This window comes from Panthera uncia, chromosome D2 (assembly GCF_023721935.1).
Source record: "Panthera uncia isolate 11264 chromosome D2, Puncia_PCG_1.0, whole genome shotgun sequence".
Classification (NCBI taxonomy): Eukaryota; Metazoa; Chordata; class Mammalia; order Carnivora; family Felidae; genus Panthera; species Panthera uncia.
In genome coordinates, this window is record NC_064818.1 from 47,652,817 (window position 1) to 47,796,995 (window position 144,179).

Sequence of the window (144,179 nt, forward strand, 5' to 3'; positions counted from 1 at the left end):
CTCCCCTTGTGCTTCTCCCTGGGATGGAGGTGATGGGGTTGCAGCCTCCCAAGACTGCTGGCCTTCTGAGATGAGCTGCTGCTGATTCTGGACCATGGGCAGACAGGGCCGCAGCATCTGCTCCTGCTGTTCTCTCCAGCCAGCCCACTGGCCATGGGGCGGCTGCTGATACCAGAATGGGGGCAGACCGGGCCACAGCATCTGCCCCTGCTGCTGTTGATACTGGACCATGGGCAGACAGGGCTGCAATATCTGCCTCTGTTGTTCTCTCCTGCCAGGCTGCTGGCCCAGCAGCAGCCTCTGATACCAGAATGGGGGCAGGTGGGCCTGAAGCATCTGGCCAGGCTGCTGACCCTGGGGCTGCTGCTGATACTGGACTATGGGCACACAGGGCTGTGGCATCTGCCCCTGCTGTTCTCTCCAGCCAGCGCGCTGGCCGTGGGGCTGCTGCTGATACCAGAATGGGGGCAGACACGGCCACGGCACCTGCCCCTGCCATTCTCCCCAGCCCAGCTGGGCTGCTGGCCCCAGGATGAAAGATATTGCTGAAGTATACTCTTGAGGCTCCCATCTACGAGCAAATGCCAAGAAGGAAAATCCTGAAGCATAACCTGTAACAGCTGTCTCATGTCTGATTGTGGATCTTTCATATCAAGAAGTAGCTCCTGGGGACTCTTTGGGTGTTGGAATTTCACAAAAGCTTGTAGAAGCATCTTGATCATTGGACTCAACGGTTCTTCCCTTTCTAGACATTCCTGCAATGATTTCTGCAGGAAGTGGTGGTCAAATTGCCCAGATAGCCCTAGGTCTTCCCCAGAGAAGCCAGTTAGTATCCTAAGGGACTGTCCTGGGATGGGATTTTGTCTGTGACTTCCTGATTCTCTAGACTTTCCCTTCGGAGAATATGTCAAAAGTGAGAGAGTGGTTTGAGGCCAGACTGTTGAGCTGCCTGTGGAAGAAGGGGAACTCTGCCAAGCCCCAGAAGGTCCTAAGCTTGCCATGACCATCACAGGGAAATGTGGGGCCACACCTACACTCCTGCCTCCATGGTTCCCGGAGTAAGACTTTTGTCCAGGAACATGCTCTGTCTTCCTAGAATCACTAGGTATGGTAAGCTTGTCATCAGGACCCTTGAGAACAGGATCTTGTCTGGGAGCCTGGTTCTGTCCCCAGTAGGCCATTGCTTCTTTCCTTGTTGGTGTCCAGCTCTTCAATTTAAGGCCAAAATCAAGTGGGAGAACAGAAAAACAGTGTTAATTCATTTATCCATTGCAGTGCCATCACTGCCTTAACATGAAATCAATATTTTCTTACTAAACTCAGTCTTAGCATTCTGGTCACCTAGCCAGTCACCTGTACTCCTAAAGAGCACATACGTAGCTCAGATCATTAGCCCAATATTCAGAGATGTTGGTGGTTCGACCCCATTCCAGCTTTCTATGATCTTTTCTTGGTATTCCCTTCCTTGTAGGCTCTCAGAATACTACTCTGTTTACCATGTTCTCATACCTGCAGGCCTTAACCAAGCCCTTCCACAGCCCAGAGAGCCCTTCCTGCACTATCTTCCCTATCTTGAAAACCCTTTTTACCTCCCAGGATGCATGGGAAGGGCAATCTTATGTTTGCTGAAATGATGACTTCTCTGATGATATGACTGCCTTCATCTAGACTTTTATCTGATTATCAGATTAGGTTCTGGGACAGCAGAGTCTAAAGCAGTGCTTCTTTAACTTGGCTTTTTATCAGAGTCAGCAGGGAGATAGCTACTGAAGCCCACAGAGCCCCAGGCTCACTGACACTGGGTAGCATTTTTAACAAGCTCCCCAGTTGATGCTGATGAAAACCAACGTTTGAGAACAGCCCAAAACCTTAAGACATTGATTAAAGTCCTGCTCTAACATTTGTCATCTATGTGGCTCTGGAGAGGTCTAGAATCTCCCAGAACCACACTTTCCTTGTAGGAAAAAGTGGGGATAGCAAAACCATTCTACATTTCTTATAGACTTTCAAAGGTAAACTAAAGAGGGCTTTAGCCTGAATGGTACCATGCAAATATGTCCTTATCCAGGTGGGAGAAACTGACAAGTGTGACAGCTACAGTCAAGCCCCATGACGCTGCTCCTGCCCCAGTCAGCCATGTTCTTGTCCTCTTCCTCTCCAATATGAGATGTCCAGAAGGACTTTGCTAAGACAGCATCTAGGGCCAGAAAGAATTTGATACACACACACTGGTAAAGCTTTCTAAAATTGCCAGATGTACAATATGGTAGACAATTTCAAACAAATTCTTAAAATAATCCTGACACGGAATGTATCTTGCTAAGTATCTGATAGGTTAATTCATTGCGTACACGTCCCATGACAGTGGAGAAGTGGCAAAAACAGCCTCTCATAACCTGAGAATTGAGTGAGTATCTAATGTTTCAGGAGAGAAGGATAAGGAAGATACAAAACAGGCTACATGACACACTAAATAAATATGTGCAATAGTACTCCCATGATGCATTCCTTCTTCCCAGGGCATATGAGCCTCTCAAAGAGAACGAGGCAGCATATAAACCTAACACATTATCCCCCATGCAGGAAGCAGCACTCTGAGAATCTGGCCTCCAGGAATCCAAGCCTAGAAAATATCTGTAACTAGGCAACCAAGATGCCAGGGGTTTTCACACCTCTTTCAAGCTACTAATATCAACCAGGGAGTCAGATGGCTTCCTTCTTAGAAGACTTGGGAATCACTGTGTCTGCTTTCCTTCCTGTAAATTTTATGACTTTTATTCACAGAGCACACATGCTTATGCCTAATCACCTTTGCATCTGATGGAGGCCCTAACTTGTCAGCACCTACCACTGACCCACCAGGGGCTGGACCAGCACCATGCTGTGGAATCTGCCTAGCTCAGAGATGCCACAACTATGCACAACACCTTATAGGGCCTTTATCTCTTCACCAGCCAGGGCTCCTCATTCCTGCTCTTATGAGAATTCCCTGGAGAACTCTTTAAACATTCAGTCTGAACTTCTAGAGATGAGTCTGATATAATATAAAAATTAAGAACACTACCTAGATGGCAATTACTCATTCTATCTGCACCCACCCTGAAGGTGCCAAATGGGGCAAGACAGAAATGTTTTCTGAAAAACACTGACCTTCAAAAAGAGTGTCTTCCTTCCTCACCACCACCAACTCCTATCTCCATGGCAAAGCCCTAGTGTTTTTATACCTTGAGTTTTAACAATAAACCATTTACATCACCTGATATTGCCTCTAGTGCATGAAGTGATATTCAAAATTGAACTATTTTCCAAATAACACTTCCTGGGGCGCCTGGGTGGCTCAGTCGGTTGAGCGACCGACTTCGGCTCAGGTCATGATCTCGCGGTCTGTGAGTTCAAGCCCCGCATCAGGCTCGTGCTGACAGCTCAGAGCCTGGAGCCTGTTTCAGATTCTGTGTCTCCCTCTCTCTCTGACCCTCCCCCGTTCATGCTGTCTCTCCCTGTCTCAAAAATAAATAAACGTTAAAAAACAAAACAAAAACAAAAACAAATAACACTTCCTGCCTATAAAATCTAAAAAATGTAAAACAACAATTATAATATATGTAAATATATTTTATAAAATATAAAAATTATGATATTGTAATTTCACAAGTGGTGAAGTAAAGCTAGTATAGTTATACATTGCTAACAATGTTATAAATTTGTGTGCCTTATCCAGAAAATAATGATTCAAGTCCTTTGTCAGAAAAATAGATACTATACCCTCTGTCCTTGTAAACTCTTTTAGGTAATCTGTCTTAAAGGAGTCATTCTCTACAAATCAATGGGGTCCACGGACCAGCAGCATCAGCATCAGCCTCACCTGGGGGCTAGTTAGAAATCACCTCCTCAAGCCTACTCCAGACCTCCTGAATCAGAAGCTCTGGGGCAGGGCGCCACCCTGTGTTTTAATAAGCCCTCCAAGTGACTCTGATACCCACTCAAGTTTGAGAATCACTGCTGTAAAGTGACAGTTCTCAAACTTGACAGCACATTAACATCACAGCTTAAGAAAATCCCACCTGCGAGATTTTTGCTTTATTCGGCCTGGGGCGGGGCCTTGGCAAAGCTCCCCAAGTGATTCCAATGTTCAGTCATGTTTAAGAAGTAATTCAATAAAGGGGTGCCCGGGTGGCTCAGTCAGTTGAGCGTCCAGCTCTTGACTTTGGCTCAGGTCGTGATCTCACAGTTCGTGGATTTAAATCCCACATCGGCCTCTGTGCTGACAGAGCAGGGATTGGGACTCTCTCTCTCCCTCTCTGTCTGCCCCTCCTCCCCCCCCCCCCCCGCACACACTCTCTCTCAAAATAAATAAATAAACTTAAAAAAAAGTAATTCAAAAAAAAAAGTAATTCAATAAATCCATCACCAGCCTTCAGTGCTATATTTTGTTTTGTTTTGTCAAGTGGGAAAAATGTCAAGTGGATGTGACCTCAATGTTCATATTTTTGAAGTTCATGTATATTCATTCAAAGTGGAAGTAATGAATATCACATATTTTAAAAAGAAAAAATATTAAGATATAATTTACAAGCCAATTAATCATGCATTTTAAGAAACTGAGTATTACCTATAAAGAGAAAAAACAAAGGAACTACATGAAAATGTTAAATGTTTTTTTTTATAAACAAATTTTTTTCTATTGATCTGTATTTCTCAAATGCATTTAAATGTGGAAGGGTTTTTATATAAAATTATTTTATTATTACTTTTTTTAGGGGCACCTGTGTGGCTTAGTTGGTTGAGCATCAGACTCTTGATTTTGGCTCAGGTCATGATCCCATGATTGTGGGATCAAGCCCCACATCAGGCTTTGTGCTGAGTATGGAGCCTGCTTGAGATTTTCTCTCTCCATTTGCCCCTCTCCCCCACTTGCTCTCTCTCTAAAATAAAAAAATTTTCAAAGAAAGTAGTATTTTTTTAAAAAAGTAATTGATGGATGATATCAGTGTTTTGTTGAAATAGCATGCCCTAACATATAAGCAGTAGATGAATAGGTAGAGATTTAAATCTCTTGAAAAGAGACTCAGGGACACTGAAACTCTATTAAGTTTGTTTTTCTTTTGAATGTGCCCCTTTTTAAGAAATTCTTAATTCCAATGTAGTTAACATACACTGTTATATTAGTTTCAGGTCTACATTATAGTAATTCAAGAGTTCCATATATTACTTAGTGCTCATCAAAATAAGTATACTCTTAATCCCCTTCACTTATTTCACCCATCCCCCCCACCAACCTCCCCTCTGGTAACTATCAGTTGTTCTCTATAATTAAGAGTTTGTTTCTTGATTTCTCACTTTGCTCTCTCTTATTTTTTTTTCCTTTGCTTGTTTGTTTCTTAAATTCCACATATGAGTGAAATTATATGGTATTTTTCTTTATCTGACTTATTTCACTTAGCGTTATACACTCTAGATCCATTCATGTTGTTGTAAATGGCAAGATTTCGCTCTTTTAATGGCTGAATAATATTCCCTTGTGTGTATATACACACACCACATCTTCAGGATGTAAAGTATGACACCATATACCAAAAACATGAGGGGTGCCTGGGTAGCTCAGTCATTTAAGCGTCCAACTCTTGATTTCAGCTCAGGTCATGATCTCATCGTTCATGAGTTCAAGCCTTGCATCAGGCTGTGTGCTGACAGTGCGGACTCTGCTTGAGATTCTCTCTCTCTCTCTCTCTCTCTCTCTCTCTCTCTCTGCCCCTACCCTGCTCACTCTCTGTCTCTCTCAAAATAAATAAACATTAAAAAAAAAAAAACAAACATGAGCGGGGGAGGTGGGGAATAAAGAATGGGCTTAAACTTAAGCAACCATCAACTTAATATAGACTGCTGTATGTAGAAGATGTTATGCAAACCTAATGGTAACCACAAATCAAAAACCAGTAATATAGGGGCGCATGAGTGGCTTAGTTGATTAAGCATCCAAACCTTGGTTTCGGCTCAGGTCATAATCTCACAGTTTCAGAAGTTCGAGCCCCACATTGGGCTCCATGCTCACAGTGTGGACCCTGCTTGGGATGTTTCCCTCGCTCTCTGCCCCTCCCCACTCATGCTGTCTCTGTCTCTCTCAAAATAAATAAATAAACTTAAAAAAACAGTAATATATATGCAAAAAACAAAGAGGAAATCAAGTCTATCACTAAAGAAAGCCAGCAAACTATGATAGAAGAGAGCAAGAGAAGAAATGATCAGAGAAGAACTACAAAAACAACCATAAAACTAGTAACAGAATGGCAATAAATAACATACTTACCAAAAATTACTTTGAATGTAGATGGACTAAACTCTCTAATCAAAAGACATAGGGTGATGAAATGGATAAAATAACAAGACCCATCTATATGCTGCCTACAAGAGACTCACTTCAAACCTAAAAACACATGCAGATTGGAAGGGAAAGGATGGAAAAACATTTACCATACAAATAGAGATCCAAGAAAGCTGGGTGGCAACACTTATATCTGACAAAATAGACTTTAAAACAGACTGCAACAAAAGACAAAGAACACTATATAAGAATAAAGAGGGCAATTGAACAAGAAGATATAACAATTGTAAATATTTATGTGCCCAACATGACAGCACCCAATATATAAAACAGTTAATAACAAACATAAAGGAATTAATCAGTAGTAGTACAATAACAGCAGGAGACTTTAACATCCCACTTACATCAATGGATAGGTCATCCAAACAGAAAATCAACAAGGAAACGGTGGCTTTGAATGACACACTGGACCAGATGGATTTAACAGATATATTCAGATCATTCCATCCTAAAACTGTAGAATACACATTCTTTTCAAGTATACATGGAACATTCCCCAAAATAGATTACATATTAGGTCACAAAACAAGTCTCAACATATTCAAAAAGATCGAAGTCATACCATGCACATTTTCTGACCACAATGTTATGAAACTAGAAATGTCCCACATTTTGTGGAATGATTATGTCATTTAACTTTTTATTTTACATGGATATAAAAGAGGGAGTGGGAGAGAAGCTGCCAATAGCTAATTTAACAAGATGGACACAGAAAGTCACATGAGAGAAAAAATTAACTGACCCTTTCCTGAATATCTCGATTCTTCTTAGGTGTCTGTTCCAGAGCAAAGGGGAGAGGGGTGTGTGAATATGTGCATTGTGTGTGCATGAATGTGCATGTATGTTTTCTGATTAAGGTGACTTTTCCCAGGAGCTTTCTTTCAGAGGATGTAAGGCTGGGCACACTTGAATAATTAATTCAATAATTAAAATTAGCCACATGCAATTTTTATGAAGAATTTTTAATAATGTTTAATGATAATCTCTTCAAATTAGAGATGGTCACCACAGTGAGCTAGTTTTATTTTTTTTAAGTTTTTATTTTAATTCCAGTTAGTTAACATACAGTGTTATATTCATTTCCGGTGTATAATATAGTAATTCAACACTTCCATACATCACCCTGTATTCATCACAAGTGCACTCCTTAATTCCTATCACCTATTTTAGCCATCCCCGCATAACCATCAATTTGTTCTCCGTAATTAATTAAGAGGCTGTTTCCTGATTTCTCCCTCACTCTCTTATTTTTTCCCTTTGCTTGTTTCTGAAATTCTACATGTGAATGAGATCATATGATATTTGTCTTTCTCTGACTTATTTCACTTAGCATTATATTCTCAAGCTCCATCCGTATCGTTGCTAATGACCAGACTTCATTCTTTTTTTATGGTTGAATAATATTCCATTGTATATATATACATTATATATTTATACCACATCTTCTTTGTCCATTCACTATTCCCCACCCCACAACCTTGCATCTATCAATGGACACTTGGACTGCTTCCATATCTTGGCTATTGTAAATAACCCCGTTATAAACATAGGGGTACATGTATCCCTTTGAATCAATGTTCTTGTATTATTTGGGTAAATACCCAGTAGCGCAAATACTGGATCCTAAGGTAGTTCTATTTTTAGTTTTTTGAGGAACTCCATACTGTTTTTTACAGTGGCTGCACCAGTTTGCATTCCCACCAAGAGTGCACGAGTGTTCCTTTTTCTCCACATTCTTGTCAACATCTACTGTTTCTTGTGTTGTTGCTTTTAGCCATTATGACAGGTGGGAAGTGATATCTCATTGTAGGTTTTTTGTGGGGGGTGGTTTTTTTAGAGAGAGAGCGTGAGGTGAGAAGAGGGGCAGAAGGAGAGTATCTTGAGCAGGCTCCGTGCTCAGCGCTCAGTGCAGAGCCCAACACAGGGCTCAATCTCACAACTGTGACATCATGATCTGAGCCCAAATCAAGATGCAGATGCCCAATCAACTGAGCCACCCAAGTGCCCCCCTTTTTTTTTTCTCATTGTAGTTTTGATTTGCATTTCCCTGGTGATAAGTGATGACGAGCATCTTTGCATGTGTCTGTTGCCATCTGTATCTCTTCTTTGGAGAAATGTCTGTTCATGTCTTCTGCTCATGTTTTAATTGGATTATTTGTTTTTTGGGTGTTGAGTTTGATAAGTTCTTTATAGATTTTATATACTAACCCTTTATCAGATATGTCATTTGCAAATATCTTCCTTTCCGTAGGTTGCCTTTTGGTTTTGTTATTTCCTTCGCTGTGCAGAAGTATTTTATTTTGATGAAGTCCCAATAGGTTATTTTTGCTTTTGTTTTCCCTTACCTCAAGAGATACATCTAGAAAAAAGTTGCTATGGTCAATGATAGAGAAGGTACTGCCTGTGCTCTCTTCTAGAATTTTTATGGTTTCAAGTCTCAAATTTATGTCTTCAATCCATTTTGAATTTATTTTTGTAGATAGTGTAAGAAAGTGACCCAGGTTCATTCTTTTGCATGTTGCTGTCCAGTTTTCCCAACACCATTTGTTGAAGAGATTGTCTTTATTCCCATTGCATATTCTTTCCTGCTTGTCAAAGATTAATTGACCATATAATTGTGGCTTTATTTCTGGGTTTTCTATTCTGTTCCAATTAATTATATGTCTGTTTTTGTGCCAGTAGCATATACAGTGAGCTAGATTTAAAATTTTTTTAATGTTTATTTTATTTTTGATAGAGAGAGACAGAGCATTAGCAAGGAGGGACAGAGAGAGAGAGGGAGACACAGAATCTGAAATAGGCTCCAGGCTCTGAGCTGTCAACACAGAGTCCAACACAGGGCTCAAACCCAAGAACCGTGAGATCATGATCTGAGCCAAAGTCAGACGCTTAACCAACTGAGACACCCAGCGCCCCTTTTTTTAAAAAAAAATTTTTGGGGGGCGCCTGGGTGGCTCAGTCGGTTGAGCGTCCGACTTCGGCTCAGGTCACGATCTCGCGGTCCGTGAGTTCGAGCCCCGCGTCAGGCTCTGGGCTGATGGCTCAGAGCCTGGAGCCTGCTTCGGATTCTGTGTCTCCCTCTCTCTCTGCCCCTCCCCCGTTCATGCTCTGTCTCTCTCTGTCTCAAAAATAAATAAATGTTAAAAAAAAAATTTTTTTAATTAAAAAAAAATCTTTTTTTTAATATGAAATTTATTGTCAAATTGGTTTCCATACAACACCCAGTGCTCATCCCAACAGGTGCGCTCCTCAGTACCCATCACCCACCCTCCCCTCCCTCCCACCCCTCCATCAACCCTTATTCTTTTTTTTTTTTAATTTTTTTTTAACGTTTATTTATTTTTGAGACAGAGAGAGACAGAGCATGAACGGGGGAGGGGCAGAGAGAGAGGGAGACACAGAACTGGAAGCAGGCTCCAGGCTCTGAGCCATCATCCCAGAGCCCGACGCAGGGCTCGAACTCACGGTCCGTGAGATCGTGACCTGAGCCGAAGTCGGACGCTCAACCGACTGAGCCACCCAGGCGCCCCTATTCTCAGTTTTTAAGAGTCTCTTATGGTTTGGCTCCCTCCCTCTCTAACTTTTTTTTTCCCCATTCCCTCCCCCATGGTCTTCTGTTAAGTTTCTCAGGATCCACATAAGAGTGAAAACATATGGTATCTGTCTTTCTCTGTATGACTTATTTCACTTAGCATAACACTCTCCAGTTTCATCCACGTTGCTACAAAAGGCCATATTTCATTCTTTCTCATTGCCAAGTAGTATTCCATTGTGTATATAAACCACAAAAAGTAAACAAACATTAAAAATCTTTTTAATATTTATTTTTTGAGAGAGAGAGAGTGTGAGCAGGAGAGGGGCAGAGACAGAGGGAGATACAGAACTTGAAGCTGGCTCCAGGCTCCATGCTGTCAGCACAGAGCGTGACATGGGGCTCGAACTCACAAACTGAGATCATGACCTGAGCCCAAATCAGATGCTTAACTGACTGAGCCACCCAGGCGCCCCTCACAGTGAGATAGCTTTAAACGTTTTACAACTATCTTACATTTGCAGCAGTTAAAGTTTGCATAAATACTCATATGTTTTATTTTTCTTTCATGTATGTTAAAATTCCATGTCATGATGCAAATGGCTTTCAAATACAATCAAACTTTTTATCAGATATTAAAAAATAATGATGTTCTGGCACACCTGGGTGGCTCCGTTGGTTAAATATCGGATTCTTGATCAGCTCAGGTCACGATCTCACAATTCTCTGAGACTGAGCCCTGTGTCAGGCTGTCAGCGCAGAGCCTGCTTGGGATTCTCTGTCTGTCTGTCTGTCTCTCTCTCTCTGCTTCTCTTTCTCTCTCAAAATAAATATATAAACATTTTTTTAAGTAATAATGTTCTAATTTTCAGAACATAGATAGCAGTGTAGTATAATGGGTAAGACCATACATAGACTATGGAGACAAACTTCTTACATACAAATCCTGGTTCCACCATTTATTTACTAGCTGGAACTTGGAAAAATCCATCAAAAAAAGCACTAGGTCATGGGGTGCCTGGGTGCCTCAGTCAGTTAAGCATCTGACTTCGGCTCAGGTCATGATCCCACATCTGGTGGGTTCGAGCCCCGCATCAGGCTCTGTGCTGACAGCTCAGAGCCAGGAGCCTGCTTAAGATTCTGCGTCTCCCTCTCTCTCTGCCCCTCTCCTGCTCACACTCTGTGCCTCTGACTCTCAAAAATAAATAAAAACATTACAAAAAAAAATTTAAAACATATTGGAATAAAGACTGCACACAAAGGCAAAATTTTTTTAATTTAAAAAATAAATAAACTGTTCTACAGCATAAAGAAAAAGGAATACTTTCTGATTATTTTAATGAAGTAATTATTTTATTTATACAATAAATGACAAATATTGCATCACAAAGGAAAATTACAATTCCATAATTCTAATGAATTATTCATGAAGAATAAGTCTTAAAAAATATATCAACAGAGTCCAGGAACAAATTAAAAGAAGGACACCAGGGTAGCTCAGTCCATTGGGCATCCAACTCTTGATCTTGGCTGAGGTCATGATCTTAGGGTTGTGATCTCAGGGTAGTGAATTTGGGCCCCACCTTGGGTTCCATGCTGGGCATGAAGCCTATTTAAAACAGCAGCAACAAAAACAAAAAACACAAGATATCCAATTGCAGCTGACCCAAGGAAAGTGAGATGGTCCAACATTAGGAAAATATAATTACCTTCATCACAGACATGGAAAACACATTTGAAAAAAAATTTTTGCCTTTTCTTTCCTGACTTTGGTGCAAACATTTCTAGTATTTTCCTCTTTATCATAACACTGTCTTTGAGGCTTATGTTAAGGAAGTATGCATCTCTTAATATTGTACAAAGGTTTTTAAAAACCAAATATCTTAAATGGAAAATGGTATGAAAACTTGCAAATATGTTATATAAAGCAGGACACAACACAGTGTTCTCTTAGACCAAAATACAGTTTCCAAAGTCTCAGGTGACTTTGCTTCTTAGGCCATTCTCAGGTATATCCTAGTGAATCAACAAGAAATTTTAAAACTTGGCCATTTTGAACTAAAACTGTTTTTCAGTGAAGCCAAACTACATGGAAGGAGACAGAAAGTAGAAATCCTGTTGAAATGAATCTTCCCCATTATCCAATAGCAAAAGTTCATGGTCCTATGTCAGAGATCGTCTGTCCACTATCTTGGAATTTCTGGAATAATCTCCTTTGCTTTCACTTTCTTTCCCTCCCTCAAATACCAGGGCCACTAGGATCTGGGGACTTTGCATCAATACAACTTCTGACTCCAATCTGCATTTCATATTCAGTGCAGTGATGTTATCAGGAAGGTCACAGGATTTACAGAAATACAGCAAGTTACAGAGAATGTAAAGATTCTTTATTGGCAATGTATATGGTAACTTATAAAGGCTGCTATGCAAATCAGTAAACAACAAAGAATTCCTTGAGAAGAATTTCCTAAAACCCCAAGGTTCCAGGTCCACAGGTATGAAGCTGTGAATTATACTACCCATATGAAGTAAGGACTCTTTCCATTGCAGAATCTCCCTTTGACATTCTCATTGGATTTTATATTTATACCATCTTGTCCTTCTGGCCCATTCCTGACTGTTTTGTAGATTTGGCTACATGTATCATATCAGAAGCAAATGACAAGTGAAAAGTAACTGTGACTTATTTCTAAACATTTATTCTAAAATTGATTAAAATGAAGGTCAATTTCCCAGTACCTTCCAAGAGCAGGCATATCCCTAAGACCTTATCCAAGGCCCATGTCTGCAGAAGATTTTTATGAAATTTGACATGCTGATTCTTAAATTCATGTTTAAAAGAAAAGGGTCAAAAGCAGTTAGCTGAATTTGAAAAAAAGAATAAAGATAGCTACATTATATTGAGATTTATTTAAAAGTGATAGTTACAAAAGTGTCTAGTATTAGAGATAGGGATAGAGATAGACAAACCAGCAGAAGAAAATACAGAGCCTGAAAGTAGACCATCAAATAAATGGAATTTGGACTATAACAAAGATAGCATTAAAATAACCAGAGAGGGGCGCCTGGGTGGCTCAGACGGTTGAGCATCCGACTTAGGCTCAGGTCATGATCTCGCGGTCCGTGAGTTCGAACCCCATGTCAGGCTCTGTGCTGACAGCGCAGAGCCTGGAGCCTGTTTCAGATTCTGTGTCTCCCTCTCTCTCTGACCCTCCCCCATTCATGCTCTGTCTCTCTCTGTCTCAAAAACAAATAAATGTTAAAAATAATAAAAATAATAATAATAATTAATAAATAAAATAAAAATAAAATAACCAGAGAAAGCATAAGTATTTAATAAATGATATTGAGGCAACTGACTTTCCATTTGGAAGAAATCTAACATCCTAACTGAAACATAACTGAAATATAAAAATAAGTTTTACATGAATTTAGGATGTAAATATGAAATGTAAAATATCCCTTCAGGGGGAAATATATACTTGTTTATAATGAGGGTTGGAAAGAATTTTATTTTTTAAAAAAGAGTTAAGAGGAAAAAACTCTAAGAAAAAATATACATTTTAATAATTTACAGTTAAAATTTTCTCAAAGAGGTGGCCCAGTCGGTTGAGCATCCAACTTTGACTCAGGTCATGATCTCGCGGTCTGTGAGTTCAAGCCCCGCATTGGGCTCTGTGCTGACAGCCCAGAGCCTGGAGCCTGCTTCAAACTCTGTGTCTCTCTCTCTCTCTGACCCTCCCATGCTCATGTTCTGTCTCTCTTTCTCTCTCAAAAATAAATAAACATTAAAAAAAATTTTTTTAACTTTCTCAATGACAAAATACCCGTAAATGAAATTAAATGCATTAGGCAGGGAATGGAAAAGCTTATTTGCAAAGCATATAGCAAACAAAGATTTTTATCCACAACATCTGTAAAGAACTCTCACAACTTCTTTCCTAGTGACTATCCTAGAAAAGCCTAAATTCTTACAATTTTTAAAAAAATTTTATTTGAGAGAGCGTGCATGCATAGGAGAGGGGCAAAGGGAAAGACACAGAATCCCAAGCATGGTCCACACTCAGTGCAGAGCGCTACATGTGGCTCAGTCCCATGAGCCCCGGGACCATTACCCCAGCCAAAATCTGAAGAGTCTGATGCTCAACCTACCAAGCCACCCAGGCACCCCTCTCACAATTCTTAGAGAAAGCAATGAATGGAAGGAGAAAACAGAATGGCCTATTAACATAGGAAAAGATGCACAACATCAATACTATTCAGAAAAATGCAAATTAAAACAGCAAAAATGCCTTGCAAGAACATCAGGTAACAAAAAATCATAAGTCCAATAATTTCAAGTTTTGGCCATGATGCATGAAAACACGAATGCTCATATACTGCTTGGTAAGAACATAAAATCTGTACAATCCATTTAGAAAGCATTTTGGCATTATCCTGCAAGCTAGTGATTCCACTCCTAAGTGTGCTCCCTGGAGAAATTATCCACGATATGCAAACAGACACATGTACAAGAATGTTCATTGCAACCATTTCTGAAATTGAGGGACATTGGAAACAACAAAAATTTTCATCAATTTTGAAGTAGATAAAATATTATGACTTATGCATACACCAAAATATCACAAATAAATCATTTCTTTATGTAGCAATGTGAATGAATCACATAAAACTAATTTAAGTTTTAAAAAGCAAATTGCGGGGCAGCTGGGTGGCTCAGTCGGCTAAGCAGCCAACCCGATTTCAGCTCAGGTCATGATCTCACAGTTTGAGAGATGGAGGTCCCCAAGTGAGGCTCCGTGCTGCCAGCATGGAGCCTGCTTGTGGTTCTCTCCCTCTCTCTCTGCCCCTCCCCCCCCCCACACTCTTTCTGAAAATAAATTAACTTTAAAAAAAAAAGCAAACTGCATAAAGATAGACACAGTTTGACAGCATTTATATAAACTTTTAAAACAGAAAACCTATGCCTTTATTTGACACACATCATTTTCTAGAGTGAACTTTTTACCATTATAAAATGTCCCTCTTTGTCTCTAGTAACATTTTTGTCTTAAAGTCTATTTTGTCTAAGAATAGTGTAGCCACTCCGCTCTTACATGATTACTGTTTTTAAAGTATATCTTTTCCATCTGTCTATGTCCAACCTATTTGTATCTTTGAATCTAAAGTGTGTTTTTTGCAGACAAACTATAGTTGGATATTAATGAGGTTTCCTTTCAGTCCAGTCTAACAATCTCTGGCTTTTTATCAGTAACATTAAATGCAAACAGATTATTAATATAGGAGAATTTATATCTGCTATTTTGCTCATTCTTTTCTCTATGTCTCATGTCTTGTTGTTGTGGTTCCTAAGTTCCTCCTCTACTACACTTTTAAAAATCAAGGAGCACCTGGGTGGCTCAGTCAGTTGAGTGCCCGACTCTTGATTTCTACTCAGGTCATGATCTCACAGTTTGTGAGATCGAGCCCCGCATCCGACTCTGTGCTGACAGCCTGGAGCCTGCTTGGGATTCTCTCTATCCCTCTCTCTCTCAAAATAAATAAAAGATGAATGACTACTCAAGTGTACATTTTAAAAAATAAATTAAAAATAAACTAACCAATACAGATTATTGCTTGATATCATCTTAGGACTTTTAAAGAAGTTAAGGGAGGGGTGCCTGGGTGGCTCAGTACGCTAAGCATCCGACTTCAGCTCAGGTCATGATCTCATGGTTTGTGGGTTCAAGCCCCACGTCAGGCTCTGTGCTGACAGCTCAGAGCCTGGAGCCTGTTTGGGATTCTGTGTCTCCCTCTCTCTCTGTCCCTCCCCCACTCATTCTCTCTCTCTCTCTCTCTCTCAAAAATAAATAAACATTTTTAAAAATTTTTTTAATTTAAAGAAATTAAGGGGAAAAAAGGAAAGGAAAAACATATAGACTCATATAGATTACACGTGATAAACCCAACAATCCAATTCTATAACTATTGTTAAACAATGATATTTTAAATCAACGTTAAAAACAGAAAAAATAGGAGCACCTGGGTGGCTCAGTCAGTTGAGCATCTGACTTAGGCTCAGGTCATGATCTCGCTATTGATGAGTTCAAGCCCTGCATCAGGCTCTGTGGTGATGCTCAGAGTCTGGACCAGCCTGCTTCGGGTTCTGTGTCTACCACTCTCTTTCTGTCCCTTCCCCACTCGCGCTCTGTCTCTCTCTCTCTCAAAAATAAACATTAAAAAAATAGAAAAAACATTTATACTGTCTTTTATATGTCTTTTTCCACTGTTCCTAATTTTGGGGGTAGATTCAAGTATCATCTGGTTTCACTTCCTTTCAATCCTAAGGACTTTCTTTAGTATTTTTTTGTGGAAATCTGCTAGCAACAAAAATTCTGTTTTTGTTAATCTAGAAATGTTACCTTGCCTTTATTGTTTTTAATAGACTTTACTTTTTAGAGAAGTTTTAGGTTCACAGCAGAAGCGAGCAGGAAGAAAGCTCCCAAACACTGTCCCACCCCCCAACCCATGCACAACCTCCCTATCAACAACACTCTGTAGCAGAATAGTGCATTTGTTACAATTGAGTCTAACTGACACATCATTTCACCCAAAGCCCATAGTTTTTGTTAGGGTTCATTCTGTGTGTTTTATATTCTACAGATTTTGACAAATGTATAATGACATGTATCCACCATTATAGTATCATAAGAATAGTTTCACTGTTCTAAAAATCCTCTGTGCTTTTTTTTATCCCTCCCTCCCCCACCCCCTGGCAACCACTGATCTTGTTACTATATCCATAGTTTTGCCTTTTCTAGAATGTCATGTAGTTGGAACAAGCATAATGTTTGGCCTCATCAGATTAGTTTCTTTCACTTAGTATAATACGCATTTAAGGTTCCTGGGTGTCTTTTCACAGCATTTCTTTTTAGCACTAATATTACATTGTCTAGATGTACCACAGTTTATTTATCCTAATAAAAGACATTGTGATTGTTTCCAAGTTTTCACAATTACGGAAAAACCTGCTATAAACATCCATGCGCATCCATACCTTTTTGTGGACCCAAGTTTCAAACCCCTTTGTGTAAATACTAATGTGACTGCTACATTGCATCGTAAGAGTATATTTCGTCACACACACTCCCCCAGTTTTATTGCAATATAATTGACATACATCACTGACATACATCACTGAACATACAAACCAAATGAGTTTCAGATGTACAGCATCATGGTTTGACTTACATACTGTGAAATGATTACTGCAATAAGTTTAGTTAACATGTATCATCTAATATAGATACAATAAAAAGAATGGGGTAAAAAGAAAAAAATTCTCTGTTTTTAAGGAATGATTTTGTTGTTGTTTTCTTTTATTTTTTAAGTTTATTTATTTATTTTGAGAGAGAGAGAGCATGAGTGGGCTAGAGTCAGGGAGGAGGGAGAGACCATTCCAAGCAGGCTCCGCACTGTCAGCACAGAGCCTGATGTGGGGCTCAAACTCATGAGCTGTAAGATCATGACGTGAGCCGAGATGAAGAGTTGGATGCTTAACTGACTGAGCCACCCAGGTGCCCTGAAAAAATTCTCTTTGTAATAAGAACTCTTAGGATTTATACTCTTAATAATATAACACTCTTCATATATATCACACATTAGTGGTAACTATACTCATTATGTTGTACATTACATCCCTAATACCTATTATCTTGTAACTTGAAGTTTGTACCTTTTTTTTAAACTTTCGTTTTAAGGTATCACATAATCCATTTTCTTATAATAAATCAGAATATTTAATCATTTCTTTTTTTCTTACAGCATCTTTGATTTAGGCAGGAGTATTAAATCGAGTTTTTTGATACTGAGAGGTCAGTATTTTTTTTTGTTTTAAAGCTTCATGCCCAGCATGGAGCCCAACACAGGGCTTGAACTCAAAACCATGAGATCAAGACCTGAGTTGAGATCAAGAGTCAGATGCTTAACTGACTGAGCCACCCAGGTGCTCCAAAGTTTGTACCTTTTGACCACCTTCCTCCAATTCCCTTTCCTCCCACCCCTTCCTCCGGTAACCACAAATCTGATCTCTTTTTCTAGGAATTTAGTTTGTTGTTGTTGTTTTTTAGATTTCACATATATGTACAGTATTTGTCTTTTCTCTGTCTGACCTATTTCACTTAGCATATGCCCTCAATTTCCATCTGTGTTGTCTCAAATGGAAGAATTTCGTTTTTTTATTAGTATGTTTAGTTTTATTTAAAAAAACTGCCAAAATGTGCTCAAAACTGCCAAAATGTGTTCAAATTGTAGTCCCACCAGCAGTGAATGAGAGTTCCCGTTGCTCCATATTCTCGCCAGCATTTAGTGTTGTCAGTGTTTTGGTTGTGTGCCATTCTAATAGGTGTGCAGGGGAATGCCATTATTTTATAACCTTCATTTTTTCATATAGTAACTTTGCTACATATAGAATTCTTAGTTTTACAGGGTAGTTTTTATCTTTCCTTTCAGCACTTCATTTTTCCTTTTTCTTCTTGAGATATAACTGATACATAACATTGCATAAGTTTAAAGTGTACAACATATTGATATGACACTTTTATATATTACAATATGATTCCCGCCACAAGGCAGGCTTTTTTGACTCTTTTATTCTTCTCTGTTTGTTCTGCTCTGACTGGGTTGTTTCAAAATTCCTGTCCTCTATTCTGCCTTCCATTTGCAAATGCCCTCTACTTCTTTTTTTTTTTTTTTTTTTTCATTTCACGCATTGAATTCTTGCGTTCTAGAGATTCTGTTTGACTCTTTTTTATGATTTCGATCTCTTTTATAAGTACCTCATTTTGTTCATGTATGCTTTTCTTCGTTTCATTGGACTGAGTTTCCTTCTAGCTAATTGACTTTCTTCAAAAGAGCTATTTTGAATTCTTGGCCAGCTAGATCACTAAAGTCCATGCCTATTAGCTCAGTTATTAGAGAACTGTTCTCTTTTGGTGATAACATGCTTTCTTTATTCTTCATCTTCCTTGTGGTTTTGCACTGCTGCTTTCATATTTGAAGTCGCAGACACCTCAAATCACTACTAGTTGCCTTCAGATGGGGTATATTATTCATTGGTCCTGTTATATCTGGAGTTTCTCCACCTTTGTATGGAAACTCCTGCTACACACTTCTCGTTCCCTCTTGTGGCAAAATTCTTAAGCTTTTGTGTCTTCCCTGATTTTTATAATTCACGAAGCTTGATTGCTCAAACCTCTCCTTTGATTTCCAGAAGGTGGTGCTATAGTTCAAGTTTGAGGATCATCCCACGTCCACAGCCGTGGTCTGATTTTCTAATAGCACTCCATTTACTGTTTACTAGACTCACCTGGTGGCCATACTCAGGAGTGTGCACAAGGAGCCAGCCACAGAGTGGGAGATGTGGGTTTAGTGCTAAGGGTGTTCAGGGTGCTAAAGGTGTTTAGGGTCTCCAGGGAGAGATCCTTGGGTGAGGCTCTCACACAAGCTCATGGGCAGACTCCCTACAGAAGTCCTGAGGGTAGTCATCAGAAACGGTTTCCCTTTAATGCCTTTGATCATCTTAAATGCCTCTTTCCTGATCTTCTCTTTCCTTCACACCTCAGAGAAACTGGTTACTCTCTAGCAATGTCTCACAACTGGGGTAACGAGGCACTCACTCACTGCTTTCCTTTTCTCCTGCAAGAGAAGTTGCTGGAAGACAGTTCAGCTTCACTCTCGCCTTAGAGGATAGGCAGTGCTGGCAAAGCTCCTCTTACCTTCTCCACTGCATTCAATCTCATTTTTCGCCCCTCCAATGGCATGCTGGAATCTCCCCCTTAGGAAAACTGGACTTCAAAGTCTCTCTCGTCTGTGGGTATCTGCCCAGGTCAGCACTCCACATTTTCCCCAAACACAGCCAAGAGGGACTGGGGCAGGTTCATTCGCTCTCCTGGTTCTGCAGCTCCTACCAAGGTCTGTCTGCCTATTACTGAATAATTACATGTGGGCAAGACTCCTTTTGCATTCCTTAGCATATGGTACCGAATCCCACAAATCCTACACTTTTGTTCATGACACTTTTGTTCATGAATGGATGCCTAATTAAATGTAAAAGTAGAGAACAAGAAGGAAGAATGTCTGTCACACCATCATGCCGACTCTCCATTCAACTCTCCACTCAGCACTTGTAATTTCATTCTATTGCTTTTGGCCTCCATTGTTTCTGGTGAGAAATCAGCTGTTAATATTATTGTATATGGTAAATTCTTCTTTATTGCTGCTTTCAAAATGTTCTCTTTCTGCCTTGGCTATAATGTGTCTAGCTATGGGTCTGTTTGTATTTATACTACTTGGCATTTATTGGGGTTCATGAATGTGTAAATTAACATTTTCATCATATTTGGGAAGTTTTTGGACATTACTTCTTACTATGTTTTCTGCCTTTCTCTCCTCTCCTCCTGGGACTCCCATTATTATTTTGTTGATATGTCTGCTGGTGTTCCACAGGTCTCTGAGACTCTGTTCACTTTTCCTCATTCCTCTTGTGTTCTCTGGTGTCTAGGCTGTAAAATCCCTATTGCTTTATCTTCAAATTCACTGATTCTTTCCATTGCCATCTCAAATCTGATTTTAAAAATCCTTCTACTGGGGTGCCTGGGTGGCCCAATTGGTTGAGCATCCAACTTCAGCTCAGGCCATAATCTCATGGTTCATGAGTTAGAGCCCCACATTGGGCTCGCTGCTGGGCAGAGCCCACTTAGGATCCTCTTTGTCCCCCTCTTCCCCTGCCCTTTCCCTGCTCTCACTCTCTCTGTCAAAAATAAATAAAACATTTAAAAAGTGTTTTTAAATCCTTCTGCTAATTTTTTTTTTTTTTTTTACTTCATTGTACTTTACAAGTCTATACCTTCCATTTGGCTTTTTTAGATAATTTCTATCTTTTTATTGATGATCCCTATTTTTTTAAGTTTTATTTATTCTTGAGAGTAAAAAGGAGATTGTGTGAGTGGGGAGGGGCAGAGAGAGAAGGAGAGAGGGAATCCCAAGTAGACTCCCTGCTGTCAGGGAGTATGTGGCTCAAGCTCACAAGCTGTGAGATCATAACCTGAACCGAAATCAAGAGTCAAACATTTAACCAACTGAGCCACTCAGGTGCCCCAGGCATTTTTTTTAAGATTTTATTTTTAAATAATCTATACCCAGTGTGGGGCTCGAACTCACAACCCCAAAATCAAGAGCTAAATGCTCCATCAACTGAATCAGCCAGGTGCCCCTCATTCAGCCATTAAAAAAAGTTACATTTAAAGGGGGGCCTAGGTGGCTCAGTCAGTTAAGCATCAAACTTCACCTCTGGTCATGATCTCGCAGTTCATGAGTTTAAGCCCCGCATCAGGCTCTGTGCTAACAACTCAGAGCCTGGAGCCTACTTCAAATTCTGTGTCTCCCTCTCTCTCTCTGCCTCTCCCCTGCTCACAATCTGTCTCCCTCTCTCTCTCTCTCAAAATTAAACATTAAAAAAATTTTTTTTCAAAGTTATGTTTAAAGAATTTTCAATCATAAGTGAAAGTACTCACTTACCAGCTATTGAGCCTGGGATGAGTTACTTAACCTCTCTGTTGAAGTAATATTATTTATAACAGGGGGTTTGGGTGAAGATTAAATGAAATGACACAGCAGTTCTCAAAGTGTGGTCTCTGGACCAGCATTATCAGCATCAGTTGGAACTTGTCAGAAATGCAAATTATCTAGTCCCCCCCCCCCCGCCCCGGCCAAATGACTTTGATGCATCATGCTACAGTTTGTGAACCACTGGGATAAAGTATTCAAAACATCTAGCACATTGGGGCACCTGGGTGGCTTAGTCGCTTAAGTGTCTGACTTTGGCTCAGGTCATGATCTCATGGTTCATGACTTCAAGCCCCATGTCAGGCTCTATGTGGACAGCTCAGAGCCTGGAGCCTACTGTGGATTCTGTGTCTCCCTCTCTCTCTGCCATCCTCCACTCACGCTTGGTCTCTCTCTCTCAACAATAAATGAACATTAAATAAAAATAAAAATAAACATTTAAATAAACATCCAGTACATGGTAATAATCATAGCTATTAACTTGTAATATGTAGCATGTGAAAAGCATTATGCTAGGGTTTTACATGACTAATATTACTTAACCACCATAACAATCCAGTAAGGTTTCACTATATCCCTCTTATAAATGAGGAAACTGAGGCCCAGGGAAGATAAGGAGCTTAGAGTTGTTCTGTATTCAGGTTTCTTGTTTTGAAACATCAATGTAGTAAGCCACAGATTCACTCACCTCACTCAATCACATGCTTATCAGTCTTATTTAGCACCCATTTTACAGATTTTTTTTTAAAAAGTGATGCCCAGGGGTGCCTGGGTGGCTCAGTTGTTTCAGCCTCCACCTCTGGATTTCTGCCCAGGTCACAATTTGTGAGTTTGAGCCCCATGTCGGGTTCTGTGTTGACAGTGCAGAGCCTGCTTGGGATTCTCTTCCTCCCTCTCTCTCTCTGCCCCTCCCTTGCTCATTCTCATACTCTCTCTCTCTCCGTCTCTCTCTCTCCCTCTCAAAATAAATAAATAAACTTAAAAAAAAAGTGATTCCCAGAGAAGAAAAGTGACTTTCCGGAAGTCAAACAGTTAAAGGAAGAACCAAATAATAATAATAAATTTTTTAAATAAAAAAGAATACCTTATTAAAATAGCTAAAGAAATATATCCAGAGAAAATAAATTTGTGTATGACTATTAGCCTCTTGGTGAGAAGAGTTGCTCACAGAGTTGAGGATACTGGAAGCAACATCAATAGCCAACTAAAATACAAGGCATATAATCAAGTGGTTTTCTTTGCTCTGGATGAGCCAAAAGATGTTACTACTCAGTTATTATTGTTTATTCAGAATGTCAGTAAAAAGTTTGACAAGACCTATAAATACAGAGAACTGATGGCTGTCAGAGGGGAGGAAGGTGGGGGGATGGACAAAATAGGTGAAGCAGGATGGGAAATACTGGCTTCCAGTTATGTAATGAATTAGTTACAAGAATAAAAGGCACAGCGTAAGGAATGTAGTCAATAACACTGTCAATGATAGCACTGTATGGTGACAGATAGATGGCAGCCGCACTTGTGGTGAGCAAGGCATTATGTATAAACTTGTCGAATCACTGTGTTGTACACCTGAAACTAAAGTAACATTGCATATCGGCTATACTCAAAAAAAATTTTTTTTTAATTTTTTTTAATGTTTATTTATTTTTGAGAGAAAGAGAGCACGAGCGAGGGAGGGGCAGAGAGAGAGGGAAACACAGAATCTGAAGCAGGCTCCAGGCTCCAAGCCATCAGCACAGAGCCCGACGTGGGGCTTGAACCCAGGAACCGTGAGATCATGACCTGAGCCAAAGTCAGATGCTTAACCGACTGAGCCACCCAAGTGCCCCTATACTCAAAAAAATTTTAACTAATAAGTTTGAAATCATTGGAGAATTAGTTCCTATGAAATATAGAAGAGAGTATTTTCAAATAGTTTGTGAAAACACTAATTCAGTACAACGTGATGTAGAATCTGCTAACATGTGTTACAACTGATAATAATGAAAATATAAAGCAGAAAAAGGTTGGCCGAAGTAAGAGAGAGGTCTTGGGCATGTTGTGTGTGCCTGAAGTATCTGTGGAACAAGCAGACAGACATCTTCAGGAGGCCGCTGGATGTATGGTTCTGAACTCAGGAGGGAAGCCCGAGATGAAAATTAATTTCACTTGTTTTTATCTTTTTATCTTTGGGTGCCTGTGGCTCAGTCAGTTAAGCATCCAACTCTCGATTTAGGCTCAGGTCATGATCTCATAGTTCGTGAGTTAGAGCTGCACATTGGGCTCTGCGGTGACTGTGCAGAGCCTGCTTGGGATTTTCTCTCTCCCTCTCTCTCTCCCTCTGAAAAATAAACATTAAAAAAAAAAAAGGGCATAATGGTAAGAACTAAGATAATCAAAACCACAACATGGATAAAACAAAATCACAGCAAGAAATGGAAGAAAATCTGCTTTTAGTTCCAAATGGTGCTTTTACAGATTTTAGAAAACTGCCTAAGAACTGACTTCAATAACAAGGAACCATCAAACCTCAAGAAATAATTCTCGAAAATTGAAAATTTTGACTACTGAATTGTGAAAAACAAAATCAAAACTCTTAACGGGAGGCCTGAAATAGAATGGATAGACATAAATGACTAATTCTGCAAATATCCTAGAATGTAGACTAAAAGAGAGACTGCCAAATGCATATGGGAGGGAGGTCGAGCGTTCCTTCTTGATAATATAAAAAAGTAAGTTTTCCAGCTTATTAGTCATCACAAAAGTAGAAACTGACTTGCCCTCTACTATCTATTGAGTAGAGAGACATAACAGCCTGTCAAATTACTCAAGAAATACACAACCTAGATCAAGAAAAGGAAAATGACCACCCCATATAAGAGGAACCAGAATCCTGAGCAAAGAAGTCTAAGCAAAGTAATTTGTAGACAAAGACAATGATATTGGCTGACATATCCAGAAAAGCTAACATGTAAACAATAAGGATTCCAGTAAATGAAAGGAACAGATGGAAGAGAATTAATCATAAATAAGATACTTTCATAGTGAAAGCCTTTTTTTATGTTTCCTTTTTTTTAATTTTATTTTTTTTTTAATTTACATCCAAATTAGTTAGCATATAGTGCAACAATGATTTCAGGAGTAGATTCCTTAGTGCCCCTGACCCATTTAGCCCATCCCCCTCTCACAACCCCTCCAGCAGCCCTCTGTTTGTTCATATTTAAGAGTCTCTTCTGTTTTGTCCTCCTCCCTGTTTTTATATGATTTTTGTTTCCCTTCCCTTATGTTCATCTGTTTTATCTCTTAAAGTCCTCATATGAGTGAAGTCATATGATATTTGTCTTTCTCTGATTGACTAATTTCACTTAGCATAGTACTCTCCAGTTCCATCCATGTAGTTGCAAATGGCAAGATTTCATTTGTTTTGATTGCCCAGTAATACTCCATTGTATATATATACCACATCTTCTTTATCCATTCATCCATCAATGGACATTTGGGCTCTTTCCATACTTTAGCTATTACTGATAGTGCTGCTATAAACATTGGGGTGCATGTGTCCCTTTGAAACAGCACACCTGTATCCCTTGGATAGATACCTAGTAGAGCAATTGCTGGGTCCTAGGGTAGTTCTATTTTTAGTTTTTTGAGGAATCTCCATACTGTTTTCCAGAGTGGCTGCACCAGCTTGCATTCCCACCAACAATGCAAAAGAGATCCTCTTTCTCTGCATCCTCGCCAACATCTATTGTTTCCTGAGTTGTTAATGTTAGCCATTCTGACGGTGTAAGGTGGTATCTCATTGTGGTTTTGATTTGTATTTCCCTGATGATGAGTGACGTTGAGCATTTTTTCATGTGTCGGTTGGCCATCTGGATGTCTTCTTTGGAGAAGTGTCTATTCATGTCTTTTGCCCATTTCTTCACTGGATTATTTATTTTTGGGGTGTTTAGTTTGATAAGTTCTTTATAGATTTTGGATACTAATCCTTCATCTGATATGTCATTTGCAAATATCTTCTCCCATTCTGTCGGTTGCATTTTAGTTTTGCTGATTGTTTCCTTCTCTGTGCAGAAAGCTTTTATTTTGATGAGGTCCCAGTAGTTCATTTTTGCTTTTGTTTCCCTTGCCTCCAAAGACGTGTTGAGTAAGAAGTTGCTGTGGCCAAGATCAAAGAGGTTTTTGCCTGCTTTCTCCTCAAGGATTTTGATGGCTTCCTGTTTACATTTAGGTCTTTCATCCATTTTGAGTTTATTTTTGTGTATGGTGTAAGAAAGTGGCCCAGGTTCAGTCTTCTGCATGTCACTGTCCAGTTTTCCCAGCACCACTTGCTGAAGAGACTGTCTTTATTCCATTGGATATTCTTTCCTGCTTTGTCAAAGATTAGTTGGTCATACATTTGAGGGTCCATTTCTTGGTTCTCTATTCTGTTCCATTGATCTGAGTGTCTGTTCTTGTGCCAGTACCATACTGTCTTGATTACAGCTTTGTAGTATAGCTTGAAGTCTGAGATGGTGATGCCTCCTGCTTTGGTTTTCTTTTTCAAGATCGCTTTGGCTATTTGGGGTCTTTTCTGGTTCCATAAAAATTTTAGGATTATTTTTTCTATCTCTGTGAAGAATGCTGGTGTTATTTTGATAGGGATTGCATTGAATATGTAGACTGCTTTGGGTAATATCGACATCTTAACAATATTTGTTCCTCCTATCCAGGAGCATGGAATCTTTTTCCATTTTTTTGTGTCTTCTTCAATTTATTTCATAAGCTTTCTATAGTTTTCAGTGTATAGATTTTTCACCTCCTTGGTTAGATTTATTCCTAGGTATTTTATAGTTTTTTGTGCAACTGTAAATGGGATCGATTCCTTGATTTCTCTTTCTGTCGCTTCATTGTTGGTGTATAGGAATGCAACCGATTTCTGTGCATTGATTTTATATCCTGCAACTTAGCTGAATTCATGAATCAATTCCAGCAGGGTTTTTTTTTGTGGAATCTTTTGGGTTTTCCATATAGAGTATCATGTTATCTGCGAAGAGTGTAAGTTTGACCTCCTGCTGGCTGATTTGGATGCCTTTTATTTCTTTGTGTTGTCTGATTGCAGAGGCTAAGACTTCCAATACTATGTTGAACAACCGTGGTGAACGTGGACATCCCTGTCTTGTTCCTGACCTTAGGGGGAAAGCTCTCAGTTTTTCCCCATTGAGGATGATATTAGTGTTGGGTCATTCATATATGGCTTTTATGATCTCGAGGTATGCTCCTTCTATCCCTACCTTCTTGAGACTTTTTATCAAGAAAGGATGCTGTATTTTGTCAAATGCTTTCTCTGCATCTATTGAGAGGATCATATGGTTCTTGTCCTTTCTTTTATTGATGTGATGAATCACATTAATTGTTTTGCAGATATTGAACCAGCCCTGCATCCGAGGTATAAATCCCACTTGGTCGTGGTGAATAATTTTTGTAATGTACTGTTGGATCCGGTTGGCTAATATCTTGTTAGGGTTTTTTCATCCATGTTCATCAGGGAAATTGATCTATAGTTCTCCTTTTTAATGGGGTCCCTGTCTGGTTTTGGAATCAAGGTAATACTGGCCTCATAGAATGAGTTTGGAAGTTTTCCTTCCATTTCTATTTTTTGGAACAGCTTCAAGAGAATAGGTGTTAACTCTTCCTTAAATGTTTGGTAGAATTCCCCTGGAAAGCCTTTGTCCCTGGACCCTCGTTTTTTGGGAGACTTTTGATTACTAATTCGATTTCCTTACTGGTTATGGGTCTGTTCAAATTTTCTATTCTTCCTGTTTCAGTTTTGGTGGTGTATGTGTTTCTAGGAATTTGTCCATTTCTTCCAGATTGCCCCTTTTATTGGCATATAATTGCTCATAATATTCTCTTATTATTGCTTTTATTTCTGCTGTGTTGGTTGTGATCTCTCCTCTTTCATTCTTGATTTTATTTATTTAGGTCCTTTCCTTTTTCTTTTTGATCAAACTGGCTAGTGGTTTATCAATTTTGTTAATTCTTTCAAAGAACCAGCTTCTGGTTTCATTGATCTGTTCTACTGGTTTTGTTTTGTTCTTGTTCTTGTTTTTGTTTTTTTGGTTCCGATAGCATTAATTTCTGCTCTAATCTTTATTATTTCCTGTCTTCTGCTGGTTTCAGGTTTTATTTGCTGTTCTTTTTCCAGCTCCTCAAGGCGTAAGGTTAGGTTGTGTATCTGAGACCTTTCTTCCTTCTTTAGGAAGGCCTGGATTGCTATATACTTTCCTCTTATGACTGCCTTTGCTGCGTCCCAGAGGTTTGGGGTTGTGGTGTTATCATTTTCATTGACTTCCATATACTTTTTAGCTTCCTCTTTAACTGCTTGGTTAGCCCATTCATTCTTTAGTAGGATGTTCTTCAGTCTCCAAGTATTTGTTACCTTTCCAAATTTTTTCTTGTGGTCGATTTCGAGTTTCATCGTGTTGTGGTCTGAAAATATGCACGGTATGATCTCAATCTTTTTGCACTTGCTGAGGGCTGATTTGTGTCCCAGTATGTGGTCTATTCTGGAGAACATTCCATGTGCACTGGAGAAGAATGTGTATTCCGCTGCTTTAGGATGAAATGTTCTGAAAATATCTGTTAAGTCCATCTGGTCCAGTGTGTCATTCAAAGCCATTGTTTCCTTGTTGATTTCTTGATTAGATTATCTGTCCATTGCTGTGAATGGCATGTTGAAGTCTCCTACTATTATGGTATTATTATCGATGAGTGTCTTTATGTTTGTGGTTAATCAATTTATATTTGGGTGCTCTCACATTTGGAGCATAAATGTTTACAATTGTAGGGTCTTCTTGGTGGATAGACCCCTTAACTATGATATAATGCCTTTGTTCATCTCTTGATACAGTCTTCATTTTAAAGTCTACATTGTTAGATATATGGAGTATGGCTACTCCAGCTTTCTTTTGTTGACCATTAGCATGACAGATGGTTCTCCTTACTTTCTTTTTTAAATTTTTTAAAATGTTTTATTTTTTTGAAGAAGAGAGAGAGACAGAGCATGAGCAGGGGAGGAGCAAAGAGAGAGGGAGACAGAATTTGAAGCAGGCTCTGGGCTCTAAGCTGTCAGCACAGAGCCCGATGCAGGGCTCAAACTCACAAACTGTGAGATCATCACCTGAGCCGAATCAGACACTTAACTGACTGAGGTACCCAGGCACCCCATCTATCGCCTTACTTTCAATCTGAAGGTGTCTTTAGGTCTAATGTTGGTCTCTTGTAAACAGCATATAGATGAATCTTGTTTTCTTATCCATTCCGTTACCCTATGTCTTTTGATTGGAACATTGAGTCTATTGACATTTAGAGTGAGTACTGAAAGATACGAATTTATTGCCATTATGATGCTTGTAGAGTTGGAATTTCTTGTGGTGTCCTCTGGTCCTTTCTAATCTTTGTTGCTTTTGGTATTTCTTTCTTTCTTTCTTTCTTTCTTTCTTTCTTTCTTTCTATTTTCATCTTTTCTCCCCTCAGAGAGTCCCCCTTAAAATTTCTTGCAGGGCTGGTTTAGTGGTCACAAACTCCTTTAATTTTTGTCTGGGAAACTTTTTATCTCTCCTTCTATTTTGAATGACAGCCTTGCTGGATAAAGAATTCTTGGCTGCATATTTTTCTGATTCAGCACGTTGAATATATCCTGCCACTCCTTTCTGGCCTGCCAAGTTTCTGTGGATAGGTCTGCTGCAAACCTGATCTGTCTTCCCTTGTAGGTTAAGGACTTTTTTTTCCCTTGCTGCTTTCATGATTCTCTCCTTGCCTGAGTATTTTGTGAATTTGACTATGATACGCCTTGTTGATGGTTGGTTTTTGTTGAATCTAATGGGGGTCCTCTGTGCTTCCTGGATTTTGATGTCTGTGTCTTTCCCCAGGTTAGGAAAGTTTTCTGCTATGATTTGCTCACATAACCCTTCTACCCCTATTTCTCTCTTCCTCTTCTGGGAACCCTATGATTCTGATGTTTCTTTTTAATGAGTCACTGATTTCTCTAATTCTTAAATTGTACTCTTTTGCCTTAATCTCCCTCTTTTTTTCTGCTTCATTATTCTCCATAAGTTTGTCCTCTATTATTGCTGATTCTCTGTTCTGCCTCATCCATCCTTGCAGCTGCAGCATCCATCCGTGATTGCAGCTGAGTTATAGCATTTTTTATTTCATCCTGACTAGTTTTTACTTCTTTTATCTCCCATAGTCGAAAGCCTTTGAGTTTTCACATTGAAAGAGATATACTAAGAGAGTTAAGAAATAAAAAAAGACACACAAGCCTTTGGTTTCAACTCTGATATTTAAAGAGCTTGCAGGTTGTCACTCCCATCCTAAAATCCCCTAAAAATCAATGACTTTCCTTGAAACCATCAGAGAACTGAAGTCACAAGGCAAACTGTCACCCTGAAATCTAGACAGGTAGACACATGCAGAGTCACAGCTGCTCACAGCTGCTCCAAGTGAGCAGAAGCTGGCAGAGCCATAAGCTGGTAAATTTGCTAACTGCTGGGGGCTATGTTTAGAGAAGCATCAGAGTAAACCAGAGGGTACAGCAGTGGGGCTGCCACACTTTCATGGGCTTTCTGTCCCACAACTTCACCAGGTTCTCATGAAGAACATCCAGGAAAGATCCACTTAGACCTGGCAAGAGTAGGGCAACAGTAACTATTGTGGAAATATGTTCAGTATCTTCTTCATAACCAAGGCTTACTCTCTGAAATCTAATCCCAGCTGAAGGAAGGGAATTCTTCTCCACACTATCCATCTCTAGCTTTCCTGTCCCATTTAAGGCTGGAGGGCAGGGAACAGTTTTTGAAGGTTATTGTTTCAGGGGCGCCTGGGTGGCTCGGTCAGTTAAGTGTCCAACTCTTGATTCCAGCTCAGGTTATGATCTCATGGTTCATGAGGTCCGTGAGATCTCTCTCTCTCAAAATAAATGAATAAACATTTAAAAACAAATTTTTTTAAAGAATGAAATCTTGCCATTTGCAACTACATGGATGGAACTGGAGGGTATTATGCTAAGTGAAATTCGTCAGTCAGAGAAAGACAAAAATCATATGACTTCACTCATATGAGGACTTTAAGACACAAAACAGATTAACATAAGGGAAGGGAAACAAAAAAATATATAAAAACAAGGAGGGGGACAAGCAGAAGAGACTCATAAATATGGAGAACAAACAGAGGGTTACTGGAGGGTGTGTGGGAGGGGGGACGGGCTAAATGAGTAAGGGGCACTAAGGAATCTACTCATGAAATCATTGTTGCACTATATGCTAACTAATTTGGATGTAAATTTCAACTAACTAACTAACTAACTAAATAAATAAATAAAACAAGTTAATAAAATAAATAAATAAATAAAGCATCATGTCGCAGTGGGAGAGGAATGGTGGGAGATCCGAGGAGTAAGAACAAGGTTAACAGGAATGATGTAAAACAGAAAGTTCTTTTTTTTTTTTTTTTTTTTTTTAATTTTTTTTTTCAACGTTTTTTTTTATTTATTTTTGGGACAGAGAGAGACAGAGCATGAACGGGGGAGGGGCAGAGAGAGAGGGAGACACAGAATCGGAAACAGGCTCCAGGCTCCGAGCCATCAGCCCAGAGCCTGACGCGGGGCTCGAACTCACGGACCGCGAGATCGTGACCTGGCTGAAGTCGGACGCTTAACCGACTGCGCCACCCAGGCGCCCCAAACAGAAAGTTCTTGACACTGTGCTTATAATGTGCCAAATAAACACATGATTATGGAAAAAACAAAACAAAAAAACAAACAAAAAATAAATAAATAAAAACAAAATTTTTAAAAAGTTATTGTTTCAAGGAATTGAGGAGAAACTCGGCCAAGAAAGGAACTAGAAGGCGGGAGGAGGGGTAGTTATACCACTGAAGAAACACTTGTGAAAATCGCAGCCCAGGGACACAGACCCACTAAAAGACTGAGATTTAATCATGAGATTTTAGAATGCTTTCCCTCCACACTTTATCGCCACACCAACAGGATTCCAGCATAACATCAATAGATTATAGCTAAAAAAGCTACAAGACACAGACTCTCCACTGAGGCAGAGTTCTTAAGGAATCTCAAAGTCTTCAAAGAAGGGAGACAAAAATAAGGACACCAGAGGAAGTGAAGCCCCGAAACCTACAACAAACATTAAACAAAGCTCATCTGCTGGCCAGAATAACACAAGTCCTCACACTAAAGGTCTACTTACCTCAGTTTCTATTACCAGATACCTGTTCAACTTTGAACAACAACAACAAAACTATGACATAAGCCAATAAAAGAGAAAATACACCTAAAGAAAAAAGGAATAAGAACCACACTCAGCTATGAAACAGATGTTGGTATTATCACACAGATAGTTTAAAATAACTATGATTAATATGTAAGGACTCCCCTTCAGAGTTTTGTCAAAGGCAAATGGTTTTATTTTTTATGTTTTTCATTTTGTTTTGTTTTTTTAGTAATCTCTAACCCAACATGGGGCTCGAACTCACAGCCCTGAGATCAAGAGTAGCATGCTCTTCCGACTGAGCCAGCTAGGCACCCCCAAGCAAATGGTTTGAAAGACATTTTAAAAAATCCACTCAGTACATCACAATTGAGAATTTTATTAATAAATTTTTAGGAATAAAATTATTAAATTTTATTAAAAATTTCTTTCAAAGAAAGAAGTGAAAAAAAGTATTTGCAAGAAATAAATAAGAGAAAAACCTGCTTCAAATTCTGTGTCTCCCTCTCTCTCTGCCCCTCCCCCACTCACACACACTCTCTCTCTCTCTCTCTCTCTCAAAAATCAATAAATGTTCAAAAACAATTTTTTTAAGAAATAAATAAGAGAAAAAGGATTACTGTCCAAATTACATAAAGGATTTTTACAAGGTCATAAAAAATAGAGGAAAATGGGCAAATACATAGACAAGGCAATCCATTATCATATCATATATGAAACATCACAGTTAATCAATAATTCACGGTAAATAGTAGACCAGCCATGGCAGGTATTCAACAATAGGAAATAGGAAGTCACTGTATCAGCAGGGGCCTCCTGTGTCACAGGATCCTGGACTCTACCCTATTGATGGCTAGCAGCCAAGAAAGTGGAAGAAATACTAACTGATTAACATTTTAGACAAATTACTGAAAACAAACTTGAGATCTAGAAAAGAAGCATAAAGTCTAGAACAAAGAAGAGAAAATGAAACTGTGGTAGGCTACAAGGATAAGACAGAAAAGACAAATTTAAGAAATATTAACAATTTAAAAGAAACAAGAATGGGATAACTAACTAGAATGACAGGAGAACTGAGACAGAAAGTGGTTTAGGACTTCTATCACATGGATGACTGGCTAAGCAGTGTTAATATGTGACAGAGAATAAAGAAACACGAGTACTTTAATTATGGATCTGTTATTTTTGGATGCTCTTGAACAAGTTACACACAGGGGACTAGCAGAGAGGTACGCTGGAAAGACAGACTCCCACAGGTGCCCATCAGCTATGAACACAGAGAAGATGAATCTGTGAGGGCAATGAGAATAACAAGAAGCAGAGAGATGGGACATGCTCCTGAGGATGATAATGTTTAAGGGCAAAAGGATGGAAGAAAGCACCACAAAATACAAAATACAGACAAAGGCACATCCAGTGGGATGGTGTCAGAGAAACCAACAAGAAACTCTCAGGAGAGAACAGTCAACAGTGTCCATGAGACAGCAGGTACTGTAATAGCCATCATTTTATTGTAATTAGATCACTGTGACCTTTACGAAAAGATGTTAAGACAACTGGAAAGGAAGAAGTAAGAATGGTCTGAAACGTAAAATAGAATTATGGACATAAGAGCCAGAGAGTATAACCCTGAACTATCTGTGCCACCACTAAATACGGCCTAACAGGGGCAAAAATCATTTACTGGAATAATCAGTAAAGAACATATACTTGATTCCTTCTTCCAAATACTCTACATTTTATCCCTGGATCATACAGGAACATCAGAAAATCGTCTAGAGCACTGCTGTCCAGTTTGGTAGCCACAAGCCACATGTGGCAACTAAGCACTTAAGTGTTGATATGTGAGTCGATACTACTCAAAGCAATCTACGTATTCAATGCAATCCCTATCAAAATAACACCAGCATTCTTCACAGAGCTAAACCAAAGAATCCTAAAATTTGTATGGAGCCAGAAAAGACCCTGAATAGCCAAAGCAAGCCTGAAAAAGAAAACCAAAGCTGGAGGTATCACAATCTCAGACTTCAAGCTGTATTACAAAGCTGTAATCATCAAGACAGTATGGTACTGGCACAGAAACAGACACATAGATCAATGGAACAGAATAGAAAACCCAGAAATGGACCCACAAACATATGGCCAACTAATCTTTGACAAAGCAGGAAAGAATATCCAATGGAATAAAGACAGTCTCTTCAGCAAGTGGTGCTGGGAAAACTGGACAGCGACATGCAGAAGAATGAACCTGGACCACTTTCTTATGCCATACATAAAAATAAACTCAAAATGTATTAAAGACCTAAATATAAGGAAGCAACCAAATCCTAGAGGAGAAACCAGGCAACAACCTCTTTGACCTCAACTGCAGCAACTTACCTGACATGTCTCTGGAGGCAAGGGAAACAAAAGCAAAAATGAACTATTGGGACTTCATGAAGATAAAACAAAACAAAACAAAACAAAACTTCTGTACAGTGAAGGAAACAATCAGTAAAACTAAAAGGCAACCAATGGAATTGGAAAAGATATTTGCAAATGACATATCAGATAAAAGGTTAATATCCAAACTTTTCAAACTCAACACCCCCAAAAAACAGTGAAGAAATGGGCAAAAGACATGAATAGACACTTTTCCAAAGAAGACATCCAGATGGCTAACAGACAGACACACGAAAAGATGCTCAACATCACTATCGTCAGGGAAATACAGATCAAAACCACAATGGATATGACCTCACATCTGTCAGAATGGCTAAAATTAACAACTCAGGCAACAATAGATGTTGGCAAGGATGCAGAAAAAGAGGAACTCTTTTGCACTACTGGTAGGAATGCAAACTGGTGCAGCCACTCTGGATAACAGTATAGAGGTTCCTCAAAAAATTAAAAAATAGAACTACCCTATGACCCAGTAATTGCACTACTAGGTATTTATGCAAAGAATACAGGAGTGCTGTTTTGAATGGGCACATTCACCCCAATGTTTATGTTTATAGCAGCATTATCAACAAGAGCCGAAGTATGGAAAGAGCCCACATGTCTATCAACCAATGAGTGGATAAAGAAGATGTGGTACACACACACACACACACACACACACACACAAATTGAATATTACTTGGTGGTCAAAAAGAATGAAATTTTGCTATTTGCAACAACGTGGATGGAACTAGAATGTATTATACCAAGCAAAATAAGTTAGTCAGAGAAAGACAAACATCATATAACTTCACTCATATGTGGAATTTAAGATTCAAAACAGATGAACATAAGGGAAGAGAAGCAAAAATAATATAAAAACAGAGAGGGAGATAAACCATAAGAGATTCTTAAATACAGAGAACAAACTGAGGGTTGCTGGAGAGTGTGTGGGGGGGTGGCTAAATGGGCAAGGGGCATTAGGAAGGCACTTGTTGGGATGAGCACTGGGTGTTATACGTAAGTGATGAATCACTAAATTCTATTCCTGAAATCATTATTACACTATATGTTAACTTGGATTTAAATGAAAAAAAAAAAGCTAATTAGAAAACAACAAGAACTAGCTAATTAGTAATTTTGCTAAGTCCAAATTAGAGTTATCATTGGGATATTAAAAAAAAAAAAGACCAAAAAAGATGTTGATTTGTTATAGGAACCACATTTTAATTGCTTTAAATGAACTAGCTACATGGGGCTAGTGGTTACTATACTGTACAGCATCCAGTACCAGACACGATATTCTGATTCTCTGAAAATCTATATCCACTGAGTTCTCCCTTAGCTCTAGAGTCCTCTGTTCCCATTGAAGAACTGCTCAGTGAAAGAGGCTGCATTTCTTCTAGGGAAGTTGTTAGAAGGTGGTACACTTCATCACCATACAGAGTGCAAGAAAGGAACTTCTTTTAGACTTTAATGCTAGCAAGTCTTCATGCCCCATAAATAATCAATATGGTTTCTGTTTATGGAAAATGTAAATCATGTAACAGATTCTGCATGACTATCAGAAAGATTAGGAACAAATTTGCAGCTTATCTTTGATAACTCTGTAAGATCATAAGATCTGTCCATATCTATATATATTACATCCTTCTGTTCTTGATCTGCTACTGTATATTTTCCCTATTGTTGATTTATAATTTCTACATTTCCACTCTAATCTACTAACTCTTAAAAGTCTCACACAAGGCATTAGAAATAAAGGGAATAACAAATAAACAACTCACATTTTCTGGTTTGGAAAAGTGTAGAGAAGTGTAAAGGTAGAGCTGGGAAGAAGGAAGCAAGAATAAAGTCAGGAAAATATGGCCTGCCTTGCAGTTCCTGGATTCACCTTTCTATTTATTTCTTTTTAATGTTTACTTATTTTTGAGAGAGAGAGAGAGAGAGCGAGCATGAGTGGGGGAGGGGAAGAGAGAGAGGGAGACACAGAATCCGAAGCAGGCTCCAGGTTCTGAGCTGTTAGCACAGAACCCTATTTGGGGCTCGAACTCACAAGCCATGAGATCATGACCTGAGCCTCAGTCCGCCGCTTAACCAAATGAGCCACCCAGGTGGCCCTGGATTCACCTTTCTAAAATGCACCACAAAAGAGGCAATCTAAACAACATGGAAACATATCAGTGACTAGATCATTTTCAGCTTTGACATGTAGTTTTTGAGTAGGTGAAAGTAAACATACACATCCCATTGATTATATTGATCATTTGCCTATGATTTAAGCACACAAAATAACTTAAAAACAACCAATTCATACATTCAGAATACTAATATAGGAGTGTGTTCTTTAAACTCATGTGGTGGGGCGCCTGGGTGGCGCAGTCGGTTAAGCGTCCGACTTCAGCCAGGTCACGATCTCGCGGTCCGTGAGTTCGAGCCCCGCGTCAGGCTCTGGGCTGATGGCTCGGAGCCTGGAGCCTGCTTCCGATTCTGTGTCTCCCTCTCTCTCTGCCCCTCCCCCGTTCATGCTCTGTCTCTCTCTGTCCCAAAAATAAATAAAAAACGTTGAAAAAATTAAAAAAAAAATTAAAAAAAAAAAATAAACTCATGTGGTTAGAAATACTAAGATTGCATTATCTATTTTCCTACCAACATGATCCTGGAAGTACTGTTGAACAATTCACAGAAACTCTGAAAAAGAGAATCAGTATTCTAATAAGTTTTTTTTTTAAACTGTCCAAATTAGTTGCAATTTCATAACCTTTTGATAAGAAACTTGTTTTAGCTGTGCAAAGGAGGCATCTTGGGAATCAAGAAACCAAGAAACTCTAATGTCTTGATCAGTAACACAGGAGTGATCTGAAACAATTCATTTACTTTCTCAGGCTCTATGTTTCCTTTCAAGTGGGGCAGAAATAGATAATCTCGAATGCCCTTCTTGCACTACTATTACGTGATTCTAAGTTCAGAATAAAAAAATAAAAATACCTAGATACTAAAAATACATGGATATACATCATATACAGGCTTAGGGTTTGGGAAAAGGAGAACAAAAGAAATGTGGGCTGTGTAAGGAGTTAAATAAAACTTCCTTGCTGGTGACCCTTCTCCCATGCTAATCATCCATAAGGAGGTGATGTTTCCATGCAGCTTGCCCCACTCATCACTTAAGACAGCACACCTCTCCAGTGAAACCTGGTCTCTGAAATCACAGAGCTGTGATGGTTTCAGTTGTGACACCTGAAGTTATGTTTATTTAGAGCAGGGAGATCAAAAATTGCTTCTGGCCTTGGATATCTAGAGTCTGTTCCTTTGGGGGGTCTCCTTCACTTCTGTTCTGAAGCTCTGGTGAGAGGTCTGGGGAGGGTCTCAGGGTGTTTTCTTTGGATGTTTTTGTGCAGTTCCTTCCCTTTTATCTTCCTAGAATTGCTTTGTTGCGAGGGAAATGGAACTGGGGCGCAGAGGACAAAATCATTCAATTTGAATTTTCATACAAGACCCCCAATCTGTCTCTCTGGACGGTTGCTCCCCAGACTAGACCTTCTACAGGATCAAATCAGGACTGCTGGGCACACAAAGCTGAGAAAGATGGGAGGGGCCCATATCCTGGATTATGGACTCTGACCTCAGAGTCCTTCCTGAGAGCCAGGAGGGCACCTGTGCCACTTAGGGACCGTGAAAGAACCCAATGGTGGTTTCCAGGTAGAGTGGCCTATTAATAACAGGAGGTTCGGACAACGGATCCGACCTTGAACCCAACCCCCTCACCTGCCAGCTGAGTGAACTTGGGTAAATAATTCACCTCTCCAAGACTGGTTCTCATTTGCTAAAACAAACGTTTGTGAAAATTCAAAGAAATAACAAACGAAAACAGCTGCTTTATCATTAACCACCACACACTAGGCTCAAAGCTTCACATGCCTTCGCTCTCAGCGCAGAGAAGCCCGCTGAAGAGCCGGGCCTCCCCCAGGGGGCGCTGCTGAGAGCCGACCTGGGCCGCTTTCGCAGGCTAGGTGCACAAGGCTGCAACCCTCAGAGGACGTGGCCAGGCGGCCGGCCACAGGGCTCCAGCGTCTGGACGCCGGGCCCCGCTCTCCCCGCGTTGGGATCGGGACCCGATCCAACACGCACGGTCTCCGCCCACCACACACAGCCGCGGGCCTCACAGCCGTGTGGGTGCGCGGCTCCGCAAGACCATGCGGACGGAGACCATCTACCCCACGTATCAGAGTGGTGAGGCGGCCGCCGCCGAACGCACATGCGTACCGGAGCCGCGCGGGTGTGTAACTTCCCATCAGCCCCGGCGAGGAACGTGTGCGCCTCTGCGGCGGGCCGGGCGGGGCGCGCAGGGTAAGTATGCGCCGGACAAGTTCCGGGAAACGCTGAGCTGTCCCGGAGACGGGCGGGGCCGGGGCAACAACGGAAGCGGGGGCCAGAGACTCGCCCTTGTTGTGAAATACACCCGAACGGCAGGGTTCTCCCAATACAGGAAAATAATGATGAATGTTTCATTATCATGCTTTTTACAACGCTAGCCTCCAAAGACTACACGGTAATACATGAAAATTTTAGGAAAATCAGAAAATACGCACAAACAAATGAAAGAAAGGAACAGTGGACATAGCTTCACCTCCCGCTCCCTGAAATTTACCTGCTTAACCGTTATACGCAGCCTTCTTACAGTTTGCAGAAATCTGATAACACGCATTTTTACCACTATCCTTGCAGAAAACAATTTCTTGTAATATATAACACCAATTCTTTTTTTTTTCCAATAATAAGTTCCACTCACAACAGCATCAAAAATTGTGCAAAATAATTGAGTTAATAACCTATTTTTAAAAAAGATATTTTGTGGTATATCACATTTAAAAGACCTGGATGAGTAGATAATTCCTATGATTTTCCTAGAAAGGTTCAATCTTCAACAATATTCCAAACAGAATCTCAACAATTTTCTGTTTTTCTTTTTGCTTTTTATTTTGTATATCTTACTTGACTGGGCATTGTAACCCTACTCTAAGAGAAAAATAAGAAGGAAAAAAAGAAAACCCCAGTACTGCTTAACATATATTAAAAGTATTCTAACTTTTTTTAAATTTGGAATTGGCACAAAAAGAAAAAGAATATTTAAGAATTCAGAGGCACCTGGGTGACTCAGTGAATTATGAATCCGACTTCAGCTCAGGTCCCTTCCTGGGTTTGAGCCCTGGGTCATGCTTTGTGCTGGCAGCTCAGAGCCTGGGGCCTGTTTCAGATTCTAGGTCTCCCTCTCTCTCTGCCCCTCCCCCACTCATGCTCTGTCTCTGTCTCTCTCAAAAAATGAATAAACATTTTAAAAATTATTTAAAAAAATTTTTTTAAAAAGAATTCATTACATGGTTACATGAGGAAAGAACTGAGTATTCAATTCATTTTGGACAAATAGATCCTTCAAACTGAATGAACTTCTACACCAGTTCAAGACTCGTGCTCTGTCTCTCTCTCTCAAAAATAAATAGACATTAAAATAATTTTTTTAATTTTATATGTAAATCATTATATTCTTTTCATAATTTTTTTTAACAATGTGCCTCCCACCTCTGACCTGTCAAAGAGCCTAGATACAATGATCTCCCAGTAGCAATGAACACAGTTAGTACTCAGAAATTATCTGTGAAAAGTACATAATGACCTTTGGAAAAGTGATTGCAAGTCTGGCCAAGAAAAGTACAAGGTAAAACTAAGAAAGCTTACTGTGCTAAAGAACAAAGAAGAACTTGCAGATCAATGGGGGTAAAAAACAGAAGCAAGTTTGAGGAGGTACTCATAGCAAAATCATGGGGTCAATTAAAGCACCTAAAAACATAATTTTTAAAATTTTTTTAATGTTTATTTTTGAGAGAAACAGAACATGAGTGGGGGGAGGGGCAGAGAGAGAAGAAGACACAGAATCCGAAGCAGGCTCCAGGCCCTGAGCTGTCAACACAGAGCCTGATGTGGGATTCAAACCCATGAGCCCAGAAATCATGATCTGAGCTGAACACTTAACCGACTAAGCCAACCAGGTGCCCTAAAAGCATAATTTTTTTAAAGGGGAGAGGGAATATTCTCAGAAAGGCCAAGAAGGGAACTGGGACATTTGGCTCCATCCATTAGTAATGAGGCTATTCCTACCTTAGTGTCAGTGGAGACCAACTGGGGTGCCAGAACTCCCAATCTCCCTCGAGAGTAACAAAGAGCCCCCAAGTCAGGTTTCAAACAAGGATGAGTGGGAAACCTCGAATTCTACCACCATCTATCAGTAAAGGGACACTGCCCCCAATTCTCCTCCTGGAGCAGTGTTAGAGAAAGCCGGTTAAAACAGATGTAAGTAAGATCTAGCATCTTCTAAGATAATATGAAAATATCCAGGTTCTAAGCAAAATTCACTCATAACACAAAGCAGGAAGATCTCAAACTGAATTAAAAAACAATAGATGCCAAGAGGACAGGATGTTAGAATTATCTGACAAAGACTTTAAAGCTGCCATGATGAAAATGCTTCAACAAGCAATTACAAAAGCACGCAAACCCCATTTCAAAACTGAAGAATAGCAGCAAAGAAATAGAAGATACAAAAAACCTTAAATGGAAATTTTAGTAATGAAAAATACACTAAGTGAAATTAAAAACAAAGTGGATGGGCTCAAAATAAAAAATAATGAAGAGGACAAAGGAAAGAATAGTGAACTGAAAGAGAAAACCATAGACACTGCTCAATGTGAAGAACAGACTAAAGAAAAAAAGCCCCAGGAACCTGACAGACTAAGTGTGAAAAAATTAACATTCACCTTCTCAGAGTCACAGGAGAGGATAAAGAGAGTAACACTGGACACGTACTTCAACAAATAATAGCTAAAAACTCTCCAAATTTGGTAAAAGACATAAACATTCAATAAAAGGAGTAAACCCAAACCAGATAAAGCCAAGGAAATTCCGTATTAAGACACACCTGATCAAACTTAGGAAAACTAAAGATTTTTTAAATCTTGAAAGCAGCAAGTCAGCAATGACATCTTACTTCTAGGAACAAAATCTTCTGAATGACAGTGCATTTCTCTTTAGAAACTAGAGAGGCCAGAAATAAGTGGCACAAGATTTTTCATGTGCTGAAGGAAAAGAAACGTCAACCCCAAATGCTACATCTAGCCAAAATATCCTACAGTAATGAAGGGGAAATACAGTCAGTCTGAGGTGAATTCTCAGATAACAGAATTTGTCACCCTTAAACCTACCCTAATAAATGACTAGATAAAGTTCTTTAAACAGAATGGAAATGTCTAAGGAAGAAACCATGGAACACAGTAAACAAAAATATGAGTCAAAATATTAGACTTTCCTTCTCTTAAATTTTCTAAGTTGTATTTTATCGTTGAAGCACAAATTATAATGTTGTCTGATAAGAATCTGAATGCATGTAAATTATGAATGTATGTGTGTAAACTATGAATGTATGTAATATCTAAATATGTAAATGTAGGCACCTGGCTACCTCAGTCCTTAGAGCATGCAACTCTTGATCTCAGGGTTGTAAGTTCAAGCCCCACAGTGGGTATAGAGATTACTTAAAAATAAAAAAATCTTTATAAGCAGTAGAAGGATGGGGGCGCCTGGGTGACTCAGTCGGTTAAGCGTCAGACTTCAGTTCAGGTCATGATCTCACAGTCCGTGAGTTCGAGGCCTGTGTCAGGCTCTGTGCTGACAGCTCAGAGCCTGGAGCCTGCTTCAGATTCTGTGTTTCCTCTCTCTCTGCCCCTCTCCTGCTCATGCTTGGTCTCTCTCTCTCTCTCAAAAATAAATAAACATTAAAAAAAATTTTTTTTTAAAGCAGTAGAAGGAAAAGGGATGTAAAGGGAGGTAAGATTTCTATTCTTCACTCAAATAAAATGAGAACACAGTTAATGGGTTACATATAAATCAGAGAAACCACTAAAATAGCTACACAAAAAATATACTCAAAATCCTAGATACATTGGGGTGCCTAGGTGCCTCAGTCGGTTAAGCATCCGATTATTAATCTTGGTTCAGGTCAAGATCTCACGGTTTGTGAGCTGGAGCCCCGCATCAGGCCCTGTACTGATAGTGCAGACCCTGCTTGGGATTTTCTTTCTCCCTCTCTCTCTGCCCCTCCCCGCTCTCAAAATAAACAAACTTTTATGTTTTTCATTTATTTTGACATTTATTTTTGAGAGACAGAGTGACATAGCACTAATGGGGTGTGGGGGGGAGGGCAGGGGAGGCAAGGGACACAGAATCCGAAGCAGGCTCCAGGCTCTGAGCTGTAGGCACATAGCCTGATGTGGGGCTGGAACTCATGGACCACGAGATCATGACCTGAGCCAAAGTCAGACGCCTAACCGACTGAGCCAACCAGGCTCCCCAATAAATAAACTTAAAAAAAAAAAACTATAAATACATCAAAATGGAATTCTAAAAAATGTGCAAGTAATCCACAGAGAAACAATACAAAGAAACAAGAAACAAAATGAACAAATATAAAACACAAACCAAAATGGCAAACTTAAATCCTAATATATCAATAATTACACTAAATCTAAGTGGTCTAAAAATGCCAATGAAAACCCAGAGGTTGGCAAAAAAAATTTTTTTTAAGATTTATTCACTTATTTATTCTGGGAGAGACAGAGACAGCAAGTGGAGGAAGGGCAGAGAGAGAGGGAGAGAGAAAATCACAAGCAGTCTCCATGCTGTCAGCGCAGAGCCCAATGTGGGAGTCAGACTCACAAATCCATAAGATCATGACCTGAGCTGAAACCATGAGTCAGAGGCTTAACCAGCTGGGCCACCCCGGCGCCCCAGCAAGTTGGGATTTTTAAAATATAACCCAACTATGTACTGTCTAGAAGAAATTTAATTCAAATACAATCCTATAAGTAGGATGAAAGTAACAGAATAGAAAAATATATATCAAGCCAACATTAATTTTTAAAAACTTAATGTAAAAAAAAAAGCAAGAGTGGCTATATAAATATCAAATAAGGTAGACTTCAGAACATTGAAAATCACCAACAAACAGAAGGACATTATATAATGAGAAAAGGGTTACTCCAAGAAGGCACAGCAGTCCTAAATGCATATGTACCAGACAGAAGAGCCATATAACACGTGAAGCAAAAAACCAACTGAAAGGATACACAAATCCACACTTATAGCTAGTGACATCAACATACCTCTCTCAATAATTGATACAATAGCTACACAGAAAATTAGGAAGAATATAAAAGAACTCAGTAGCAACATCAACAAAATCTAACCGACATTTATAGAACACTTCACCCAACAACAGCAAATACACATTCTTTTCAAGTACCCAGGGAATGTGTACCATAATACAAACTTCAACAAATACAAAAGAACTGAAAACATACATAGTTCGTTCTCCAACCACAATAACCAAACTATAAATCAATAAGAGAAAGAGAACAAGAAATTTTCCTAACCCTTGTAAACTCAACAATACACTTGTAGAAAAATCTATGGGTCAAGGGGAGTCTCAGTGGAAATTTTTAAAAATACATCAAATTAAAGTGAAAATAAAACATATCCAAAATTATGAGATACCAGCTAAAGGAAATATATAACACTACGTGCCCAACGCAAGGTTAACACAAATTAAGTATATACAGGCATTTATTGCTTTATTATGATATTTACTTTATTATGGTGTTCTGGAACTGAACCTGCAATATCTCTGAGGTATGCCTATAGTGGTAATGATTGCATAACTCTGTGAATATACTAAAAATCACTAATTTGCACACTTCAAAGTGGTACATTTTATACTAATTATATCTCAATAAATTTGTTCTAAGAAATGAGCACATAAAGTTTCCAAGAGGAATGAAGTATAACCAGTAAGTTAAAAAAAATATTAAACCAGGGGTACCTGGCTGGCTCAGTCAGTAGAACACATGAGTCTTGATCTTGGGGTTGTAAGTTCGAGCCTCACATTGGGTGCAGAGTTTACTTAAAATAACAATAATAATGGGGCGCCTGGGTGGCCCAGTCAGTTAAGCATCCAACTCTTGATTTCAGCTCAGGTCATGATCTCACAGTTTGTGGGATGGAGCCCCACATTGGGCTCTCTGCTGACAGTGCAGAGCCTGGTTGGGATTCTCTCGCTCCCTCTCTCTCTCTGCCCCTCCCCTGCTTGCACTGGTGCTTGCTCTCTCTCTCTCTCTCAAAATAAATAAACATTCTTTACAAATTAATTATAATAACAATAATAATTAAAGCAGAGAAAGAAGATAGTGACAACACCAAGTGCTGGTTGTGAGGGCAACACGAAAGAACACTACCATAAACACAGCTCCCAGTTCACTGGGCCCAGCAGTTTCTGAATGTGTACAATTCCTGACAACTTTGAAAATATGAGAAGGAATTGCATTGTTTTGAATTTAGTGCATTATGTAAAAATTTATTAGTATTATACAGTACTACTTATAATATGTAAAAATATTTTTTCATATTTGCACAATTGAAATTTTCCCCCAAATGCTATAGTACTCTCTTATGCAAGACTCACACACACAGAGACAGACAGATATGCACAGTAAAAAGGTCAGAAAGGAGGGGCACCTGGGTGGCTCAGTCTGTCAAGCATCGGACTTCGGCTCAGGTCATGATTTCACAGTTCTTGAGTTCCAGCCCCACATCAAGCTCATTTGCTGTCGGCACAGAGCCTGCTTTGGATCCTCTGTCTGCCCCTCTCTCTGCCCCTCCCCTACTCTCACCCTCTCTCTCAAAAATAAATCAAACATTAAAAAATTATTTTTAAAAAAGTCAGAAAGGATAAACACTAAAATAATAACAAAAATGACCGCTATGTCAGTGACTAATATCAGTAGTGGTGCTGAAAGCAAACATTGCTCTGACGTATAAATCAGGGGTTCTCACACAAGGGCTTGTGGGCCAAATCCAGCCTGTTTTTACCCGGCCTGTGAGCTAAGAATGTTTTTATCTTTCTAAAGGGCCATTAAAAAATATGTTCTAGAAATATTATGTGGCCCAGAAACCTAAAATATTTACTGTATGGGTTTTCAGAGAAAAAGGTTGCTGACCCTTGATCTAAACAGTTATTTTCTTGAGGCACCTGGTGGCTCAGTCGTCGGTTGAACGTCTGACTCTTAGATTTCATCTCTGCTCATGATGCCAGGGTCATGGGATCCAGCCCCACATCGGGCTCCAAGTGAAGCCTGCTGAAGATTCTCTCCCTCTTCCCCTCTCTCCCCGCTTGTGCGCTCTCTCTAAAAAAAATAATAAAGTAAAATAAATTTTAATAGAGAGAGAGCTGCCTGGGTAGTTTAGTCAGTTAAGCAGTTGACTTCGGCTCAGGTCATGATCTCATTGTTCATGAGTTCGAGCCCCACATTGTCTGCACTGACAGTGTGGAGCCTACTTGGGATTCTCTTGCTCTCCCTTTCTCTCTGCCCCTCCCCCATCTCTCTCAAAATAAAAAAAATAAACTTTAAAAAATAAAAATAATAATTGGGAATGCAAGCTGTTGCAGCCACTCTGGAAAACACTATGGAGATTCCTCAAAAAATTAAAAATAGAACTACCCTTCGGCCCAGCAATTGCACTACTAGGCATTTATCCACAGGATACAGGTGTGCTGTTTCGAAGGGACACATGCACCCCCATGTTTATAGCAGCACTATCCACAATAGCGAAAGCATGGAAAGAGCGCAAATGTCCGTCGATGGATGAATGGATAAAGAAGATGTGGTATATATCTATACAATGGAGTATTACTCGGCAATCAAAAAGAATGAATTCTTGCCATTTGCAACTATGTGGATGGAACTGGAGGGTACTATGCTAAGTGAAATTAGTCAGTCAGAGAAAGACAAATATCATATGACTTCACTCATATGAGGACTTTAAGAGACAAAACAGATGAACATAAGGAAGGGAAACAAAAAAATATATAAAAACAGGGAGGGGGACAAAACAGAAGAGACTCTTAAATATGGAAAACAAACAGAGGGTTGCTGGAGGGATTGTGGGAGGGCGGATGGGCTAAATGGCTAAGGGGCCCTAAGGAATCTACTCCTGAAATCATTGTTGCACTATATGCTAACTAATTTGGATGTAAATTTATTTATTTTTTTTTTAATTTTTTTATTATTTTTAAAAAAATTTTTTTTAACATTTATTTTTGAGACAGAGAGAGACAGAGCATGAACAGGGGAGGGGCAGAGAGAGAGGGAGACACAGAATCTGAAACAGGCTCCAGGCTCTGAGCTGTCAGCACAGAGCCCGACACGGGGCTCGAACTCACGGACCGCAAGATCGTGACCTGAGCCGAAGTCGGCCGCTTAACCGACTGAGCCACCCAGGCGCCCCATAATTTGGATGTAAATTTAAAAAAAATAAATAATAAAACAAGTTAAAAAAATACATCTTCTAGCTAAAAAAAAAATAAATAATAAATAAAAATAAAAAAATAAATAAAGAGAAGCCAGAATGTATGTAAAATCTTCTGGCTTAAAAAAAAATAATTTTAAAAAGTTATTTTCTTAACAAAGATTATATTGTTAATTCTCTGTAAAATTAAAAACTAATAATATTTTATATACAGTATTAGTTTGCAGCAGCAACAGATTGTTTTACCTTAGTGTGAAAGGTTGTATGCCTAGATTTAGGGGCAGCTTTCGGAGGAAAGAGAATTTTGGGTAACAGGCTCAGAGATCAGAAAATTCAGGGCTCCCTCAAATCTCATGGATATGAGGCAGGAGGTCCCTCTGGATTATCTGCCCTTTGGGCTATCCACTCACTTTCTCCATAAAAGGAAAATCATATGGGAAAGTCACCTTTTTCAGCAAGAGACAGGCTGCTTGGAGTGGGGTCAGCAAGATAACTCTGCAACCTTGGGGGAGTCTGCATTGACCTGGATTCCAAGCCAGCATTTTCTAGGGAAGTTCAAAAAAACACCACAAAAAAATAAACAAAAAACAAGCCTGACCAAAACAATATAAGCCTGACCAGCTATATATTTATTTAAAACTAAACACACACACACACACACACACACACACACACCTCTCTTCATGGTAGGATGTATTACATAGCTGTAGGCCAATACTCCTTCGCCCATATAAACAACAAAAATATATTTAAAGTTATCCAACAGTTGTGGAAGCAACAAGGATAAGGGAAAACAAAACTTCAGAACAGAAAGAATCAGGAGGTACAAAGCAACAGTACTTTAAGCAGTGGTATACTATCGCTGGAATCACAAATTCAAGAGCCTCTACTAAGAGGCTAATGAGATGAGGCCAAAAGGCAGAATGAAGTTTTTCTCAGTCTTACAGTGCTTAGAAAATAAAGACTTTCTGGGTGAGGTTACCTAAAAACAAAACAGGCAAGATATGAAAACCCTAGAGAAGGTAGTGAATTGTTCTTTGGGATCTAAACCCACTTTTAATCCAGGACCACTTACCAATTCTGGCACAGATAAAGGTTGAAAATAAGGCTTGAGCCCCTGCAGAAAGTAGTTGTTGAGGACAGAGATTTAGCATTCATGAAGGGCTGGAGTTAAAAGCATGTCTTTAAATATATAAAATGTCTCAAGATAAGTACCAAGTTTGAAACTCTATGAGAAGACTTAAAATTTGTTAAGGGCAAAATTGAATAATTAAACAAGACCACAAATAGGCACCAGAGGTTAGGACTTTATCATATCTCTTAGGGTAACTTTATTCAACCCATAACAATTGTAAATGACAAGAATCAGTCACTTGAGGACAGAGCAACAGAATTTGCCCATCTGAACCAGAGAGAAAATAGGCTGAAAGGGGGAAAAAAAAAAAGAACAAAGCCTTAGGGCCCTCAGCTGTGTGTTTAAAAAAATAATGGCTAAAAACTTCCCCAAACTGACAAAGACAAATCTAAATGGAAGATGCTAATCAACCCCCCCAAAAATCTATGCTTGGACACATCACAATTAAACTTCTGAAAGCTAAAGAAAGAACCCTGAAAGCAGCCAGAAACAGTACTTCACCCACAGAACACCAATTTGAATGATGGTGGATTTCTTATCTGAGATCATGGAGGCCAGAAGGAATTGTCACATTATTCAAAAGTTCATAGGAAAATACATCGTAAATTCTTTATCTGCTTTGAAACCCTCCTTCAGGAACAAAAAAGAAATAAAGAAATTCTCACATGAAAGAAAACTGATAGAATTTGTTGTAAGGAGACCTACCATTAAAGAATGATTAAAGAAGGGGCACCTGGATGGCTCAGTCGGTTAAGTGTCCGACTTCGGCTCAAGTCATGATCTCACGGTTTGTGAGTTCAAGCCCCACATTGGGCTCCGTGCTGACAACTCAGAGCCTGGAGCCTGCTCCAGACTCCATGTCTCCTCTCTCTCTTCCCCTCCCATTTTCACACTCTGTCTCTCCCTCTCAAAAATAAACATTAAAAAAAATTTTTTTTTAAGAATGGCTAAAGAATAAACTATCCTTTACTCATAAGCTTTATAATTCATATCTTATGGTTGAAACAAGTTTAAATAGCATGTCGAGGCAGGGAAATTGAAAAGATCACATGAAGGACTACATTTTGCTGCTTTTCCTGCTTCTATTCTTGCTAGGACCTGCACCTTTGCCCTACACATGCCTTATTGTACAATGTATGTCCTTATAAGGTCAAGGAGTTAATGATTTCTTTGGAGTCTTCCAGCACTATAGATAACATCTAAGGAGTGACCAGGAAGGGTCCTCATGTAGTTTTCCAGACCACTGACTCACGGAGACCCCTGGCCCCAGGGCATAAGTGACCTATGGAGAACATCTACACACTGTTTTAACCAGTTCCTGGAAGCCTGAGGAAGACAAGTACTACAGTCCTCAGCAAAAATCCCAGACCCCAAGCAAAGAAAAGATTCACTCTCCTTTCAATGTCTCCCAGACACTCTATCTGCTCTCTTTCTATGTCTTCAATAAACTCTGTTCTCATCTCTTCTCAGCTCATGTTTGATTTCTATCCTGTGCAAAGTCAAGGACTGTCTTGGCTGGTCCATGTGAGATCCTCCTCTGGGTCCTTGGACTCAGCCTGCCTGCATCAAAGTAATCCTCAAGATAATAATATTTAAAAGTAGGGAAGGTAAAAAACAACTAAATGGAAGTAAGGTTTCCATATTTAACACTAAATGGTAAAATGCTGACATCAGTCAATGGTGATAAACATTCAGTTATGTATATATTGATATCAGGAGCAACTACTACAAAAATTGACACCTACAGCTAGCTGTTAGAAGCAGTTAGTTGGGTTCTAACAGGATGCCTGGAGCCCAGTGAAGAGGAAGTCATGGTCAGCCATCATGAAAGTCAGAGGCCTATCCCTGCAGGGCCACAAGGCCACAAGAAGCTGGAACAAACCAGACAGGCCTAAGATGGCAGGTGCCATGACAGTATGAGAAGTAAATGAGATGATTCATTTTCAGAAATACCAAATAAAAGCTGTGCTGTCTACTTTACAATAGGTTTACAACCTATTAGAAATATATACCAATCATCGCCCCCCAAAATGGAGTCCCAAACCCTTAGACACTTCACTTCCTGATTCTTCTTCCCTACCCATTTCTGGGGCTTATTTTCATAGGCTTTGCAATGAGCATGTGCCAGAGAACTGAAGTCTCTGCATCACCTCAAAGAATGTATTTTTTGCCTTACATGGTCATAGGCAAATTCCGGGTAAGGCTGTAACCTCTATAGTACTCAGCCAATGAGGAATCAGGGGAGGGATGTGCATGCTAGGAGATAAATTGCCTGCTGTAACTGCACACACACACACACACACACACACACACACACACACCCTGCCCCCGCGCCCTGCAATGTGCCTGTTCATCAGACGCCCGCTCTTGCAAGAACATTGATTAAAGCCTTGCTTCACTGTGCTCTGAATCTCCGTTTCTCTCCTTTGATAGGGTCAGTGGGCTTCTCACAACAGGAACCCCTGATCAAATAAGGAAGAAAAGTGCAAAACCTTGTTTCCAAAATATCCCTACCTCAGGTAATGAATATTCCATCCCTTGTTGACAACTGTCAATAAAAGATAGAAACCCAAACCCCAGGGCGCACAGCTGTCTTGAACTTAGGTGCTCTCACATCTCAAGACTGTACTTTCACTTTAATAAACTTTTCCATTTGTGCCCCCTTGTCTGCTGTGTTGTGTCTGTCCTTGAATTCTTTCTCATGAGGAGACCAAGAGGATTTGGTGACATCTTTGGGATGGGCTGGGTTGGGGTCTCAGGACCCAAGATCTCCCCAGTTCACCCAGCAACACAGCTACAGCAAAGAGTAAATGCAACCTAACCCCTAGACAGATAAATGTTAAGACCATACACTAAAGGCCTATTTCCCTCAGCTCCTCAGTTGTGATGATTTTATGAAAACTTGACTCAGCTAAAGGATGCCCATACATATGGCAAAACATTATTTGTGGGTGTGTCTGTAAGAGTGTTCCAGAAGAGGGGCGCCTGGGTGGCTCCATCGGTTGGACTTCTGACTTTGGCTCAGGTCATGATCTCATGGTTCGTGAGTTTGAGACCCACATCGGGCTCTGTGCTGACAGCTTGGAGCCTGGAGCCTGCTTTGGATTCTGTGACTCCCTCTCTCTCTGCCCCTCCCCCGTTTGCACTCTGTCTCTGTCTCAAAAATAAATAAAACGTTTAAAAAAAATTTTTTTTAACTAAAAAAAAAAAAACAGAAAATGTTCCAGAAGAGATTGTCATTTGAATAGGCAGACTGAGTCAAAGATCACCCTCACCAATGCAGGTGAGTATCACCCAATCCATTGAAGGCCTGAACAGAACAAAAAGGTGGAGGAAGGGTGCTCTTTTTGACTGAGCTGGGATATCCATCCTCTTCCCACCCTCAGACATCAGCACTCCCAGCTCTTAGGCCTTCAGACTTGGACAGAAATACACCACTGGCTTTCCTGATTCTCCAGCTTATAGATAGCAGATCATAGGACTTCTTGCCTCTATAATTGTATGAGTCAACTCCTATAATAGATCTCCTCTTATATATACCTACCTATATCCTATTGGTTCTGTTTCTCTGGATAACTCTAATATACCAGTACATCATGTTCATATTTCAATAAAAAGAAGGTGGGGATAGCAGAGTCACTGGCATTTTGGTGGTAACTGAAACCAGCAATGAATCAGATGGCTTAAAGGAAAGACACTGAGGAGGTCAAAGGGCAAATACAAGATCTGAGAGAACTTCACTCAGAAGCCTGGAAGAACAGGTCATAAAAAATGAAAAAGAATTATCTGGAAGGTAAAAATAAAACTAGCAACCCACATTGAACACACAGTTCTTCACTTGTGGAAAATAAACACAAAATGAAAAAGCAGAGATATTTTATGGAAACCAAAGGCACAACAGTAAGAATTAAGATAATCTAAACAACTAAACATGAAAAAACCAAAATCACAACAAAAGAGGTGCCTGGGTGGCTCAGTCAGTTAAGCATCCAACTTCAGCTCAGGTCATGATCTCACAGTCTGTGGGTTCAAGCCCCCCATTGGGCCCGGTGCTGACAGCTCAGACCCTGGAGCTTGCTTTGGATTCTGTCTCCCTCTCTCTCTGCCCCTGCCCTGCTCATTCTCTCTCTCTCTCAAAAATAAATAAACATTTAAAAAATCATGAAAAATGGAAGAAAATCTGCTTTTAATTCCAATGGCACTCAATATGATATAGATAGATACAAAAAAACCCTGTTTAAAGTAAGAATTGATTTCAATTACATGGAGTCATCAAAGAATGAGTTATCAAAAGTTAAAAATTGACAGGTAAATTATGAAAACTAAAACTCTCAACTGAAGGCTTGAAACAGTAAACATAACTGACCAGTCGTACAAATCTCCTAGAGCATACGACAAAGGAAAGTGACTGCCAAGTACACATGGGAGGTCCTAAGAAGACTGAGCCTTCTTTCCCGGGCATTTAAAATAGTAACAGACTCTGGTCCAAATGGCGACATAGAAGGCTCCTGAAGTCACCTGCTCCAATCAACATGCTGAATCTACAGCAACGTACAATTCCTCTGAAAGAAATTCAGAACCTAGCTGAGTGACGCCTTCATAAGCAGTGAACAAGAAAATACCCACATCGAATTGGATAGGAAACACTCATACATAGCTCACCATAAACCCCATTCATGGTATGGTGCTAATATAATCAAGAGTGAACTCCCAACTCCAAGCTTTTCCATGAGGAGCAAAGGTTTAGACCCCACATCTAGTGCCTCAACTCTTAAGATTCCTACCTGGACAGGCCCCCAAAACACCAAGCTCTGAAAGCCAACAGTGCTTGCTTCCATAAGAGCTACAAAACTATAGGGATGCCTGAGTGGCTCAGTCAGTTGAGCGTCCAGCTTTGACTCATGTCATGATCTCACAGTTCGTGTGTTCGAGCCCCACATGGGCTTGCTGCTGGCAGTGCAAAGCCTGCTTCGGATCCTCTGTCCCTCTCTCTGTGTCCCTCCTCCGCTCATGCTCTCTCTCTCTCTCTCAAAAATAAATAAAAACGTTTAAAAAAAAGATTTTAAAAAAGAACCACAAGACTATAAAGTAAACAAAGAACAGTTCTTAACAGACTCCTGAGATGCTAAAGCTATAATCCCACGTCTCCATGCAGAAAGAACAAGATCTCCCAGTCTTTTTCCAAAAGAGGTCCATTTGCATACTTTTGCTACTTGAAGGCCAGGCATCTACTTTAGCAGGCAGTTAACTGGATCCTCCCAGAAAGCCAGAGAAACCATGACACCACCTCTACCTTCTCCCTAAAACCCACCGCAAAGAGCCAGTATCTGCCTGGCAGGACCCTGGATATTATCTGGCACCCCAGCTTTCATGGTTACTGCCCAAGTGACAAGCCCCCAGATCACCTGGCTCTGACAGTCACCGGGACTTACATTCATGAGACTCACAGGACTATAGCAAACAAACAGCTCTAAACAGGTGTAGGACAATCCCATCCCCATGAGTATATACCCAAGCCTGGCACAGAGGGAGCATTAAAAAAAGCCCATCTCCAATTTCTCCCTGGAAAGGGCCTAACTACGTATTTTCCCAGCTGCTGCCTGATGGTTCAGCTTCCAATAAGCCTGCATCTAGGTGCCAACTGAGATCCTTGCCTTTGGTACACTGACAGTTCTTGGCACGCCCTTAACTACCAGGAGCCACTGAAAACAAAGGCAGCTTAGACAACACAAAGGTCTAAGATACCTGAGTGCTGGTGAGGCTGCGGAGGAAAGGGAATCCTTGTGTACTATTGGTAGAAATATTAATTGGTGCAGCCTCTATGGAAAACAGCATGGAAGATGCTCAAAAAATTAAAAATATGGGAGCGCCTGGGTGACTCGGTCAGTTAAGCCTCCAACTTCGGCTCAGGTCATGATCTCACGGCTTGTGAGTTTGAGTCCCGCGTCAGGTTTTGTGCAGACAGCTTGGAGCCGGGAACCTGCCTCAGATTCTTTGTCTCCCTTCCTCTGCCCCTCCATCACTCGTGCTCTGTCTCTCTCTCAAAAATAAACATTAAAAAAACTTTTTTAAAAATTAAAAATATGATCCAGCAATCCCACTTCTGGGTACATATCCAAAGGGAAAGAACACAGGATATTGTAGAGATACCTATACTCCCATATCCACTGCAGCATTACCCACAATGGCCAAGATACAGAAACAACCTAAGTTGTCCATCAACAGATGAACGGACAAAGATGTGGGGTATACATACATACACTAAGGACTATGATTCAGCCATGAGAAAGAAGGAACTCTTCCTATTTGGGACAACATGGATAGATTCTGAAATCATTATCATGCTGGATGAAGTAAGTCAGACAGAGAAAGACAAATAAATATAGCCCAGCATCATGTATACGTGGAATCTTAAAAAAGTCAAACTCCAGAACAAAAGGTAGAAAAGTGACTGCCAGGGGCTGGCCGGTAGTGGAAACAGGGAGAGTTTGGTAAAAGGTTACAAATCTTCAGCTGTAAGATGAATGAAGTGAGGATCTAATGTACAACATGGTAACTATAGCTGGTAACACTATCCCATGTAATTGAAATTTGCTAAGAGAGGAAAACTTAAATGTTTTCACCAGAAAGTAAAACCAAATAAGTATGTGAGGGAACAGATGTAACAAACAATTAACTAGATGGGGGAATACTTTCACAATGTACATGTACATCGAATCACATTTTTTGTTGTTGTTAAAGTTTCTATTTTTCGGTAATCTCTACACCCAACATGGGGCTTGAACTCATAATCCTTGAGATCAAGAGTTTCACGCTCTTCCAACCAGGTGCCCCTCCACTTTAAATATCTTACAATTGTATTTGTCAATTATACCTCAAAAAAACAGAACACATTTAAACATAAAATAAATACAATGAAATAGTAACAGTGTTCCAGCTTATAAGAATACCAGGACCCTGGCCCAATACAAGACTGAAAGTTAATCATAAGATTACAAAATGCTTCCCTCTCTACAACTTCCCACCACATCAACAGGCTCCAGGGCAGTAACAACAGATAACAGATGAAAAAGCTATACAGTTTCAAGACAGAGAAGGCCAAAGTCAAGAGGGGAATCAAAAACAAGGGCACTTAGGGGTGCCTGGGTGGCTTAGTTGGTTAAGCATCGGACTCTTGATTTTGACTCAGGCTATGATCTTATGAGATCAAGCCCCATGATGGCTCCTCGCTGTCAGCTTGGGATACTCTCTCTCCCTCTGTCTCTGGCCTTCCCTGCCCATGTATGTTCGTATGCACGTGTGCTCCAGGGCAAGCTCTTTCTCAAAATAAATAAATAAAAATTAAAAAAAAAAAAAAAAAAAGGACAGTAAAGACATTTGAAGACTCTGGTACCTACAGCTGTTTAAAAAACATTAAACATTGCCCATCTCCTAGCCAAATTAACATAAATCCTCACATTATAAACCCATTTATCTCAGTTCTGTTACAGGATACATGTCCAGCGTTCAAAAAAAGTTGCAAAGCATATCAAAAAGCAAGAAAAAAAGCACACAGAAGAGACAAAGTAGTCATCAGAACCAGACTCAGATACAACACAGATGTTGGAAGTACGACACAGGGAGTTTAAAATAACTATGATTAATATGTTAGAGAGTTGAATGAAAAAATTAGACAATATTCAAGAACAAACGAGTAATATAAGCAGAGAAATAGAAATTCCAAGAAAAAAAAAGGAAATGCTAGAATTCAAAGCCACAGTAATAGAATTGAGGAATGCCTTTGATGGGCACATCACAAGGAAAAAACCAGTGAACTTAAAAATAGGTCAATAAAAACTACACAAACTGAAATGTGAACAGAAAGAGGATGAAAAAAATAGCACATCCAAGAACTGTGGGTCAACATCAAAAGGTATAATATATGCATAAGTAGAGTGCCAGAAGCAGAACAGAGGCAGTATCTGAAGTAACAATGACCAAAAAATTCCAAAATTAATGACAGATTCAGGAAGTTCAGACAATACCAAGTGGGAAAAATACCAAGAAAACCACATCTAGTCACATCATATTTAAACTGCAGAAAATCAAAGACAAAGGGGAAAATCCTGAAAGAAGCAAAGAAGTGGGAGGTGGGGGAAGGCTGGGGGGAGGGGGGTGCACCTTACCTACAAAGGAACAATGATAAGAATTACAATAGACTTCTCAGAATCCATGCAAGCAAGAAGAATGGAGTGAAATATCTAAAGCTTTGAAAGCAGATACAGCCAGGCACACCTGGGTGGCTCAGTTGGTTAAATGGTTAAGCATCTGACTCTTGATTTTGGCTCAGGTCCTGATCCCAGGGTCCTGAGATTGAGCCGTCTGTGGAGCCTGCTTAAGATTCTCTCTCTCTTTCCCTCTGCCCCTCCCCCTGCTCATGTTCCCACGGGGCACACACATCCGAAGGAAGGAAGGAAGGAAGGAAGGAAGGAAGGAAGGAAGGAAGGAAAGAAGGAAGGAAGGAAGGAAGGATAGATGGAAGGCCCACCAACCTAGAATAAAAAAGATGCACCGAGGCATACATTTATATAACACTGAATGACAAAGATAAACTCTTATAAGCTTCCAGATGAAAGAACACTGACTCACAAAGTAAAGAGATATATCCTAACTTTAGATTTCTCCTCTGCAGTGGTGAAAGCAAAAACACAATTAGATTATGAGAAAGAATTTCAATGCAGAAATGCTATACACAAATAAATTGCTTTTCATATGACAGGCCCCAAATCGGATATGTTCAAACGGGCAGGGCCTCAAAGAATAAATCACCTACGGGATCTCTGCAGAGAAAATGCTGAGGAGGTACAAATAAGATGCCAAACAAGTCTCAAGCAAGGGGAAGGTGAAGAGGAGGGGAAGGAGTGGGAAACAACAGATCTTGTTGGTGATACACAGCTACAACTAGATGGATAATATTAACGTGATGTGAAATGTACCACGTAATGTTAAAGACCTGTTGAAACAGAAGAGACTCTCCGTAAGGAAGGACCAATGATACACTGATAAGTTAGCAAAATGAAGGAGTCTGGGTATGGGGTGCAGGAGACCAAAGCTTTCTAAGATCGTCTAAGAGGGGCTGGAGGAGGAAGGGTAGCAGTTGCTACACCACGGAGCAGCAGAAGAGCCATGAAGCTTAATCCTGATGTGTCAGTAGATATGCGCTCAGTTATAATATTCAGCAGTAAGTTGGTAACTGTGAGAATTAAGAATCAGAAGTCTACCAGATTAACAAAGAAGAAAAATTAAACACTAAGAAGTTTGAACAAGCCAGAAAAAGTAAAGTTTCTGAAAATGTACAATTAGTAGCATAAAATTGTGGTATATATTTGTGTTATGCTAAAATATAATATTTAGCAAACTAAGATGGATATATAAAACCAAATATATGGATTATTGCAGAAAATGTGAATGGATATATTTCTTATCCAAGACGGACTGACATGGTGATCAAAAAAACCAAAATGCTGACATTTGTTGTTTATAAAAAAATAAATCTGAAAGTGATAAGGAATGGTGAAAAATGAAGGAATGAACAAAATGTTACCAAAAAATGCAAATAAAAGGGAGGCAAGCATGGCTTTATTTATATCAGATTAACTACAATTTACAGCCTTTACTTTCAGTAGGGCAAAGACAGACATCATGTAATGATGATAAATGACAAAAATTAATCAACATTTAAGTTAAATCTACATGCATCCAAACAGGTTTTTAAAAATTGCCATAATTACAGAATAATTTGGTTAAAGAAAACAAACCACAATTACAGTGAGAGACAATATATCTCTATCAATAAGAAAGGACAAGTATCAGGGCGCCTGGGTGGCTCAGTCAGTTAAGCGTCCGACCAGCTCAGGTCACGATCTCACAGTTCGTGAGTTCGAGCCCCGTGTCGGGCTCTGTGCTGACAGCTCAGAGCCTGGAGCCTGCTTCACATTCTGTGTCTCCCTCTCTCTCTGCCCCTTCCGTGCTCATGCTGTGTCTCTCTCTGTCTCAAAATTAAATAAACATTTAAAAAATTTAAAAAAAAAAAAAAAGGACAAGTATCAAGTGGAGTTTATTTAACCCTTGTGTCAGGTAATAAATGACAGCTAAAATTTAACAGGCACTTACTTGGAAGAGTACCTTTCACAGAATATTTTAAATATAAATTATTTCATATTCAGGGCAAACCTATAACATAGGTATTATTTCCCCCCAATTAACAGATAGGAACACTGAGACAGAAAAAAGTTATCGACTTTCTAAGGTCATCCTTAACTGGAATCGGGTCATCTGACGATAAAGATCCGCTTATAATTGTTCTGTTATACTGTGGTTTCAGAGAAAATATTATTAAATTCTATAAATTCTATAAAAGAGGTTTTATAACCTACTTTGTCTGATTATGACATATAAAACCGAAATGAAAAATATAATCTCTACCAAAAAGTCATTAACTCATGAGATGGTCTCCAAATTAAAAACTAGGTCAAAGAAAAGTAACCAACATCCAAATTACTAATTTCCTAGAAAAGAACAAAGTGGGCACTTCTTGTTTTGTTTAATGTTTATGTATTTATTTTGAGAGAGAGCATAGGAGCACAAGCAAGGAAGAGTGTGGGGCGGGGAGGGGTGGAGACAGAGAATCCCAAGCAGGCTCCATGCTGTCAGTGCAAAGCTCTGCATGGGGCTTGAACTCACAAACTGTGAGATCATGACCTGAGCTGAAAACAAAAATTGGACACTTGAACCAACTGAGCCACACAGGTTGCTCACCCCATTTAATGATTTTCAACACTATGTGCCGCTGTCCTAGGTACTTGGGATACAACAGTGAAAAACAAAATTCACCTCCTCTAGCCTTCAGGGGTTGGTGGGGGGGGGGGGGTTACATTGATTCAGAAAGGGGAAAACAGAGGGTAAACTATATAATAATAAAGAAACCGTAGAGTAGGTTAGATGAAAAGTGCTATGTTAAAAATACAAAGTAGACCAGGGCACCTGGGTGGCTCAGTTTGTTAAACGACTGACTTCCCCTCAGGTCATGATCTCACAGTTTGTGAGTTCGAGACCCACGTAGAGCTCTGTGCTGACAGCTCAGAGCCTGGAGCCTACCTCAGATTCTGTGTCTTCCCCTCTCTATACCCCTCCCCTGCTCACAGTCTGTGTCTCTCTGTCTCCCAATAATAAATAAATGTTAAAAAAAAAAAGTGTTTTTTTAATTAAAAACAAAAACAAAAAACAAAGTAGACCAAAATTAGGCGATGCGAACACTGGGGGTTAGCGTAGCAATTTTAAGCTGGGAGTTTGCCTAGACCTCACTGAGCAGTGACCTTTGAGCCAAGCCCTAAGGAGGAATGGGAGTGCACCACCAGGCTCCCTGGGTAAAGCACATTTGGAAGGTACATTTGGTACAAGGATGAAGGTGGCATTGCGCATGGTATGTTTCCAGAACAGCAAGAAAGCAAGCAGGGCTGGAGCACAGTGATCAAGGGGCTAAGGAAGTGAGATCAAAATGGATCAAAAATGAGCCACATAAGCCACTATAAGAACTTGGGCTTTTACTCAGAAAAATGTAGATGCTGAACAGAGGAGCGACCTAAAAGAACCTGACTCATATTCTACAAAGAGCACTGTGGATGCTGTGCAGAGGGGCCAGGATTGAGAAGCAGCAAGACCTGCTCTGTAACTATTTCTATAATCTAGACAACAGCAGATCAATTATTCTGGCCTGGTGAGGGTAGCTGCAGCAGAGAAGATCAGAAGAGGTCACACTTTCGATACATGTTAGATACAGGACCCAGTGGTTGTGCTGACAAAGAAGATATGGAGCACAAGAAAAATTAAAAAAAAATTTTTTTAAAGGTCAAGGATGATTCCAAAGAGTCTGCTATTAAACAAGGAGAAGGCACCAGAGGGGGCTGGTTTGGGAGGGGAAGCCCAGGAAGTCAATTTTAGTTACACTGACCTTGAGTCTATAAAACATTCAAGTGGAGACAGAGAGCAGTTAGATACATGCATCTCAAGTGCAGGAAGAGATCTGCAGGCCAGAGATTATCAGCAGATGAGAACAGACGAGACCGTCAAGGAGAGGGGGTGCTCAGACAGAGGAAGGACCAGGACCAAGGACTGAGCTCTAGGGCACACCAACATTCAGAGGTAGGAAGAAAAGGAGGAACGAGCAAATGAGAGAGAAGGAATATTAACAGAGTGTGAAAGCCAAGTGAATCAAGTGAATCAGAAGGAAAAAGTAGCCAGTGGTGTCAAAAGTGACTAAAAGAGCACGTAAGAAGAAGCCTTTTACCACTGGATTCAGCAATGGAGGGCACTGCTGAATTTGACTAAAAAAAAACGAAGGGAGAAGATAGGGTTTTAAGGTTTTTAGTTCATAGCAGGATGCTAAATTAACAACCATTGTTGGCTCCCTCCCAGAAGATCAGTCCAGGGAGAAAGAGCTGGAAAGCAAAGCAAACTGTGAGTAACCCTTTGTGGGACTCTGGTTAACTGAACTGGTGTGTGTGAGCCATGCTTTTCGCTGGAACAAAAAGCACCTATTCCCACTTGGGGATGACAAGTGACAAACTGGGAAGAAACAACCACAACTTTTATCGTGTTCTAAAGCAAGATTTCCTTAATATAAAGAAGTTAAATCTATACTTTAAAATTTTCCAGAAAGAAGGGAGCCTGGGTGGCTCAGTCAGTTAAGTGTCTGACTTCAGCTCAGCTCATGATCTCATGGTTCATGAGTTCCAGCCCCATCAAACTCTGTGCTGACAGCTCTGAGCCTGGAGCCTGCTTCGGATTCTGTGACTCCCTCTCTCTCTCTCTGCCCTTCTCCCGCTCGCACTCTGTCTCTCTCTCTTAAAAATAAACATTTTTTCAAATTTCCATAAAGAAAATCCAGACCCTAGATAAATTCACTTAATTTTATAAATAAAAAATAAGTAATACCAATCTTACGCAAACACTTCCAGAGATGAGGTAATGAGGAAATCAGTAACAAGTTTTTTGAGGCCAGTATAAAATTGACATAAAACCTGACAAAGACATTATAAGAAAGGAAAATAACAGTCTCTCTCATGAACAAAGACAAAGACAAAAACTGTAGACAACTTATCATGAAACATATTTAAAGGTGATAGAATAAAAAGGCCAGGGGGGATTTTTTTCCTGGTTTAACATCTGAAAATCAAGCACTAATAGATTTACCTCAACCAACATGCTAATATCAATCATTAAAAGAACACAGGAGAAAACCGTATATAATCATCTCAGTAATCAACACCCACTGGATGATAAAAACGCTCAGCAAACTAGGAGCAGAAGGAAACTTTCCAAAGAATATCTACCAAAAAAACATACAGCACACATCAAAGTGATAAAATATTAAAAATTTTCCCTTGAGACTGGAAAGCAAGCAAGGATGGACTAGTTCTATTCCATAGTACTTTATAGCTCCTAGCCACAGCAATAAAGAGACAAAATAAAAAAATATAAATTTTTAAATGAACGAAAATCTATTAAATGGGGGCACCCAAGTGGCTCAGTTAGTTGAGCATTCAACTCTTGATTTTGGCCCTAGTCATGATCTCAGGGACATGGGAGAGAGCCCCACATTGGGCTCTGTGCCGAGCATGGAGCCTGCTTAAGATTCTCTCTTTCTGTCTCTCTCTCTCCCTCGGCCCCTCTCCCCCCACTTGCAAGCTCTCTCTAAATTTTTTTTTTTAATTTTAAAAAAAGACAAAAGAAAAAGTAAAAAATGTCCATACAACATAGTTGTGTAGGTAGAAAATCCAAAATAATTTACAGATGAAATATGAGTTAATAAATGGTAAGTGTAGAGGCCACATTTAGGCAACAGCCTTGAACAATGAATATAGAAAGGGCCCAGGGGGACCCCAATCCCCTGGCTGAATACAAACAGTCTCATTAGATGACACACCTCAAAATATCCATAGGCCTTAACTAATCAGTGGGCTAGTTACAACCACGCAGAGTTACCAAGAAAGGGAAAATTCCATTTGTCCCCTACCTTCTCACTTTTCCCCTTTAAATACAGCCCCCACCACTGCCTTATTGCAGACAACCTCTGCTTTGCTGTCCTGCCCTCTACTCCCTTGGGGTGTATTTGATAAACTTCTATCTCCTTTGTTCTGCCTCTGGTGAATTCTTTCACCTCCATCCTATTGGGAGAGACATCACAGTAAGGTCACTAAAAAAAGTTCAATATACAAAAATTCACTATATTTCTATATATCAGCAACACCCAAATAAGGAGAAAAATTTTCAACTAAGGATAACTCTAATAAAAAAAAGTACAAGACGTATATATAGAATTTATCAAACAGTGCTGAGAAAAAGAGAGCCTAAATGAAGAAAAATGTCATGTTCATGAATTGAAAATTCAAGTCTTGGGGCGCCTGGGTGGCTCAGTTGGTTGAGCATCTGACTTCAGCTCAGGTCATGATCTCGCAGTTTGTGAGTTCGAGCCCCGCGTCAGGCTCTGTGCTGACAACTCAGAGCCTGGAGCCTGCTTCCGAGTCTGTGTCTCCATCTCTCTCTGCCTCTCCCTTGTTCATTCTCTGCCTCTCTCTCTGTCAAAAATAAATAAACTTAAAAAAAAAAAAGAAAATTCAAGTCTTTATTAATATGACCAGTCTGCCAAATCAATCTATAGATTCAATGTCATACCAAATTCCAACAGATTGGCGGGGAGAGGGGGGGGGAGAGAGTTGACAAAGATTATTATAAAGTTTATATGGAAATACAAAGGACTTAAAGTAGCCAAGACAAATCTTGAAGAATGAAAGTAAAAAACATATTCCCACAGATATGAATACTTTTTATAAAGCTATAATAATAAGGGCAGGGTAGTATTGGCATGAGGCTAGATAAAGAGAAAACTGAAGAGAAATAAGAATCCAAAAAGAGACACACACATACATGGTCACCTGATTTTCAACAAAATTCTCGTGGGAAAGGAAGTCTTTTTCATAAAAGGTACTACAAAAACGGGATAGCCATAGCTCATGACAAAAAAAGAGACAGGGAAAGATACATGTGTATGCATTTATATATAATAATTCAAAATGGATCATACACTTAAATGTGAAAGTAAAACAATCCGAGCTTTTAGAAGAAAGCACAGATGGATTCCCTTACGACTTTTGGACAGGCAAAGATTTTTTAAGCAGGACACAAAGAGCACTAACAATTAAAGAAAAGATCGACAAACTGGACTTGATTAAATTCAGAAAAAGTCTCAAAGAAGATATTTGCAGTACATGTATCCGACAAAGGACTCCTATAAAGAACATACAAGGAATTCCTACAAGTTAACACAGCAAAGACAAGCTACCAAAATTTTTAATGGACAAGACTGAAACACACTTCAACAAAAAGATATCAGAATGGTCAGTTAATATGGAAAGATGCTCAACATCATCAGCCTTCAGAGAAGTGCAAATTAAAATCACAATGAGATACCACTACATTCACTCACCAAATAATGAAAAGAAAAGAAAGAAAATGAAAACAAAAGAAACCTCACAAACAATATCAAACGCTGTCAAGGGTCAAGGATACAGTGCAACAGGACTGGGGGATGGCTGGTGGGAAGGTAGAGTAGTACAACTATTTTGTCAAACCACTGGCAAAATCTGTCAAAGCCAAACATACATATGTTCTAAGACCCATCAATTCCACTTCTAGGTTTATATTCCTCAGAATCAAGTGCATATGTACACCAAAAGACATATACAAAAGCCAGAATTAAAAACAGCCCAAATATCCATCTAGAGCAGAATGGATGAACTGTGGTAGAGTCATACAGTGGGAAAAAAACAAACTAGTGCTACCCGCGGATGATGTTACAGACGTAACACTCAGTAAAAGAAGTCAGATGAGACACAAAAGAACATATATTGCATGATTCTATTTATATGAAGTTTAAAATAAGACAAAACTAATAAATGTTAATAGAAATCAAAATAATGGTTCCCCTCGAGTGAGAGTGGGCAAGTACTGTCTTGGAAAGAACACAAAGGAATTCTTCTGCATTGCAGAAAATGACCCTTATTCTGACCTGGGTGATAGCCGCCCAGATGCATAGTGTACGAAAAATTCAAGTTGTACCCTTCCGATTTGTGCACTTAATTTCAATTTCAAAAAAAAAAAAGAAGAAGAAGAAAGAAAGAAACATTAACAACTTGAAAGTAACAAGATTTATTTACCAACTGGATGTGTAGGTTGCAGGCAAAGTCCAGCACTTAGAACAAAAGCTATGTTTGTTACCTGGATGATGAGCTGGCTGGTAATAACATTTAGTAGGAAATAAAGAAGGGTGGCAGGGCAGCGGGGGGATCTATAGAGTTTGAAGGGCCTTTAGACGAGCCATTCACAGTTGGCCATTAAGGTCTAAGGTAGGGGAGAGGGCTGGACCAGAGAGCCAGATTCAAGCATCCCAGCAAATGGTACATCTCCAGAGAGAACAGATTAGTCAGCAAGACCAGGAGAGTGAGGACAATCACTGGAGAGTGAGGAGATCAATAACAGACACTGTGGGAGAAACAATAAGAGGCAAAAAGAGGAAGAAGACTCTACTGAGAGGACAGAAAAGAATTCCAGAAGGAGGAATAGACCAGAAAACAACCAACAAGACATTCTAGGAGAGACTGGACATGAACGTAAAAACTGGACAGAATGCTCAATTCACTGAGCATTACCTTAATTAAAGTAACTTCAGTACTAAAGTATCCATGACATTTGCCATAATAAGATCACTAATGTCCCTTACCAGACAGATCCAACAGTGATTTGATTTGAAATATGGAAAGGAAATGGGGAAACATTTGCCAGAAAATACCTTTAACCCATCTGTTGCACACTCTATACATATCATTAAAGATTATCTGAAGGTGGTATAATCCATTCTTTTTGGAGACACCCCTGGTTCTATGCCTGGATTAGGCAGAAAAAGGTCGATGGGGGTGGGAGCATACCTGGGTGGCTCAGTGGGTCAGGCATCAAACTCTTGATTTCAGCTCAGGTCACCATCTCACAGTTCATGGGATCAAGTCCCGCGCTTTCCAGCCTACTTTGGATCCTCTTTCTCCCTCCCCTACTTGCGCATGCTCTATCAAAATAAATAAACAAACATTTTTTAAAAAAAGAAAGAGGTCTATGGCACCATGGTGTTTTGGCCTTTAGAAACCTGGACTGACTGAGTTCTCCTTTAGCACAAGTGTCCTGCTTCCCTTGAGGAGCAATTATAGGCAGCAGACTGCATTACTTCTCATAGTAACTGAAAGATTATTTACTATGTTACACAGGAAAAACAAGACAGGAACATTTTTAAGAACTCTTATGTCTTCTGAGGAATTAGCATGACAGTTTCTTCAGGGGCCAATTCAAACCATGCAACAGAAAATGTCTGCATTTTTGCTACGACTATCAGAAGAATCGGACAGATTTGGCTGTAATATAAAACCTGCACATTTCTGCACACCACTTTGTCCTCATATTGATGCGCTCCTGGCTATTTTCCCTGAAGCTGATTTTCATCTATTTCTATATTTCCATTCTAACCTATTGACCCTTAAAAGCCTCATACAGTCACAGTAAACAAAATAGGGAAAATAAACAACTCACCTGAGATCTATTCATTTTCTACGGAACTAGGAAACATGTAGGGAACTACAAAGGTGGAGCTAGGGGAGAAGAAAGAAAAAATAATCACAAGAGATCTGACCTACTTTGCACCTCCCTGGATTCTCTCACCTATAAAACTCCACTCACTAGCTGGATAAAATGTTCTCCTGTAGGAGAACATCCTTTGGTCCTTAACTACCTCAACAGTAGTTTCTGTCTTTTGATGGAAGCCCGTTTTGACTTAACTGTATCTGAAAATCCGACTATTGGTTAGAACGCACATGAACAGGAGGACCCTGACATTTACCCTCTCTGGCTCAGTGTTTTTCATCTTTCATTGTAGGCAGAAACAGGTAACCCAGAAGTTCTTTCCTGCACTACCTTCTGAGTCTGCGAAGTCAGAGGAGAGGATGCAACACATCTGTCAATGCCGCATGTGGCATAAGGGCCCCTCAGGATCTGAAAAGGGTGGAGCATTTGAAAGACATCAAAGTCTGTTAGGTCTCAGAATTTTCTTGGTGGGTTGAAAACCAGTGTCACCCACAGAGGGTAACTACACCTGCCGTGGTGAGAATTTTGTACTGTACATAATTGTCAAATTACTATGTTGTATGCCTGAAACCAATATAATGTATGTCAACTATACTTCAATAAAAGAAAAATGCCGTCACCACCCCCCCCCCAAAAAAAAGAATTTTCTTGGTGGTAGGTGGTATTTCTTTCTCCCAGACCATCCTCTCTCAAACCTGCAAATGAAGTGACCTTTCCTTGGCAGGCTTGCCCTTTGGCCTTAGCCCTTACTCACCTCTCCTAAAACCTGGCTCAGACCTCAGGTTGTCAAGGTTGAAGGGTGGCTTGCACAACACAAGGATCACATACTGCTACTAGCCCTGCAAATCTACAGCCTGCTCTTTCTCTGCCTCGCCCTCCTCTGCTCTGCAGCCCTGCTCCGGGATCGTCATTCAGACTGGCGATCTTACAGGTGGGATTCCTCTTTACAAGAGCTTGGTTCCTAGGAATCAGGACACGAATGTCAGGGACAAAATCATTTTAGTTGTAACCTACCATTAGGGTCTCAAATCTTGGAGCTCCCTGGGCCCCAGAATCTTGGGCTGGTCCTTCAAAAACCCCAAACTAGGACCACAGGCTGGACAGTTCGTTCAGACCAGGCCCAGAACTAACCATTATGAAGAGTGACCCAGGAAACCTCACGACACCAAGAATCCCCAAAATACCAGTGCCCCACAATAAAGCGGAGTCTACGTTATACTTGACAGCGATACCCTCTGGCTCAGTGCTGGGTCGGACACAAAGCCGGATTTAGGCAGAATCATTTCTTAGGGAGGAGGCAGTTGTGGACGCGCCTCCTAGCGCCACCTCCCGCGGGGCTGCACGATCCGAGGCACTCGCGGGCCTGAGACTCCATTTCCTAATCTGTTACAGCAGAAGGGTGAGGATTCCCTGCATCGCCGAGCGCGCGGCGGCCTCAGAACAGGAGGGCCAACGCCATCGCGGCCTTTTTGAAAACCATCAGGCTCTGGGCCCCGCCCTTCCGCAGCCGCCGCTCCCCAACTGCGCTCCAGCCCCCGCCTCGCCCAGGGGCAGGCCGCGCGCGGGCGACGCATGCGCCAGAACTCCCGCCCTCCCCACCCCTTCCCCCCGGCTCCCGCGCGGCGCAAACCGCAGACCCGGAAAACGCTTCCCATCAGGCCCCGCGGCAGGAACCCCGCCCCGCCCTAGAGGGGGATGGGGGTGCCGAGCCGCGTAGGCTATAACCGCGAGGGGGCGTGAGGCCGACCTTCGGCCAGCCCAGACTCGTGGGCGAAAGTCTCGAGAGGTTTCGAGCCGAGCGAGCGTTGCGGAGGAAAACAAGCCCTTGGCCGCAGAGTTTCCCCCAGGAAGGCACGGCAGCTTGGAGCTGCGCGTGTTGGTTGTAGTAGTAATGATAAAATATGATGGTGCCAGCTTCTCAAAATTACTTGCAATACGCAAAAATTGTAGATGAATAAAAATACAAACCGAAAGAAAACGACTATCACACACAGCCTGATCTCCGTTAGATGGCTGTGCACCGTCTTCTGACATTTTACAAAAATGGCATTTTAAGGACGTGACTATTCTAGCATGTTTTCGGTAAAGAAGGTAAACATTTTCTTGGTCAGTTTATGTCCCGGCTCTTTCTTATTGATACTTCCAAATAAATAGGACATTCGAAAGAATTTAATGAGCGGACACAATACAACTCTCATAGAGTCAACAGCTGTTAATATTTTGCCATGTTTGCTTTATCTAGATGTGTAGTCATTTATGATGACACCAGCCCTGAATATGTCATCATGTATCATCTAAGATTAAGGGCATATTCCTGCGAGATCACAATAACATTATCACACCTATACTATTTAACACTAATTCCATAAAAACCATTTAATATCAAGTCCATATTCAAATTTCCCCAACTGTTCCAAAATGTCTCTTATAAAAGTTTTGTTAAGTTTTTTTGAAACTATTTTTTTTAAACCAGGATTCAACAAAACCCAAAACAATGGAACCCACATATTATAATACATAGTGGTGGTGTATTAGAATGTGTAAGTGAAAATAAGACAAGATTTACTCTCTAGATAATTGAGTACTAATTTTCCCATTGGAATAAGTGTAGTGAGTGCATTCTGAAAGAGCATAAATCTACCAATAGGATACAGAAATTTTGTTTTAATTCTACTTCATATTTTCTGAGCATTTAACAGAATTCAGCTACCAATTCAACTGCATAATCCATCAAACTTGAATTGTATTAAAAATCAAAATTTGGAGGGGCGCCTGGGTGGCGCAGTCGGTTAAGCGTCCGACTTCAGCCAGGTCACGATCTCGCGGTCCGTGAGTTCGAGCCCCGCGTCAGGCTCCGGGCTGATGGCTCGGAGCCTGGAGCCTGTTTCCGATTCTGTGTCTCCCTCTCTCTCTGCCCCTCCCCCGTTCATGCTCTGTCTCTCTCTGTCCCAAAAATAAATAAAAAACGTTGAAAAAAAAATTAAAAAAAAAAAATCAAAATTTGGAGCAGCTGGGTGGCTCAGTGGGTTAAGCTCTGACTTGGTCTCTGGTCATGAACTCGCAATTTGTGAGTTCAAGCCCCGTGTGAGGCTCTGTGCTGACAGCTCAGAGCCCGGAGCCTGCTTTAGATTCTGTGTCTCCCTTTCTCTTTGTTCCTCCCCTGCTCGAACTCTCTCTCCCTCTCTCTCTCTCTCTCAAAAATAAAGATTTAAACAAAAATTTTTTAATCAAAATTTTATTCCAAAGCTATCAATTTTCAGGCATGTTTTACAGCACAAGGTCGAATACTACTCCTAAGTAAATATTAGTTGGTTAAAAAAAGAAAGATTTTTAATTTTAACAACACTGAATATTAAAGTAGCGACACAAGTCTGGAGATCACAAAATGAATGTTTCAAAACACATATGCAACATTTACAGGAGACTTGACATGTGATAGAGTTAAATTTTGTGTGTTTAAGGTAAAGGGGATTTTGTATAGTAGTATAACAAATATTGACCTCAATTTGCTGCTCAAGAGTTTTAAAAATCTATGACTCCCAACAATTTTTTTAAAATATTAAGAGAATTTCATTATTTTAAACTTTGTATATAACATATAACTTTGAAATATTTATTCACATTATTTTAAATTTGCAGAACTTAAATTCCTGTATGTGACAGCAATATCCTTAACCGGCAGTCTTTTGCACAGTTCAGGTATGTGTGAATTTCAGTCACTATGGTTTAGTTAAATAACACTGGCCCCACAACAATATGATTCTAATTTCAGCTACCACTTTATATTAACTGAGGAATTGCATGAAGTAGAATCTCAGCTGCTAGGTCTTCAGTCTACAAATCACTAATAACGGCTGCACATCACGATCAGTGACAAGTCACATCCCTTCTTTCAAAGTCTGCCGGTAATCCGTCACTAAATCTGTTACTCAGTTCACACTGAGAGAGCAACAGTTGGAGTTGTGTGGGCTCTTTGTCTCCCATTGGTAAACTGTTTTGGTTACTGAGAATTGCAGAACTCTCAGCACATAATAATTCCATCTGGACCTCTGCTGGGAGACAAACTCTAGTATGGCATCTACCGGCATCAGGCTGTGTCCCTGGGATGACCCCAGCCACTCCCATGCCCACCTCCCTACCCTGCCTGCCAGTCACACACACACACACACACACACACACACACACACACACACACACCATTAAAATGTTGGGCCAAAAAACTCAACTCTGCCAGAATTTGCTGTTTGTGCCAGCCAATAGCGATAGGCCCCTAACTTCCTTTTCTTAGAACATTTACTAATTAGGAATTCTTCCTCTGTCCCTTTGAGATGTACATGTACCACCAACTCAGAAGTGTCTCTTCAAGAACCTGAAAGCCATTTCCTTGAAGTGTATCCATCAGGAAGGATAGGGCCTCTGTCTCCCAATCTCTGTGCGAGGATAGAATTCTAAATTAAATAATTACAGCTGCAGCTGACCTAATCGCATTTATACTTTTTAATATTTCACTTCTCTGACTCTACTTGAGCCTCTGCTTTCCCCCACCACATTCTCCTTTTAAAATATTCTATTACCTCCTGGCACATAGGTGGCTCTGTCGGTTAAGCATTCAACTCTTGATTTTGGCTTAGGTCATGATCTCACAGTTCATGAGATTGAGCCCCACATAGGGAGCTGCTCAGAGTCTGCTTGGGATGTTCTCTTTCCTCCCTCTCTGCCACTCCCAACTCTCTCCCTCTCTCTTTCAAAATAAATAAACTTTACAAAAATCCTATCACTTCTGCACAAATTAGAATAGAGCTCAACCCTTTCCTCTACTGTCAGTAACTACTGGATAAAGTCTATTTTCACCACCTTAACTAATGTCTGGCTGTATTTATCTTTTTTTTTTTAATGTTTTTTTTTTATTTTATTTTTGAGAGAGACAGAGCACGAGTGGGTTAGGGGCAGAGAGAGAGAGGGAGACACAGAATCTGAAGCAGGCTCCTGGCTCCAAGCCATCATCACAGAGCCCGTTGCAGGGCTCGAACTCATGAACCGTGAGATCATGACCTGAGCAGAAGTCAGACACTTAACCGACTGAGCCACCCAGGCACCCCAGCTGGGTTTATCTTTGACATTACCCAGAAGAAAGGAGATGGACTTCCCATTCAAAATTGGGTTTGGGTGTCAAAAGTGATGGCACCCCACATGCACAAAGAGGGTTTATCACTCATCTAATGAGGCTTTCTGGAGCGAACAGGGATAGTTTCCATGCAAGTCCCAAAACGGCTTAAGAGAGCCCTAAAACGACTGGCTTAAGGGTTTTATTGGGCTTAAGGGGTGGGACTGACATGTGGGCTCATGGGCTTGTGTGACTTGAAATTCCCTCCAGAGTCAAAGAGGGGGATTACCTGGGCTTTCACATCAGCTTGCCCAGACGTAGGGCAGGAGGAGAAGGAAGACTGGTGGAGCTTAAAAGCTGTCATTGTTGCATCCACACGACTCCTGAAACAGAATGCTACGGGCACTGGTGACAGTCACAACAAAGTTTATTGCAACGAGAGGCAAGGCAAACCGATCAATCGGGACCGGCACTCTTGACCAGAGTGCAGTCTCGAACAGCCGGAGTGCAGAAATTTTTTTTTTTTTTAACATTTATTTATTTTTGAGACAGAGAGAGACAGAGCATGAATGGGGGAGGGGCAGAGAGAGAGGGAGACACAGAATCGGAAGCAGGCTCCAGGCTCTGAGCCATCAGCCCAGAGCCCGACGCGGGGCTCGAACTCACGGACTCACAGACCGTGAGATCGTGACCTGAGCTGAAGTCGGACGCTCAACCGACTGAGCCACCCAGGAGCCCCAGAGTACAGAATTTTTATAGCCTACCACATCGTCTTATTATCACCTGGGAACAGAACAAAGGAATAGTTCCCAGGTGGAAACAGTTCAAACAGGCCCTTGCCCCAATCCAATCAAGCGCTAATCCATCCCTTGATTGATAGGATAAGGCTGTTATCTCTTAACCTATGGTGTTAAAACAAAGATGTTATCTCTTAAGGCTACCGGTTAGCCCTACCCTTACAGTCATCAGTCAAAGGTCAAAAATGGGTCGGACTATTACACCAACCCGTGGCATTAAAAAAAAAATAGTAATTAAGAGGAAATTGGACAACAAGGATGAAATTGCAGCAAAGACAGCAAAAGTTATAATGCTGGAATGAAATTCAAGTTGAACATAGAGTTACAGAAGGAAGAGCTGGCCAGGGGGGCACCTGGGTGGCTCAGTCAGTTAAGTGTCTGACTTCGACTCAGGTCACAATCTTGCGGTTTGTGGGTCCGAGCCCTGTATTGGGCTCTCTGCTGTCAATGCAGAGCCTGCTTCGGATCCTCGGTCTCCCTGTCTCCCTGCCTCTCTGCCCTTCTCCCGCTCACACTCTCACTCTCTCTCTCTCTCAAAATAAATAAATAAACATTTAAAAAAAGAAAAGAAAGAGCTGCCAGGGAAATTTCGACACTGTCACCATTTAAGAGGCTCTAGATTTACAGCCAGAGGAACTTGCGGAAGGGGAACGCATCCACATAAATGAGGGAAGTGATAAAAGGGATGAAAATGTCCCAAGGAAGTGATGCTGTTTTTCTGGGTTTGTTTTTTCTAAGTAACTGTGTTAGACTTCTGTCTGCTCAATATGTGGATGTCCAGAATTTCAGAGGGTATCCAGCAAACTGCTTGTGCATAAATGAAAATAGTGGGACCAGTGCCCCTTCCCAATTCAGTTCTTCGGAAATTGCTACAGAGTCACACGCTTGCAGGCAGTTTATTATTTAGTGTTGCCTAGCAAATAACCCACAATTTGGTGGCTCGAACAACAAATGTTTACTATCTCACACCATTTCTGAGCGTCAGGAGCAGCTCATGTGTGCACTTCTGGCTCAGGTTCTCTCTTGAGGTGGCACAGCAACTCTCAGCCAGGCCTCAGGCACCTGAAGGCTTGGCCAGGCCTGAAGCATCTGCTCCCAGGCAGACACACTCACATGGCTATTGGCAGGCGCCTCAATTCCTTGCAGGGTGAGCCTCTCAACGTGGCGACTGGCTTCCCTCAGGGCAACCAATCCAAGAGAGAGAGACGGAAGCCACAGTGTCCTTTAGAACCTTGCCTCAGAAGTGACATGCCACTTTGTCTGCATCCTGTTGATCACATAGGCAACCCTCACTCGATGTGGAAGGGGACTATACAAAGATGTGAATATGGGGGCAGGATCACTGAAGGTGACAAATCACCCAGAAGGAAGATGACGGTGTGAGGGTGTCCTCTGTAGAATGCAATCAGGGCTCTGTGTGTGTGTGTGTGTGTGTGTGTGTGAAATCCTTTACTCCCATCCATGTTTCTCTTCTAGATGTTTTGCTGCATTTCTCTTTCATTTTTCAACTCTTCCCTTGAATTTTGGTTTTATCCTTTATAGTTTAAAAAATGGCCCAGATACATTTTTATGGTTGAATGTATATTTTATACAAGTTCAAGTTCCAGGCTTGGTGAGTTTTCCTATTTTTTTTCCCTCTTCCAGTGTGAGGGTTGCATTTTGTGAGAGATGGACTCAGGGAATGCTGCTTTTTTTTTTTTTTTTTAATGTTTATTTTTGAGAGAGGGAGCAATTGGGGTAGGAGCAGAGAGAGAGGGAGACAGAGGATCAGAAGCAGGCTCCAGCTGACAGCAGAGAGCCCAATGCAGGGCTGGACCTCACAAACTTCAAGATCATGACCTGAGTCAAAGTTGGACACTTAACCAACTGAACCACCCAGGCGCCCAGTAAATTCTGCTTTTGAACTTGGTGGAGAGAAACACTGACATGTCACTGTGGGCAAAAGGGATGCGGGAGGAGAGAGGAAGGAATTACTTTTCCCAGTCACAGGATAAGAGACCACATGTTCCCTGCCCTCTGCTTTTAGAGGTCTTTTAAGGGACCATATGTTTTGGCTGGACAGCTGACTGGTAAACATGGATATTACTGCCTGACACAGCACAGAAGCCCATGTTTTCTATTATTTGAGATAATGGCCTCTAGTATATATTGAAGCAAATGCTTAAAATGGGAGGCTATGGTCCCTAGTCATCTGTAACTTGCATCTATTGAGAATCTGTACATTTCAGGCACTTTCCAAATGCCTCGTCCTGAATATGACTGAAAAAGATGAAGTTCAGGAGCAGGAAGGCCAATTGGGAGGCCATTACAATAATTCATGTACAAAATGATGATGGTTGCTCGAATCAGTACAGAGAGAAGTGGAGTGAAATATGTATTTTAGGGTACAGCTGATAGGATTTTCTGACAGTGTATGATGTGAGAGAAAGAGAGGAGTCAAAAATGACTTTGACCTTTTTGGGCCTGAGTAATTGGGCAGATGGAATTGTCATCATTATGGGGAAACTCTAAAGGTTTGGTTACCTGCTGAGAGTAGGATGATTTTGAACTTATCATCTAAATATGAACGCTTTTGAGAATGAATATGACTGCTATTAGTCACTAGGCCTAGATGATAGGAGCGGACTGAGACTGTCCCTTTCAGACCAGGGAGGATGGTTTCCTTACTCACAGGACAGGAGAAGGTACTGGATGTTGAAATAACTGATATATGAGATAAGTATAAATTAAAGCATCTGGAAGAATGGAAGATCTTTTTATTTTATTTTTTTTAATTTTTTTTTAACGTTTATTTATTTTTGAGACAGAAAGAGACCGAGCATGAACGGGGGAGGGGCAGAGAGAGAGGGAGACACAGAATCGGACGCGGGGCTCGAACTCACGGACTCACAGACCGTGAGATCGTGACCTGAGCTGAAGTCGGACGCTCAACCGACTGAGCCACCCAGGCGCCCCTGGAAGATCTTTTTAAATATTTATTTATTTCTTTAGAGAGAGTGGGGCAGTGTGAGCAGGGAGGAGCACAGAGAGAGGGAGAGAGAGAATCCCAAGCAGGCTCTGTGCTGTCAGTGCAGAGTCCCAAATGGGGCTCGATCCCACAAACTGTGAGATCATGACTTGAGCCAAAATCAAGAGTCAGACATTTAGCTGACTGAGCCCCCAGGCGCCCCCTGGAAGGATGGAAGATAAACTAGACTATAGTCACATGGTACGGTTGCTGAACACATGAAGAAATCAGGAAGATTAGTTGTTTCTGAATCTGAAGTGATCTGAATGACAGAATGGTCACCCAGGTCCAGCTACATGAGTGGAGGTACATGATAGGCAAAGTTAGCCAGGTACGGGGTTTGACCAAATGGTAAAGCAAGAATGGAGGGACTAATAATGATTGAGAATCAACATTAAGCTGGACAAGTAGGGAAGGGGGACACCACTGGGTGAGGGACATCTAGAAATGACAAAGTCTCAGACATGATCAGGTTCTGATTGTTCTCCATGCCCGACGGTGGAGATTACCAATGAGACTGTATGTAAATACTCTTCCTTCTTACCCTTTCACACTCTTGGTTATTTTTTAAAGGTGAGGGAGGGGGGTCTAACAAGAATAGGACATTGGCGGGGCACCTGGGTGGCTCAGTTGGTTGAGCAACCAACTTCAGTTCAGGTCATGATCTTGTGGTTCGTGAGTTTGAGCCCCGCGTCGGGCTCCATGCTGACAGCTCAGAGCCTGGAGCCTGCTTCGGATTCTGTGTCTCCCTCTCTCTCTACCCCTCCCCGGCTCATGCTCTGTCTCTCCCTCTCTCTCAAAGATAAACATTAAAAAAAAAAAATTAAAAAAAAAAAAAAGAATATGACATCGGGGTAAAACTAAATCTATACATTTATTCAGTAAACTAATTATCATATCAAGAATACCTCTTTCTCTTCTGTGAAATATTTTTTTCTTCCCTGATCTGATTCCCTTTCACCTAAAATGGTGAAATGGTCTAAAATGACCTGGCAGTGCTATCCAATAGAAATATAATGTGAACCATATATGTAATTTTAAATTTTGTAGGGGCCATGTTAAAAATGTAACAATAAACAGTTGAAATTTGGGGCACCTAGCTGGCTCAGTCAGAGGAACGTGAGACTCTTGATCTCGGGGTCATGAGCTCGAGCCCCATGTGGGGAGTAGAGATTACTTAAATAAATAAAACCCATTTAAAAAAAAGAAACAGGTGAAATTAACTTTAATAACATTTTATTTTTTTAATATTCAAAATATTATTCCAATATATAACCAATATAAAAATTACCAAGATACTTCACATTTTTTATTGCAGTGTCATACTTCTAATATTTATTTCACATACTTTCTTCACTTTGGATTTCACAAGCCACTAACTCTTTGAGTCTCAGTTTCTTAATCTGTAAAATGCGAACACTAATATCCATTTTATCAGGCTGACCTGGGGTTTAAAAACAATATATGCAAATCAGTTGCAGCAATGCATGCCCAGTAGAAGATGCTTATAAACAATAGTCGCCCCTTCTTCCATTAATCCTCTCATCTAGGCTGAGAGAAGAGTAATCATCCCTTACTTGTGAATGGGAAAACCGAAATGCAAGAATGATTGACAGACGTGTCCATATTACCACGGTGAGAAAGGATTGGAACACAGTTACTCTGCTCCCGGCCCAATCTATTCACTCATTTACATCCAAACACTGTAGCTTCTGGGGATGAAGCAATAAACAAGACAAACTTTCTGCTCTCATAGAGCTTCCATTTTAATGGACAGAAAATCAACAATAAATATGCCGTGTGGTAGTGATGCAAAATAAAGCAGAGGGATGAAGATTGATGTGTGGTGAGTGGCGGAGCCTTTTACGTAGGACTCAGAGGAAAGCCCATGTGATGAAGTCGCATTTGGGTAGAACTCTGAAGGAGGCAGGGGAGTGAAGCGTGTTGGCATCTGCGATCAGATCATTGTAAGCATGACTGGTGTGATCTGGAGACAGCAAGGAAGCCAGAGGGGCTGGAGGAAGGTAAAGTAGGAAGAAGAGATCAGACGGTGGGGTTGAGAAGTAGATCCCATAGTGCCCCTGTAGTCCCTTGTTCTTAGCACACTGCTGTCCTGCTCCTCAGAGAACTCGTCCAGTTTTTACTCCGTGACCCAGGAATTCTTCTCTAGTACTCTACTCCCCTTCCATCCTACCATTCGTTAGTAGGCATCGTAAACGCTCTGATAATAAAAGGATGTAAAATTGAAAATTTGACAATTCTCCTCCAGATAGATTGCTGGTAGGATCATCACAGGGAAGGTGTTGTCAATCAGGTATCATAGATGAGGAAATGGACACAATACAATGAAGCTTTTTTTTGGTCCTGGGTCTTCAATATCTGCTGTGTATATGACACTTAAGAGCATCTGAATTCAGATGCTAAATTTTCATCAGAAAGACTTAAGGGGCAAAATACATACATACATACATACATACATACATACATACATACATACGAGAAATACTTGAGGGGCACCTGGGTGGCACATTGATTAAGGGTTTCACTCTTGGTTTTGGCTCAGGTCATGATCTCACAATTCGTGGGTTCAAGCCCCACTTCGAGCTCAGTGCTGCTGGTGTGAGGCCTGCTTAGGATTCTCTCTCTCTCTCCCTCTCTCTGTGCCTCTCCCCTGCTCTCTCTCTCAAAATAAATAAACTTAAAAAAAAAGAGAGAAATGCTTGATCTATATTTAGATTTCATAAAGTTTACTATTGAAAAAATATTTATATACCAAGTTATTCCAGGCCCACTTAAAAGCTTTCCAGTAACTGAATCAAATATCTGTGTTTAAACTTATATTAAAATTGAAAGGAGGGGCACCAGGGCGGCTCAGTCGGTTAAGCGTCTGACTTTTGACCTCAGCTCAGGTTTTGGTCTCAGGCTTGTGAGTTCAAGCCTTGCATTGGGGAGTGACACACCCAGGATGGACGTTACTTAAAAAGATAAAAAAAAGAAGAAAGAAAGGAAAAGGAAAAGTTCCGTTCTTTTGTCACAGTAGTCACATTTCAAGTGCTCAACAGCTACATGTGGCTTCATATCAGATAGGGCAGTTTTAGGCAGACACGATCTTTTTAAAAAAAATTTTTTTTCTTAATGTTTTTATTTATTTTTGAGACAGAGAGAGACAGAGCATGAGCAGGGAAGGGGCAGAGAGAGAGGGAGACACAGAATCAGAAGCAGGCTCCAGGCTCTGAGCCATCAGCACAGAGCCCGATATGGGGCTCGAACCCACAGACTGTGAGTCAGACGCCCAACCGACTGAGCCACCCAGGCGCCCAGACACGATCTTTTTAAGGAGTACCTTTGTGAGTTTCCTAATTTGTGTTTCCACAGGGTTTGTATTTATCTCTTCATTATACTTACATCTCATTATAAGGGCCTGAGGGTTTTTATATCTTTTCTTGGAATTATACTCTGTGATATTTAAAAAGGTATTCCTTAGTCATCTTTCTAGCTCCAGTGCCTGGCACCATTCCTGGCCAAAACCGGGGCTTGGGCAAGTTATTATATTTAGTAAACACATTGGTAGTATAGTGAGTTAAATAGTGGCCTCCCAAGAAGATATGCCCAAGTCCTAACTAATCCCTGGAACCTGTGAAGGTGACCTCATTTGGAATAAGGGTTTTTGTAGGCATAATTAAAGGATCTCAAGATGAGATCATCCTGGCTTAAGATGGGCCCTAAATCCAACGACAGGTGTCCTTATAAGACACAGGAAAAGAGAAGACACACAGAGAGCTTATGACATACAGAAGAGCTTACAGACATCCAGAGACACACAGAAGACATACATACAGAGAGACAGGGAGAAAAGGCCATGTGAAGATGGTGGCAGAGACTGTAGGGCAGTCACGAGCCGAGGAATACCAAGGATTGCCAGCAGCCACCAGAAGGACAGAGGACTGGGATGGGCCCCTTTTCAGAACTTCCGGAAGGAGCCAATTCTGCCAACAGCTTGATGTCAGACTTCTGGCCTCTAGACCTGTGAGAGAATTTTCGTCTTAAGCCACCAGGGTTATGGCAATTTGTACAGCAGCCTTGGAAAGACAAGTAGCCTGTCTCCTTGCCACAGATCATGATCATGTCAGGAGGCAGAAAGTCTCAGAGGAGTGACTGAGATGGTAAATCATCTCCCTGGATTTTACTTTATTTTTTTTTTTCAGTTTATATATGTATTTTGAGAGAGAGAGAGAGAGTACAAGCAGGGAAGGGGCAGAGAGAGGGAGAGACAGAATCCCAAGCAGGCTCATGAACCGAAATCATGACCTGAGCCAAGATCAAGAGTTGGACACTTCACTGACGGAGCCACCCAAATGCCCCATCCTGGATTTTATTAATAACCAAAAGAGGGCTGGGGTGGTGCCTGGGCGGCTTAGGCGGTTAAGCCTCTGACTTCAGCTCAGGTCATGATCTCGCAGTTCGTGGGTTCGAGCCCCACATGGGGCTCTGCGCTGACAGCTCAGAGCCAGGAGCCTGCTTCGGATTCTCCCTCTCTCTCTGCCCCTTCCCTGCTCGTGCGCTCTCTCTCTCTCTCTCTCAAAATAAACAAAAGTTAAAAAAATTAATAACCAAAAGAGGGATCTTGTGACTGGAATATAGATAAGATGCCATGAGACTCTGAAGGTGATTTTAGAAAAGGAGCATGGAGAGAATACAATCTTGTAACAGAACTAAAGGTTTCTGATAGCCCCCTGCAACATTTTAGCTAATGATGGAACACCAAAAGAACTCCAATTAAATCTGGTAACCAATCAAGGCTATTTACTATCACTATTGCTGATATTGTCCACAAATTTTTATCAATGCAATAATTCAAGAAACAAAAGTAGATTATCTATTTAAAAAGAATTAAGTTTTAGGGGCGCCTGGGTGGCTCAGTCGGTTAAGCGTCCGACTTCAGCTCAGGTCACGATCTCGCGGTCCGTGAGTTCGAGCCCCGCGTCGGGCTCTGGGCCGATGGCTCAGAGCCTGGAGCCTGCTTCCAATTCTGTGTCTCCCTCTCTCTCTGCCTCTCCCCCGTTCATGCTCTGTCTCTCTCTGTCTCAAAAATAAACGTTAAAAAAAATTTTTTTAAAACAAATGAGGGGTGCCTGGCTGGCTCAGTCAGTAGGGCACCCGACTCTTAATCTTGGGGTGGTGAGTCTGAGCCCCATGTTGGGTGTAAAGATTACTTAAAAAAAAAATAAAATATTTAAAAACAAATTGAAAACCAAACTAAGAAAAAAAAAAAAAAACTACTAAAATACTAGCAAGATATTTGAACTATTTAATTACCCAAAAACTTTCCTACTCCCCAGTAATCTGATAAAATGTGACTAAATTCTAGTCGTATTGTAATAAATATAGAAGCATCGAGGTATTTGCTGAGAAGAGCATGACATTTATAAGGACAAACTCAAAACGGTGTGGAGAGATACAAAATAGAACTTGGTAAACGGGGTAAGGCAAGGACATGGGTCGGGGTGGGGGTGCATCTGAGCACTGGACAGTCTAGCTGGGTCCAATCCCAGGACAGCTGACACAGGCCAGCAGAGGGTGAACCGCTTCACCTTTCCAGCCCATGGATCATGGTGTTTCCTTTGAGGCAGTAAGGCCAAGGAACAGAATAGGTAACACCATACAGATGCGCAGTTGTACGATTTATTAACAGAATCGGCAGGAAAAGCAACAAGTTTCCAATGTCCAGAGACACTCTTCTCGAGAGCCTTCTAAGCCATTGCTTCCTACCTGTTTCTCCACCATCTTCACTTGTCACACAAATCCCTCATAAAACATTACTGCAAAACACATCTATGAGTTGGGTACCCTTAAGTTACTGATATTCCATTTGCTTCTGTTTCCCCATTTATAAAACAATAGCGGTGATATTACCATTACACAGACCATAAGGGAGGTGCTCATAGAATATATTTTAATTGCTGTTACTTCAACAGGGTCCCTAAGGAGGTTAAACTATAAATCATTTTATAGTTTTATATTTGGATCTGTGATCTGAGTTAAAATATAAGGCGTGAAGTTTCAATTAGGGTTTATTTTATCCATATATGGATATCCAATCATTCGGCACTGAATTATTAATTATTAATTAATTATTAATTAATTCACTGAATTAATTCACTGAATTATTAAAGACTATCCATTTTCCACTGAATTTCTGAAACTTTGTCAAAAATCAGTTGGCCATATTTGTGTCAATTTCTGGACTCTATTTTGTTCCACTAATCTATCCCTTCACTAATACCGTGCTATCTTAATTCTTATAGCTTTATAGGAAGCCTTAAAATTAGGTAGTATGATTCCTCCAACTTTATTCTTCTTTTTCAAAACAGTTTTGGCAAGGGGGTGCCTGGGTTGCTCAGTCGGTTAAGCACCTGACTTAATTTCAGTTGAGGTCATATCTCATAATTCCTGAGATCGAGCTCCAGGTCTGGCTCTGCACTGACAGCACAGAGCCTGCTTGGGATTCTCCCTGCCTTTCCCCTGCTCATCCTCTCTCTCTCTCAAAACAAATAAATAAACATTAAAAACAAAAGTTTTGGTGAGGCCCCTGGCTGGCTCAGTTGGTGGGGTGTGTGACCCTTGATCTCTGGGTCATCAGTTTGAGCCCCACGCTGGGCATAGAGCTCACTTAAAATAGTTTTGGCTATTCAGTTCTTTTTTCATTATATACTGTTTCTCTTTATCCCTGGTAATTTTCATTGTTCAGAAGTCTACTTTGTCTGATATTAATACAGTCACTTCAGATTTTTGTTTACTGTTCCATGTTATATCTTTTCCTATCCCTTTATCTAAAACTCCCTATACAGATTTTCTTGTAGATACTGGGTCTTTTTTAAAGCCATTCCAACAATTGCTGTTGTTTAATTGGTTTGTTTATGCCATTTATATTTCATGCCAAAGAGTTAACACAGCAGGCCTGAGCCTGCTAACTTTATCAAGGCCTGCTTGCAAGGCCAGCCCTTGGCTGGTATCTGAGAACATGCCTGGTAAATGGCTGCCTACACTTATAAAAAACTTTCCCTAAATGGTAAGGGTAGCTCACTGCACCTAAACAAACGTGTATGCTGACCACCTGCTTTCCTTCTGGACGTCTGGGATTTCAGTGACTGCCCCGAGTAACACTGGTACTTTGTGCCTCCGTGATTGACTTCTGAGAAAGATCCCGAATTCCTAGCTCTGGTGAGCTTCCCTCATAACAACAACTTGTTGCTGGGAGAATTCAGAGCATCCTGTGTGACTCCACTAAGAGGACTCTGGGAAGCTCAGGCCTGGTTTCTTCCAGACATCACCCCATGAACTTTTGCTGATTCTGTTTTGCATCCTCATAATGTAAATATATCTTAGCCACAAGTACGACTATATCCTGAGTCCTATGAACCTTTCTGTGAAAAATCGTTTATTTTAATTTGGTAATAGAAATTTTAGTTAAGTGTTTCACTCAGCAAAACACACCTAAAATAAACTAACAGTAAAAAGAAAGTTTTAAATTGAGGCTTCACAATTTCATATAATCACAAAGACCAAAACCCTACAGTATGAATATTATGTTTCAATTTTCAAATTTAATGTTATAAAACCTTAACTTACCTTAGAAGAAAAGATTAGGGGGCACCTGGCTGGCTCAGCTGGAAGGGCATGCGGCTCTTGATCTTGGGGTCATGAGTTTAAGCCCCGCGTTGGGTATAGAGATTACTTAAATAAAAATAAAACTTAAAATATATATATTAGAATGAAAAAAATCAAAATCTTAAAATATTATGACTCTAATAGCTATAATTGAATTTTTCAAAAGCATGTCTCTTGACTGTGTTTAGAGCATCATGGCATAAAAGTTTTATTTCACATAATCATTTTAATATGCATATATAATTGCTGACTTACACTACCACAATATAAATTGAAATAAGCTCAAAATGCAAGAGACATTTTGAGGCATTACAAAATATTAAAAAAAAAATTTTTTTTTAATGTTTTATTTATTTTTGAGACAGAGAGAGACAGAGCATGAGCAGGGGAGGGGCAGAGAGAGAGGGAGACACAGAATCCGAAGCAGGCTCCGGGCTCTGAGATAGCAGCACAGAGCCCAACGCGGGGCTCGAACTCACGGACCCTGAGATCATGACCTGAGCTGAAGTCGGACGCTTAACCGACTGAGCCACCCAGGCGCCCCGGCATTACAAAATATTAAAAAGGCAATTTTTAAAAAATACTGATTTCACAATTTCATGGTGCAAATCTGTTACACAGCTTCCACTTCTGTAATAACAGCTGCTCATTGTATAAGCTTAGACTTCAGTCAGTGGAGTTTTCCTATAAAACTAGCTATCTCAGGGGCAGCTGGGTGGCTCATTCAGTTGAGTGTCTGACTTCAGCTTAGGTCATGATTTCACAGTGCGCAGGTTCGAGCCCAGTGTTGGACCCTGTGCTGACACCCCAGAGCCTGGAGCCTGCTTTAGATTTTGCGTCTCCCTCTCTCTGCCCCTCCCCTGCTTGCACTCTGTCTCTCAAAAACGAATAAACACTAATTTTTTTTTAAAGAATGCAATGCATTTAAAAAAATGAATTGTATTTTTTATAGTAGCAATAAAATATGTGGAAATCTAATTAAAAAATATAATACTATTGGGACACCTGGGTGGCTCAGTCAGTTGAGCAGCTGACTCTCAATTTCAGCTCCAGCCATGATCCCAGGGTGGTTAGACCGAACCCCCTATAGGGCTCCATGCTCTGCTTAGGATTCTCTCTCTCTGTCCCTCTACCCCTCTCCCCTGCTCACACTCTCTCTCTCAAATTAACAAAAATTGTTTTAAATAACAATACCATTTATGATAGCTCAGCAAAATCAAAATTACTTAGGTATTTAACAAACATAACAAAACATATGGAGGACTGGTATGCTAAAAACTACAAAAAACTTATGAAAGAAATCTAAGATCTAAGTAAATGAACAGACGTACTATGCTCAGAGATTGGAAGACTCAACATAGCAAAGACAGATGTCAATTCTCTCCCAAAATGATATATAGGTTTCACATATTTCCTATCAAAATCCCAGCAATATTTTTTATAAAATATAAACAACTGTTCTAAAATGTATATGAGGAGAGCCTGGGTGGCTCAGTCAGCCAAGCATCTGACTCTTGATTTCGGCTCAGGTCATGATCTCGCAAACCTTGGGATCAGTCTGAGTTGGGCTCCCCACTGATAGCCTGATAGCATGGGTCCTGTTCAGGATTCTCTCTCTCCTCTCTTTCTGTCCCTCCCCCTGCTCATGCGCAGTCTCTAAATACATAAACAAACAAATAAACATTTAAAAGGGGGGGGGGTGGCTCCTGTAAGTCAGCAGAACAGAGAAAAGAGTCCAGATCTAGACCCACACAGACAGGGCCATTTGATTTCTTACAATGGAGCAAAGGCAATTCAGGAGAGAAATAGTCTTTTCAACAATGGTGCTAGAACAATTGTATAGCCATTTTTCTTCATACCCATATCTATAAAGAAAAAAAAAAAGATGGGGTGCCCAGCTGACTCAGTCAGTAGAGCAAGCAACTTTTGATCTTGGGATCCTGAGTTTGAGCCTCACGTGTAGGGTACAGTTTACTTAAAATTTTAAAAAGTGGTTTTTAATTTAAAAAAAAAACAACAGAGAGAACCTTGAACTAAATCTCACACCTCATTAAAAACAAAAACAAAAAACTCAGAATGAAACTTAAATGTAAAATGTAAAGGTATAAAACTTTTAAAAGAAAATATAGGTGAAAAAATCAAGACCTAGTGTTATGCAAATAGATATAATACCAAAAGCAAGATCCATAAAAGAAAAAGTTGACAGACTTGACTTCATCAAAATTAAAAATTCTTTTGCTCTGGGGGCACCTGGGTGGCTCAGTCGGTTAAACAACTACTTCTGCTTAGGTCATGATCTCGCGGTTTGTGGGTTGGAGCCCCATGTGGAGCCTGCTTTGGATTCTGTGTCTCCCTCTCTCTGCCCCTTCCCCAGTCGCACTATGTCTCTCTCTCTTTCAAAAATAAATAAACATTAAAAAAAAAAACCAACTTTTCTGCCTGCAATACTGTGGGGGAGAAGCAGAGAGAGAGGGTGACAAAAAATCCCCATCAGGCTCCACACTGTCAGCGCAGAGCCCAATGTGGGACTCAAACCCACAAATCATGAGTTCATAACCTGAGCTGAAATCAAGAGTTGGACACTTAACCAACAGCCACTCAGGCACCCCATACAATATTAAGAGAAGATGAACTATAAACTGGAAGAATTTTTTTTTTTTTTAAATTAGGCTTCATGCCCAGCACAGAGCCCAACATGGGGCTTGAACTCACAACCCTGAAATCAAGACCTGAGCTGAAATCAAGAGTCAGTTGCTTAACCAACTGATCCACCCAGGGGCCTCTGGAAGAAAATTTTGTAAATCACTCATCTGGACCTGTATTTAGAAAGTATAAGGAACTGTCAGATCTCAACAGGAAGGAAACAACCCAATTTTTTTTTTTAATTTTTTTTTTAACGTTTATTTATTTTTGAGACAGAGACAGACAGAGCATGAACAGGGGAGGGGCAGAGAGAGAGGGAGACACAGAATCTGAAACAGGCTCGAGGCTCTGAGCTGTCAGCACAGAGCCCGACGCGGGGCTCAAACTCACGGACCGTGAGATCATGACCTGAGCCGAAGTCGGACGCTTAACCAACCAAGCCACCCAGGCGCCCCTTCAACCCAATTTTTAAAAATGGGAAAAACACTTATTCAGATACGTACAAAGGGATATGGGGATGACAAGTAAGTTCATGAAAAGATAATCATTAGCCATTAGTGAAATGCAAATTAAAGCCATGATAAAATATGGCCATATAGCCCATTAGAATGGCTAGAACAAATATTTTAAGTTTCTAAAATGACAATATCAAGTACTAGTGAAGATGTAAAGCAACTGGAACTCTCATGCATTGCTAATGGGAATGCAAAATGGTACACACACTGGAAAAGTTTAGTAATTGCTTATAAAGTTAAATACTTTATAATCTAGCAATCCCACTGGGGTTAGGGAGGTAAATTGGTACGACTATTTTAGAAAGTATCTTTATGGGGGTGCCTGACTGGCTCAGTCATTAAGCGACCGACCGACTCTTGATTTCAGCTCAGGTCATGATCTCAGGGTCGTGAGATTGAGCCCCGAGTCCAGATCTGTGTTTATAGCATGGAGCCTGCTTGGGATTCTCTCTCTCCCTCCCTCTCTGCTCCTCCCTGCGTACACACACACTCTCTCTCAAAAATAAACTAAAAAAAATAAAATAAAATGATAGTATCTTTATGTGACGAAGTTGAATGTGGGCAATCCCTATAACCCAGGAATTCCACTGCAGGTATAATCTAAAGTAAATCTGGCACATGCGCTCCAGAAGACATATGCTGGTTCAAAGTACCATTGTTTATCATATCCCAAAATGGAAATAACTTATATGTCCTTTAACAGAATAGTGAAGAAATAAGTTGTTGCCTGCTTATTAAACGGAATATCATAGGGCACCTGGGTGGCTCAGTTGGTTAAGCTTCCGACTCCAGCTCAGGTCATGATCCTGAGGTTCTTGAGTTTGAGCCCCTCACAGGGCTCTGTGCTGACAGCTCAAAATCTGGAGCCTGCTTCAGATTCTGTGTCTCCCCCTTTCTCTGCCCCTCCCTGACACCCCTGCCCTAAGGAAGGGATTCCTCACACTTGGTCCCTCTGGATCCTCCTGTCTCCATCTCCCCAGACAGAATAGCGATTCCCCCACTGGAGCCAAGAACCTTGGCTAGCTCTACAACGACCCCCCCACACACACACACTCCAAACCCCAGTCCCATTGTCCCCACCCCCAGAGGGCCCAATTCTCTGCAGGTCCCCCTTGTACGACCCTCAGCCTCGGACCCGCCGCCCGTCCCGCCCCTCACATCGGACTCCGAGTCTCCACGCTCTCGCTCTTCTTCACATTCCGCACCTTGGTCGTCCCTCTGAGCACCCAGGGGAGGATGGAACACTGGGGACTAGGCATCTGTAGCTAAGGCAGTTGGCGCTTGTTTATTATCACCATGGAAACCCCTGGCATTGCTCCCCTGGCGGGGCCTCCGAAGGGTGGGGTCTGGCGCGCGGTAGCGCCCCCCCCCCCGCCCTTCGGGCACACGCAGCGCTTCCGGCAGCCCCGCTGTTCTGGGCTTGCCGGGTCTCCGCTCCACCCTGCACCCCCAGCACCCGGGAGCACCAGCACCGGGAGCCCGCGCCCCCGCTCCGCTTCCATATTCTCGCCAAACCCCACCTTCTTCCCCAGGAAGATGGAGCGGGAAGGACTTAGCGCGGCGGGGCAGGCCCTCAGTGGCTGGCTCCGGGGGCGGGGCCGCGAGGGCGCCATTGTGACGCGCCTGAAACGGAGCGGGGATTGGTCTGCCAAGCGTGGGCGGAGCCAGGGCCTGTGGGTGCGGACAGTGAGGTAGGGGAGTGGCGCCGCAGAACATTCCTGAGTCGCTGAGGCTGCCCACTGAGAAGCACTTCAAAGGGCGGGCCCCAAAGATGTCTAGATAGAAGACCACCGTGAGAGGAGATATGGAGTCGTTTCCTGTCGAGGGAGAAAGAGGGAACCAGGAACACCAGAGACATAAAGGCTGCTCAGAGGGCAGAGCATGAGGAGTGGGTGCAGGTTGTGCTCCCAGCTCTTGGGTTCCTACTCCGCACTGTCAGGTAGCTTCACCTGGCTCTAGGTTCCTCTGGAGAACAGGGCTTTGGCTTCTGGCCCGGTTCTCAGAGACAAAGCGCTGGGGTAGAGGATGTCATCGCTAAGATCTTCATTGCTGGAGAAAAGCGCCAGTTCGATGTCATTTGAGTTCCTCCTACATCCAGGCCACCAGTGTTTTTGCTCTCAAGACAGACTGAATTTGTACACAGTCGTAATTAGCAGTATGGGGGGCCAAAAGTTGTCATATTTCTGTAGCAAAAGCTGCTAAGCAGTCTTCTTTTGCTTTTCATCTTTAAAAAAGATTTTTCTTCAATGTTTATTTTTGAGAGACAGAGTGTGAGTGGGGGAGGGGCAGAGAGAGAGAAGGAGACACGGAATCTGAAGCAGGCTCCAGGCTTTGAGCTGTTAGCACAGAGCCAGACTTGGGGCTCGAACTCAGGAACCATGAGGACATGACCTGAGCCAAAGTTCAGGCTTAACCGACTGAGCCACCCAGGTGCCCCTGTTTTGTTTTGTTTTGTTTTGTTTTGTTTTAATCCTTCATTGTTTGATCATAACTACGCGTAGTCTTTGGTGGGCATCACCAATATGAATAAACTCCTATTTCAGAATTACACGTAAGCAGGGGCGCCTGAGTGGCTCAGTCGGTTGAGCGTCCGACTTCGACTTAGGTCATGATCTCACAATTCGTGGATTTGAGCCCTTCGTCAGGCTCTGTGCTGAGAGTCCAGAGCCTGGAACCTGCCTCAGATTCTGTGCCTCCCTTTCTCTCTGCCCATTCCCTGCTTGCACTCTCTCAAAAATGAATAAACGTTTCAAAAATGAAAAAAATTTAAAAAAAGAATTATACGTAAGCATACACAAAAAATAAAACCTTACAGGCTATAATGAGAAATCAAAACATTAAGGTGAATGGTAAAATGGGGCAAGGTCTTTGTATATAAAAAGCTTGCATGTGAAATGCAATGTGGCTTGTGTGTTGGGTTCTAGAATCATTGAAAGACATTAATGGTAAAACCAAATTAAAATCTATAGATTAAGAGTATTCTACCAATGTGAATTTCTTAGTTTTGACAAAGGTGCCATGGTTATATCAGACATTAAATATAAGAGAAATAGTAAAGGGTATGCAGGAATTCCCTATACTATCTTTGCACCTTTTCTGTAGATTTAAAATTATCCCAGGGGTGCCTGGGTGGCTCAGTCGGCTAAGTGTCCTACTCTGGATTTCGGCTCAGGTCATGATCTTCACAGATTGTGAGTTCGAGCCTGACGTTGGGGCTCTGCGCTGACAGTGCTGAGCCTGCTTGGGATTCTCCCTCTCGCTCTCTCTGCCCCTCTCCCGCTTGCATGTTTATTCATTCTTACTCTGTCTCCCTCTCTCAAAATAAATAAATAAGCTTTAAATAACCAAACTCTATCTTTGAAAAATAAAGTAATCCCATAATAAAAATTTTATTTTAAAAAAAGTATGAACAATTATCCTCCAGGAAAAGAGTTTTATTTTTGCACTCAGAGCGCTGGTGATAGTTATTATAACTTGAGTGATCTAGGTATGAGGGACAAAAATACAGTCAACAACTCTTTTGCCTCAATTCCAGCTTTTGGTTCTTCCCTACCCAACATTTCAGAGTTCCTTCCTCGGTCCCCACACACCTCTCTGGTGTGTAGCCATCAGTCACTGCAAGTGACCATACCTGGTCCAGGTACTGCCCCACTACTTTGTTGTGACATGGAAATAAGTCATTCCAGCATTCCTGACTGCTTCCTGAATGGAAGCTGTAAGTGGTAAGAACCACAAAGGTATGGGAGAAGTTGTGTCAAGGCATTTTCAAATTAAAGAAGAAGGAAACTGGGGCGCCTGGGTGGCGCAGTCGGTTAAGCGTCCGACTTCAGCCAGGTCACGATCTCGCGGTCCGTGAGTTCGAGCCCCGCGTCAGGCTCTGGGCTGATGGCTCGGAGCCTGGAGCCTGTTTCCGATTCTGTGTCTCCCTCTCTCTCTGCTCCTCCCCCGTTCATGCTCTGTCTCTCTCTGTCCCAAAAATAAAAAAAAATTAAAAAAATAAAAAAACGTTGAAAAAAAAAAAAATAAAGAAGAAGGAAACTGCCACTTTTACTCTGAAAACACATGAGCCTATCTCCTGAGCTTTCCTCAGTGAAGTGTTTCTCATGTGGCCCCCAGCCTTCACCCCAGGCACAGGAGTTAATTGACACTGTAATGGAAGGCATAAGACTGTAATACACCAACAAAACATGGAAACCAGATAGTCACTGGGGAACTAGGTAGAACAGCCCAGCTTTTCGCTGTAAAGGTGACTAGAAGTTTTCATTCAGGGAATCCTCCCATAGTAAAAGAAAGATAGATATAAATATTAAGAGCAGAGGGTGTAAATATTAAAACAACCGGGACTCAGAGATAAGTTTATCTTCTGGAATCTGGCGATTTTCATTATGCTGTAGGAGTGGAGGCTCCCAGTATAGCAGTACTGTCCAATAGAAACATAATGTGAGCCACATATGTAATTTAAAATTTTTCTAGGAGGTGCATTTACAAAAGTAAGAAGAAACAAGTAAAATTAATTGTTTAATGTTTGTTTATTTTAAGAGAGAGAATCCCAGGCAGGCTCCACACTGTCATCACAGAGGCTGATGTGGGACTCGAACTCACAAACTGTGAGATATGAACTGAGCCAAAATCAAGAGTCGGATACTTAGCCAACTGAGCCACCCAGGTGCCCCTCAGGTAAAATTAATATTAATGTTTTTATTTGTTTCAGTATATCTAAAATATTATATATGCAGTCAATATATAAAATTATCAATGAGACATTTTATATTATTTTTTACTGGATTAGACCTTTGAAACCTGATGTGTTTTTTCCACTTACAGCACATGTCAATACAGATGTTAAATTTTTATTGGTAAAATTTACATTTATGGGGCACCTGGGTGGCTCAGTGGGTTGAGCGACCGACTCCGTCTCAGGTCATGATCTCGTGGTCTGTGAGTTCCAGCCCTGCATAGGGCTCTATGCTGACAGCTCAGAGCCTGGAGCCTGCTTCCGACTCTGTGTCTCCCCCTCTCTCTGCCCCTCCCCCACTCATGTTCTGTCTCTCTCTGCCTCAGAAATTAATAAACATAAAAAATTTTTTAAAAATTTACATTTAAAAAAGTAGATTCGCATATCCATGTTGTTCCAAACATAGTTAAAAGTTTTCCACTAACTGAATTGAGTATCAGTATTTAAATTTATTTTTTAAATCAGTATTTAAATTTGAAATAAGACAAGGATGTGAAAAAATTGGAACTCTTGTGTGTTGCCAACAGGAATGCAAAATGGTATAGCCACTATGGAAAGCAATATGGAAAATCCTCAACCATATAATCCCGCAATTACATTTCTGGATATACACTCAAAATAATTGAAAGCAAGGTCTGAAAGAGATATCTGTACACCAATGTTCATAGAAGCATTACTTAACAATAGTCAGAAGGTGATAGCAACCCAATTTATTGATAGATGAATGAATAAACAAAATTTGCTATATCCATACAATAGAATATTATCCCACTTCAAAAGAGAAGGAGATTCTGAGACATGCTACTATGTGGATGAAACTTTAGGACATCATGCTACATGAAATAAGCCATCACAAGTTGAGTACTGCATGATTCCACTTACATCAGGTATCAAAAGTACTCAGATTTATACACCAGAAAGAAGAGCGGTGATGTTGCAAGGAACCGTGGGGAGGCAGGAAATGGGGGAATTGTTTAATATGTGTAGAGTTCCAGACTTTCAAGATGAAAAGAGTTATGGAGATTGGTTGCTCAACTTTATTACTATTTTTTTTTTAAGTTTTATTTTATTTTTGAGAGAAAGAGCATGAGCAGAGAAGGGGCAAAGAGAGAGGAAGAGAGAGGATCCCAAGCAGGCTCCGAGCTGCCAGTGCAGAGCCCAACAGGGGGTTCGATCTCACAAACAGCAAGATCATGACCTGAGCCAAACTGGACGCTCAACCAACTGAGCCACCCAGCCGCCCATGCACGACGTTAAATGTATTTAACAACACAGATCTTAGAAAATGGTTAAGATGGCCAAATTTTGATTGTATTTATTTAGAGAGAGAGAGCACACATACACAGGAGGGGCAGAGAGGGAGAGAGAGAGAATCCTAGGCAGGCTCTGCTCTGTGAGCAAAGATCCCAATGCACGGCTCAGCTCACGAACCATGAGATCATGACCTAAGCCAAAGTCAGACGCTTAGCCAACTAAGCCACCCAGGAACTCCATAAGATGGCCAATTTTATGTTGTGTATTTTACCACAGCTAAAAAGTTAGAAGGGCGCTCTGTGCTGACAGCATGGAGCCTGCCTGGGATTCTCTGTCTCCCTCTCTCTCTGCCCCTCCCCTGTTCTTTCTCTCTTAAAATAATTAAAATAAACATTAAAATAAAGTAAACATTATAATAAAAAGTCAGGGGCATCTGGCTGGCTTAGTCAGTAGAGCATGTGACTCTTGATCTTGGGGTCATGAGTTGGAGCCCTATGTTGAGTGTAGAGATTACTTTTAAACATAAAAAATAAAAATATTAAAATATTAAAATAAAAAGTCATGTCGTCAGTCACACTAGCCACATTTCACATGCTCAATAGCCTTGTGTGGCTAAATGCCCCCCTTATCACACAGTGCAGCTTTAGACTAAGAAAGGAGGAACTGAAATGCTACTATCTTCAACTGCCACTTTGAAAGGGTTTCTCCAAGGCTGGCTCTGCTGTAAGCCACCGCCTTTCTCCCCTGTGCCTGGAGGGCTAGAACCTGTTACTTAAGTCTTGCCTGTGTTAAATACTCACACTATTACTGCAGAATAAGCTTCGGTTTCCTTTAGGGAGTCTCACTTGAATACAGAGGGCAGGGCAGCCTTCTAATTATTGGCTATCCACTTTGACTCTGTGGGTGTAATATTTCTCAAAGAGAGGTGCAAGAGACTTCTGCTAACTCCAGTTGTTACCCTGTGAAATTGTATCCCAAAGTGGATTATTTAACACTGAAATCACTGTGATCCAACGAATAAGATTTGAGAGCAACTTGTATTAAGTCTCATTTGTGAATAGCACAGAGATTTGACCCCTTAGGGACAGAAAGAAGGGTGAAGGAGATATGAGATTTGCTCTCAACTTTCTCTCTAGGGCTTAAATGTGGTTGACTTTTATTTACAGTTGTTAATATACTTTAAGTTTCCTATCAGGTGCTTATATTTTAGACAAGGATTGATTAGAGTTGTTTTTATAGTAATTTTTGGGGGCGCCTGGGTGGCGCAGTCGGTTAAGCGTCCGACTTCGGCTCAGGTCGTGATCTCACAGCTTGTGGGTTCGAGCCCCGCGTCGGGCTCTGTGCTGACTGCTCAGAGCCTGGAGCCTGTTTCAGATTCTGTGTCTCCCTCTCTCTGTGACCCTCCCCCGTTCATGCTCTGTCTCTCTCTGTCTCAAAAATAAATAAACGTTTAAAAAAAAAAATATATAGTAATTTTTGTATTTTATTACCATGTGATCTAATCACATTTTACAATTTCAAGGTCTTTTTAGTTAACTTGTAGCTCCTGAGAATTTTTATTCTTTTCTGAAAGGGCATAATATGTGATAAGCCTGATAAGACACACATTGTGCCTTTTCAGAAAAGAATGAAAATCCCTTGGCTTGGTGATAAGCTCTCTAAATGCAAGGACAGAACAATTTAATTCTTTTTGTCTTCCATACCATTAAGCACAGGGCTCAAGTTCTCAGTAAGTATTTGCTAATGGCTAGACATACTTCTTCTGCAGGTGTTCATGTGTGTTTTAAATGAAAATACCTAGTTTTATTTAACAAGGTTTAAATGTCTTTGTTGCTCACCAGTAATCAAAGGCAGGCGCCAAGTTTAGCTTAGTTACTGAGTATCCAGGGCAGTTGGAATGGTCTCCAGCTTGAAGGAAGGGCCCAAGTAGTATTGAATAGATAAATAAATGAAACTAACTGCTTTTTAAAGTGAACTGCTCTAAAATGAGTCGAGGTGGTGCCTGCCTGACTCAGTCTGTAGAGCATGGGACTATTGGTCTCAGGGTTGTAAATTTAAGCCCCTTGTTGGGTGGAGAGATTACTTAAAAATAAAATCTTTTTTTTTTTAATTTTTTTTTTTTACGTTTATTTATTTTTGAGACAGAGAGAGACAGAGCATGAACAGGGGAGGGGCAGAGAGAGAGGGAGACACAGAATCTGAAACAGGCTCCAGGCTCTGAGCTGTCAGCACAGAGCCCGATGCGGGGCTCGAACTCACGACTGCGAGATCATGACCTGAGCCGAAGTCGGTCGCCCAACCGACTGAGCCACCCAGGCGCCCCAAAAATAAAATCTTAAAAGAAAGAAAGATGTACATTATGGGGCACCTGGTTGACTCAGTGGGTAGAGCATGCAACTCTCGATCTCGGGGTTGTAAGTTCAAGCCCCATGTTGTGTGTAGAGGTTACTTAAAAACAAAATCTTTAAACAAATAAAAATAAATAAAATGAGCAGATAATCGCATGTATTAATCCTTAGGAAGAACTCTCCTATAAATATTTTAAGTGTTAAAAAATACAGCAAAAGTGAGGTTTTTGACATCCTCTCGGATTTTATAAACATAAAGTCACATTTAAGGGGCACAATTGTCTGAGTACATTCAGCACCCAGAAGAGCCATGCTCACGGGAGCTCAGCCACGGAAATAGGGGCCTCTCTGTCAGCTGTGGTGAAGATGAATGAAAACCAACTTTGTGACTCAGCCAACGTCCCAATAGGAAATGAAGAGTTTATAGTTCACATTCTCAGGAAATGCCAAAACATTTTTCATTGTACTTACAGAATTCAGTAGATTTATTTATAGATTCAATATTCATGACTGCATTGTAAATTGAGTCAGGTTGCCCTCTCACTTAGAAGATAATACGAAGGCCTTTACCAATAGTAACTTGTTGGTTGTCAATTAACAGAAGTCAGACTGGCCAGGACAGAAGAGAGTCACTGGTAAGACCCCTTATTTCACTGTTCAGATTCAGCCCAGGGAAGTTAAATGACTTTTGCAAAGTCACCCAAATAGTAAATTATTGCACAGAACCCGGAAGGCTTGGGACCCATTCTAGCGATGTTCCTCTTAAGCCAGACTGATTCTTTGCTCTATGTGTAAGTGTGCTTGTGTGTTCCTCACTTTGTACAGTAGTGTGGGACTGTCAAGGTGACCATGCAAGCTGAAATGATGCAAAGCGATCTTAGTGCTCAATGGGGAAAAATTATTATTATAAATTATTATAAATATTCTTATTTCTGTGATAAAAATTTTTGCCAAAACATTAAAAACTCTGACAGTAATAAGTGTACTGGAAAATGAAAACAACACTAAAAGTAATATTTATTTTGTATTCTGGAACCTATTAGAAATATTGAGAATTAAAGTGTTTTATATGTAAAAACTTACCACGAGTAGTCTGAACAATGCTCGCTTCTTATGTTCATTGTATAGCTTATGACAGAAAGAGCATCTTTTTAATTCCTTGGCCAACTGTCATACTCCTTTATAGATTTGGATCACCTTCCAACATCTTATCATTTGCACTTTTAATGTCAAGAAATATCTCCAAGAATCCTCTAGCACAAAGTTATTTTGCCAGCATCACTTCCTCTAGGACACCTTTAACCTTTTCATCACAAATACTTTTTTTTATGTTAACTTCTCTTTCAACAAGTCCCCCTGGCTACAGATCTGGAGTCTCTTGAACACCAGCAATGTCAACATTCCCCCTGTCAGCTCTTTTGGCTATAACTCCATTTACACTCAGTTCCAATTTCACTACCAGCATTATCATTTTTCACTTATTTGCTGCACTTTTGTCTTTGTTGGTCAATTCTCTCTTTTGATCATCCATTTTTTTTTTTTTTTGAAATGTCACATAGTTTTATTTTGGGAGACAAGAGGTGACCCAGTCACATGCTTTTCTGTCCATATGTGAGCTGTACAACAGACTCACAGTGATGATCACTGACAGAGAACTTACATGCCTTGTCACTTATCATAATACACATCTGTTACGTATGTAGTGATTTATGGCCTGAAGAGCCAGCAGCCAAAGTTTATATTTTATGCAATTACAGTTAATACACTGTGGTAACTAAAATTTGAACCATCTTGTTGAGGGACTAATATGTAACTAAACCATGGTAAGTGTAATTTGTGCATAAGGGAACCCTACAAAGTGAGGGCTGGCTGTGTCCAGGTGCAATTAGTAGAGAGTTTAAGAGGAATATAGACTTGAAGCTTTGACAGACTGGTTTAAATCCAGGATAACCGTCGTCGTCAACCTTTTAAAAGAAAAAGGTAAGCAATTCAGCCAGCAAAATTGAGGTCATTGGGAATGGCAGAGGAATTGCAATTCAGAACAAGCACGCTATGGCAAACCATAAGGAAGTACAGAGATCAATGGAGGAGAGCATCCTTTTATAGAGGAAAGGAGGAAGTTGGGAAGGGGTGTTTTGAACAAAGTTCATTGGAGGAAAATGAGAAGTCATTGGCTGCAGGTGAAAATGAAAGGCACCTTTCATTGGTGGCTGAGACGAGAGGAAGTCTTCCTTCCTGCTGGATTATGCAAACTGTGAGGAGTGGCTTGTGTGACAGCCTTCCCTTCATGGCTTCCTGACTAATTTTGAGTTAGTTTTCCTTAACACCTTTTCACACCCTTAGGCAAGTCCTTCACCTGTAAAATTAGACAAAACTATCCCATCTCTCAGGGTTACTGTGAGAAGTAGTGATCATATCAAGATTTGATTTCACTTAGCATGGGGCAGATGCCTGCCAGGCTTAGCAGCAGAAATGGAATCTTAATTTTCCATAGACAATTCCAAAATTACTTTTACATTCTTATTGTAATTAAACAGGGAGATAAAATACTTTATGGAAGCATATCACTCCCTTTCTTGCAGTCCAAAACCTCTTAAGACTACTTAAGGTGTCTGTCTAGTTTTGAGGAGGTAGGGAAGGAAGAATATCTAAAGGAAGGTATGCTGTAGCTGTCTTAAGAGGACTGCCTTATTCTGGGGAGGGAGGAGATGGAACTAGGGTGTTAGATGAAGAAAGGGATGGGATTTTGTGCACTGATCTGTGTTTCTCTGAGTCATATCTACATGGTATCTTTATTATTTGGTTTGCAATAATGTCCAGAACATGAGCCAGTCTATTAACAAGTGCAAGAATAAATACATTCCAGGGGCCCCTGGCGGGCTCAGTCGGTAAATCATGCGACTCTCAATCTTGAGTAGTGAGTTCCAGCCCCGTGTTGGGGTATAGAGATTACTTAACAAACAAACAAACAAACAAAAAACATTCCAGTAACAAGTAACATAGTAACATTACCTTTTTTCACATCTATAATTTTAGTTTACCACTGTTCTTTCTCAGTGTGTGTGTGTGTGTGTGTGTGTGTGTGTGTTTGTGTGTGATAGGCATTAAGGATAACAAGGTAGATGACTCATAGTCTTTATTAACACTTTATTCCCAGTGCATATAAGATGGTCATTGAGAAAGTGTAAGAACTTTTTCTCTGATGAGGGGCTTGCTCCTCAGGTTCTGGTGATAGCCAATGAAATTAACATTGATAATAGGCAGTTAAGACCTGTAAGAGCAAAGAGAGACAACTTATTGCACTAGGGCCCCCAGATGACCTACAAGTGAGGTTGCTACAATGAAGCCCCTAAGTTTGGAGTGTGATGCTTGCTCAGCGCTTTGAGATGATCTCCAGTGCTTACAACCTTGACAAAATATAGACTTTGGATAAGAAATGCCTGAGAGTTCTCCCTACCACTTTTTTGTTTGTTTGTTTGTTTTGGTTTTTGTTTTTTTTGTTTTTTTTTTTTTTGTTACTGAGATGTGGCCTCAAGTGTTTTGGGTCCATGCACTCTCCCTCTGACATGGGAAACAATCATCAAGGATGGTCCTTCCTTGAAATTAGGGAAAAAAGGCTACTGAATTTGGAAAACCTAAGTCTTGATCAGTGATGCTTTCAGAGACCAATCTTGACCAAAAAAGAGAATGTGAAAATTAATAAAGGAAACCTGAACTAAAATTGGAGTTGGGAAGACTTCTAGAGGAAACTCTTACCCCCTATCACTGGTCAGTTACCCCAAAGAAAAGGAGAGATACCTTGCATCTCCAACTGGAAGATGCCACTACTTTACTACCCTAGCAAGAGAAAAGAAGATGTTCTCCTGCCCAGCAACAAGCCCAGCCAACAGAAAATGCTGTAGCTCAGCCAATGAGAAGCCTTGTCACCCTGAACTCTTTCCTACCAGAACTTTCATTTTTCCTTTGCCAATGACTTTCTTGCCCAACCCTCCTTTCTATAATAGCCTTCCATTTTGTAGAACTCCTTGAAGTTCTCTCTCTGCTTGCTGCCCAATTCATGACTCACTTGATAAAGCCAATCCATCTTCAAGTTTACTCAGTTATATTTTGGTTTTCTTAACACGAGAAACCAGGAAGAAAGGACAAAGGGCGGGAATAATTGCAGTTGGTGGTTATCCGAATATTCAGAAGAGTGTGAGCATGAAGGAAACCTTGTTAACACTTTTAGGTACATCCTTGTAGAGCTTTTTAATGTATGTAGATATATATTGTACATTTGATGACAATAACAAAATATATCATTTTAGGAAAATGTTCACAGGACTACTTTTTTTAAAAAAAGATTTCTACTGTGGCACCTGGGTGGCTCAGTCAGTTAAGCAGCCAACTCTTCATTTCCTCTCAGGTCATGATCTCACGAGCCCTGCATTGGGCTCCATACTGACAGCTCAGAGCCTGCCTGGGGATTCTCTCTCTGCCCCTCCCCTGCTCGTGCTCTCTCTCTCAAAATAAATAAACTTAAAAAAAATGTCTGCTGCCACATGTCTGGAAAGCAGCAGAATCAACTGCTTATCAGATCAGGTGATTTATCTCTTCCAGTGTATTAAGCAGGAGGGCACTAAGAACTCAGCTATGTCATTAAATACCCATCTATTGTGTAAGTGCAACTAAAAATTTTGGGCGGCTTTCCATATCTATCAAGGTTCAAAGACAAGAAGAGTACCACCAGAGAATGTGTATATATATAATTTTTTACAGGGATTTGAAAATTATACTACTGTGGGAGCTGGTTAAGCAGTCTCTGTCTACAAGGGAAGGTGGATATGAAGTTGGCAACAGCCAGAATGGCTGGAACTCACAAGTCAGAGATGAAGCTAAAATTCACCTTAGCTCTCCTTGTTCTTGCCTCTGACCTTGGTAGTGTGGGTATCCAGTAGAAGACCCTTCCTTCCTGAGCTAAACACACACCTGGCCCGGGAGTGGGGAAGTAAACAGAGGCCGCAGGAGAAGGACAGCAGCTATAAGGCTAGGTGCTGCCACCCACCTAGGAGGATAAGGAACCGCAGGTCCTACTGCCTGAAAGCTCACACAAGGATCTCTCTTGAAATCCCTACCCCAAATGGAAATACACAGGGAAGGGAATTCTGGGCAATATCCTCCAGCTTAACCAGGCGGCTACACGTGAAGCCATTGACCCTGATTTCTTTATTGTGCCCCACGTGGCCTGCCCCTGGTATGCCCTGACAAGAGCAAGAGTTTAGGACATGTTAGTGATTCTTCATTTGAGGCTGTGATACAGGTTTTTTTGTTTTTTTTGTTTGTTTTTTTGATAGGAAGAGAGCGCAAGCGGGGAAGGAGTGGGTGAAAGAGAATCTTATTAAGCAGACTCCATGGGACACTCAACTGACTGAGCCACCCAGGCACCCCAGTACAATTAATTTTTGTTTTTTTCTTCCTTGTACAGAAGAGTAAGCCCTATCCTTTCTATGTTTTTTCTGTCTCTTTCATTGCCACTCACATACCAAACCACTTTACTCAACTGATCTTTAACTTACAACTGTCCCCCCCCCTTTTTTCTGTTGTAGATCAAAAACTTTCAAAGTTAACGTTATTTAAAAAAAATTTTTTTTAATGTTTATTATTTTTGAAGGAGAGAGATACAGAACATGAGTGGGTGAGGGGCAGAGAGAGAGGGAAACACAGAATCCGAAGCAGGGTCCAGGCTCTGTCACAGAGCCCAGTGAAGGGCTCAAACTCATGAGCCATGAGATCATGACTGGAGCTGAAGTCGGACGCTTAACCAACTGAGCCACGCAGGTGCCCCTCAAAGTCAACATTATTAACAACTTCCATTGTGAAGATAAAGATCTGAAATTTGTTCCAATTTTGCACAATAAAATTTGGGGTTTATTTTTTTCATAAAGTAGTCAAAATGCACATGTTAACAGGATGCCATTGCTGCTTAATAACTCTCACGTGATTAAAGAAAAGAGAGAGAGAGAACTTCTAACAAAAGCATAGATCATGAAAATGCTTGGCATATATTCAGCCCTCACAGGGAGTGGAGCTCCCATGGCCTGTGCCCACACTTCTGTCCTATCACCTCTGCCCCACATGCAATGAGGCTCAGGAGTCATTGGCCAACTCTGGCCTCCTTTCTCACTTGCCCTTGGGGAGCACAAAGTCTGCCGTGAAGAACCGGAGGTAGGAGAGGCTGCTCCCTAATAAGGCACTAGTCCCCCAGAGGGGTGGGGATTGTGGGGCTGATGCAGTGACCTCAATTCAGGCTCCCTCCCACCCATCCAACCATGATGGTTTTGAAATAGAAGCCGCACTGAGAAGGAACTGTTTTCACCATATTACCTTGGGTGAGGTCAGATGCTGATCATAAGAGAGAAAAATGGGGCGCCTGGGTGGCTGAGTCAAGTTGAGCATCCGACTTTGGCTCAGGTCACGATCTCACTGTTCGTGAGTTCAAGACCTGCATCAGGCTTGCTGCTGTCTTCCTGTCATCCCGTCAGCCTTGCCAGCCTGTCAGCCTGTCAGCGCAGAACCCGCTTGGGATCTTCTGTTCCCCCTCTCTCTGCCCCTCCCCCACTTGTGCACTCTCAAAAATAAATAAACATTGAAACACAGAGAGAAAACAGCTTTATAGTTTTCTGTATTCAGCTCTCAAGGGAGAACACATGCCACCCAAGGACACTCAGGGGAAGCACCAGGTTGGTCATGAGGCAAAGCACGGGGAAACTCCTCAAGGGCAAGCACCTTTATTGTGGCTTTTGCTGGAAGGAAAGGGTTAGACAGGGCAAACAGGTTTAAGATTGGCTAATTTGAATAATTTCAGTGGGCTCTGGGGCACAGGGGCTGTCCCAGGATGCCTGGTACTTGGCACTGGGGTAATTAGGGTGGGTGTTTTGTGGTCCAGAGTATATAAGTCAGATAAGCGAGATGTTTAGTGTTGCAGACTTAATGGGTTGTTTAGGAAGAGGAACTGACCAGCCTCTAGCCAGGGCCCCAAAACTGGATCAAGAGAGCACACAAGGACCCATACAAGCTTCTATCACAGCAAGCAATATTCTTTTTAAAAAGTTATGTAAATGAACACACATTTTGTTACTTCTCTGATACCAAAACTTTAATACTCCCTGCTGACTATATTATCTTCAAATTTTTTTCAAATTTTGAAATATTCCATCATTAAAAAATTGTATTATAGAAATTGTTTTTTAAAGAGTTGAAAACACCTTACAGCACTGGTTTAGCTGTAATTTTTTGTCCCCAAACAATGAAATAGTCAATATGTCAAAGTGTCAACATCTCTTACATCTGTACAATATCTAATTTTCTGCACGTTTTAAATATTCCATTTTTTTAAAAAAATGAAAGTTACTGGGGCACCTCAGTCGGTTAAGTGTCCAACTTCCGCTCAGGTCATGACCTCACGGTTTGTGAGTTTGAGCCCTGTGTCGGGCTTTCTGCTGACAGCCCAGAGCCTGGAGCCTGCTTTGGGATTCTGTGTCTCCCTCTTTCTCTGACCCTTCCCCACTCGTGCTGTATCTCCCTCTCTCTCTCTCAAAAATAAATAAATATTAAAAAAAATTTTTTTTTAAATGAAAGTTTCTAGGGCACCTGGGTGACTCAGTCAGTTAAGCATCTGACTTCAGCTCAGGTCATGATCTCACAGTTCGTGAGTTTGAGCCCTGCATTGGGCTCTCTGCTGTGAGCACAGAGCCTGCTTCTGATCCTTCTCTGCCCCTCCCCAGTTTGCACTCTCTCAAAAATAAGCATTAAAAAAATTTTTTTTTAAATGAAAGTTGCTGAGAGAAAAGGAGGCAGAGAGGAGCTGCAAGCTGTCTTGCATCTAGCACATCTTTTTTCTTTCCACTTTTTGAGATATAATTGACATCTTGATGTCAATCTTGACATACATCTTGATCCAAATGAAATTTTCTGACTCTCCTGAGGCCCCATAGAAATGAAGGCATCTAACTGTACATACTTTTGGATGGGAAAAGTCATAATCAAGCTAAAAGCTTACGACTCAGAATGAAGACAGATAGACCTTAGGTCACTAACGTCCAAACCAGGGCTTTTTCCTGGCTAGCCCCGTTGAAGAAACGGTCAAAGGGCAGCCACACGATATTGCCCAGTATCACCCAGTCCACCTGCAATCCTTTGCTAGGCAAAAAAACCCCAAAAAACAAAAAACAATTCAAGCAAGTAACTATCAAGCTAAGAGGGGTACTGTAATCCCTCTTTTACTACTTAATACAGAGTGCTATTTGAAGTAACTGCAAAGTAATCCCTGAACTGCAAATAACCCAGGGATCCAGCCTGCTGTAGTGGTGACTGACTTCGCCATTAGGTTAGCATTAGTGCTGCCTCAAAGGTGCATGTTTCTTTTTCTTTTTTATTGATGTAAAGTTGGTATATAACATTATATTCATTTCAGGTGTACCACATAATTCAACATTTGCATGTACTACAAAGTAAGTACACAGTAAGTCTAGTTACCATCGGATACCATACAACTGACCTCCTCCACAAAGACGCATTTTTCTGTATTGGTCAAGAAAATTATCCAGATGGGGCTATGACTGCTGAGCCAGCCTGCATCCCACCTGGGTTATGTCATCCATCATCTCTGCCTACTAGAGCACCCGGCCGTAAAAAGAAACATTACATTTGGACAGGATCTATGCTGCTGCTGGACAATTCAATTTACTTTTTACTTCATTCTCTTCTCTCAATAGGAAATAGAGACAGAAACAGGGCTTGTGAGCCAGCCTGGACGATCTCTCTCTGTTGGGTTCAAGAGTGCAGCAGTTAAGAGTGCATACCATAGATTCAGAGCACCTCAGAGTGCCAGCGTTTAGACCTGCCATCCACAAGCTGAGTGACCTTAGGGACCCTGTACCTCAGTCTCCTTCCACTACATGGTGATGATGATAATAACATCTACCGCTGGGTTGCTATGATGGTTAAATGAGATTGAGTATTCAGATTGTCCCAGTGAAGGTACAATACATGTAAGCTATTGTTATTATCATTGCTTTTTGACAGATACTATGGCTTGGAGTAAAAGTCTTCTCTGAGCCTTGGGATTCTGCCTACCCATTGGCACTCTTGTGGGGAAGGGGGGGCAAAGCTTCATGGGTAAAGCGTTCTTTGGAGAGATAGCAGTAACTAGAAAATTTTAATGGGCTCCAGGCAATGCAAACTTTTGCACCATTTGTTATGGACCAGTGGCTTCCACAAAGGAGCTTATTTTTTATTTTCTAGAGGGAGTGTGAGCGGGGGAGAGGAACAGAGAAAGAGAAATGTTTTAATGTTATTTTTGAGAGAGACAGAGTGCTAGTGGGGGGAGGGGCGGCGAGAGGGAGACACAGAATCCCCAACAGGCTCCAGGCTTCAAGCTGTCAGCACAGAGCTGACACGGGTCTCAAGCTCACAAACTGCGAGATCATGACCTAAGCTGAAGTTGGATGCTTGACTGAGCCACCCAGGCGCCTCGAGAAAGAGAGAATCTTAAGCAGGCTCCATGCAGGCTCTGTGGAGCCTGCCGCAGGGCTTGTTCCCACAACCCTGGGATCATGACCTGAGCCAAAATCAAGAGTTGGACACTCAACAGACTGAGCCACCCAGGTGTCCCAAGAAGCTTATTTTTAAAACTTAGGGCGCTTATTTTGAAAACTGAGAGGCACCTGGGTGGCTCAGTCCGTTGAGTGTTCAACTTCAGTTCAGGTCATGATTTCAAGGTTGGAGGGTTTGAGCTATTGTCAGCATGGAGCCCACTTTGGATCCTTTGTTCCCCTCTGCCCCTCCCTGCTTGTGAATGCTTGCTCTCTCTCTCAAAAAAAAACAAAAACAAAAACAAAAACAAAAAACCAAGACCTTAAAATATTTGTTGAAAGGTATTAAATTTGTGATAATCTAGGGGCGCCTGGGTGGCGCAGTTGGTTGGGTGTCCGACTTCAGCCAGGTCACGATCTCGCGGTCCGTGAGTTCGAGCCCCGCGTCAGGCTCTGGGCTGATGGCTCGGAGCCTGGAGCCTGTTTCCGATTCTGTGTCTCCCTCTCTCTCTGCCCCTCCCCCGTTCATGCTCTGTCTCTCTCTGTCCCAAAAATAAATAAAAAACGTTGAAAAAAAAATTAAATTTGTGATAATCTATTTACATAAACAACAGAAATAAAAAGGTCAGTCTGTGAGAGGATACATCTTGGGATGATCTTCATTTGTGGTGAATTCAATTGTTTTTATTTTTTATTATTTTTTAAATGTTTGTTTATTTTTGACAGCATGAGCTGGGAAGGGGCAGAGAGAGAGGGAGACAGAGTATCCGAAGCCGGCTCTGCACTAACAATGGAGAGCCGGATGCGGGCCTCAAACTCATGAACCAAGAGATCGTGACCTGCGCCAGAGTCGGGACACTTAACCAACCTAGCTACCCAGGCGCCCCTCAATCGTTTTTAAACCACAAACCTTAAAGGTGCATCTCTGTGCATGTACTCTCAACAATGAAAAAACAGGTCTCTTTGTAGATTTCAGAGCTTAGTTGAGACACTTTTGTGGACACGGAGGTGAAAACAATGGAGACCCCTAAGACTCCACAGCTGAGGTGATCCAAGTAGACCAGGTGTGGGCAAGCGTTTTCCAATTGGAGAGATGAACCGGACATTTGTGGAAAAGGCCTGGATCAGTGGCACTCGTATGAGCAATTCCAGCACTCGCTGTGAAAGGGGGTCTACATGTGACTGTGCTGGCTCTCATCTCTGAAAAAAATATAGTGGACACCTGGGATGACTCCTAGGGGCCAGAGGGAGACTCAAAATCAGTCCAAGGCCCTAGTCTTTTCATTCAGAGAAGCCCTCAAAGACTATTGAAGGGTCAAGCAGCCGATGTGGCACAGAGTCAATGAACTGTGTACATAAACACATCTTCTTGGATCTGGTTTCACAGTCCCTTCATTCTGAAGAACTGTTTTTTGGTAAAATTTTAATATTTGCCCCAGAGTGGCTGCTTACATTTTCTCTCCAGAAACAGACTACTCTACAGCATGAGCTGTGACAGTCATTGCGGGGTTTCCCAAGAATACCCACCTGATTTTTGTAGGACCCTTTCTCCTCAATTTTTGCCTTAATTTTCTCCTTGTACATTTTCATCTCTTCTGACGGCTCTTTTACTGTTTTCATTTTCTTTTCCCTGGAATCAACTTTTGTTTTTTGACAAACAGCTCCTTCCTCTAATATTGTCATCCACTCATCATCTGCCACTATTCCAAGCAGTCTCTTAATTTAACCAGTTATTTTTTTTAATGTACTGTTTTTTGTTTGTTTATTTATTTACTTTTGAGAGAAGAAACGGCGGAGAAAGCGGGAGACAGAGAATCTCACGCAGGATCTGCAATAACCAGAACCAGTTGTGGGACTTGAACTCACGAACCTTGAGATCCTGACCTGAGCTGATATCGAGTCGGAGCCTTAACCGACTGACCCACCCAAGAGCCCCTAACCAGTGATTTTAAAATAATCTGCCCTGCTTAACCTATGATGATGAATGTCTTGATCTCTTCCTCTTGTATGAAGAGTCTCCAAAAATAAAATGGTAGTAATAATTAACCCCAGAACACATCAAGAAAATCTCCACTGACTCAAGCTGGGTCGTCATATCCACCCAGCCTGTAGTCTCAGGTGTTCTGACTGAAACCCTTGCATTCTCCGTGGGTCTTCTGGGTCACCTTCAGAGAATAGAGGTTTTTCAGCCCAAGTGATAATTACGTGAGCAACCTCGGTAAACCTGTTAATCCTTCCCTAAATCCTCCAATCGGGCCGCCTTTATCCCTCTCGGTGTTCTCAGTTCCCTATTTTTTCTCTCGACAGGAAGTAACTCTCTTTTTCTTTTCTCATGCTTGTCTTCAATCCAGAAGTTCTTTGGGCTCACTGTTTGGTGGGGGTACTCTCTGAGTCAGTATCCTGGTACCTTCAGCAGCTTAATATGGCTCAACAGCCACCCCCCCGCCGCCTCTAAGAAGGGCTCACGGAGATCCTGCCGCTCTCCTCCCCGCATTGCCCCCCTCCGCGGGCCCGTCCCTGCCCTGCGCCCGGCCAACCAATCCCTGGCTCCACTCCATTCGCGTCACAATGGCGCCCTCGTGGCCCCGCCCCCGGACGCCAGCCGCGGAGGCCCCGCCCCGCAGCGCTCATTGCGTCTTTCCGGCTCCGTGTTGGAAGTAGCACTGCGCCGTGTCTTCCTGGAGAAGAAGGTGGGGTTCCGTGGGGAAACCGACTGGCGGTCACGCCGGCAGCCGGAAGTGGGGCGGGGGGACGGGCTCCCGGGGCTGCTGCTCCTGGGTGCTGGGGTACAGGGTCGAGCGGGGACCGGGCAAGCCTAGAACGGCGGGGCTGCTGGAAGCGCCGCGTGCGCCCCACGGGCGGGAGTTGTGCACTCGGGCCTACCGCGCGCCAGACCCCGCCTCTCGGAGGCTCCGCCCAGGGCGCGCTGCCAGGGGTTTCCATGGTGATGGTAAACAAGCCTCAACTGCCTCCGCTACAACTGCCAAGTTCCCCGCGTTCCACCCTCTAGGTGCTCGGAGGGACGACCGTGGTGCCGGATGTGAAGAAGAGCGGGAGCGTGGAGACTCGGAGCCCGAGGTGAGGGGCGGGACGGGCGGTGGGTCCGAGGCTGAAGGGCCTCACAGCTGGGACCAACAGGGAACTGGGCCCTCTGGGGGTGGGGACAGTGGGGCTGAGATTTGGGGTTGGGGGAGGTTAGGTCTGAAGTCAAGGGCTCACATGCAGGGGCCGAATGGAGACTGGACACACGGGCTGGGAACGGCGGAGCTGAGAATTGGGGTCGGGGGGAGTGGGGTCAGAGGTCAAGGGCTTTACACTGGGGGAGTGGACCACGGGGCTGAGATCAAGGACTTTACACTCGAAGACTGGACAGCTGGATTGAGATTTAGGACCAGGGGAAGCAGGGCCCGCGGTGAAGAAGGGAGAAAAGGCCTTGTACGGAGGACTGCAGGGGAAGCGGAGCTTGAGCGCCCCTGCCAGGAATACCTTGAGGGCATCCGGCGACCGTGGGAGAGGGGCTTCATTTAAAAATGAAAGCAGTACTTTCACGTGGTTGAGTTGCACCGGACTGGTTGGGAGTTGACTCCTCCCCCCTCCCACGTTCCCGCTCGCTGAGCCTCCACTTTCGATCTTTGCGGCCTTTTCTTCCTCTCCCGGCGGCGTGTGTGCCCTGATCGCCGGTGTGCGTTTGTCTCCTGTCCTTGGAGGTATAGTGTTTGCATTTTGGGTGAAACTCTTTGGTTCTCGTTATCTTTGCCTGGTGGCCACATTTCAGCCGAGCGAGATTAATCGGCCATTTCTTTCTCCTTGTGCTTTATTTCTTTGTATCCTTGAATATATTTTTTGCTGATTCTTGACTGCGCCTGAGAAACTTCTGGACTCTCCCGGCGCCCGCGCTGCGCCCTCTACCTTCAGTGTACCCGCGTGGTTCACTGAAAGTGGCTCTGGGCGGCCTGGTGACGCCGAGCGAGTCGCGCGGGGACTCGACGGACCCTGGTCTTTCATAGAAACGGTTGGGAGGCCACGGGCCCCTCCCCGTTGATCTGTACCTTTAAGGGGCTCTCAGGACCCCCCCCCCCCAGCTGCCTGCCAGACAAATCCCCAGGCCTGGGAGGCCCCCTTCCCCCCCAGCGCCCCACGCCGCCCTCCAGCTCCTGCAGGACCCCCGCCCGGCGTGTCTTCGGTCCCGGCCCGCCTGCCCGCGGGACTCCTTTCTCAGTAGCTTCCTTCCCCGGAGGCCCTAGGACGAAAGAACGTGCTTCCTTCTCTAGTTTTCGCAACTATTTGTGGGGGCGTCCGGGCTCTTGCCTGCCACTGCGGGCCGCGTGCGTGGCGGGAGAGGAGCCCGCGAGCTGCAGCGCGCTAAGGGGGGAACCGCCGGATGGGGGTGGGGGGTGGGGAGCGCCGAGGGGTCCGGAGCCTAGTGGAGCTGGGAGAGGTTTGAAGACTGCAAATAATACTCCTTTCAATTCAAAACAACGTCGAAATCACCTATCTTAGTGTAATTCTCACTATTACACGTTTTTAAAGGTTAACTGTTTATTTCTGAATTTCTAGTGAGAATGAAAATACCTCGGGTTCTCCGGTTAGATAAAAATATAGTAGGATATGTCAGTGAAAAGTGATGTGATGTTTTCAGTGTTAATGTCTAGAGAAGATTCGTCATTTTAAAATATGTGAGTAATTTTCTACTTTAAATAAATATTGGGAGAGTGTTGATGTTACTAATTAATATTTAAGCGAGTCCATCTTTAGTTATCTCTGGTGCCCGTATGCATTTCTGTAAATTGATTCGGCTCATTGTGTATTATGGTGTTTTTATTTTTTCTCTTTTAACATTCTTTTTGTGGTATTGCTTTTTTTAAATTGACAAGTGACTGGCATTCACTTGAGTATTGTTACAAAGCTCCCTTTAAACATAAAATATTGAAGTAAAAATGTGAACTGATTTGAGTGAAAAGATTAATTAAATAAATAGGTTAGTCCTCCGATGTGGCCAAAATTGTGAAGGAGATTGTGGAGACCTATGGTGCCCATCGAGGGTAGTAAGTTCATGGAGGGGTTACAAAAACGGGAGGAGGGCTCCTCAGCCTCAGCTCTGGTTTTCAGACACTTGTCGGAGCACATTAATTGACCCTTACTAGGTCTAGGCACAAAGCTAGGAGTTTCACCATGTTTTTAAGTCACATGCTCGTGAGTAGTCTCGTAAGGGGGGCGTATTGCTGTTCTCCCTGTTACAGATGAGAAAATGGAGGCCAAGGGGAAAATGAAGTCACTTCCCCCGGGGGGAGGGATACAGCTGGGAATTAGGACTCACGTCTGTCAGACGAGAACAGCCCTACTCGGTCAAGGACCCTGCCCCCCAGTTTATTGCCCTGAATTGCTGTTCTTGGGGAAAACAAGAGGCTGGTCAGAGGGAGAATCAGGCCTCACCTGAGACCAGTCTGGCTTATTTTACAACTAATTCCAGATATAATAAGGGTCTTACTCATAAATATTTCAGCTTACATTTCTACGGATCTTTAAAAAATATAACTGCAATACTATTATCACACCTGAAGAAATGCTAATTCTTTGAGATCATTAAGTACCCCGTGTTCAAGTGTACCTGACTGTACAATAAATATTTTTTTACAGCTGGCTTGAATTGGAATCTAGACAAGGTCACACCTTGTATCTGGGAGATCTATCTCACTCTTTTAATTCAGAGCAGTGCTGTCCCAACGGAAATACAATGCGAGCCACATGTAATTTCACATTTTTTAATAGTAAAAAGAAATTGGTGTAGTTCATTGTAATTTAGTTTAATGTAATATATATACAAAATATTTGCTCATGTAATTTTAAATTATATTTTCACTTTTTTCAAAATCCAGTGCATACGGCACCTCTCGGTTTGTACCAGCCACATTTTAAGTGTGGCAAGTAGCTTCCTTATTAGTGCAATCTAGAGGTATTTTTTTCTTCTTTGTTAAACGAATTGGGTACAGTGTCAGAGTTCCTTCCTCAGGCTTTGGCTTTTTCTGATTACATTCAATGGCGTTTGAATCTCTGACCTCTGCATTTCCTGTGAAATGGCAGTTAGGGTTCTGTTGAGATTTTCTTTTTGGAAAGACTTCACTGGAGGTGTTGTGTACTCCTGCCTGAGGCACTTCTTGGCACTCCCCCTTTGTGAAGTTAGCAGCCATTGATGGCCTTTTCCCTAGATCTTTTGTTTTGTTGATGTTTCCAAAATAGTGATAACTTAAAATATTGCTTCTCATTTATTTGCAGGAATACTTCTCTAGGGAGGTAATTTTCTTTGTTAATCATTTGATTACTGTAAGTTGTATGTTAATGGCAGGTTAAGTTTTTGATTCATTCCTTATGTTTATCAATATCTAACAATTTATTGAATCTCTAGCAGGTGCCAAAGACCCTTTTTCTGGTGTCTTTATGATGTGCTTTAATCCACTGTGGCTTTTAGTCTCTGGTGCACAAATTATCCAATCTCTGGCCAGTGGGAGCCTTTCAAATTGGTTCCTGACTTAGGAAGTGGTCTTTGATACCTTCCGTGGTCTTTGATACCTTCCTTATTAAATGGGTCCACTTCCTTATGAAGTGGGTCCATTTATTCAACTGGACTTATAGTGATAGGCAGTTGGGTTGTTTCTAGCCTTTTCCTATTAGAAGTAGAACCGAGATGAATAGCCTTTGCAGGTGTCTTTGCTTTTTTTGGCCATTTAATATTTCCACAAACGGTATTTAAATGTGCCTGCTTATCTATAGCCTTGCCAAGGTAATGCGTTTTCAAAATTCTGTATTTTTTGCCAATATGGTAGGTATTTTAAATGTTATTTCATATCAGATTTTATCTTAAATGGGTAAAGTTGAGCATCTTCTCATGTTTAAGGCAATTTCTTTTTCTGTCTACTATACCTCTAGTCCATTTTCCTTTTTGGGTAGTTGGATTTTGTCTCTTTTTAGATGCTCTTTATATGTTAGGGATATTAATGCTTTGGGAAAAAATTGCAAATATCGTTCCCACTTTAGCATTGGTATTTTTGTTTAGCTTAGTATTTTTTAGCTATTCATAAGAGGTTTGGAGGTTTTTGTTTTGGGTTTTGTTTGTATTTATGTAGTTTTTCAGTATTTTCCCATATTCTGGGTTTGGGGTCATGGTTAGGAAAGTTTTCCCTACTTCCAGTTTATGGAATTCATCTATTTTCTTTCTTTTCTTTTTTCCGTGTGTAGGATATTTCTTAGCATTTCTCATAAAACGTGAAAAATTCTTAGTTAACTCATTCCCCTTCATTAATATGTCAGTGTGACAGACTGTAGGGATTGACTTTGAAATGATGAGCTACAATTGCATTCCAAGAATAAACCCAACTTGGTCATGATTATTTCTTTGTGTATTGCTGGATTTGGTTGCTGATAATTTCTTTAGGAGCTTTTATCTGAGTTCATGAGGAAAATTAGCCTGTGAATCTTGGTAAACTAATTCTAACACTCTTGGGAATGGAAAATCAAATCAGGTTGATTGTTGATCAAAACAAAAATGCAGATGGAAACAAAGCTTTATAAGTTTAAAAAAACATCCATATGGACTTGGGCTAAGAAAAAGATCTCTTAAAATGGTACAAAAAGTGATAATGATGAATGGGTTAAAAAAGAAAAGACTAGAATGGAAAGTTCTGAATTCCCTCACCTAGTGTGAATATTAAAAATTTCTGTTGCACTCTCTCCTGCTAAGTCCATCTGCATTGCAAAGATGTTCCATTATTGACGTCTCCACAGGTCTTTGTTCTGCTTTACACAATATTTAGTTAGAATTACGCTGTCCAATAGAATATGAATGACATGTAATTTCATTTTTAATTGAGATATAATTCACATACCATACAGTTCACCTAGTACAAATGAGAGGTTTTTAGTAAATTCACAGCATTATAAAAACCACCATTACCTAATTCAGGAATATTTTACATTGAAACACCCTTAAGCATTCTTGGGGTACATCCTGCTTGGGCATGGTGTATAACCTTTCTTACGTGTTACTGGATTCAGTTTGTAGTATTTTGTTGAGGAATTTTGCACCTTTATTCATAACAGATATTAGTATGTAGTTACCTCTTCCTGTGAAATCTGTTTTGTTTGGTTTTGGTATCAGAGTGTTCAGTTTGTTAAAGGGGTGCCATAACAAAGTACTCTAGACTGGGTGTCTTAACAGAAATTTGTAGTCTTGGAGTTACAGAGTCCAGAAGTCCTAGATGAAGGCATCAGCAGGGTTGGCTCCCTCTGAGGGCCATGAGGAAATGATACATTCCGGACCTCTCTCCTTGCTTTGTTAGATAGCTGTCTTCTCTTTCTCGTGTCAGCTTGTCTGTGTCCGAATTTCCCATTGGAAGGACACCAGCCATAATGGATTATGGCCCACTCTAATGATGAAATTTTCAGCCCATAAAGCAGGGTAATATTGGCCTTGTAGAATGAGTTGGGATGTGTTTTAATATTTTAATTTAGTATATGTATTTTGATTAACTGATATTCCAACATGTAGTCAATGTTTTAAAATTGAGCTATGTTACATTCTTGTTTTAATCTTTGCAATTTGGTGTGCGTTTTATACTTAACAGCACATCTCAATTTGTACTTGTCACATTTCAAGTGTTCAGTAGGCACATGTGGTTAATGGCTATCATATTTTTATCCTTTGTACCCAATTTGTTCTTTTTCCAAGCAGTTTTTTCTATACTTGAAACTTAAATTTAGAAGTTCTAGCAACATATGCCTAGGTTATGTCTTTTAAAAATATCTGTTGGGAACCACACAACCATGTTTATCTTAAGCCAGGAAAATCTCCTTCCATTATTTATCTGTTCTATTTGTGTCTTTCTCCTTCTGGAATCCCTATTGTTGACATGTTATTTCTTTTGTCTCGTGTTAACATCTTGTGTCCTCCAAATTTCATATCTTTTTCCCTTTGTTTCTGTTTTTTTCTCTTTGAGATATTTCTTGCACTTACTTTTCAGGCCACTATCCATGCTTTCAGTTTATTACGAACTTTATAAACTCAAAATTTGATTGTTAGTACTAAAAAGTGTTGTATTCTGTAACTGAGTATCTGAAAGTGCTCTTTTTTTTTCTGTTAAAAAATGTATGGTTTTGTTCAGCACTTCTCATTCCCTGATAACTGTTTTCAGCTGTTGTCTAAATGCATGGTATCCTCTCCGGGTGCTTGAGTCACTCTCATGTGCATTGTCCATTCCTTTCCTCTTGGTTCTGTTCTCCACTCTCCCAAGGCAGTGTGCTCTGGTCCCCTGAGCAGCAAACATTGAGCACGAGCTGCTACAGCAGTCTCCCCTCCTCTGGTAGCTGCCTGGGACCTGACAAGGTGTCAGCTCTCCACAGCGCCCCAGGAGGAAGCTCTAGGCCCCTTAAGGGACAGTTGGCACGTACTGCAGCCATGGCTCCGGGACACTATGAGTGTAACCTCCACAAGCCTTCCTGAATGTCGGCTTTAAATGGTCACCCACCCAGGGAGGGGCTGCTTACTCCGGGGAGAGAGCTACAGGCGGGTTGGTAGGGGAGGTGGTTCGGAATTGGTCTTAGCAGTTGTATTTTAACAGGTCCCCCTCCCCCTCCCCCTCCCCCTTATATTTCTTAGCTAGGCTAAAATCATATTTCCTACTGTGGATGGGGGAGCACTGCCAATTAATAGAGATGATGAATCCCTCACTTGAGAACAGATTTTACCTTTAGCAGTGGAAGTCAAATAGCAGTGGGTTTTTTTTGTTTTTTTAGGAAAACTTCACCTGATACATTTTTTTTCCTCTCATAATTTGGATTTCATCTTTGGATTCCATCTGTGGAATGCAGTCAATAATATCCTAGAGCAAGAGTTGCTAGTTCTATGTTGGATAAAAATTTGTCCCTTATGTTAAATTTTAATACAAGTGATAGAATTTACCTAACATTGTATTATACTGTTTTTGCTTTTTAGTTAACACAGATTTTGCAAAGTGAACACTGAGGGAAACAGTGAAATATCACCCCAGACTTAGCTACAGTACATAAACTAAAGGGTTTAATAGTTAAAAGATAATGGAAAACAGCTTTCCTGTTTCTTACGGCTCATCTATATCCCCTTTTTGTGGATAAAAATATAGTAATAGCAATAAACATTTAGAACGTTAAATTATTTAGTGATCCATCTACAGCTTCTCTTTAATAGCTCTGAGATAGCTTTGTGTATTGAACTTGGTTTGTTGTACAAATTAGGGTCAGAATTCTCACACTTCAGAAGCATGAGCCTCTTGAAAATTTTGGTACAACTGTGTGGGGGTGTGCTTTCTTGAAGCAGCTTATTCAGACCTAGGTCATATTCTCAAGAGAGTGACAGAAGTGTTTAAGAGCCACTGACTTTATACAATTGCTAGGTTAGAAGAGATTTGGTTTGTAATGTAATTTCCAGTGGAACAGGAATACTATCCATATAAAGAATTTGAACAAGCATTCAGGGAGGAATAAGCAGGGTGATGTTCAAAGGAGCAAAAAATACGATTTTCTAAATTCTGCTTTTGAACCTTACATATTTACCAGGGGGAAAGAGGTTCACATCCCACCACCCCCCGGCCTCATGCTTCTGGTTTGTTTAAATGTCACTTCCTCAGGTCCCCAGTGTAAATTAATCCCCATTTTCTAGTTTTGGGCCATTCAGATTTTGTCATCATACATTTATTTCTTTACTGATTTCCTAGTCCACTGTTCTGTGGACCTAGCACAGCACCTGCATTTTGTAAGTGCACAATATTTCTGGGTTAATGACTCCCAATTTGGTAAATTGTATCTACTGCGCATCACTCAAATCCTTTCACAATTGCTTCATTTCTATCACAATGTTTTTATTGCAGGGTACCATTAGTTTTTCCTAAACTTGTGTCATTGCCTCCCGTCTCTATGCATCTGTTCCCACCGTTAGTTTTCCAGATAACAGCTAGACTGTTTTGTTGAAAAGCAAAAACTCAAATTTACACCACATTCCATTTTGAAACTATTAAGTGACTTCTCATTGGCCTTAGACTAAAGTACAAAATACCAAACCAGGCTTTCAAAGCTGTGTGGAGGATCTTCCTCTTTTCATTGGTCTCAGATCTTCTCTGCTTTCCTCTTTCATTGGTCTCAGCACAACATGCTCCCGTGTCTTCGGTACTTGTTGTTCCTTCACCAGGCAGGAACCATATCATGGCTGATAAATTATTAACAGCCACCTCCCCTGTATCACCAACCAGTTAAGCCAAGAAGGCATATGTAAAACTACTTAACCGCAAGAAATATATTCAAATAAGTGAGAAAATGCACACCAGTCATATAGATTACCAAGAATATATTTTGAGGAGGTTTTTAAGATGTGAAATTAAGGGGGTGCCTGAGTTAAGCATCCAACTCTTGACTCGGGTCATAATCTCACGGTTTGGGAGTTCAAGCCAGTGTCAGGCTCTGAGGCTCAGCACTGACAATAAGGAGCCTGCTTGGGATTCTCTCTCTGGCTCCCTTTCTCTGCCCCTCCTTTGCTCATACTCTGTCAAAATAAACTTAAAAAAGTGAAATAAATGCTTACAAAGCAGTCAGGGTACCTCAGTTCTGTAGAGATACTTTTCCAAAAACAAGCCAATTTTGTGGTTCATTCTTCAAAATACTGTTTTGCTTCTCTTGAGTTCAGTTTTTAGTGCCTGTGTCTTTCCATGGGAGGCTGGATTTTTAATCATATCATCCACCCAGCTTCAACAATTACCAGTGAAGGACAGTTTTTCTTTACATCCCCCACCTAATAATTTTTAAGCAAATTCCAGCAAACATACTATTTCATCTCCCAATAGTTCCAAGTGAATCTCTAGAAATGTATTTTTTAAACATAACTATAATTCTGTATCTAAAAGAAGTAAATGTAATACTTTAATACCTTAAAGTTTTTAGTCAGTGTCCAGAAATGTCTTAAATGTTTATCAATTTGTTTGACTCAAAATCCAAATATGCCCCGTGTACTGTGCATTTGGTACTTGGTCTTTCCCCCGTGTACTTGGTCTTTTCCCTTGGAGCTGTTTTCTAATGGACTGAACTCATCTGTCCTTGTAGAATTTCCCCCAGTCTGGCTTTGCATACTCACACCTAGTAGGTTCCTCTTACCTCTAAATCATATTTATTTCATAGTTCTAGTAAGTAGATTCATAGTTTTTTTTCTTAAATAATTTCATTACTAAAGGTGTTTAACATAGGAAAGTAGAGACAAAAATATAATGAAACTCCATGTACCCATCACCCAGTTTCAGTAATTAAATCATGGCCCCTGTTGGTTTCATCTGTAATCCCACTCAGATTTAGAAACATTCTAGGTATCAAATATATCTCTTAAGTAATGACTCCAGAAATAAAATTGCAGCACCATAATTCACAACTAAAATTTTTAAATTCTTTGAAATAATTCAGTCACTGTTCACACTGCAGTTGCTTTAGTAATTATTTTCAAGATCGTATGAATTCGGATTCAGGGCTTCATGAAATGTAGTTCTTTTTCGTGTATTAAGAATTGCGAGTCTTAAAAATCTTTTAAATTGATGCAAAATATTTATAGGCGTTCATGGCCAAATATATAAAACAAGACTATATATAAAGAGGTAAAGAAGTTCTACCTTTTGTCCATTAGTTTCCATTCTAAATTCTTTCAAAGAGGTTTGTTGTATTTTCCCTTTTGTGTGTGTGTGTGTGTGTGTGTGTGTGTGTGTGTGTGTGTGTGTGGGTTTACGGTTTCTCCTTCCACCTAAACCGTGCCGATCTACTCCTCTCCTGCGCTGTACTCTGGACTTTTCCCCATCTTGGCACCTTTCCTGAAAACTCACTCAGAACGGTCTTCCTCGTTGCTTTTCTTCCCTCCTTCCTCCCACTTCCTGCCTGGGCCGACCGCGCGGGCCGCGGGCCGCACCTGCAGGACGCGTTTCCATTGGTGACATCTTGGCGGGCCCATCGGTGGCACTTCCTCCTTTACACCCCGTGACCCACGTCCGGCCCGCCGCCCTCAGTCACGCGGCCTCTGCCTCCGGGACGCAGCCCCGCGCGCCGGCCTTCCGGACTCCGGACCCGTCGTGGTGAGCCGCCGCGAGCGGACGACCCCCACCCACCCGCTCATCCCGCCTCACCCAGCCCCCAGTACACCCCCACCGCCCCCCGCGAGTCCCGGGAACTCATTTTCCCCTCCTCCGCAACTCCCCACCCCCACCCTGCCTGCTCCAGGAACTCTTTCTTCCCCCTCGCCCCAGGAACTCTTCTCCCCCCCGCGTCCCTTCTGCCCCAGGAAGTCCCCCCGACCCGACTCAGGAGCTCCGCCCCCCAAGGGTCCAGGGAAACTCTTTCCTGGCCGCCCCAGAAAGCACCCCCCTCCCAGGCCCCGACTCGGGAGCTCCGCCCCCTCCCCCCGCGGCTCCGGGAAGCCGGGACGGAGAACGCTGGCCCCACCTCACTCCCTCCTCGGCGGCCTAGAAGTTCCCACTCCCGCTTCCGTAAGCTTCCCCCCCCCCCCTTCTCTCCTCCCACCACCAGGCCCGGGAAGCCTTCGCCTCTTGACCTCTTTCCCCCTCCCCCCTCCCGCTCGGCCCGTGGAGCCTCCTCCCCCTCCCCCGCTTCCCTCCTCCCTCGGCTCGTCCCGCCCCCGCCCCGGAAGCTCCCGCTGATCCCGCCCAGGCCCCGCGACGGGGCGCTCCGGGGTCCCGCCTTCCTGTGGGGCTGAGCCGAGCGTAGGTTGTCGGATCCGCCAGGTAGACGACCAGTGAGCCCCCGCTCTGCACTTCGTCTGCGTACCCCCGCCCCAGGAGCTCAGCGCCTGAGACCGCAGCTGTGCTTCCCGCCGAAATCGCTCAGACGCGCCCCTGGCGGCCCGCGGCTGCAAGCTTAAGAGCGCAGTTTCAATTTCAGGTTAATAACAAAAGGAGACGCACCTGGACTTTCCCGGAGCCTTCTGCGTTTTTAAGCGTCGGGTGGAATTAGGGGTCCTTTGGCTGTAAACCGCGCTTGTTTGAAAATAGAAATCAGTCCTGCTCCTCTCAGCGGTAAGTCTTAGAGCAAAAATGTCAACTGCGTAATCCTGAGGCAGCGTCTCTTGCTCACTGTGGTTTTAAGAGTAGAACTGTTTGAGTAGTTAAGATACTCAGGACAACCTTGCTCTAGTGTGCCACCAGCTGTAGGTTAATATTTATTTACAAATAAGGGTGAAATTGCTCCTTAGGTCCTACTGCAACACAGACGTAAATAAAAGGTTGAAGCCACGGTCCCTCTGAATACCCACCCCTTCCTGAACAGAGGATGGGGGTTTAAGCCGGCCTGTGTACTCCGTAGATAAACCTAATCAGTCATGGCACTCGGAGGCCCGCCCTGTTTATCTTGATTGGATCTACCTGAATCCGAACTAAATCCCGTCTAACCAGTACAGTGAAGGAGAGCACATTCTGGAGAGCCTCCCAGGAGCCTTAGGAGTCTGTTACAAATGCAGAATCTTGCCCTATCCCACGTACGTTGTTTCAGAATCTCACATTTTAACAACATCCTGTACAGTACAGATAATTTGAATCTCCAGTTGCGGGACCGAAGAGCAGTGTATTTTCACACTCCAGCGATTACAACGTGTGCTCGTGTGAGACCCGTGCTCTCTATCAGTGCTTCAACGTGTGTGTTCGCGGGCATGCGCGCCCCATTTCAGTCTTGTGAAAATTGGCCTCAGTGTGTCTGGCCGCTCCTATGCGTGCATGTACAAGGAGGGTCCCCACGATGTTGGTCTGTAGACCACACTGGAAGGAACCAGGAGCTGGGGTAAACCATATAAAAGAAGGGATTCAGGTCATTTAAGATGCCTGAGTTCTACCTTTCAGATTCCACTGGGGGCTAGCAGGAGGGACGGTTGAAGCTTTTTGAAAACCATCTTCCAGAGAATTTGAAATTAAATACCTTAACTTTTATACAGGTTCCCCCAACACTTCTGGGATAGTAGCTTATGTAATAATCACAGGAGGCTATAAAGACAAGTTTATCTTTAACACGAGGCACTTAGGCGAAATTAACTTGACTTTCCCGGTTTTACCTTTCCCAAACTAAGAATGTAGTTTAGTTCTCCAATGTACTCCTGAACTTCATATATCCTGATCCTTTGGGACACCTTCATCACTTGGCTGTGGGTGATGGTAGTAATGTTTTTCCTACTGAAAAGCATATTTTAACGTATACTTACATTCTTGTCAGTTAATTAAAATATAAACATCAGAGCAAATACAGGTCACAAGAAATGAAGTTTATCAAACAAAACTGGGAAGGAAAGACTTGGGTATCTCCACCCTGACCCTCAGGGAGTCTTATAAATTGTAAATTCTGTTGAATAGTTTCTGGCAAGCAGACTGGCGCTCCTCCCCGTAAAGGTCCGGCAGCTTCTGGAGTCTCTCACCTCCTGCCCCTGAGGTCCCTACCCGGAACTGTTCCACCCCCTCCCTGAAGAAGCCCCTCCCACCCTTAGTATTTAGATATCCTCACAGAGCTTAGAGTTTTCTAAGTCTCATCTAGGCTAGTGAGTGTTTTCTTGCTGTTATCCTTTGTATTACCATATGAAAAGGTAAACCTTTTAAATGCTATGGGGGCTGTCCTGGGTGTGTGCTTTAATTATGGAAGCTTCATGGCTTTAAAAGAATTGCTGCCCCAACTTGCCCTTCCCTGGAGAAAGGGAGCTGGAGCTCATCCTAGCCCCGGCACCACCATCCCTGTTTGCTCTGGTGAGTGCTGGGCCACTGAGGCAGACGGCCATATCGCTCTTTTTTAGGACAATTCGTTACCTACCAGGAGTGTCTCCGACTGTGGGCATCCCCTCCCCCCCCCCGGGTTGTTCTTAAAGGTGAGCTCTTTTAAGAAAAGTAATTTCGGTTTACGTTTGGTATATTTAAGTAGGAGATTTTTAAAGCATGAAGTAGAAGTTTTATCATTAGCTTTAAATCTAACAGCAGAAATCTATAGCACTCTTACTGAGTTTTAGTTAATGTCTTGAGCACTGTAAAACTCTACAAGGAATCCAAATGTAGAAGATTCTAAGGGCAAAGTGAGGATATTGAATTATGTTTGCATCTAAAATTAGGTTTGAGTTTCATTGAAAGAATACGGAATTACGTGTCATAGGATTGCTTGCAAGAAGTGGAACAGAAAAATAATTCCAGAGTATAAATAAACTTTTGTAGACGTGTGTTTGAGAAAAGAATGCTCTTCTCCTTGCCTTCAGAGAAGTCACTTTGTTTTTGAAACTTTGTTTTCTGAAGTAAAACACTTCTAATCTGTAATGTATTGTTAGGTATTTTAAGTAATTCTCATATGAAATGTTTGTGTTCGCTTATGCTTCCTGCATGTCTTTCAGCCTAGACTGCCATATTGTAGAGGGAGGTGTTGACCTCACATGGCCATCAGTTAATCTCTTGCTAATCTTGGGCCTGCTCTGTTGGGGGTGGGGCCACAGTGACCAATGGAACCGACACAGCCTGTCCCTGGTAGGCTTTCCAAGCAGTTTTGAAGACACATTTTGAACAAATCAGAGCAAGAATGTTATGGGAGTGTAGAACCATGAGACTTAATTCAAAGGGGAAGATCTTGTGGAAAGGTAGTATGTTTGAGCTGAGACCTTAAGGATTAGTAGGATTTGACTAGACAGAAGGTTGGGTGGAGTGTATTTGGAGAGAGAATTAATTATCACGTGTGTCAAATGCAAGGGAGCAGAAAGCCTGGCACATTCCAGGCATAGGAAAATGGATAAAGGAGGGTTTTTGTTTTTTTGTTTCTTTGTGTTTTTTTTTTTGTAAATAGGAGTGATGTAAGCTAGATAATTGTGTTTGTTGCAGGCCAAAGTTGCAAGGTCTAAGCGACCCGTTAGCACTGTGGTTTGTGTTCCACTGCCGGTGGGAAGCCACTGAGAACTTGGAACAGGAGAATGACATAAAGCCAGTTTTAGGAGAACACTTGAGCTGCAGATTGGGTTGCAGTAAGGGCTAGCCATTACACTTGGAGAAGTTTGAGAACCAGGTAAGAGTATCCTGGCAAGGGCTGTTGGTACTGGAATTTAGAAATGAGGAAGTAGAAATGAATATGAGGGCAATGCAGAAAGAAAAAGTTTGACAGTTGAAATCACGAAGGAATTATTGAGTCCTTACTGTGTCGAGAAATGGCTAGGGACTGCGTATAGAATTGTGAGAAACTTATTATTTGTTGAATTCGAGTTCCTGAATAGGATTTGGGAATGTGGGTTAGGGTGGTGAATGGGATCATTCCAGAGAGAATGAATTCATTGGATTTGAATTCATTGGGTGAAGTTGTCCAAGGATTATTTCACTTTCTTTGTAGAACCTCGGGATGGCAGGTAAAGCTATTTATACCGGCAGCCAGAGTGCTATAGAAGAGTGTCAGAGAAAAAGGCTGCTTTCATTTGTGGTGTATAGGGGCTGTGGATTAGTTTTGTATACCACCAGTCTGGGCCTCAGGAAGCATAAGGCTGGGGACTTGAGTGTCTTTGGCCCAGAGCTAGTTGATCTTGATCTTGTGAGGCTGCCTAGAAAAGGACTCACCCAAGTCCAGTGATATCCCTGCAGTTGAATGTTGAGGAAGGACTCCCTGGAAGAAGCTGGGAGAACCTATTTAGGGAATTAATAGGAAAACCAGGAGATGGTTACATCATAAGAGCCAGAGGGAGAAAGGATTTCCCAAGGGAGTTGCTTAAATCCTGCTGCTGGAACAAGTAAAATGAAGACAAAAAAAACCTCTTTTCTTCCCAGTGGAGTGAAAGGTTTTGCCCTTTTAATGGTAAGGAGTAGAGGTGACAGTAGAGGCCTGCTGTCTGAGATTTTACTGAGAGGATCAGTAAATCAAGTAGCTGGAGGCAAAGTTGGTGTCAGGGAAGGTATATTATGGCGTTGGTATAAATTGGCATATAATTGGTATAAATGCGCATGCTGTGTTCAGTGAAGAGACCATGAAGATCAAGAATTTCTCCGGGGTGAGTGGAGTTGGGACCAGAGCAGGACTGTGATCCTGCTAATGATGTCAGCTAATAGGAGAAGCAACTTCTTGTTTATAAATTTTTAGACTTTGTGGCAGTTTCTTCACATCGTCCCCATTCTTTGAACTAGATGATCACCCAAAGATGAGGGAAGATTAGGTGAGGTTGCCACAGGTTACTCAGGGCTTTGGGAGATTGGGGTTGATGGTAGAACTTAGGCAGTGACCCTGATTCTACAGTAGTCATTCCCAACTGGGAGCCGTTTTACCCCCAGGGAACATCTGGGAATGTCTGGAGACATTTGGGGGTTGTCACAACTGGAGAGGGGTGCCTTTGGCAGCTAGTGGGTAGAGGCCAGGGATGCTGCCTGACACCCTACAGTGCACAGGCCTGTTCCCCACAACAAGGAACTGTGTGGGCCAAAATGTGTGCCACTAGCCACTCAGTACAACCATGAAACAGATAATCTTCCTGGGCTGTTTTACTGGGCACAAACGATAAAGGAGAAAGAGCATATGAATTCCATTTGTTGTAGGGGGAAGGACTGAAATCATTACAAAATTATCCTTTCTCACGTTAGCAGTTTTAAAAATAAGTGCTGCATAGAGTGATTTTTGTCAAATATTTAAATTACTATAAATCATAACGATTCAAAATGGTAATTTGTCAGTAATTGTTTTTCCTTTATACTAGTGCAGTTGAACCTTTCGTATGTTACAAATTTGCTCTGCCTTTTCTCTAATAACCAGAAAATGCCCTTGCTCTAACCTGACCGGTACTAATTCCTCTATGATCATGGCACTTACCCTCTTGCCTTTTATTTTAGCAGTGTAATCTCATGTTTTCCTCCAGTTCTGAAAAGTTCTCTTTTTCTAGATATTGGCTTATTTCATTCTTTTGTCTTCTCTTCTAGAACTTAAAATAATTGACCGTTAGAAGTGATAGGTTTTGGCTTCAAAGCTTCCGTATTGCTATTTTGTTTTTCTAAGTCTCCTAATTCTTTTTCTGCCTGAATAATATGTACATTTGGGGGGGGGGGGGAGACCTTGGATTGAATCTCAGCTCAAATGTATTTTGTATATTTTCTTAACATTTAATTTTGCTTCTCTTTTTTCGTCTGCAAAATCAGAAAAACAACATTTACTGCATATTCTTGTACATAATAAATGAAAAATTATGTAAAGTAGTTTTTGCTTTCTTTTCAGCCACAAAAAGCTGCACCCAAGCTTGTTTGACGTCAGTCCTCTCAAGTGTCCATGATGCTGGGCCCCGAGGGAGGTGAAGGCTTTGTGGTCAAGCTCCGTGGCCTGCCCTGGTCCTGCTCTGTTGAGGATGTGCAGAATTTCCTTTCTGACTGCACAATACATGATGGGGCTGCAGGCGTTCATTTCATCTACACTAGAGAAGGCAGGCAGAGTGGTGAGGCTTTTGTTGAACTTGAATCAGAAGATGATGTAAAAATGGCCCTTAAAAAAGACAGGGAAAGCATGGGACACCGGTACATTGAGGTGTTCAAGTCCCACAGAACCGAGATGGATTGGGTATTGAAGCACAGTGGTCCAAACAGTGCCGACACCGCCAATGATGGCTTCGTGCGGCTTCGAGGACTCCCATTTGGATGCACCAAGGAAGAAATTGTTCAGTTCTTCTCAGGGTTGGAAATTGTGCCAAACGGGATCACATTGCCTGTGGACCCCGAGGGCAAGATTACAGGGGAAGCCTTTGTGCAGTTTGCCTCACAGGAGTTAGCGGAGAAGGCCCTAGGGAAGCACAAGGAGAGAATAGGGCACAGGTATATTGAAGTGTTCAAGAGCAGTCAGGAAGAAGTTAGGTCATACTCGGATCCCCCTCTGAAGTTCATGTCTGTACAGCGGCCAGGGCCCTATGACCGCCCTGGCACGGCCAGGAGGTATATTGGCATTGTCAAGCAAGCAGGCCTGGAGAGGATGAGGTCTGGTGCTTATAGTGCAGGCTATGGGGGCTATGAGGAGTACAGCGGCCTCAGCGATGGCTACGGCTTCACCACTGATCTGTTTGGGAGAGACCTCAGTTACTGTCTCTCAGGCATGTATGACCACAGATACGGAGACGGCGAGTTCACTGTCCAGAGTACCACTGGACACTGTGTCCACATGAGAGGGCTACCATACAAAGCCACAGAGAACGACATTTACAACTTCTTCTCTCCACTCAACCCTGTGAGAGTCCATATTGAGATTGGCCCTGATGGAAGAGTGACGGGCGAAGCCGATGTTGAGTTTGCCACTCACGAAGAAGCTGTGGCAGCAATGTCCAAAGACCGGGCCAACATGCAACACAGATACATAGAACTTTTCCTGAATTCCACAACTGGGGCCAGCAATGGGGCGTACAGCAGCCAGATGATGCAAGGCATGGGGGTGTCGGCCCAGTCCACTTACAGTGGCCTCGAGAGCCAGTCTGTGAGTGGCTGTTATGGGGCTGGCTATGGAGGCCAGAACAGCATGGGTGGATATGACTAGTTTTGTAGGAGCATTTGAGTTATTGCAATCAAATTTTCACAGGCAGCCAACAAGCAGTGAAAAGCAATTATTACTCTAGAGGAAGCTGTGGGACCCATTTTGCACCATGAGTTTGTGAAATCTGGATTAAAAAATTACCTCTTCAGTGTTTTCTCATGCAAACTTTCTTCTAGCATGTGATATTGAGTAAACTAAAACTATTTTCAGCTTTTCTCAATTAACATTTTGGTAGTGTACTTCAGAGTGATGTTATCTGAGTTAAAGTAGTTTTGAGTACATTAAATGGATCTTTTACACCACATCACCGTGAACACATTGGGGAGACGTACTTTTTTGGAAAACTCAAGGTGCTAGATCCCTAATTCAAAGAGGAACATTTCTCATGTTTGTTCATTCTAGTTTATTTTCATTTAAAATCTTTTAGGTTAAGTTTAAGCTTTTAAAAATAAGTTAGTTTTGAAAATTGAGACACATTACTAATACTGTAGGAATTGGTGAGGCCTTGACTTAAAACTTTCTTTGTACTGTGATTTCCTTTTGGGTGTATTTTGCTAAGTGAAACTTGTTAAATTTTTTTGTTAACTAAATTTTTTTCTTAAAATAAAGATTTTTCCACAATGACTGGCACCGACTATATACTCACCAAAAAGTAGCAAAATGGGTGGTTGAAGAGAAGAACTTGCTTTAATACTGCTGTATTTCAGTGTGAATTTCAAAATAATTTAGCACATGAAATCTAAGATTTCCCTCTATTCGTATACCACGGTTAAATTAAAAGTTTGGTTTTTAAAATGTTAAATATGAGTGGTGGAAATGGTGACTGGAAACGCATCCCAGAGTAGTATTAAAATAGAAGCACACAGTCCCAGCCTCCCGTGAGACTAGAGTGCTGTTCTTGATCAGTTATTTGTTATGTCCTGCTCTTCCCTTATTTTATGCTGGAGTCCTGTTCATTTCTCATAGCGGCCCTTCATTTTGGGTGCCATACACTGGCAGTTATTAACCACAGTTTTTTGTTTTTTTTTTTTAAATATAAAATGTGCTATTTTTTTTTTTTTCATACTAGCTCAAACACTCCCAGGTTAGCAATTACGGGTTATTGCAGACTTCACATAAGCTTGGGACAGATCTGTTTCCAAATTAGAAAATCGCCTTCCACCTAGCAAGCAGAGAACCATGTCAATTCCAGGCAGCTCTGCACACAGCTTACTGCCTGCCATCACTTTTAATTTGACATAAACTAAGACCATCAAGACTTTAAGATGTGAATGGAGTTTATTTAAAACAATTTTTTGATGGCCACTTACTGATTTTGCAAACTTTGTCCCCCCACTTGTAGCCCAGATATCCTAACTTCACCAGTTCTGGGGTCTTTGTCTGGTATCATTTCAAAGGGACAAGCTTCATTTATAGACAAAATATTGATTAAGCCCTGAAGATTTTGCTAAATAAGCATTTATGTAAACTAGAATCTTACCCCAGCCCCTCTCATCCTCCTATGGCCTCATAGCCCTACCTTACCTGCCTTTCTTCCCACTGGTGTTCTGCAGATTCAGATAGTTTTAGATAGGGCAGCGGCAATACCCAGCAATACCCAGGAATGCCAGAGGTTCCGGGATGCAGGCTTAACTAGGAAGGTCCGCTCTGATGAGTAGGTAACGTGAGATTCTGGGGGAGGCAGAGCTCATGCACCTGGTGTGAGCCATGTTCACAGGGTCTCTACCCATCCCATGGGTCTACCATTCTCCCAAGTCTCCAGCAATAGTGCATAGGGATGCTAAGGCCCTGGGTGGTCAAGACCCAGAAACCAGGTAGAACACCTGAGAGCTTAAGAAACCTGCAATGACAAAGATTTGATAGGGCAGTGAAGTTTTAAGGAGTATATTCACCCCGTATAAACCTCCCTTGTTAGGTTTAGGGTCCAGATAAGGAAGGAGTGGGCCCCAAGAACCTGGGATGGGTTATCCGGAGGAATGTGCTATATTATCTGAAATTGCTGGGCCAGCAGTAGTGGCTCTTACTAGAAGTAAAACTATCTGGAGATCTCACCTGTGGTAGGTGATTTATAAGATGTCCTCCTCATCAAAGTCCACTTCCGGTATTGTTTCTAGAATGGATTGGCAGACTGCCTGTCAAATCCAGCCTGCTGCCTGTTTTTACATGGTCCATGACCTGAGAATGGGTTTTACAGATGAATCAATTTAATGTCAGGGAGCCCCAGTTAAAAACTCCCCAAATGAATCCCATTCTTATTAGTAGACAAAAATTTAAATATGCCTTGGCCTGCAAAACCTAATATAATTTGCTATTTAGTACCTTCAAGGAAATTCTGATTTTTCTGTTCCAGAAAACTAGTATCAGGACTTAGCATGACACAGAAGGGAGAGGCCCCACTGCAGGAGGAAATGCAGATGCTACCAAACAGCCAGGGCCTGATTGATATGTGTGGACAGGAGGGGGTCTGGAGGATGCTGGACCGGAAGGTTGCGTGTAAAATGATAACCGGCATCTCCTGTGACTAAGGATTTAAATTTTGAGTAATTAAAATGCTTGGAATCCATCCTAACAATCTGCTGCAGTCAACTCTTGAAGCTTGGAGACAGCAACCTACTGGAGGAAGGGATGCTGGCTGTTGAGAAAGGGGTCATCAGATTCAGGTGGGCATGTTAGGATTTAGTATATGAAGGCAGGAAAAACACCAGCTAAAAGTGTGCTGTAGAGGGGCACCTGGCAGGCCCAGTTGAAAGAGCATGGCAATGCTTGATCTTGGGCTCGTGACTTTAAGCCCCATGTGGGTATAGTGATTACTTAAATAAATTTTTAAAAATGTTCTGTGGGAGGGCCCAAGGACACTTAAGTTGATAAAGGAATGTGCTAGGGAAGCGCACAAGCATTTTAAGCTTAATGGAAACAGCCATGGTTGGCAGTACAAGAAAGGGTTAAAGGGATTCCATCACATGTGAGGTAAGCATGATTGCCATAATGGACAGTGAACCCAAAAGCAGTAAGAGGCTTCACCTGGCCAGATCTGTGGTTAAGACTAGGACCTCTGTATGGACAGGGTCCACACAGGCACAGCTATAAGGTCTGTCAACTTTCTGCCCCCAGATATTACTCTTTGACTCTATGAGCAGAAAGCTAATTGGAAATCAGGATTTTCTTAGAGTGGTAATGTGAGAAGGCCAAGTTTGCAGGCCAAGTTCATCTCACTGTAGGTCAAACAAGTTTGCAGACCCCTGCAGGTACCTCCCTGAGTGAATTAGTACAAAGGGGTACATTAGGCAGTTGACAGCTGCCCTCCCCCCTGCACTGGATCCTTGGCTTGTGAATTAAGAGCCATAATGGCAGGAAAGGCCAAGGGGAACCTCTTGGTGTTCCCCGTTCAATACTGTGAATAAGGAGAAATGCCACAACATCTGAGGGTTGAACCATGCTTGCAGACTATTTAGAAAGGCAAACGGGCATCTGGGTGGCTCAGTCAGTTAAGTGTCCGACTTCGGCTTAGGTCATGATCTCACAGTTTGTGGGTTCGACCGCTGCATACGGCTCTGTGCTGACAGCTCAGAGCCTGGTGCCTGCTTCAGATTTTGTGTCTCCTTCTCTGCCCTCTTCTGCTTATGCTGTCTCTCAAAGGTGAATGTCCAAAAAAAAAATTTTTTTTTTAATTTAGAAAGGCAAGCAAATGCCTTTTTAATTTACTTGTGTGGTTTCAGCAAACAGCAGATGCATTCTGGTAGAGGATAGTGGATGACCAGGAAATTAACCAAGTTAATCTCAGCACAATTCAGTGCTTAATGAGGTGCCCTTGCCAGTATAAATCAAGTCTCCAGCACTTGAGAACTCCTGACCTAATGAATATATTTCCTTTAATCAGCATCAAGGAGGAGATTAAAAATTTTAACCTCATAACATTAGAACACATTCCCTGCCTTCTCCAGGGCTGTGGTAACTCTCCTGCTCTCTGTTATATAGTAGAGTCTGGAGAGACATTGATCACCTTGCCGTGCTCCACTGTATTAATGACATCTTCATTGTGTTTGTTGGGGGAGGAAGCAGAATTCTGTGTCCTAAAGGGAGGAAGAATTCAGGGCTCTGCCACATCATGGAAGTTTTTTAAAGTCTGATAGTCTTGGGCAGGGATAGGCAAAACTAGGGTCCTGGGGCCACATCTGGCCTGCTACCAGTTCTTTGTAAATGTTTTATTGGTACACAGCTATGTCCGTTTGTTTTGTCTGTGGCTGCTCTTGTGCTACATTGACAGAGAGGTGGGCAGTTTGATTTGAGACCGTGTGGCTCACAAAGCCTCATGTATGTACAATCTGAGACTTTACAGGAAGTATTTGCTAACTTTTGGCTTTGGGCGGATCTGGGACATTTCTTCCTCTAAAGTAAAGGTCAAGACACTTCATCACTAAAAGATAATTTTTGGGAAGACATTTTGGATTTTGGATTTATTTCATTACATGAAAATACTGCTCCTACCCAATTATTAGGTGACCAAAAGGCTGCAGGGGTCCTGCAAGCTGCCCTGCCATCTGCCACAGAGGACAGAGTAGGCCCCATGATCGAGGTATCTGTGTTCATAAATGGTTTTGTGTGGTGTCTCTTGACAAGTCTCAATGAACAGTCCCAGCTCAGACCCTGAGTGTTATGAATCAAGGCCGTGCCCCTATATCAGAGCTATTTACTGTTCCAAACGCAGCTCCTGGAGTTACTGAGCCTCACTCTGCACTAACCGCCACCCATGCTCTGTGGTGTTGGCAGAGGCATCAAATCATAAGGTTCTTTTAAGGCATCTCAGTTTTGTTTTTAGTTTTTGTGTAAAGCTTCTTGCACATACTCCATTAGATTTGCTTCCAGTATTATATTTTACGTGGTATCTCTGATTTGCTTAGTTTGTTGCTGGGACTTCTTAGGACTAAAAAAAAAATAATAATAATACTATGGATTTTTTTTTTTTTTTTAAGCAAACTCTACACCCAACGTGGGGTTTGAACTCACAACCCCAATATCAAAAGTTGCATGCTCTATCGATTGAGTCATCCATGTGCCCTAAGTGCCCCAAGAAATACTGTGGATTTTTATATTGAGTGTGGCCTTGCTGAATTCAATAAATTTACTTATCAATGCAGGTTTAAATGTAGATTTTCTATGTAAAAAAATGCTGTTTGCAAACAATGATAGTTCTGTTTTGTTTTTTTTCCTAATCCCTATGTACTTTATTCTTTTTTTGCCTTGTGGTCTGCTCTTAGATCAAAGTTTGTCTTTTATCATTAGAAACGTGATGCTGAACAAAGTGGAGTGAGAGGACATCCTTGTTTTATTCCCAGTTTCAGAGAGAAAGCTTTTGTTATTTCTCCCTTAAAATATTGTCAGGGCACCTGGCTGGCTCAGTCAGTGGAACATGCGACTCTTGATCTTGGGGTTATAAATTCAAGCCCCACGTTGGGTGTAGAGATTACTTAAAAAAAAATCCTTAAGATAAAGATTGCTTTTTTGGTCTCATACCCTTTATTAAGAGAATTTGGGGCTCCTGGGTGGCTCAGTCAGTTAAGTGTCCGACTTCAGCTCAGATCATGATCTCACGGTTCGTGGGTTTGAGCCGTGTGTTGGGCTCTGTGCTAACAGCTCAGAGCCTGGAGCCTGCTTCGGATTCTGTCTCCCTCTCTCTCTGTCCCTCCCCCGCTTGTGCTCTCTCTGTCTCTCAAAAATGAATAAACATTCAAAAATTTAAATTAGGAGAATTTCCATTTGCTTCAGGTTTAGTATAGGTACATTTTTTAATCATTAGTAAATGTTGAGTTTTAAATTATTTAATGCATTTCTCTCCTTACATTATCTTGATATTCCTTATTATCTATCTCCCAATTCACTCTTTCTCTGCAGCTAAGCCTAACTTGTTAAGCATCAGTTACGTTCTTTTTTTTTTTTTTTTTTTTAATTTATTTTTGGGACAGAGAGAGACAGAGCATGAACGGGGGAGGGGCAGAGAGAGAGGGAGACACAGAATCGGAAACAGGCTCCAGGCTCCGAGCCATCAGCCCAGAGCCTGACGCGGGGCTCGAACTCACGGACCGCGAGATCGTGACCTGGCTGAAGTCGGACGCTTAACCGACTGCGCCACCCAGGCGCCCCAGCATCAGTTATGTTCTTAACTCCAGTTAAGAACTTTTAATTCTGAGGCACTTGACTGGCTTGTTGGTGGAGTGTGCGACTCTTGATCCTGGGGTTGAGTTCAAGCCCTGTGTTGGGTGTAGAGATCATAAGTAAATAAACTTAAAAAAAAACGTTTTTAGTTCTAAAATTTGATTTTTTTTACATAATGCAAAAAATTTAATTTGTTCACAGTTCTGGAGATGAGAAGTCAAAATCAAGGTGTTGGCAAGGTCATGCTTCCTCTGTAGTTGCAAGGAAGAATCCTTCCATGCCTCTTTCTAGCTTCCATGGTTGCCAGAAAACTTGGCGTTCCTTGGTTTGCAGCTGCACCATTCCTATCTATGCCTCTATTGTCACATAGCCTTCTACCTGTGTCCAAATTTTCTTCTTTATAAGTCCTTGAATTAGGGCCCACCCTAATCAAGTATGACCGCATCTTAAAATGATTGTTATCTGCAGAAACCCTATTTCCAATTAAGGTCATAGTCTCAGGTACTGGGGGTTAAAACCTGAGCGTACCTTTTTGAAGTACACACAGTGTACTTCCCCCACAATGAAGTACACACAGTGTACTTCCCCCACAATGCATCCATTCTGTTTTCTTCTGAGACTCTCCATATACCGTCTCTCCTTGAACATACCAGTCACAGTTTAAAGCTGTGGTCTGATCAGACTAATATCTGCATCTTCTTTTTCTGTGTTTATGTTGTCTGGCATCCTTTGTTTTTTTTATGCCTGGATATTTTTGATAGGGTTTAGATATTGTGTACATATATTGGAGGCATAGGATAATTACAAGACCCATGTGCTATTATCATTTAAGAGGGGATTGGTGGCAGGCATGCAGCCAGACTTTTAAAAATTACCCTGAGAACACAAAAAGCTCAAAATGGCCAATATGTACTCAGTGGAAATCATAAAATGATAACTTGAGAAGAGCCAAATCTGTGACCCAAACTCAGAAAATTCTGTAGGCACCAATTTGAATTTACACTCTGGTAGGGGTGGGAGACCATAACAAATAAATCAATAAAACATAAATAGTATATGAATTAGGGCTGAGTACAAAGAAGCAGCAGCAATCAGTAATGAGGACAAATGGTGGTGGTGCAGTTGTAGGGTGGCCAGGAGGCCTCCAAAAAGGGCCTAAAGGAGAATTCATTGGTGGTGATGCAGGGATGCTGGGCAATTGGGAAAATGGCCAGCAGAGGGAGGAGTGCAGTGCCTTAAGGCTGAGGTTGCAGACAACAGGTGTTCAGACAGTACAATACCTAGGAAGCAGGGCGAGTGTAGGAAAGGACAGTGGGTGAGGATGGAATGTTGGTAGGGACTGGGGTCAAAAGTAGGGCCTATGGGCCATGTTAAGGGGGCTTTTCTGGGGTGCCTGGGTGGCTCAGTTGGTTAAGCATCTGACTTTGGTCCAGGTCATGATCTCACGGTTCCTGAGTTCGAGCCCTGCATTGGATTAACTGCTGTCAGCGCAGAGCCCACTTTGGGTCCTCTGCCTCCCTCTCTCTCTGCTCCTCCCCTGCTTGTGCACTCGCTCACGCTCTCTCAAAAATAAAAACATTTAAAAACTTTTAAACAAAAAAAAAAAGGGGGATTTTTCTGTAAGGTAAATAGGGTATCCCTGGTGCATTTTGAGCAGAATTGCTCTAATCTTCCCGTTAGAATATTCCTCTGGCTGGGTTGAGACTTGAGTGATAAATCCCTCTACAGAGCCGGGCATAGAACTTAGTCAGTCAGTCACTCCCTCATGTTAGCTGTTGGTCCTTACTTCTTCTCCTGGGTTTTACAGCATTTTACACAAAAATTGAGGGTAAGTGGTGCCTGGCCGGCTCAGAGTATGAACTACTCAGTAGAATGAGTGCTCTCAGTCAGTAGAGCACTCTTGATCTCAGGGTTGTAAGTTTGAGCCCCACATTGGATGTAGAGATTGCTTAAAAATTAAAAAATTGAGAGTTAGATGCTGCTGTACATTCTGGGAAACAAATATTACAGTGTTTAAGTTACTAGTCTTAGAATAAAACACCTTTTTCTCATTAATAGGCTCTTACTTGAAAAGCTCTCCCTCAGACTACTGCGCAGCAATACAAAGTAATGAGATGTGTGTGTGTATGAGAGGGGGAGAGAGGGGGAGAGAGAGAGAGAGAACAGTATTTATATATAACAGAGTTAATAGAATTATCAAACTTTTACCTTGATTATTTCTGGGTGCTGGGTTAAAAATTGATTTACTCATTATCTCTGTAATGTTCAAGTTTTCTGTTACAAGCATAAAAGATGTTTGCAATTAGAAAAAGAATAAGAGTATTTAAATTTGAAAATGAGGAGGGGGTACCTGGCTGGCTCACTCAGTAGAGCATGCAATTTTTTTTTTAATTAAGTAATCTCTATACCCAGCTTCAAATTCATGACCCCAAGATCAAGACCCTCCTGCTTTTCTGACTGAGCCAGCTAGAAGACCAGAACATGTTAACTCTTGTCAAGTAGTCAAGTAGTCACCACATTGGGCATAGCACTTAACATTAAAAGTACATATACATACATATATACATACAATGGGGAGGCATATATATAGTCCCGAAGCAGGCACAGTCACTGGCTTTTCTCCCAGATAGTGATAAATACCAGAAAGGCAGGGTAGCCCAGTCCTTCAGAAATAGCTCAGGAGCAAGATGGCCTGTGAGAACCTCTGAGAGCCTTGGTTTCCTCCTCTGCACAGATGGAATGATACAAATTGAGTTAAGGTGTGAAATGTTTGTTAACAATGCCCTTCACATACTAAGTATTCAATTACATAGAAATTATCTTTTGCTATCTCTGGTTCTCTGGGCAGCTCCTCCTCTGGGAGAAGAGGGCAAAAGGAAGGGAATTGGGACTAAAGTCACACCCCTCCAAGGAGAACTGGGCCAGGGGAAGGGGTCTCTGAGGCACCGGGAGAGATTTCACACACGAACCCTGAGCAGAGACCCCTCTCATTCTATGGCTACCTTTCCCTCTCCCGACTGGGGGTGGGGGTGAGGTGAGGAGGTAGGGACTGGACTTGTTTTTCATGGGAATCCACAGCCCAACTCCAGGGCCCAGCTGTCTAACACACAGGCTAACTTACTCCCCATTACCATCCCTATCACACTCCCTGACTTCTACCCACAATTAAGCCAGACCCCCCCGACGTCCTCCATGAGCCTTGCCCCCTTGCCCCTTGCCCCGGCCTTGGTCAGGCAGAAACAGCCTAAATCACCAGGTACCCACCTGTAATTGGACAAAGTCAGGCTCACTATGCTGGGCACTGGTGGAGTCCCACATATTGGAGGTGTAGGGGTTGTGGAGTCCCTCACCCCAGAGTGCTTGCTTATAGGACTTGAGGGAACTGTGCAGTTTGTTCAGCCAAAATTGCAATAAAGCCGTTGAGAGCAAAGCAGGACTGGGACTGGGGTCCACTGGCAAATGGAGCCAGGAAACTAAAATGTTACGATGGATGTGGAATGTGGTCGTGTCCAGAAACCCTTTACCGGAGCGGGCGCCCAGGTTGGAATCCCTGAATATCCAGTCAAAGTGACTTAGGTCCCATGGCACCTGGCTGGTCAGTCAGTAGAGCATGCTATTCTTGATCCCCCAGTGGTGAGTTCAAGCTCCATGTGGGGTGTAGAGAATACTAAAAAAATAGTAAATAAACTCCTCCCCCCCCCCCCCCCGAAAAAAGTGATTTAAGTCCCCCAGGCAAGGGTGGGGTTTCCTTCTTACTAGTAGGATTTCCAACAGCAGAGCTTCTTAGGCTGGTGATGGTAGAGACCTAAGTGTTTCAGGAAGAAAGCAGTTGGGGGGGTGGGGGGCGGTACCTGATTGGCTCAGCCAGAGAAGCAGGCAACTCTTGATTTCCAGTCATGAGTTCGAGCCCCACATTGGGTGTAGAGATTATTTTTTAAGTTTATTTATTTACTTTTGGGGGGGAGGGGCAAAGAGAGAGAGAGGTAGAGAGAGAATCCCAAGCCAGCTGCTCACTGTCAGTGCAGAGCCCTATGTGGGGCTCCAACCCAGGAACTGTGAGATCATGACCTGAGCTGAAATAAAGAATCACAGGCTTAACAGACTGAGCCACCCAGGCACCCTGGTGTAGAGATTACTTAAATAAACTTAAAAACAAAAAGAAAGCAGTTTTCCCTCACTCAGAAGGTGGCATTTTGACCACGTGGCTTCCATGTCTGCCACTCTAGCCCCACCAACAGCCACAGTCTTTGCTTTCCTGGTGGAGCTCATTTTTAGCTTCTCAAATGCAATCCACACACACCAGCATCCTACATGTCCAAGGACAGGGACCTGCACCCCACTCCCCAGGGCTGCAGAGCGAGTTTGGAAGCCACCTTCTGAGGCTCTGACTCTGTGGTGCTTGCGGCTGCTGCCCTGTGTTGGGCTGCGTGCCCTGTGCTCTCAGCCTTCCTCCTGTTCCCACGTCTCGCACTCAGGAGGGGACGGTGTTTCTGCCTGTAGTGGCCGCACCTGCCTCCTTCCTCTTTGATCTCATCGCACAGGTTCCAGTCATACTGACTTGCCTCTGGTCTTTGCAAAAGGTCGATTGCACACGCTGATCTCTCCACCAGGAGAGATGTTTGTGCGGCTCGCGCCTCTAATCATTCACCTTTGAGGATTCAGCTCAAATGTCACCTCTTAACCCGAACACATCACCCATTGGTGCCCACGCATTCCAGCCGCTGAAACACACTGGTATCTCCTTCACAGCATGCATAGGCTCAGAATCCTGGGACGTTGAGGGCCTTATAGGATGGGTCCTGGCGGTGATGAGCTTGGCACAGCTGCCAACCTCCATGGCTCCCTGCTGCCCTTGGTCACTCAGACAGTGGCTGCACTTTCAACCAGGTATCTTGGGTCTCACTCAGGTTCTTAAAGTTCTTGCTGCAGCTCTGGGCAAGCCTTGGAACTCTCCCCTACCTCTACCTCCTTATATATCCTGTTTCAAGGGCCCTAAGCAGATCTATGAATCTCATTTTTAGACCTCAGGGTCTGAGATGGGCTGCCAACCAGAAGATAGGTCCTCAGCTTTCAGACTCCCCTGCTATAGCCTCCTAACCCAAGTCTACAAGTCAGGGGCCTGAATTCTAGGACACATACTTTCCACAGGACCCACACCACCCTTAAGAAGTGGAGGGAGGGTTTGGAGCAGTGCACCATTAGAGAGAGCTGGCTTGAAGCAACACCAAGACGCACCAACATGGCTGTCCCATCACCCCAGATCCAGACTGTGCACCACTGTTTGGCCGGGACAGGGCAGATCTCTGCTGCTGGGCCTGCCTCCATCCCAGGGCCTATGCAGGGAGGGCTGGACTGAGTGCACCTGACTCCTTCCATCGTGGGCTATTGAGGTTGGCATGAAGGATGAGGCAGCAGGACAGATGGCTACTGAGGTGGGAGAGACATTTCCCCAGCCCCACTCTGCACATGTAGGGACCTTTCAAGTGAGGTGTTCCAGGAGTGGACTTGAACATACTGGGGGACCTAGATTTGTGCACTATGCAGGGCTCCTTGGGATGTGGCTCATAGTAGGGTCCTATAGGATAGTACCTAGGGTGGGCAGAGGGTCTGTGGGTTGGTCTGAGGGTTATATTGGGTTTTACTGGGGTGAATCAACAAAACAACTGCTTCATTTCCTGAGTGGTGTGAATGATAGACAGTATTCACTGAGTGAGGTGGCACATTAGTGGAGGGCGAGCCCCTGGGGGTCATTCTAGGTTAGAGGATGTCATGGGTACCTGGCTCATTGGGACTTCTAGGGTCTCTAGGCAAGGTGTGGGAATTGTAAGATCTTTTGATAGAACACTGAGGTATCTTGCACAGTGCATGGATGAGGCAAGGGATCAATTATCAGGAGGTTTTCAAAGTGGAGGGCATGTGGGGAGTGGGCCTTAGGACAGACATGCGGCCATAGGAAACCTTAGCAATCCACTGGACCCCCTACCCACCAGCCACTGAAGGGCCTGAACATTCCTGAGCAAGATGTGAGAGTCCCTGCCCAGCCTGCCTATTCCCAAGCAGACCCACAGAAAGTCACAAGACCACTGGAGGGAGGAGTGAGACAGTTTAATTTAGAAATAAGCTTTAGACAGTGTCCTGATCAGACAGGAGCTGAAGGGCCCAGCTTTGGAGAGAAAGGCCATCATGTAAGGGCCCCAAGGGGGGAGGGAACAGCATGGGAGCTGGTACGGAAAGTGCCACAAAGCTGGTCCTGTGCTCAGCAGGTACTGGCAGAGCCTGAGGAGAGAATGGGGTGAAGTCCTCATAGACCTGGTCACTACAAGACAACCCCCTCAGCCTTCGGAGACCCCAAGGCTGGGCTGGCTCAGGACAGTCCTGCCTTACACATGGCATAACATTTAACAACTCAAATACTATGGCCACCCTCCCTGAGTGCCTGGAAGCCTCTCAAAGAAGCCAAAGAAGCCCGTCTCACCTGGAGTGATGAGTGGAGTGGCCCTCTCAGGTAAGAGGCTGAGAAGGGGACACATGAAATTAGTATCTCCCCACCCAAACTTCTGTCCTTATCCCGCATCAAGACTCCTGGTGCCCCCTCCCCAGGGCTTTGTGGGGCTTTGTGCTCACAGCTCCAAACCTGTTTTCAATCCTCTCTCTTTTCCCCTCCCCCACTTGAGCATGTGCGCAAGTGCCCTCTGTCTCTGTCTCTCAACATAAATAAAAGAAACTTTAAAAAACAAAACAAAACCAAGGGTTATAGCTCTCTCCCTATTTGGGGAGCTTTGGGGCTGATTATCTGTGAATAACAAATCCCACTGCAAGCCCAGGGGGCAGCCAAGAGGCTCTCCTCTTCCTCTGAATTGCAGAACTTTACCCCAAAATAGGTGTGCTCAGCTCCAGGTGCATACAACAGGGGCCCTATCTCACCTGTGCTTCTTATTGTACTTGCATTTGCATTTTCCACCTGGGAGAGGACGAGATGGTCAATGCAAAGAATCTGGGGAGCCTGGGCCATGCCCCCCCCCCAGCGCCTCCCGCCCCATGCCCTGCCTGCCAGCCCACCACTCACTCAGGGCTATCAAGATTCCAGCGATGCACAGGAGCCCTCCAACAATCATCCCACCCAGCTGCAGGCTTTCCCAGTCTGGGGGAGCAGAGGGTGAGCTGGCACCAGCCTGGCTCCACTCCACTCACTCATTCAAAAGATATTTATCATCACCTGCTTGTACAAATGCACTTGCATTCCAGGCAACAAGAAAGACAAGTCAGTAAATAGATACACCGTATAATATCTGGTGGCAACAGCACTAGGGGAAAAACATAAGCAGAAGGGCACAGAAAAAGAAGGAAGGCTTTTCTGAAAGGTGGCACTTGAGCTGAAGCTAGGGGGGAGATGAGTGTGTAGGGATACTAGAGGACAGTGCCAGGCCAAGGAAGAGGAAACCCCCCTGGGGGTGGGGGTGGGGGGCTGTAGGGCAAAGAGCCAGGTGCTGGGGAAGGCGGCAAGTGAGAGAGTAAGGGGAGGATCAGGTGAGATACCTGGGGACCCAAGAGCCCCCAGCCCCTCCCCCACAAATCTTCCTAAATATCCTGTGGGCACCTTCCCTCCTTGCTGGAATGAAGTTCTCCCAAAGATCATGTTGCGTGTTGGCCTTTCACTCTTTTCATAGACCATGCTGACTCTGCAATCCCCAGTCCCAGCCCCATCTTGCTGCTCTTCCCTCATCAGCCCTCACTAAGCTCTAGCAAAGAGGTCCAGCCAGATAGGGAAAGGTAGGGGAGGGGTGGGGGGTGGGGGTGAGGGATATCAGCTCTTACCATAATAGAAGGGACTGTCTTTATCTGTGGGAAAGGGGAAAAAGAAAAAAAAAAAAAAAGAAGAAGAAGAAGAAAGAATAAGGACCAGAACCAGGAGGCAGCATGTGGAGTCTTAGAGGGAAAATGTGGGGCAGCAGGAGCAGGGGAGTTTGGGGCCTCACTCACCGACCAGATCATTGGCTTCCAAGGCAGGCAGGCCTGGGTGGGAAAAAGCAGAGGGATCTGTATTAATTCGTGACACTGGTCTCAAAATGAATCAGCAGTCAGGACCTCAGCCCAGAAGGGCAAAGATGACAACCAGCCTCATGGGTAGGGGGGGACCCTGGAGTCACCAGTTCCCTTCCTTCTTCACACCTTTCCCAGCTCCATACAACGCTGGGATTTTTTTCTCTCACCCCATAGCCATGCACCCCCTCCCCAACTCGCCCTTCCTGCTATTTCTCTTGCTTCCTGCTAGCCTTTCTTGCATATGAAATGGGATGGTGTGTTGGTATCTTTTTACCCTCTTCTGAGAAGCTTCCTACACAGACTCTGGCCAATGCCCTGTTAGGGAATAGGGAAAGCTTCTCTCTCTCTCTTTTTAAAGTTTGTTTATTTTGAGAGAGAGAGAGTGTGAGTGGGGGAGGGACACAGGGAGAGGGAGAATCCCAAGCAGGCTCAGCATCATCATTGCAAAGCCCAATGCAGGGCTCAAACCTATGAACCGTGAGATCATGACCTGAGCCGAAGTCGGACACTTAACTGGCTGAGCTACCAGGCGCCCCAGGAAATGCTTCTCTCTTTATGCCAACAGATGGTTACCGTTTTCCAAAGTTCAGTCATGTAGGACAATTTTGCAATATCCACTTCCTAACCGTATTATTATTTCCTTAGTGCCGCTCTTTAAATTCATGGTTTAAACGAAAACACATTTGTTCGACATCAGGCCCCCCCCCCCCCCCCCGCCTTTGGGAGATGCTGCCCTCGCTTTCACTGCCTTGGTGGGAGGGTGAGTGGCAGCAGGTTCATTTCTGGGGGCAGGGGGGACTCACCTGCCAATGTGAGGAGAAGGGTCCGGGTCACTCTCTTCATGATACAGCTTCAGGGCAGGGCTGCAGGGGAGGGGGACAGGCTGGGGTCAGATAGCCCTGACCTGCCAGAGGCTCACAGTCCCTGAGGCAAAGAACCAGGGCACAAATCCCAAGGGTGCACTTGGCTTATGAGGTGGTTTGGGGAAAGTTACCAATTTCTAGTAGTAATGACTAGTGGAGTGACATATATTGAGCTACTACTAGTTAAGTATTTAGAACAGTGTTTGCACGTAGTAAGTGGTTTGTTAAAGTCTTCGTTAAAGTCTTTAATCAGATGCCTGACTCTCGGTCAGAGGAGCAGAGCTATTGTGCTAACTCAGGTTTTGGTGCCTGCCTTCCTAACCCCCACTCAAAAAGCGAAGGCACCCTGAGCTATTTTTCCCAAAGGTCTGGGCCTCAGGCACTATCAGGATGAATTCCAAGATAGTCTCTGCAAAGGGCCACCCTGGGCTGAGCAGCAGAGAAGGGAGCAGCTGAGCAGGCGAAAGGTGGTGGTGGAGGCAGGTGAGAGCCACCCACCTCAGCCCCAGCCAGGGATCTTGTTCCAAGGCGGCCCCAAATTCCACTCTGAGTACAGACTGCTATTGACAGGAAACTGACAGATGGAAGGATCATTACTCCTTTTTTCTTTCTCCTTGGGGTGAGAACTATCCATGTCCCTATTTACTAGTTCGGAGGGTGGCTGTTTCCTTGAGATAAGACCCCTTCCAGCTTTCTGCATGTTGTTAGCTGCAGGCAAGCATAGGGATTGTCAGCTGTTGCAAACTGAAGCCCTCGTTGTGATCTGCTGAGTCCAAAGGGCTGGAACTCTAATCCCTTCAAAACCACCGATCAGCTGTGTGACTCAGTGGGTTACTTAACCACTCTGCGCTTCAGTGTCCTGTAAAACTGTAATTAATAGTAACTGCAAAAGGTTATGATTGAATTAAATGAGTTACTATATGTGAAGCCTAAGAATAATGCCTAACACATAGTAAGGAATGAAATGTGTGTTAACGATAAATACATAGCCCTTTACTTGCTAGGTGGGATGTTGCCTGATTCGTGAATTGCTTAATAAAGCCAATCTGATACATAAATACATGCATACATACATAGGTCCTTTTGTCCTGGATGGGAGGACTATTAATGTGCATCTTCTGGACGTGGGAGTTTGTCGGCTTTTAAGTCTCTGCAGCTAGCCCTCCTTTGGACTCGTCCCCCCCTCACCACCCTGGGATTCCTCAATAATGAGGGTTGCAACTCCACTTTACATACTCCTTAGCCAAAGGCTGGCTTCTGTTTCCTCCAGCCCCTAACCCTAACCCACGGTCCATATGATGGTGGTCATAGAGCAAGTAGCCTCCAATCCTCAAAACCCTCAAACATGCATCCTATTACTGATGATACCCAGGCACCTGCCACCCCTTCCTCAGACAGGTACCTCCTCCACCCTCACCCTTCTTCCCCACCCTTCTGCTTAGCAGCCCTGAAATCCTAGCAGACACTTGCTTACCTGCGAGCCAGGTGCAAAAGGCAGGTTTGGAGAGGCTGCTGGGGCTGTGTTGAATCCAGGTGGGTTCCGGCTCTTTAAACCCAGCAACTCCGCCCAGGGCAACAATGCCATCAGGCAGGAGGGAACTAGTCAGATTCCTTGAGATTGCCGTAGCTCCTTCTCCACTCCCCACCCCCCCCCCCCCCCCCCCCCACTCCTCGTGCTCTGGAGACAGCTTGTCCTGCCACACCCCATGCAGAGCTGAACTCTTAGGGGCCCCAGGGCCATCAGAGGCTAAGGTGGTGGTGGGAGAGGGATGGGCCGGGTCTCAGACCTTTCTCTTGAGCAGAAGGTGGACTTGCAGCTTCTTTAGCTCACCTAGATCCTAAAAGAGGGGTCCAGAGGGGGCTGGGACACAGGATGTTTCTGGGTTCTTGTGTCAGCAGTGGAGGTTCCAGGACTTCTGTGTGGGGTGTAATCAGATCAACTAGGAGTCAGGGACTGGCCTGAGGCTCCATTTGTGAATGGTCCCATTGCTCTTCCCTGGACTGGATGTTTATTGAGTGGGAGGGCTGGGGCTGGTGGCACCCTTCAGGATCGCCCACCCTCTGACCAGGCCCTGACACCCATTTATTCCAGGGAAACTGATGGCTGGGATTTGAAACCATCCTGGCCTAGGGTGGTTTCCTGCCTACTCCATGGAGTATGGGAGGAGGGGTGGTACCAGGAGGAAGACTGTCAGCTCAGGCTGAAGAATGGGCTGCTTCCCTCTGTGCACCCCCATATCTGCCTCATGTGGTGCTGGCCAAACTCCTCTTTCGCCCCTCACCCCACAACATGCTTTTGGCTTGTGCCCTTGGCCCTATTCTGCTCTCCCTCCTCCTCAATTCCTCTGTGTTTGCTGCTTTTACCACTGGATGGTGATCAGCTGAAGGCAGGACTGTTGCCTCCCTTAATCCCCATGGCCAGTCATAGACACCAATAAATAGATTTTGATTGAATTGTTGAATCAATTGAGGACAAGAAGCCACCAGAGGCTCCCAGTGCTGGGGGTCAAGGGGGAAAACAAAGCCTTGAAAGGCAGGGCGGGGAGGAAGAGGGAGGATATTCCTGGTGTGAACATTACACCTCCTCATGAAAACCTTCCATGGTGCTCCCTGTCTTCAAGATTCAGTTTCTACAGAGTTCAAGTCCAGGGGCTCTGGGGCCAGGAAGAGCTAGAGTTGATGCCCAGCCTGCCATTTGCTCAATGGGTGAGCTGAGGTAGCTCCTTCATCATCCTGAGTCTCAGTTTCCTTTCTTCTAAAGTGGAGTTAATGACAGGACTTCTCTTCAAAGTTCGGGGTGTAGGTCCTGCCCTCAATATGTATTTGTGGAGTGAATGCCTCCTAGGTCTGGCATGAGGAAAGTTTGTTAACCTCAAGATTCAGAAGAACCACTAATTGCACATACTTTGGAGTCAAATCCAGGCTCTGTTAGTTAGTTGCTATGTGCACTGGAACAGCTAATTTCCCCTCTTCCTGCCTATTTATTCATCCATAAAGTAGGAACCATGACCGCGCCTACTCTGAATGTTTGTGGACATCTGATTGTGCTGCTCAGTTCACTGTAACTATAGCCGTGAATGGCCCTGATATACACACTGAGACATCTGCAGCATAAGAGGAAGAGGGTCATCAGTACAGACATCCCCGTGAAGAAACCACATCCCAGAGAAGAGAAAGGTCTTGTTCAAGGTCACACTGTGCCTTGGTAGCAGAGTGGAGCTCTCAGCCCAACCTATCAAACCCTCCGGTTGAGTTCTTCTGCCCCGTCAGGCTCCAGGGAGGAATAAGCAGAAATGAAGCAGGCATTTGTAAAAAGGGGACACTTGGAAGTCCCGAGTGCCCTTTTTGCTTTGGGAGGTCTCCAGGAAGTATGAAAAGGACCTCAGATCCACTTCAAAGGCCCTAGCACTTTTGCCCTACCCTGCACCTTCTGCCCTCTTCAGGGATCCTGCACTCCCATCCGTCACCATGAGATATTATCATCTCTTTTTTTTTAAGCTTATTTATTTATTTTGAGAGAGAGCGAGCGAGCCAAGGAGGGGCAGAGAGAGGGGGAGAGAGAATCCCAAGGAGGCTCCACGCTGTTAATGTAGAGCCTAATGTGGCGCTGGAACCCATAAACCGTGAGATCATGACCTGAGCCGAAACCAGGAGCTGGACACTTAACCAAATGAGCCACCCGGGTGACTCAGAGATTTTATCATCTTTAACAGGTAGAAAGAAAACTTCACCTGAACCAGGTGGTATTGACACTAGTCCAAGGTAAAGAAGGGGTAGGTTGAGCCTGGGGCAGAACCGGGGAGAGGGAGCCCAGCTGCCCGTGTGACTTCTGCAAGCACAATGGTAAGTCACCACCTCATCTCTTCCTTTTGCCAAAACTGACTGTAGGTGTAAGGTGCACCATGGCTGAGTGGTAAGTACATCTGTCTCCTCTGAGGGACCTCAAAGGCCGGCCATTCACTCAGTGGCAGGCAGCAATGGAAGTGGTACAAAGTCAGTTCCCAGGTTAGTGAATTTATCTTCTAAGACTTAAAACCAGCACTTATGGATGGTCATAAAACTGGGTGTTGAAACCTTTAGAAGTTTTGCATGGTAAGAAGTGTTTACTAAACTGTCTTTTCATTCATTAGGAGTGTTTAGGATGAACAGTTGCCCTCTCAACTGAGAGGCTGGACTGGCAGTGAAGGCTGTTTTCAGGAAATTACTTTCAAGGCAGGCTGGCCACTTGCCCTGATTCTTGGACATGCATTCCTCATCAGAATCTCTGGAGCCATCCATTTGGGTCTGATTTCTTTCTCTTTCTTTTTTTAAATTAAAACAAAAATTTTTTAACCTTTATTTATTTTTGAGAGAGAGAGAGAGTGCAAGTGGGGTGGGGGTGGGGGAGGAACAGAGAGGGAGACACACAATCTAAAGCAGGCTCTAGGCCGTCGCGGGGCTCAAGCTCACATACTGAGAGTTCATGACCTGAACTCTCACAAACTGAGAGTTCATGACCTGAGCCGAAGTCAGACGTTCAACTGACTGAGCCACCCAGGCACCCCGGGTCTGATTTCTTATCTACCAAATGGGAGAGCTGGGTAAGAGGCAACTGAGGCTTCCAGGAAAATCATACCTTGGGTGATGAAAGGCTGAGAGGAGTGGGTGATGGGGAGCCACACTTAGTTGGGTGGGTGCAGATGACAGCCTGGAGGTATTAAAGTTGAGAGAGAGAGAAAACTGTGATCCAGCTCTGAACACTTCCCCTTCTGAAGTCAGCGTTGCAAAGGATTACAAAGGAGGGAAGTCTGTTGTCAAGAGTGGCTGCCTGAGAATCAGCACTGACGCCCAGGGTCCCGCCTCTGCTCATGTCAATCACTGCCACAGCTCCTTACAGTCCCAAACTGCTTTTCCCCTTCTGCAAGCACTAACTATTGCTCTGTGAAAAACAGAGATGCATCCTCAAAACCATTCACTGCACTGAGAAAAGGTAATAAAACAGGGATTATCTAAGATTGACCAGAGGTAAAATAAAAAGGAAGTGGCTGGTATCTTGCCCGGCACATGGCGGGAGCACAATGTGTTTTTTCCTGCCTCCCAAGATGTAATGAATGTCACAGACATCAACAGGCTGATTGTCTATTTCGAGGGGGTCTGGTAGAGTAGGGAAAAGACCCCATTCATGAGGGGGGAGGTTACTCCAGTTGTCTCCGATGTTTCCTCCCTTTGAGAAATACACACTAAATTCCCACCCGGACCCACTTCCTGTGCTCTGTCTCCCTCGGGAGCCCCCCACCCTCCTTACCCCCTCTCTGCATTTTCAGCAAGTTTCCCTATGTGTGTTCAGAGTGCTGGTCCGAGGCCTTTAACGATGGGGGTTGAGGGGGTGGAGCTAGAAACACAGCCTGTGTGAGAGAAGGTTAGCAGGTGTAAGACAGGGTGCAAGGGCGGCCATCTGAAGGGTAGCGGCGGTCTGAGGGCTCACTTTTCAGGAGTCAGGCCTTGGCTGA

The 144,179-nt window shown here is 42.3% G+C and overlaps 2 protein-coding genes and 3 long non-coding RNA genes across 15 annotated transcripts; 2 read left to right on the forward strand and 3 right to left on the reverse strand.

The window, feature by feature from the left end:
* Window positions 1-10,958: 10,958 nt before the first annotated feature.
* LOC125933370 (uncharacterized) lies at window positions 10,959-66,935 on the reverse strand. Of its 3 annotated transcripts, none has more exons than XR_007460930.1 (3): window positions 65,400-66,935; window positions 64,751-64,884; window positions 10,959-11,520 (listed from the first exon to the last, which is right to left on the reverse strand). It is a non-coding gene; the product is annotated as an uncharacterized LOC125933370 (long non-coding RNA). The 3 variants fall into 3 exon arrangements; XR_007460929.1 differs by lacking the exon at window positions 10,959-11,520 and adding an exon at window positions 53,555-62,362; XR_007460931.1 differs by lacking the exon at window positions 10,959-11,520 and having other exon boundaries at window positions 62,372-64,884; window positions 65,400-65,458; window positions 65,707-66,935.
* A 2,153-nt stretch (window positions 66,936-69,088) lies between these two features.
* LOC125933378 (uncharacterized) lies at window positions 69,089-76,111 on the forward strand. The gene is made up of 2 exons (XR_007460939.1): window positions 69,089-69,149; window positions 75,909-76,111. It is a non-coding gene; the product is annotated as an uncharacterized LOC125933378 (long non-coding RNA).
* LOC125933372 (uncharacterized) lies at window positions 75,593-86,813 on the reverse strand. The gene is made up of 3 exons (XR_007460933.1): window positions 86,343-86,813; window positions 81,988-82,092; window positions 75,593-76,372 (listed from the first exon to the last, which is right to left on the reverse strand). It is a non-coding gene; the product is annotated as an uncharacterized LOC125933372 (long non-coding RNA).
* Window positions 86,814-105,697: 18,884 nt separating this feature from the next.
* On the forward strand, window positions 105,698-124,258 carry HNRNPF (heterogeneous nuclear ribonucleoprotein F). 8 transcript variants are annotated; one of them, XM_049646346.1, is made up of 6 exons: window positions 105,699-105,783; window positions 106,104-106,171; window positions 116,061-116,217; window positions 117,041-117,174; window positions 118,926-118,997; window positions 122,342-124,258. In XM_049646346.1, the coding sequence occupies exon 6, from the start codon at window positions 122,393-122,395 to the stop codon at window positions 123,635-123,637; it is 1,245 nt and encodes a 414-aa protein (XP_049502303.1). In that variant the 5' UTR covers window positions 105,699-105,783; window positions 106,104-106,171; window positions 116,061-116,217; window positions 117,041-117,174; window positions 118,926-118,997; window positions 122,342-122,392; the 3' UTR covers window positions 123,638-124,258. The 8 variants fall into 8 exon arrangements, with proteins under 8 accessions (XP_049502307.1, XP_049502310.1, XP_049502303.1 ...); XM_049646350.1 differs by lacking the exon at window positions 118,926-118,997 and having other exon boundaries at window positions 105,698-105,783; XM_049646348.1 differs by lacking the exon at window positions 116,061-116,217.
* An 11,657-nt stretch (window positions 124,259-135,915) lies between these two features.
* FXYD4 (FXYD domain containing ion transport regulator 4) lies at window positions 135,916-140,264 on the reverse strand. Of its 2 annotated transcripts, XM_049646376.1 has the most exons (8): window positions 140,165-140,258; window positions 138,631-138,690; window positions 137,765-137,797; window positions 137,600-137,623; window positions 136,851-136,925; window positions 136,709-136,745; window positions 136,260-136,297; window positions 135,916-136,060 (listed from the first exon to the last, which is right to left on the reverse strand). In XM_049646376.1, the coding sequence occupies exons 2-8, from the start codon at window positions 138,668-138,670 to the stop codon at window positions 136,041-136,043; spliced, it is 267 nt and encodes an 88-aa protein (XP_049502333.1). In that variant the 5' UTR covers window positions 138,671-138,690; window positions 140,165-140,258; the 3' UTR covers window positions 135,916-136,040. The 2 variants fall into 2 exon arrangements, with proteins under 2 accessions (XP_049502333.1, XP_049502332.1); XM_049646375.1 differs by lacking the exon at window positions 135,916-136,060 and having other exon boundaries at window positions 136,082-136,297; window positions 140,165-140,264.
* Window positions 140,265-144,179: the final 3,915 nt, after the last annotated feature.

What these genes read in the sequence shown, in the direction of transcription:
- HNRNPF (XM_049646350.1), top strand. Translation starts at nt 122,393, where the DNA reads ATGATGCTGGGCCCCGAGGGAGGTGAAGGCTTTGTGGTCAAGCTCCGT.
- FXYD4 (XM_049646375.1), bottom strand. Translation starts at nt 138,670, where the DNA reads ATGAAGAGAGTGACCCGGACCCTTCTCCTCACATTGGCAG. An exon ending in GGAAGCCAATGATCTGGTCG is followed by an intron (nt 137,624 to 137,764) that starts GTGAGTGAGGCC and finishes CCTTTCCCACAG; the next exon opens with ATAAAGACAGTCCCTTCTAT. An exon ending in TGGAATCTTGATAGCCCTGA is followed by an intron (nt 136,746 to 136,850) that starts GTGAGTGGTGGG and finishes GTCCTCTCCCAG; the next exon opens with GTGGAAAATGCAAATGCAAG.